This window comes from Bufo bufo, chromosome 5 (genome assembly GCF_905171765.1).
Source record: "Bufo bufo chromosome 5, aBufBuf1.1, whole genome shotgun sequence".
Lineage (NCBI taxonomy): Eukaryota > Metazoa > Chordata > Amphibia > Anura > Bufonidae > Bufo > Bufo bufo.
In genome coordinates, this window is record NC_053393.1 from 44,148,822 (window position 1) to 44,266,753 (window position 117,932).

General features: G+C 43.9%; 2 protein-coding genes across 2 annotated transcripts; both read right to left on the reverse strand.

The window, feature by feature from the left end:
- Nucleotides 1–10,112: 10,112 nt before the first annotated feature.
- Nucleotides 10,113–26,279, reverse strand: KLHL38 (kelch like family member 38). The gene is made up of 4 exons (XM_040432248.1): nucleotides 26,124–26,279; nucleotides 19,180–20,647; nucleotides 14,060–14,165; nucleotides 10,113–11,334 (listed from the first exon to the last, which is right to left on the reverse strand). Exons 2-4 carry the CDS (start codon nucleotides 20,527–20,529, stop codon nucleotides 11,051–11,053), a joined length of 1,740 nt encoding a protein of 579 aa, XP_040288182.1. The 5' UTR covers nucleotides 20,530–20,647; nucleotides 26,124–26,279; the 3' UTR covers nucleotides 10,113–11,050.
- A 4,175-nt stretch (nucleotides 26,280–30,454) lies between these two features.
- On the reverse strand, nucleotides 30,455–83,480 carry ANXA13 (annexin A13). The gene is made up of 11 exons (XM_040432232.1): nucleotides 83,379–83,480; nucleotides 75,811–75,886; nucleotides 69,865–69,959; nucleotides 67,469–67,639; nucleotides 63,727–63,760; nucleotides 63,563–63,642; nucleotides 60,514–60,582; nucleotides 45,718–45,819; nucleotides 44,812–44,887; nucleotides 37,542–37,654; nucleotides 30,455–30,697 (listed from the first exon to the last, which is right to left on the reverse strand). The coding sequence occupies exons 1-11, from the start codon at nucleotides 83,391–83,393 to the stop codon at nucleotides 30,578–30,580; spliced, it is 951 nt and encodes a 316-aa protein (XP_040288166.1). The 5' UTR covers nucleotides 83,394–83,480; the 3' UTR covers nucleotides 30,455–30,577.
- Nucleotides 83,481–117,932: the final 34,452 nt, after the last annotated feature.

The following is a 117,932-nucleotide window of genomic DNA, read 5'->3' on the forward strand; positions in this document are numbered from 1 at the left end:
GAAAATTGCGCTGATTCCCGAAATTGGAACCAAGGTTCCCAGGTTTGTGTAAAAATAAGACCTCTGGTTATGGACCTCCGCACTCAACTCCTCCACGTGGACAAGAGCATCGAGTGCGGTTACCCAGGTTACTCTCTGCAAGCTATCAGTCGACCTCCACTTATGGGGGATTATCTGTCTCATGGAATGAATAAAAGTTTTGAGTGCTCCTCTTTTCACTTGTTGGAATCGACCCGGAAATATAGACAGTAATGCTATCAGAGGAGAGGGTGATATATAGGACTGGTACAGATTGTTGTATAAGGCGAATACATCCTGCCATAGTGGTGCTACTTCTGGGCAGTCCCACCATATGTGGATCACGGAGCCCACTCCTGCCATGCACCGCCAACAGGAATTGGGGGCCGAGGGGTAGAACTGGTGAATCTTTACCTGTGTCCTATACCAACGTGTCAAAATCTTATAATTAAGTTCCTGAATTCGACTTCATATGGAGGATTTGTGTGTAAGCAAAAGTGCTCTTCCCCACTGTTCCTTAGTTAGGGAAACCTCCAGATCCTTTTCCCATGCCAGGATGAAACCAGGAGTATTCCCCTGAGCGATGGCTGCCCCATTTCCAACCTTACCAGTGCCCAACAGGCTGTAAACCAGTGACACAGCGTGTCTCGGCCCAGAATCCGCAGTACACAATCTCTCAAAATCAGTTAAAGGGGCCGATAACTGCGAACTAGGAGCCAGGGAGTTGAGAAAGTTACGAAGTTGAAAGTATTGGAACCAGCGTCCTGCCAAAGTGTTGTGAAAGTTCATTGAGGGGGAGTAGGCTTCGTTCATTCTATAGATCTCGGATGCTAATCGGGGCTAAGTTGTGGTCTCTAAAAGTTGGAAGGCTTTTGATGCCATCGGGCAGATCTGGGTGATTCGACAAGACCATTAGCGGTCCTGGTGCTGAAATTAGCTCAAGTTTCGTTGCAAACTTACTCCATGATTTTGCTAATGTTAACAAAAGTGGTGAGAGTTGTGTTTGAGGTAATTGCCGTTGGAGAGAGAGAGGTAACCAAAAATACCCATTGCTAAATGTGGATCCAGTTCGTGTTCTATCTCTACCCACAGTTTCGTAGTGTGATTGTGAAAGAGATCTAGGACTCAGTTCACAACCGATGCCCTGTGGTATGAAAGGAAATTAGGAAGTCCCGTTCCTTCCCTAGCTTTAGGGCGAGACAGGACATTGTAACTTAACCTCGCCCCTAGAGCCACTCCAAACAAATTGAGAAGCCATCTTACGAAGTCGGGTAAAGAATATCTGGGGGATATCACAGGGGACCGTCTGGAAAAGGTACAGGAGTTTGGGCAAAATGTCCATCTTAAGGGCATTAATTTTACCGAACCATGAGATGTCAAGGGAAGACCATCTCTGAAGGAGTGATTCAATGGTTCTGAGCATTGGTTTGAAGTTAAGTTTAAAAACATGGGTAGGGTTCGCCGGTAAGCAAATCCCGAGGTGTTTAATGTATTGCGAGGCCCAGCGAAATGAGAATGTATCTCTAATGTGTATAACTTCACTATGGGGTAAAGTAATATTTAATATTCATGACTTCTGGATATTAATTTTGAAGTTACTAAGGCGCCCAAAAAGTTCAAATTCGTGGAGGACTGAGGGAAGCCCTAATCTTGGAGAGGAAAGGAACAGCAGGAGATCATCTGCAAATAGTGATAACTTGTGTTCCGTTTTCCCAATCTGTATGCCCTTGATAGATGGATTGCTTCTGATAGCATTGGCTAGAGACTCCATCACCAGGATATACAGAAATGGGGAGAGAGGACATCCCTGACGTGTCCCGTTCCGAATAGTAAAGGGGTCTGATAAAAGGCCATTCACTCGGACCTGCGCTGAGGGAGCGGCATAGAGTGCCAGTGTCCTACTGATCATCCTACTTCCCAGTCCCACACACTCCAGCATTTTTGCCAGAAACTGCCAGCCAACCCTATCAAATGCCTTCTCTGCATCAACTGCAAGGAGGCATAATGGCGTCCTGATAGGAATATTATTTTGCAAGTCTCAGCTTTTAATACCTGCATTTATGACTTGCCAGTATAGTCAGTAGTATATCCGTTTGGTGCATTCTCTCCCTGTGTTTCATATGATTATTTGCTACATTCTGTGTAGTTTGCTCTTGTGGTGCATGTGGACTGCGCCGACATCCTCCATTGTATGCATATTTTGCTGGGGATAGTCGATTACTGCGGTCCACATGCGGTCGGGCTGCTCCCCAATGAAAGACACGCCACAGTGTTAGGGGCTGAGCAGCTCCTCCAGAATTGCCACTATATTTCTGTGTTTTTGTCTTGTTAGATTTGAGTGTGTGTGCCTTTACTTGGCATTCTAACACTCTATTGCACCTGGTAACCTCCATCACATGGTCTGGTGTAGGTGTGGCTCACAGTCTGGCTTTGTTCACATTGTACTACCGCAGTATTCATGCTGGGCTTTTGTGTGGAAGCTTGGCTGTGAGCTGAATTATATCACCCCCAGACCTTGTTCACACCATAGTTAGAGCAGCGGTTAGGACCCTCTGCCATGCTGAGTGACCGTGACGTGGTGCATGATGGGCTCCGATATTTTCCTGATAGGAATATATTGGCGAAAGTCTCAGCTTTTAATACCTGCATTTATGACTTGCCAGTATAGTCAGTAGTATATCCGTTTGGGGCATTCTCTCCCTTGGTTCAGATAATGTTGTATGTCTTGTAGGAATGCTTCTGACGTGGTGTCTCTCCCTGTTTCGAGATTATAGAGTTTATCATAGTATGCCTGAAATTCAGATGCTATATCAGAAGGGGCGTGTACCACTCCTTTAGAAGATGTGTTCAAAGATGACACATATGAGGAGGGAATCCGAGGATGTAATGCTCTCGCTAGCCATTTCCCACTTTTATCACCGTATTCAAAAAAAACATGTTTAATTTTGTCTCTAACACAAAGTGGTCTTTGATCTAAGATCTGAAGGATTTGTTGGCAGATTGAAGATAAGTCAGCTTTAAGTTGGCAAGAGGGGGAAATCTTATTAAGGGCCTCCTTGTGATCTAACTTTGCAAGAAGTGAGGAGAGCTTGTGTGAACGTTCCTTCTTAAGTCTGGTTCTGTGTGAGCTGAAGATGCCCCTAAGAACACATTTTAGAGCTTCCCATTTTATGGGTGGTGGGGTCGTGTCTGATTGGTGGTTTTCAATGAAATCTGAAATAGCAGCTCTAATATCTGACATGCATACTATGTCATGTAACAGATTATCATTTAACCTCCAAGAGAATGAACGTTGTTTTGTAAGATGCGGTTGTATAAGGCCATAGACAGGGGAGTGGTCTGACCACAAGAACCCGTCCATTGAGCAGCGGGAGTCTGAGTCTAATAGCTTATGTGAGATGAACAAATGATCCAATCTACTGTAACTTTTGTGGGCTTGTGAGTGGAAGCTGTAATCCCTGACTCCTGGATCAGGGGCGTAACTATAGGGGAAGCAGGGGAAGAGGCTGCTTTGGAGTCCTGACCCAGAAGGGGCCCATCCAGGAGGAGGAGGACTAAAAGATTTTGTCAGGGTCCCCTCAACAGTATTGCACAATAAAATTATACACAGTGACAGTATAGACAGTGTATAAAACACCTGCCGGCCCTGGTCTGAGAGAGCGATCTTTACTAGCCACTGGAATGCGGGTGGCATAAAAGAATGGGGTTGTGAAAAAATTACTGGAGGAGGGGGGCCCCATTCAAAAATTTGCTGTGGGGCCCAGTCATTTCAAGCTACGCCACTGTCCTGGATGCAGTATCCGCCATAAATCTACCAGACTAAGAGTGGCCAGGTCTGTCCTTCAATTGGTCTTTATCGTCATTTGGGGAGCTGACGGACTCCTTATCTCTGATCTCTGACATTATAAACACTCATTATAGCTCAGTTCATATCTTACTGATAAGACTGTAGCTTAAATAAGTGTTTATGACCTCTTTGTAGTTTAGAGATAAGGTTTATTAGATGACCAAAGTGAAAGTACCAGTCACACAGCTAGAAAAACAGTTAAGCCTTTGTGACAGAATGGCTCAATATTTTTAATAAAGGCCAACTGAAAATATGATTTTTAGCCAAAAATTAGTAAAATACAATCATAAACGAAAATTGCCTCCGAAGGTGTACATAGCCTTAAACAGAAAAAAAACCTATACTATATTCACTGATCCCTCGATACTCACTGGGTCTCCCATGGTCTCTGCTTCCTGATCCCTTCCTGATACACAGGCAATGCCTGATCAGCCAATCACTGATCGCCACTAAAAGCAGCCGTTGTCCATGGTCTGTATCTGGTATTAAACCTCACTTGAATGGGCCTGAGCTACAATACCAGGTACTTTCTGTGGACAAGTTTGACGTTGAGGGTGAATTGATTAAAGGGGTTGTCCCATGAAAAATAGTCTACATTTTTCAAACCAGCACCTGGATCTGAATACTTTTGTAATTTCATGTAATTAAAAATCTTGTATAGCTGCTGAGTTATCCAATAAAATGTATCTGTATAGCGCCACCTGCCGTTTGCTCTTTTCCTTATTGTTCTGTCAAACTTACTAACATCACTGAGGTGGTCACACATGCCCAGTTCCATCCTTTAACTGTTACCAGACCGAATCATCTGTTAGAAGCTATGACAGGGAGAGAGCTGCAGCAGAAAGGACACACACCCCTGAGAAAGGACCCCCCCCCCCCCACACCTGAACTGTGATAGGGAGAGAGCTGCAGTAGAAAAATCACACCCTGAGTAGTGTTGATCAGGAATATTCGAATTGTGACATTTTTTTTACGAATATCGGCACTTCGAGAAATATTTAGAATATAGTGTATACTGTATATTCGTAATTTCGAATATTCAAGATTTTTTTTAAATCAGTACACATGATCCCTTCCTGCTTCTAGCTTGTGGGCCAATAAGAAGGCTGCAATATCTTTGGCTTTAGGAGTAGTGTTGATTGTGAATTTTTGTAATATAATAATTCGCTATATTGCTATATATTCTTGCTTTAGAATATTACGAATATTCTAAAAAACAAATATATAGCAATATAGCGAATATTCGGAAAAAAAAAAGAATATAGAGCAGTTTAGCTAATATAGTGCTATAATCTTCTTTGTCTTCATCTGAAGTTCAGATTGGAAAAAAATTACAACTATAAAAAAAAAAGATTATAACATTATATTAGCTAAATTGTTCTACATTCGGGTTTTTTTTTCCGAATATTCGCTATATTGCTGTATATTCTTGTTTTAGAATATTCCGAATATTCTAAAAAACAAATATATTAGTTTTTTAGAATATTTGTCTTTTAAAAAAAAAAATCTGTACAGTTGTTCCACTTTGGCATACTCCTCCCCGACAAGCGTCCCCGTCACCATGGGAACACCTGGGGGTTAGAATATACCATCGGATCTGAGTTTTCACGATTTCATTGATTCTCATTACGAAAATTCTCATTTTGAAAATTTTCATTACAAAAATTCGGATTTCGAAAATTCGCAATCAACACTACTCCTAACGAATATTCGAATTTGGGAATATTCAATGAATATTCTACTAAATATTCGCAAAATATCGCGAATTGGAATATGACCCCTGCCGCTCATCACTAACCCTGAGCAGCTAGCCTGAGCTACTGAATCTAGCAGAGCAACTGGAGCAATAAATGAGTGGATCTCTGGATCCATGTGAGGAACAGGGTTGGTTCTAGCTTTGTTAGAAAGAGGTTGTCATGTCCTATATGATGTCTGATTTTCATTTTTTTACATGAATTATGGGATAACCCCTTTAAAGGCCATTTACTGGTATACAAAAGTTGCACCACTAGCCCCTTACGTACAAAATTTTCCAACTTTTTGCTGATTTACACTACGTTCTTCATTTTTCTACAAAGTTGGTGGTGCATGGGAATGGGGCCATGCAAATCAAAATTCAAATTCCATATGAAATGTACACCAGCTCCTAAAGTACGCCTCTTCATAAATCTGACACATCTTACACAAACATTTTTATTTATTTTTTAAGACTGATATAAGAAATGCCAGTCTTCACAAATACATAAAATACATGAAGTATAAGTCAATATATATCATATAGTCATTCATTATATTATATCACTGACTTATTTTGGAGGGATCTGCTGAGAAACTATTTAGGTGGTGGCTGAAAATACATTCTACCTGAAAAAATTTAACATTTCCGATCCGTTTCTGATTTCTAAATGCGTTGATCCAGAATAAGGAAAGTCAAACAATATACTGTACATTTGCATACATGCAAATCCTGGCTACTCAAAGGAATTATGCCATGATTGATGTATAAAATGAAAATCACACATCATATAGTACATGCCAGTCTCTTTCTAAGGCCCCTTTCACACGGGCGAAATTTCCCGCGCGGGTGCGATGCGTGAGGTGAACGCATTGCACCCACACTGAATCCGGACCCATTCATTTCTATGGGGCTGTTCACATGAGCGGTAATTTTCACGCATCACTTGTGCATTGCGTGAAAATCGCAGCATGCTCCTCTTTGTGCGTTTTTCACGTAACGCAGGCCCCATAGAAATGAATAGGGGTTGCGTGAAAATCGCAAACAAGTGCGGATGCGGTGCGATTTTCACGCACGGTTGCTAGGTGACGATCGGGATGGGGACCCGATCATTATTATTTTCCCTTATAACATGGTTATAAGGGAAAATAATAGCATTCTGAATACAGAATGCATAGTACAATAGGGCTGGAGGGGTTAAAAAGAAATAAAAATTTTTTTAACTCACCTTAATCCACTTGTTCATGCAGCCGGCATCTCTTCTGTCTTCTTTTGTGAGGAATAGGACCTTTGATGACGTCACTACGTTCATCACATGGTCCGTCACATGATCCATCACCATGGTAAAAGATCATGTGATGGACCATGTGATGAGCGTAGCGACGTCATCAAAGGTCCTATTCCTCACAGAAGAAGACAGAAGAGATGCCGGCTGCGTGAACAAGTGGATTAAGGTGAGTTAAATTATTATTATTTTTTTAACCCCTCCAGCCCTATTGTACTATGCATTCTGTATTCAGAATGCTATTATTATCCCTTATAACCATGTTATAAGGGGAAATAATACAATCTACACAACACCTAACCCAAACCCGAACTTCTGTGAAGAAGTTCGGGTCTGGGTACCACATTCAGTTTTTTATCACGCGCGTGCAAAACGCATTGCACCCGCGCAATAAAAACTGAACAACGGAACGCAATCGCAGTCAAAACTGACTACAATTGCGTACCTACTCGCACGGGTTTGCCGCAATGCACCGGGACGCATCCGGACCTGCAAGGGGCCTAACAAAGCTAGAACCAGCCCTGTACCTCACATGGATCCAGAGATCTCCACATTCATTGCTCCAATTGTTCTGCTAGATTATCTTTTGCCTGGCAAGGGGCGTGTCCTTTCTGCTGCAGCTCTCTCCCTGTTAAACTGCCACAGCTGCTAACAGAACCTATGGCTGGTGGCAGTTGAAGATTTAAATTGAGCACGTTCGACCAGCTCAGTGAGACGGACAAAAAAATAAGGAAAAGGACAAACAGCAGGTGGCGCTATACAGATACATTTTATTGAATAGCTCATTGGCTATATTACATTTAATTACAAAAGTGTTCAGATCCAGGTGCTGGGTGAAAAATGTAGAATATGTTTCGTGACGTAACCCCTTAAATTTCTATTCTTAATAATAAGGTCAACATTGCACTAACTGTAGCAGGTCAAATAATTCTTATATTAACAACTAGATAAAAAAGATCCAGATCCTGAACACCCAGAATACGTGTTTACTTCTGTTTCCCTCTTCTGTGGTGTAGTCAGAGTTGCCTAGCAACTACCTGACTTGCTGTCTGGGTGACCACCTGTTCAGTTCATACAGCTATGTTTTTCAAAATGGCCACAAGAAGTTTTGACACTCCCTACTTTAGATCCCTCCCACAAAGACAAAAAAAATTATATACACTGTAGCATCAAAATAGAAAACAATCAAGGCACGGAAAAAAAGGTCCACGAATAAAAAACACCAAATGCAAATATTTAAACTAGACAGTCTAAAGCTGGAGCAAACACAGTGGGGGTAGTGTCTCAATATGAAACTTTTTTGTTTGTTTTTTGGGGAGTGTCTGCTTGGTTTGAAGCCAATTTTTGGCTACAAATTTACAAAATGTGGAACGCCATTTATCACAGTTGTGTTCAAAATAATAGCAGTGTGTTTAAAGAAGTGAATAAAGCTCAAAATCCTTCTAATAGCTTTTATTTCCATCCACACAAATGCATTGGGAGCACTACGCATTCTATTCCAAATCAAAACATGAAGAAAAATATATTAAATTTGTGTTGTTCCTCTAGAAAAATTTAAGAAAAGTTATATTCTTAAAAAAAGAAAAGTGAGTATTAGACTGTTCAAAAAAATAGCAGTGTTTGTATTCTTCTTTACAAACTCAAACATTCACTATATAAACTGAAAAATGTTTGAGGATTTTGCTTTCCTCTGAATCACTTCACTAATATTTAGTTGTATAACCGCTGTTTCTGAGAACTGCTGGACATCTGTGTTTCATGGAGTCAACCAACTTCTAGCCCCAGGTATTCCAGCCCAGGATGATTGGACTACATTCCACAGTTCTTCTCTATTTCTTGGTTTTGCCTCAGAAACTGCATTTTTGATGTCACCCCACAAGTTTTCTATTGGATTAAGATCCGGGGATTGGGCTGGCCACTCCAGAACGTCAATCTTGTTGGTCTGGAACCAAGATGTTGCCCGTTTACTGGTGTGTTTGGGGTCGTTGTCTTGTAGGAACACCCATTTCAAGTGCATTTCCTCTTCAGCATAAGGCAGCATGACCTCTCCAAGTATTCTGATGTATTCAATCTGATCCATGATCCCTGGTATGTGATAAATAGGCCCAACACCGTAGTATGAGACACATCCCTATATCATGATGCTTGTCCACCATGCTTTACTGTCCTCACAGTGTACTGTGGCTGAATTCAGTGTTTGGGGATCGTCTGACAAACTGTCTCCGGCCACTAGACCCAAAAAGAACAATCTTACTTTCATCAGTCCACAGAATGTTGTGCCATTTCTCTTTAGGCCGTCAATGTGCTCTTTGGCAAATTGTAACCTCTTCAGCACATGTCTCTTTCTCAGCAGTGGGACTTTGCGGGGGCTTCTTGCAGATAGTTTGGCTTCACATAGGCGTCTTCTCATTGTAACAGTACTCACAGGTAACTTTACACCTTCTGTGATCTTCCTGGAGCTGATTGTCGGCTGAGTCCTTGCCATTTCGGCTATTCTTCTATCCATTTGAATGGTAGTTTTCGCTTTCTTCCACGTCTTTCAGGTTTTGGTTGCCATTTTAAAACATTTGCGATCATTTTAGCTGAGCAGCCTATAATTTTCTGCACTTCTTTATATGTTTTCCCCTCTCCAATCAACTTTTTAATCAAGGTACGCTGTTCTTCTGAACAATGTCTGGAACGACCCATTTTCCTCAGAAGTTCAGAGAGAAAGGCACTGTAACCAGCATGTACAACATTTGCTGCCTTGCTTCCTTAAATAAGGGCAATAATTGCCACCTGTTTTTCAAAGAATGAATGACCTCACTCATTGAACTCCACACTGCTATTATTTTGAACATGCCCCTTTCAATAAGTGATTGAATTACAGAGAATCAGCAGCATGCATGTCATGACTGTTGGATTTCTATTACTCTACTACACCTGCTAGTAAATTATTTGCCATGTAGAAATATCATTTCTACCAAAAACAGTGATTGATCAGGTTAGTGATGTCTGACTGCTATTATTTTGAACACAACTGTACGTTTGTTGCACAAAATACTTATGGATATTTATTACTATATATATATATATATATATATCATTAATATCAGATCGGCGGGGGTCCAACACCCGGCACCCCCACCAAGTAGCTTGTTGCTGCTATGTCTATGGCGAGCAGAAAAAGAGATGGGAGATGGCACATGCACACTGAGCGCGCCTTCCCTTCATACAGCTGATTGGCGGAGGTCCTTGGTGTCGGACCCCCGCCGATCCAATATTGATGACCTACCTTGAGGATAGGAGTCCGGAGAACTCCTTTAATAATTGTGGTTCAAAAGATGTAAACCAGTCTTTTGGTGCAAATTCAGCCAGTATTTTGGCGCATTTTCCTTAGTAAATCCCCCCCTCCGTTGTTTTTAAACTTTATACATATTCTTAAAAATATTCTGCTTTGTGTATACAGCTCCTGTGCAGAAAGTGCTTTCTTGGTTACAGACAAATACGCCCGGTCGTCATGTGCTAGTCCCTTATATTTGCCCCTATTTCTTCTGTCTATAGGTTACCAAGAAGAGGAGGTAGAGAATTAACACATGACGCCAGGATCAGACTACATGCAGGATTGTTCTGTAGTCTGTAACCATGGAAACAATTGTCTCATCATCCCTTTCCATAGTTGCCAACTGTCCAGAAACTTCTGGATAGTCTGTAAAAATAGGGGGCTTTTTAAATGTGTTAATGTTACTGTGAGCTAGCCATATATATTTATTTATCATCTTTTTTCGACTGTCCATGAAAACAATTAGATATGTCCATGATATTTTTGGAGGCTGGTGGTACTTGAGCGGGTCACTTTGATTTGAATTCTCAGCAGCAAATGCTGGTAATGTGATCACTATTAGTATCTGACCGAAAAGCATGCATTCATTATAATCTTTATGGTTCATTATACTGTAGTTTTCCAATTTCTGTAAAAAAAAATGTGTCTGTCCGTGATTTTTGCATAAATTGTCCAGAAAAAATAAAAATTTAGGTTGGCAACTCTGCCCCTTTCAGGTGGTGAAAACCTTTGTGGGACTTTACTCTGTAGAAGAACTGCAAAAAGTGGGAGTTGCATGCATCCACAGTTTCTGAGGGATTCTTGGACCATACCACTTGACAGTACGTCATCTTGGCCGCAATGTCAGTGTAATTGGGTAGGGATGCACTGCAGCGTGAGACAGCCATGGTCATATAATGTATGAGGCAGTTTCCCCTTGGAAGTCCATGTGTCGGTGTCGGGGTCATAGCAGTCAAACGAATCTGAGTCCTCAATGGTGTTGTCCACCGTCAGACACCGGCCGCCCGTTACGTAAATTTTATTCTGAATGACGGTGGCCCCATGGTGCATTCTTCTGTCCTTCATGTCGGCACATTTGACAAATGTATTTTGTGTCATGTCGTAGGCGATTATTCTTCTGGTGTAACCTGGGACAACAAAAGTTATGAGAAGATTGCATCATGATTCATTTCTATGGGAAAGTTCACTGCATTGAGTTACATAGAGCAGAATATCCAAATGATTAACCCACGAGCCGTTGGGCAGTGCAGCTTTTCCATCCACAGCTCTGGTATACTCCAGTCCCATCTAGAGCTGCATTTATTATATCCCATACTTAGACTTGCAACCCAAGTGCAGCTAAGAATGTCGGTGCCGAACATAAGGCGTAACTTAAAATAAGGGCAACATAAGCTTGTATATTCTATAGAGGCGGTCCTTGTGGCTCTTCTGGGGCCCATGAGAAGAAGGGGCCCTAATCCTAATGCTTTATCAGACTGTCTGAGTGTCAAAATTGAAGAGTATCCCCAGCAGAGCAGACAAGTATTCTGCAAAAGGCTATTAGGGGAAGCTAGTTGTATGTGTATTGGTATTGCTACCACTGACTTCTGTCATGGCTGTATAGATATATATAAATACATAGTGTATGCAGTAAGCTCCCCCTAGTGGCAGTGACAGGCACCATTATTGAGGGCACTCCGCTGACACTACATATGGGAAGTACTGTACTGCACTGTACATGGAAAGCACTCTACTATGCTGTATATAGGAAGCACTCTGCTGAACTGTATATAGGAAGCCTCTCTGCTGCATTGTATATGGGAAGCACTCTACTGTGCTGTATATGGGAAGCACTCTGCTGAACTGTATGTGGGAAGCACTCTACTGCACTGTATATGGGAGGCACTCTTCTGCACTGTATATGGAAAGCACTCTACTGCACTGTATATGGGAAGCACTCTACTGCACTGTATAGGGAAAGCACTCTACTGCACTGTATATGGGAAGCACTCTACTGCACTGTATATGGGAAGCACTCTACCATGCTGTATATGGTAAGCACTCTACTGCACTGTATATGGGAAGCACTCTACTGCACTGTATATGGGAAGCACTCTGTGCTGTATATGGGAAGTACTGTACTGCATTGTATATGGGAAGCACTCTACTGTGCTGTATATGGGAAGCACTCTACTGCACTGTATAGGGAAAGCACTCTACTGCACTGTATAGGGAAAGCACTCTACTGTACTGTATAAGGGAAGCACTCTACTGTGCTGTATATGGGAAGCACTCTACTGTGCTGTATATGGGAAGCACTCTACTGCACTGTATATGGGAAGCACTCTACTGCACTGTATAGGGAAAGCACTCTACTGCACTGTATATGGGAAGTACTGTACTGCATTGTATATGGGAAGCACTCTACTGCGCTGTATATGGGAAGCACTCTACTGCACTGTATATGGGAAGCACTCTACTGCACTGTATATGGGAAGCACTCTACTGCACTGTATATGGGAAGTACTGTACTGCATTGTATATGGGAAGCACTCTACTGTGCTGTATATGGGAAGCACTCTACTGCACTGTATAGGGAAAGCACACTACTGTACTGTATAAGGGAAGCACTCTATGTGCTGTATATGGGAAGCACTCTACTGTGCTGTATATGGGAAGCACTCTACTGCACTGTACATGGAAAGCACTCTACTATGCTGTATATAGGAAGCACTCTACTGCACTGTATATGGGAAGCACTCTACTGCACTGTATAGGGAAAGCACTCTACTGTACTGTATAAGGGAAGCACTCTACTATGCTGTATATAGGAAGCACTCTGCTGAACTGTATGTGGGAATCACTCTGCTGCATTGTATATGGGAATCACTCTGCTGCATTGTATATGGGAAGTACTGTACTGCACTGTACATGGAAAGCACTCTACTGCACTGTACATGGAAAGCACTCTACTATGCTGTATATAGGAAGCACTCTACTGCACTGTATATGGAAAGTACTCTACCATGCTGTATATGCGAAGCACTCTACTGTGCTGTATATGGAAAGCACTTTACCATGCCATATATTACTCCACCATGCTGTATATGGGAAGCACTCTACCATGCTGTATATTACTCTACCATGCTGTATATTACTCTACCATGCTGTATATAGGAAGCACTCTGCTGACACTGCATATGGAAAGCACTCTGCTGACACTGCATATGGGATGCACTGTACTGTTGTGTATGTGGGAAGCACTCTACCAAGCTGTATATTACTCTACCATGCTGTATATTACTCTACCATGCTGTATATAGGAAGCACTCTGCTGACACTGCATATGGAAAGCACTCTACTGCACTGAATATGGGATGCACTGTACTGTTGTGTATGTGGGAAGCACTCTACTATGCATTCTACAGTATATTGCAGGCACTTTGCTGGCAGTGTATATGAAAGTACTCTATTGTGCTGCATATAGAAGGTACTCTGCTGTGCTGTATATAGGAAGCGCTGTACTGCATTCTACGGTATATATGAGACACTCTGCTGTGCTGTATATCGGAGGCACTCGGCTGGCACTGTATATGGAAGTACTCTATTCTGCTGCATGTGGAAGACACTCTGTTGTGCTGTATATAGGAAGCACTCTCCTGCACTCTATACGGGAGACACTCTTCTGGCCCTGTATATGAGAAGTACTATTCTGGGGATGCAACCTGGTAATCTCCAGCAGTGACGTCAGATCACTACCTATACAGGGGTTATGGAGTGAAATCTTGGGGATCTCCTCGCCCCAGTCTGTGCAGCACTTTTCAAGCCTCTGCTGAATAATCAGTGCGCTGACAGTCTGCTTTACGAACTCACCTCCGATTATTATAATCTTTTCCCCCACAAGAACTGCTGGGGCGCAGACATTTTTTACCATTCTGGTCTCCATCCTGAACCACATGTTTCTGAAAACATGATAAACCTAGAAGAGAAGAAGGACAAGAATTTATATTTTCCTCTGATATTACTTCTGATCATCCCTCACTCATTTCAGGTTGTGCCCCTTTGTTCATGCATTAAAGAGGTTCTCCGAGTATTAAGAAAATGAAAATACTTAAATATTAATTTATTAAAAATATCTTCCCAAATACCTTTCACTAGTTATAATGGCTCATTTTGTCTAGGGAGCAATCATTAGGAGAAATAAAATGGCCATCGTCCTATTAGTCCACACAAAACCTGTCCTAATCACACAGAACTGAGCTAAAGAGCTGCCTCATCCTCCTCTCTGCTGGCCAGGGATAATGATCCTGAATACAGTTTAATGTGATCTTTAGCTGAATCTCTGTAGGAATGAAGTTCATGAGGAGACATGAAGTACAGAGAGGAGGTAGGGATGTGGGTAATGAGCAGCAGCTCTTGTATGCAGTCTCCATTACCACAGTCTGTCCTGTCTGTCCTCTCTTTACTTCATGTCTCCTCATGAACTCCATTCCCACAGAGATTCAGCTGAAGATCATATTAAACTGTTTTCAGGATCATAATCCCTGACAAGTAGAGCAGAGAGGAGGACGAGGCAGCTTTTTCGATCAGTGTTGTGAGGTAACTTGTCCTCCTATGTGATTAGGACAGGTTTTGTGTGTACTAGTAGGACAGCGGCCATTTTATTTCTCCTGAAGATTGCTCCCCAGACAAAACAAGCCATTATAACTAAGGGTGCTTTCACACTTGCATTGTGAGGATCCGGCAGGCAGTTCCGTCACCGGAACTGCCTGCCGGATCCAGAAATCTGTATGCAAATGGGTATCATTTGTACAGTAGACGGATCTGGATGCGGTGTCATCCAGAAAAACGGATCCGGTATTTATTATTTTCAAATTTTTAAAGGTCTGCGCATGTGGAGACTGGAAGACCGAATCCGTCAATGGGGCAATTTTAATGCCGCATCCGGCACTAATACATTTCAATGGAAATGAATACCGGATCCGGCATTCCGGCAAGTGTTCCGGAATTTTGGACGGAGAAAATACTGCAGTATGCTGCGGTATTTTTTCCTGCCAGATACCGTAAGAGGGACTGAACTGATGCATCCTGATGCATACTGAACGGATTGCTCTCCATTCAGAATGCATTAGGATTAAACTGATCAGTTTTTCCGGTATTGAGCCCCTAGGAGGGAACTCAATACCGGAAAAGAATAACGCTAATATGAAAGTACCCTTACTAAAGGGATTTGGGAATAAATTTATAATAAAGTAATATTTAAGTATTTTTATTTTCTTAATTCCCGGAGAACCCCTTTAAGCTTCTTATTAAAGCACTTCCCTCCTGAACCTTATTTAAAGAGGACCTCTCCCCTCTCCTGACATGTCTGTATTAGTAACTACTTGCATTCCCCATGTAATAACATTTCTGGAGCCTGTATCATTCCTGCTAGAAGTTTACAAATTGCAAGTTGTTAGCAGTCTGCAGTATGGCCCCTTTCACACGGGCGAGTATTCCGCGCGGATGCGATGCGTGAGTTGAACGCATTGCACCCGCACTGAATCCCGACCCATTCATTTCTATGGGGCTGTTCACATGAGCGATGATTTTCACGCGTCACTTGTGCGTTGCGTGAAAATCGCAGCATGCTCTATTTTGTGCGTTTTTCACGTAACGCAGGCCCCATAGAAATAAATGGGGTTGCGTGAAAATCGCAAGCATCCGCAAGCAAGTGCGGATGCGGTGCGATTTTTACGCACGGTTGCTAGGAGACGATCGGGATGGAGACCCGATCATTATTATTTTCCCTTATAACATGGTTATAATAATAGCGCTGGAGGGGTTAAAAAAATAAAAATGTAACTCACCTTAATCCACTTGCTCGCGCAGCCCGGCATCTCTTCTGTCTTCATCTTAGCTGTGTGCAGGAACAGGACCTGTGGTGACGTCACTGCAGTCATCACATGATCCATCACATGATCTTTTACCATGGTGATGGATCATGTGATGGACCATGTGATGACCGGAGTGACGTCACCACAGGTCCTGTTCCTGCACACAGCTAAGATGGACAGAAGAGATGCCAGCTGCGCGAGCAAGTGGATTAAGGTGAGTTAAATTATTATTATTATTTTTTTAACCCCTCCAGCGCTATTTTACTATGCATTCTGTATTCAGAATGTTATTATTTTCCCTTATAACCATGTTAGAAGGGAAAATAATACAATCTACAGAACACCGATCCCAAGCCCGAACTTCTGTGAAGAAGTTCGGGTTTGGGTACCAAACATGCGCGTTTTTTCTCACGCGCGTGCAAAACGCATTACAGTGTTTTGCACTCGCGCGGAAAAATCGGGCATGTTCCCGCAACGTACCCGCACCTTTTCCCGCAACGCCCGTCTGAAAGAGGCCTAAAGGTACTGCTGGGTGTTACCAGTAGTGGGTGTGTCTGACTCTGTCCAATCAATGCTGCTGGTCTCAGACTGTGCAGGGACACACCCCCAACTGGTAACACCCCTCTGTACGCTTACTGCAGACTGCTGGCAATTGATTCATAAACTTCTAGTAGAAATAACAGAGAAATGGCACAACATAAAGTCATAAGAACAGATGCTCCAGAATTGTTATGACATGGGGAATGCAAGTAACGTAGTTTGGCAGGGTTTGCTATTCCCTGTGCCCAAAGCAAACCTAGAGGGGAGGACTGCTTTATCTGCTCACATCTTGGGACTGGTAACAGCTAGATATGGGCCTGGAGGTGTTTGAATGCATTTCAAGCTTTCAGACAATACCAGAATCACAGCACTATATCAATTACATCGTAAGATATAGCTATTAGAAATCGGGTTGGCAGAGAATGGAGTTAAAAGTAAAAACAGGTTTCACTCCTGACTTGATTTCTAATGGCTATATCTTCCGATGTGATGGATATAATGCTGTGATTCTGGTATTGTCACAAAGTACACAGAGGTATGTTTGGAACGCCTGACCCCTCTGGTTTGTTTCCGTCCTGTGCGTCGCACTTCCTGTTGTTGTATCTAACCAATCCCATGATGCACTTCTCCTTTCTCTGTCACAGCTCCAGCACCGCCTCTACCACCACCCCGCTAGATTATAGCCCCTCCCACCCAGCTAGTTACATAGACACTCCCCTCTTACTGCCCCGCCCATGGACATAACATCACATAAGAAAGAGCTGCACGGACATGGTCATGTGACCACAGATCAGAACGGGAGATAGGAGCAATAAAGGTAAAAGAAATAGATTTCAAAATGACAGCTGCCTTCATAAATGATTATTTTAAAGGATCTTGATGCAAACTGGACACCCCCTTTAAATGTTTTCTTGAAACTTTTTTGCTTAATACCTTCCACCATTTTTGTGATCAGTTTTTGGACCTTTTCTATTTTAAAGGGTGAGGTCTCCAGAACTGACCACAAAACTCCTGATGTTGCCTAACTAGAGCTCACAGAACGGCTCCTTCACCCCAAGTGCTTCATTTTACATTTGGAGAATCACTGAACCGCAGTTTCCACTGTCATGACCATTTACAACTTATCTACCAAACCTAGTCAGTGACTAAGAATCTCATCATACAGTCTAAAGGGGTAGGCAACACCAGCTTTTGTGAAACTACAACTCCCAGCATGCATGCTCACTCTGTTCTTCTCAGAACTCCCACATAAATAATTGGAGCATGCTGGGAATTGTAGTTTCAGAACAGCTGTAGAGCCAAAGGTTGCTGACCCCTGGTCTAAGGCCTGATGCACATGATTGTATTACGGCTTCTTTGTCTAAAAAAAAGATAAGGCTGTAACGTGGAAGAAGTCTCTGGGGCCATACTATACCTCCATATCCCTCTGATTTAATATGGAAGATTCTACAGAGGAAGCACTTAAAGTGCATAGGGAACCCACATGGACAGACTATGTGCTATGTGCAGGAGTCCTAAAAGGGATTCTGCCCCAAAAAATATTCTACATTTTTCAAACCAGCATCTGGATATGAATACTTTTCTAATTGCATGTTATTAAAATTTTTGTATAGCCACTGAGCTATTCAATAAAATGTATCTGTATAGCGCCACCTGCTGCTTGTTATTGTCCTTATTTCTTGTCTACCTCACTGAGGTGGAAGCACATGCTCATATTAAACCTTCAACAGTCACCAGCCATATCTTCTGTTAGAAGCTGTGGCAGTTACAGAGAAAGAACTACCCCAGAGAAAGGACATGCCCCTGGAGCTGCCAGACTGAAATAAATCTAGCAGAACAATTGGAGCAATGAATGTGGAGATCTCTGGATCCATGTAAGGTACAGGGCTGGTTCTAGCTTTGTTAGAAAGCTTTGTCATGTACTATATAATGTCTGATTTTCATTTTTTACATCAGTCATAGCATAATGGGGTTCTCCTGGTAGAAAAACTTAAGACCCTCAATGATCATAAAAAAGTGGGGGTTATCATTTGAATGGAGCAGCCAAGATGTCTGGGAGACTGCCGAAGAAAGCCAAGTACAACATCTGACTGTCTCCTGCAGTCCCAGAGACTTTAAATGGAGTGTAAACTCCCTTGCTTGTTTGCCTGCCGATCCACTCAAAAGGGTTACATGGAACGTCCATGAGTTTAAAAATAAAAAGTAAGCATTATTCAACTCACCGATCCCTTGACTCTGCTCAGCCACCATTGCTCTCAACTTCGTGGTCCAAGCACAACGCACAGGAAACGGTTTGGAATGCCCGCTCGGCCAATTACTGGCGGAGGCAGGTCACTACTGCAGCCAGTGATTGGCTGAGTCAAGCCATTTCCTGTGTGTTGAGCTGGGACCAGGAAGTGGAGAGCAGTGGGGATCAGAGCATCGGCAGGGGATTGGTAATGTCTTACTTCTCTATTTTTTTTATCCACTTCTATCCTTAAAAAGAAATTCTCCCCAGAAAAAACTTTTTAATAAATTGTGGTGAATTGGAGGCTGGTGTGGGCAATAGGTTTTTCAGTCTGGGCTACATGGATTTACCTGTATAAGTCGGACTGGATTCTGCATCACATCCTCTCCACCAAAAAGGTATATCCTTTCATCTTTGGTGGCTACGGCTGGATGAAGAACAGCCACTGGCATACTGGCCATTGCCTCCCATGAGTTATAAATACTATCAAACCTCTCCACCGAGCTCAGAATTTGTTGTTTTGCTCCAATTCCTCCCAATGAGAAGATATAGTTTCGGTGCCCGATACTCTTGTGGGAATACCGAGGGAGAAGCATGGGTTCTCCTTTGCACCATTGATTTAAATTGAGAGACAGAATGTAAACGCTTGAGGTGACAATGTTTTCTTTGTCTCCAATGAATAACCCACCTAGAACATACACATTTCCATGCAACCCAACTGCTGAAGCCTTGTGTAGATGTGTTGGCAGCTTGGCAAGCTTTAACCACTGGTTGGTCTTCTCATTATACAACAAGACGTCTCTGGTGGTCTGCCGGTTGTCTTTCCGACCTCCCACGTTGATGAGGAACTCTTGATGAGAAAATCGACGTGGAACATGACACATTGGCTTTATATTGGGGGAGATGGATGTGTTATGAGCAAACAATACTCTGCATGCCGATTCTAACATTCTCCTGCAAGACACCGAAGACTGAACAAGAGGGTCATTGGCAATGAAATGGAAAAGGAAAGTTGGATGGACATACTGCAGTCTGACTTTTTGAAATAAGTCTTGTATGTAGCACCTTCGACCTTGTTCATCGTGTCTGATCCAGGTCATCAGAGCCTCAAACACTTGTTCTTCTTCACCACAAAGGTCATCATCACCTATATAATCCAACAGTTCTGAGACACCAAGATCCTTCAGGTCTTCAGAAATGGACACGTCTTTAAAATATTGCAAAGCCATTTGTCTAGCTTTCTTTTTAAGGTTCTTACAGCTAAAGAATTCAGAAAGTCGGATTATACTTAAACAATTTTGAGGATTTATTTGGGCCTGGAGGAATTTCGAACAAGCTCCCAACAGTTTTCCATACTGTAGTAGTGAAGCACCTTGAATGAGACTAAAGACGTTCTCCAAAGTTATGAGGATCTCCCCGGTGTAGACGTAGACAATAATCTGGTGAAGCGTGTCTGAGTCAATGCCTATCAAAGGCACCTTGTCCATGCTACTTTCCTTAAAATTGTTGCAGAACATAGCCTTGAAGTATGGGCTACTGGAGGCCAGGACGTTCCTATGACATGGAAATTCACAGTCATCGCTACAAATGGTGACATCAGTAAGTAATTTGGATTCTCTCAACTTGTTCAGCTGCCTCATCAAGTCACCGGAGAAGTCTTCATCATGGAAGAGTAAGGCTTCAGTGGATTTGCCATCCATGATGACTGGATTATTTCGATTAGATAAGTCCCCAATCAATAAAACCCATTAACTTGTGTGGTAGACAGATCAAGTCAAAAGCCATACAAGAGCAGAAGTCCTCTTATCTTTTTCCAGCCTATAAAAAAATTATTTTTGTCGTTTTAGTACATGCAATAGCATTTTTTTGTTCAGTTATTCAAATCATGTTAACATTTTGTTTTCAGTAATACATGGAGCTTCATTTTATGGCATTTTTATATTATGCTGTAGTATGCTTGGTGTTTATTTTTTATACCTGTGAAAATGTTTTTTAAAAAAAAAGGAAAAAAAGGTTATTTATCAGATTTTTTTTTCAACTTTTTTAATAGTACAAAGTGCAATTTTCATTTTTATATTGGGAATATATTGTTTTCAGCCCCCGGGTATGGGGCTAGAAGCTAGGGGCAAGTGGCAGGGTACATATTTTTTTTATTTTTTTATATTTTGTTTTTGTCTATATTTCTTTTTATAGTTTGCACTCCAAAAGGTCATAAGATCGTACATATTTTTTTATTGTTGATTTCATCTTTAACTGGGGCTGAAGCTTTTGTTTTTACCTTTTTGCCTTCCAAGAACCATTTTCCATTCACATAGTCATATGAGGGCTTTTTTTTTTTTTTTTTTAGGGACAAGTTGTATTTTGTATTGGCACCATTTAATCAACCATAGCTTGTGTTGGAAAACGAGAAAAAAATCTTTGTGGGGTGAAACTGAAAACAAAACTCCAAATTTTTTTGGTTGCTTTAGTGTTTACCGTTCACTAAAAATAACATTACAGCCTTATTCTGCAGGTCAGCACGATTACGGCAATACTAAATTTATATAATTTTTGTTGTTTTTCTACTGTAAAAACAAAACAAAAAACTTTCCATCGCCATATACTGACAGCCATAACTTTTATTTTTTGGTCTACACAGCTGTGTGAGGGCGTTAGTTTTAATTATCATCATTTTGGAGTGCATCTGACTTTTTGATCACTTTTTAAAAAAATGTTTGTAGGTGTAATGTGACCACAAAACAGCAATTTTTGCTATTTTCTTTTTCTGTTACTGTGCATGATAAATATTGTATATTTTAAAGGGAGTCTGTCACCTACTTGATACATTTTAAACTGCTTATATAGCTCTGTGGGACATGACCCTGATGTTACCTTTGTTTAGTTTGTGAGAGTCTCCAAAGCCATGTAAACAAGGTTTGAAAGATATACAAATGAGCATTGGCAAGTGCTCGGGGTGGCAACTTTGCTGCAATTGCCCAGGTCCTCCGCCAATGGCGCCATTACTCGTGGCTAACTCCTCCAGTGTGTATCTTCCGGCCAGCCCTGTATGCTTCTGATGTCATTCTATCCTGCAGCCGAGATCCTGCGCCTGCACACATCACCGGCACACATCAACTGAGGCGTGCGCACTGTTTATCATTAGACCACAGTGGGCAGTGTACTGCGCATGTCCAGACAAGGCGGTGATGGGCGCAGGCGCGGGATTTCGGCTGCAGAGAGAATGATGGGCTGGCTAGAGTAACGGCAGGGGAGCCTGGACAGTTGCAGCAAAGTTCCCCCCCCCCCCCCCGGAAACTTGCGATCACTCATTCGCATATCTTTCAAACTTCTTTTTTGATGCTTTGGAGACTCTCACAAACTACAGAAAGGAAACATCAGGGTCATGTATTTGTGTCCCACAGAGCTATATGATCAGTTTAAGGGCTCATGCACATGTCCGTTGCATTTTGTTTTTTTTTGCAGCCCGTATGCGGAACCATTCACTTCAATGGGTCAGCAAAAAAAAAACGGTAATGACTCCGTGTGCATTCCATTTTCGTATGTCCACAAGTCACGAGTAGTATGTCCACGAGTAGGTATGCAATCGCAGTCAGTTTTGACTGCGATTGCGTTCCGTTGTTCAGTTTTTATCGCGCGGGTGCAATGCGTTTTGCACGCGTGTGATAAAAAACTGAATGTGGTACCCAGACCCGAACTTCTTCACAGATGTTCGGGTTTAGGTTAGGTGTTGTGTAGATTGTATTATTTTCCCTTATAACATGGTTATAAGGGAAAATAATAGCATTCTGAATACAGAATGCATAGTACAATAGCGCTGGAGGGGTTAAAAAAAATAAAAAAATAATTTAACTCACCTTAATCCACTTGTTCGTGCAGCCGGCATCTCTTCTGTCTTCTTTTGTGAGGAATAGGACCTTTGATGACTTCACTACGCTCGTCACATGGTCCATCACATGATCTTTTACCATGGTGATGGATCATGTGACGGACCATGTGATGAACGTAGTGACGTCATCAAAGGTCCTATTCCTCACAAAAGAAGACAGAAGAGATGCCGGCTGCACGAACAAGTGGATTAAGGTGAGTTAAATATATATTTTTTTTTAACCCCTCCAGCCCTATTGTACTATGCATTCTGTATTCAGAATGCTATTATTTTCCCTTATAACTATATTATAAGGGAAAATAATAATGATCGGGTCCCCATCCCGATCTTTACCTAGAAACCGTGCGTGAAAATCGCACCGCATCTGCACTTGCTTGCGGATGCTTGCGATTTTCACGCAACCCCATTCATTTCTATGGGGCCTGCTTTACGTGAAAAACGCACAAAGAGGAGCATGCTGCGATTTTCACGCAACGCACAAGTGATGCGTCAAAATCACCGCTCGTTTGCACAGCCCCATAGAAATGAATGGGTCAGGATTCAGTGCGGGTGCAATGCGTTCACCTCACGCATCGCATCCGCACGGAATACTCGCCCGTGTGAAAGGGGCCTAACATTGGTAAAAGCAGTTAGGCTACTTTCACACCTGCGTTTGGTGCGGATCCGTCATGGATCTGCACAGACGGATCCATTCAGATAATACAACCGTCTGCATCCGTTCAGAACGGATCCGTTTGTATTATCTTTAACATGGCCAAGACGGATTCGTCTTGAACACCATTGAAAGTCAATAGAGGACGGATCCGTTTTCTATTGTGCCGTTTGGCTCAGTTTCGTCAGACGGACACCAAAACGCTGCAAGCAGCCTCCAGAGCGGAATGGAGGCTGATCGGAGGAAAACTGGTGTATGCTGAGTGGATCCTTTTCCATTCAGAATGCATTAGGGCAAAACTGATCCGTACAGGGAATTTTGAGAAAACCAAAGCTCTGACCATTTTAAAGCAATTTGATTTCTCCTAGCTCTATTTGTGAACCCCTTTTATTATTGGAACCTGGTCATGTGATGTCAAGTCTGACCCCCAGTCCAGAGCATGCTCTCCTCCTGCATAGTTGAGGAGCAGTCTCTCCTGCGCCAGTGACCTCCTAAAAGCTATATGATTACATCATCACCTATCAGATCCCTCCGACCAACTCTCAGACCCCTCCTCACCTAGATCAGCCCTCCTTGTTCCTCTATGTGTCACCTATGTCTAAAAATCTTCTAAAGATATCATTTCTGCCTTGTCTAAGGGACCAGAATATCTGTCATATAATAGACTAGTCCGTATAATGATTATCTGCTGAGTTATGAAATGCCTCTGAATCACACTGCCGGAATGTAATAACTGTGAGTACTTTGTGCAGAATCTACAGTGTTTCCTATGATATGTAGCTTCACACTGCTTTTCCTAACCTCCAGTTTGTGGGAGGTGACAAGAAACCTATGACAAGCAGGAGGCAGGGAAGACAGGCTGAAGCTGTATCACATATCACTGATCGATCACTTGCTGCACTTAGATAGGACTCAGACTAGAGCAAAGGCAGTGTGATGAGACGCCCTCCCCACTGTTTCTACAAAGGCAGAGGCTTGATTGGAAATGCAGGCTGCATAATACTATTCTGAAGAGCCGACATAATATTGCCATATTCAGCTTACATAATACAAGCATGTGCTGCCCAAGTAATATGCAGTATTCTAATAAAGAGCCCAAAGAATACTGATAAAATAATACTGCCATATACAGCCTACCTCTAACATCATATAAAGCCGAAATAATATACTGTATCCAATAATCTATATATATAAAAAAGGACGTATGTTCCGCAAAACCTCAAAAACGCAACCATCCATTTTAACGAAACTTGGTACACACATCCCTTGCTACCTGGAAAGAAATCTTTCTGGGGTCTCCGCTCTCTAGGAGGTACCGTTCCCGAGATATTCCCAAAAAATGACCTGCATTATCCAATACAAGCCTGCAAGTGTTTCCCTTAAATCCTAACTGCCATACACACGGTCACATGTCCCTTATCAGCCAATAGAAGGTTGCCATAACAACTGATCACAGGTTTTAGCAGTTTGCAGATCCTGAAATATTCAGTCATATGAGGTATGACAGCACAACTACACTGCTACATGCATGGGGGGCAGGGGCCACTATTAAAGGGGCGGGCGCTGTGGAGTTCACTGTTAAAGGGGCAGGCGCTGTGGAGTTCACTGTTAAAGGGGCGGGCACCGTGGAGGTCACTGTTAAAGGGGCGGTCACTGTGAAAGTCACTGTTAAAGGGGTGGTCACTGTTAAAGGGGCGGTCACTGTGAAAGTCACTGTTAAAGGGGAGGTCACTGTTAAAGGGGCGGTCACTGTGAAAGTCACTGTTAAAGGGGAGGTCACTGTTAAAGGAGCAGCCACTCTGAAAGTCACCCCTAAAGGGGCGGTCACTGTTAAAGGGGCCGCAAATGTGAAAGTCACTGTTAGGGTCCATTCACACGTCCGTTGTTTCTTTCCTGATCTGTTCCGTTTTTTGCGGAACAGATCTGGACTAGTTCTGTACCCATTCATTTTCAATGGGTCTTGAAAAAAATCGGACAGCTCAATGTCTGATTTTTTTTCAGGACCCATTGAAAATGAATGGGTACAGAACTGGTCCAGATCTGTTCCGCAAAAAACGGAACAGATCAGGAAAGAAACAACGGACGTGTGAATGGACCCTTGAAGGGGCCGCAAATGTGACAGTCACTGTTAAAGGGGTGGTCACTTGTTAATGGGGCGATCACTGTGAAAGTCACTGTTAAAGTGGCGGTCACCGTTAAAGGGGCAGCCATTGTGAAAGTCACTGTTATTTAATATAAAATTGCAATAAATAAATACCTGAGCAACGCCGGGTCTTCAGCTAGTACTACTCTAAAAAGCCCTCATAATAGCGCCATATACCACCCACATAATACCAGCAAATAGTGGCCAAATAATGTACCCTATCCAATAATACTACCTTAAAGAGCCCTCATAATGTTGCCATATACACCCCATATAATACCAGCATAAAATGCCCAAATAACGTACCCTATCCAATAATACTATCCTAAATAGCCCAAATACTGTAATAATGCCAAAATAATGTTGTCGTATACAGCCCACATAAGACCAACTGCTAAATTAAGATAGTTTTCTAATAATACACCCTTAAAGAGCCCAAGTAATGCTGCCATATAGTTTACATATAGCATTGCAACTAAATTCCCCAAACAATACCTAGGGGTTTAAGTATGCTCCTGATGTTCACATCTTTGGGGCTGTCTTGTAAATAGGGTTCCTGGGTGAATTGCCCAGCTCCAACTAGATAGATAGATAGATAGATAGATAGATTTACCTGGATAGGGCATTTTCTTGCTTGTCCAGTGCTTGTCTTTTAGGTCCTGCTTTCTGACCTAGTTTACTGTGGGGCGACTTGTGGACCTTGCTGGGCAGGCATGACGGCAGAGGAGATGCTAATATTAGCCGTACGCTGGCCTCCCGGTGTTGGGACATGTGAGCTGACGTCGGGTCTGTGGAGTTACACATCATGTCCCGGCCTTGTTTTTCCAGCAAATGTTTATATATAAAGCTTATCCAGATACAAGAATTTAGCGGCTGCTCTAGGAGCTTCTCCAGGTCCTTGTCTTACAGTAACTGCAGTAGGAGACGTCTGTAAACAGAGAGGGAGATTTCTGGCGATGGTGGAAACTCTGTTTTCTACTGTTTCTTGCAATAACAGAGATTTCTGCAAACCCTGGCAACTGACTGGAAAGAAGAACTTTACCTATATCTGTATTCTGTATAGTTATGGCTGATACAACCAGAGGAAATCTGGATAGGGCCACACAGCAACATTCCAAGGGGGCCCCATTGTAGTGTCCTGGAGCGAGGGTACTTTGGACTATGGACGTCTGTGGAAATTTGCCCTTATTACTACTATGCAAAGCCATCAACTCCCTACTGTATTGAACTTTGACTATGATTTCACTATGATTTATGCTGTTGAACTGCATTTATATGTTTATTAATATACCCTGTTCATTTGCACTGTTATTACACTATAGCTGCACTGCACTGTGGGAAGGGTTAATGCACAGCAGGCTAAGGCCTATTTCACATCCTCGTTTTACTTTTCCGGTAAATTCATTGTCAATGGGGACAAAACTGAACTGAACAGAACGGAATGCTCCAAAATGCATTCCGTACCGTTTGGTTATGTTCCCATACCGGAGAGCAAACAGCAGCAAGCAGCGTTTTTCTGTGGGATGCGGAGCAATGACGGACCCGGCATGACACACAATGCAAGTCAATGGTGGCGGGTCATGGCTATTTTAAAGATAATACAAGCGGATTTGTTCATAACGGATGCAGTTGGTTGTACAGTTGTGTTCAAAATGATTCAACCCCTTAAAGACTACCACTCTTAAGAACAGAGGTTCATTCAAGTGTTTTCGATCAGGTATTGAAAACACCTGTGGATGTCAAGGAGCAGCAATCAAGCAAAATAAGCACCAATTAGGCAGATTTAAAAGGACTGTGATACTCAGCTCCTTCTAGACATTTACTGGTGTGTTTACAAACATGGTGAAGTCAAGAGAATGGTCCAGGAAGACAAGAGAAGAGGTGATTTCTCTTCACAGGAAGGGCAATGGCTATAAGAAGATTGCAAAGACACCATAGGAAGCATCATTCGCAAATTCAAGGCAAAGGACACTGTTGAAACGCTACCTGGTCGTGGCAGAAAGAAGATGCTGACTTTGACTGCTGTGCGCTACCTGAAGCGCAAAGTGGAGAAAAGTCCCCGTGTGACTGCTGAGGAACTGAAAAAAGATTTGTCAGATGTGGGCACTGAAGTTTCAGCTCAGACAATAAGGTGCACACTGCGTAATAAAGGCCTCCATGCCAGAACTCCCAGGCGCACCCCCTTGCTGTCTCCAAAGAATAAGAAGAGTCGACTGCAGTATGCCAAAAGTCATGTGGACAAACCACAAAAGTTTTGGGATAGTGTTCTGTGGACTGATGAAACAAAATTAGAACTGTTTGGGCCCATGGATCAACGCTATGTTTGGAGGAGGAAGAACAAGGCCTATGAAGAAAAGAACACCTTGCCTACTGTGAAGCATGGCGGGGGGTCAATCATGCTTTGGGGCTGTTTTGCTTCTACAGGTACAGGGAAGCTTCAGCGTGTGCAAGGTACCATGAATTCTCTTCAGTACCAGGAGATATTGGATGAAAATGTGATGCAGTCCGTCACAAACCTGAGGCTTGGGAGACGTTGGACCTTTCAACAGGACAATGATCCCAAGCATACCTCCAAGTCCACTAGAGCATGGTTGCAGATTAAAGGCTGGAACATTTTGAAGTGGCCATCGCAGTCACCAGACTTAAATCCGATTGAGAACCTCTGGTGGGACTTAAAGAAAGCAGTTGCAGCGCGCAAGCCTAAGAATGTGACTGAACTGGAGGCTTTTGCCCATGAAGAATGGGTGAAGATACCCGTAGATCGCTGCAAGACACTTGTGTCAAGCTATGCTTCACGTTTAAAAGCTGTTATAACTGGAAAAGGATGTTGTACTAAGTACTAAGATTGAATGTCACTTGGGGGTTGAATAGAACTGATAATGATGTGAGCACAGAAAAGACATTTGTGGTTATTTCATTATAAATGTTATGTTCTATTTGTCTGACTTACAAGGGCCTCTTTGATTTAATTGTAAACAAGACGACTGAAATGATCAAAATCAATGTCAAACTGGCCAAAACAGTCAATTTCAGTGGGGGTTGAATAATTTTGAACACAACTGTATTATCAATAACGGAAGCGTTTTTGCTGATCCCTGCCGGATCAGGCAAAAATGCAAGTGTGTAAGTAGCCTAATACTGAATGACTTTGGAACTTTCTACCTGTGCAAAGATTTGGAAGGGAAAAAATTAAACACACTGACCTTCTGACCGTCTGTATTGAAAAACTGCTTATTCATCCCCATAGACTTGCATTGAAACTCTATGATAGACACTCAACAGAAATTGTATCAATGTTTCTGTTTAGGTTGTGATTCTCCACTCCACCCACTAGAAGGTTCTAGTACATCTAGAAACCGTATATAAGGAGAGCCGTCATAGCTCTTGGTTGTCAGCAAATATGAACCAATGTTTATAAGGAGAGACTCTGCGAGTCTGCAGATTGGGACCAGTGCTTACTTAGTAGGAGACACTCTGCCGGACTGCATGAGTGACCAGAAGAAGACGCTGAGATAGGGATGCTGAGCCACGGGCCTCAGGTTACCAGCCCATTGACCATGGGGGCCAGCCGGACAACTGAGCCACAGACCCTGGGCCACCAGCTTTTGGCCAGGGTTCTAGCCTTCTGAAATAGAGGGACAGCTAGCTCAGGTCTTCGCTCAGCATGAAACCTTCTTCTGCCCCGGAGGAGACTGGAGAAGACAGCTCAGTGCATTGCCTGGTAAAGAAGCACACTAGTTCACTGCAGACCTTGACTCTCTGGACTTATTTCCCATTAGGGTGCACCACACCTTACCATCCCCTCCGGAGAGCAGCAGCAAGTGGTGACACCTTGACGGTGCCTGGGGGACCCAGCGTATCATGCTGCCACTACACCATGCTAACCAAATCCCTATTCAAAAGATACAATATTTATGACAAAAACAGGGATTTGAAGCCTGTTCCTCATCTGTGTACTAACATTGTTTGGGGCAGCCTTGCCTCTGAATCTGGGTCATGGTATCTCCTAGCTTGGCCTGGTGAAATGCTGTTGATTGGTTAAGCCTTTAAATGTCCAGGCCTTTTGCTTCTCTGGTTGCCGGGGTGTAAGTTCTTTGCTTTTGTTTCCAGACTCCTAATATTATGTTCTAATCTATCGTTTTCTGTCAGTGTATCCTGTGACCTGTTGTACTCATGTGTTTCATTGCTGTCAGTATGTTTTTCATTGTGTCATAATATGATGGCCGACATCCCAGAGGAAGGGTACTACTGGTGTATGATGCTACATGTCCAAATCCAGATAAGGGAGTGGATCTTTGTGAAAAAATACCAGAAACTAGAATGCCAAACTTCCAGTTGAAGACTGTGGTGGTCTAGGGTGGCAAAAGGGGTTAATGAAGACATCCTTGGTGTTTAGATATTCTTGTTGGCCTGGGGTGTTGAATGGGTTAATGGGAACATCCTTGGTGGGTTATACAGGGATCAGTTCCCTCATCCATAATAGTTTAGGGCAGTGAAGAGGTTAACGATAAAATCACAGATGGTGTAGGGTAGTGACAGACTTATGTTCTCCACTTAAAGTGTATGCCAGGAAAAGCTCCTGCTGTATGCATTAAATGGAGGCTGCAATGGATGTCTAACAGTGGCGTAAATCACCTATAGGCTATGGTGGTGTATAGATCTGGATGATGTATATGCTTAACGGATGGAGTAAGTTCCTGGTGGTCTAGGGTAGTGAAGGGATTAACAGTCCCTGGTGGTCAAGGATAGTGAAGCGGTTGATAATAGTCCTTGGTGGTGTAAAACAGTTAGTGAGTTGATGGATAAATTCTTGGAGGTCTACAGGCATAAACACCTCGCACCCTGGCAATTATTGAGCTATTCAGGACTTTGTGATGTCCTGTGACGGCCGGGAGGTGAGTGGTCGCTCTCAGACTGAGGATCTTCCACATGTAAACAACGAAAATGAAGACAGAATGTAGAATTTATTTCAGTTTCCCATGTGTTAACATTGCAGATGACATGTGGAGAAAACATTGAGATCGATAGAGATCAGCGCCTCGTCCTCTACCGGGCGGACAACGTGACTCAGTGCAGAAGAGCAACCAGAAGCCTGCCGAAATCTCCCGACGTGTCTGACTTAATGGCTTCCGCTAGACTCTTCTTGTACAACTCCTGGTATTTCTGCTTGATTGTTTCAAGGTCAATCTGTAAAAAAGGAGAAAATCATCTTGATCAGAAACTACAGTATATACAGTGCAGTAACCTAAGGTACTATATACAATGCAGTAATATATAGTACTATATACAATGCAGTAACCTAAGGTACTATATACAATGCAGTAACCTAAGGTACTATATACAGTGCAGTAACTTAAGGTACTATATACAGTGCAGTAACCTAAGGTACTATATACAGTGCAGTGACCTATTGTAGTATATACAGGGCAGTAACCTAAGGTACTATATACAGTGCAGTGACCTATTGTAGTATATACAGGGCAGTAACCTAAGGTACTATATACAGTGCAGTAACCTATAGTACTATACACAGTGCAGTAACCTATAGTACTATATACAGTGCAGTAACCTATAGTACTATACACAGTGCAGTAACCTATAGTACTATATACAGTGCAGTAACCTATGGTACTATATACAGTGCAGTAACCCTATGGTACTATATACAGTGCAGTAACCTATGGTACTATATACAGTGCAGTAACCTATAGTACTATATACGGTGCAGTAACCTAAGGTACTATATACAGTGCAGTAACTTATAGTACTATATACAGTGCAGTAACCTATAGTACTATATACAGTGCAGTAACCTAAGGTACTATATACAGTGCAGTAACCTAAGGTACTATATACAGTGCAGTAACCTAAGGTACTATATACAGTGCAGTAACTTAAGGTACTATATACAGTGCAGTGACCTATTGTAGTATATACAGGGCAGTAGCCTAAGGTACTATATACAGTGCAGTAACCTATAGTACTATATACAGTGCAGTAACCTAAGGTACTATATACAGTGCAGTAACATATAGTACTATATACAGTGCAGTAACCTAAGGTACTATATACAGTGCAGTAACATATAGTACTATATACAGTGCAGTAACCTATAGTACTATATACAGTGCAGTAACCTATAGTACTATATACAGTGCAGTAACATATAGTACTATATACAGTGCAGTAACCTATAGTACTATATACAGTGCAGTAACCTATAGTACTATATACAGTGCAGTAACATATAGTACTATATACAGAGCAGTAACCTATAGTACTATATACAGTGCAGTAACATATAGTACTATATACAGTGCAGTAACATATAGTACTATATACAGTGCAGTAACCTAAGGTACTATATACAGTGCAGTAACATATAGTACTATATACAGTGCAGTAACCTATAGTACTATATACAGTGCAGTAACCTATAGTACTATATACAGTGCAGTAACCTATAGTACTATATACAGGGCAGTAACCTAAGGTACTATATACAGTGCATTAACCTATAGTACTATATACAGTGCAGTAACCTAAGGTACTATATACAGTGCAGTAACCTATAGTACTATATACAGTGCAGTAACATAAGGTACTATATACAGTGCAGTAACCTATGGTACTATAGACAGTGCAGTAACATAAGGTACTATATACAGTGCAGTAACCTATAGTACTATATACAGTGCAGTAACCTAAGGTACTATATACAGTGCAGTAACCTATGGCACTATATACAGTGCAGTAACCTATGGCACTATATACAGTGCAGTAACCTAAGGTACTATATACAGTGTAGTAACCTATAGTACTATATACAGTGTAGTAACCTATAGTACTATATACAATGCAGTAACCTAAGGTACCATATACAGTGCACTAACCTTTGGTACTATATACAGTGCAGTAACCTATAGTACTATATACAGTGCAGTAACCTATAGTACTATATACAGTGTAGTAACCTAAGGTACTATATACAGTGCAGTAACCTAAGGTACTATATACAGTGCAGTAAACTATAGTACTATATACAGTGCAGTGACCTAAGGTACTATATACAGTGCAGTAACCTATGGCACTATATACAGTGCAGTGACCTAAGGTACCATATACAGTACACTAACCTTTGGTACTATATACAGTGCAGTAACCTATAGTACTATATACAGTGCAGTAAACTATAGTACTATATACAGTGCAGTGACCTAAGGTACTATATACAGTGCAGTAACCTATTGTAGTATATACAGTGCAGTAACCTATAGTACTATATACAGTGCAGTAAACTATAGTACTATATACAGTGCAGTGACCTAAGGTACTATATACAGTGCAGTAACCTATTGTAGTATATACAGTGCAGTAACCTAAGGTACTATATACAGTTCAGTGACCTAAGGTGCTATATACAGTACAGTAGCCTATGGAACTATATACAGTGCAGTAACCTAAGGTACTATATAGAGTGCAGTAACCTATAGTACAATATACAGTGCAGTAACTAATAGTACTATATACAGTGCAGTAACCTATGGTACCATATACAGTGTAGTAACCTATAGTACTATATACAGTGCAGTAACCTACTTATACTTATAGTAGGATACTGCTACAGAGGGATATGGATAGATTGGAGGCTTGGGCAGATAAGTGGCAGATGAGGTTTAACACTGACAAATGTAAGGTTATGCACATGGGAAGGAATATCGCAAGTCACCCGTACATACTAAATGGTAAAACACTCGGTAACACTGACATGGAAAAGGATCTAGGAATTTTGGTGAACAGCAAACTAAGCTGTAGAAACCAGTGTCAGGCAGCTGCTGCCAAGACTAATAAGATAATGGGTTGCATCAGAAGGGGCATAGATGCCCATGATGAGAACATAGTCCTACCACTTTACAAATCACTAGTCAGACCACACATGGAGTACTGTGTACAGTTCTGGGCTCTTGTAAACAAGGCAGACATAGCAGAGCTGGAGAGGGTTCAGAGGAGGGCAACTAAAGTAATAACTGGAATGGGGCAACTACAGTACCCTGAAAGATTATCAAAATTAGGGTTATTCACTTTAGAAAAAAGACAACTGAAAGGAAGATCTAATTACTATGTATAAATATATCAGGGGTCAGTACAGAGATCTATCCCATCATCTATTTATCCCCAGGACTGTGACTGTGACGAGGGGACATCCTCTGCATCTGGAGGAAAGAAGGTTTGTACACAAACATAGAAGAGGATTCTTTACGGTAAGAGCAGTGAGACTATGGAACTCTCTGCCTGAGGAGGTGGTGATGGGGAGTACAATAAAGGAATTCAAGAGGGGCCTGGATGTATTTCTGGAGTGTAATAATATTACAGGCTATAGCTACTAAAGAGGGGTCGTTGATCCAGGGAGTTATTCTGATGCCTGATTGGAGTCGGGAAGGAATTTTTTCCCCTAAAGTGAGGAAAATTGGCTTCTACCTCACAGAGTTTTTTTTCCCCTCTGGATCAACTTGGGCATTGCTAATGTGAAGGGGGCACAGAGGGCATTACTAGCACAGAGGGCATTACTACTATTAAAGGGGCACAATGGGCATTACTGTGAAGAGGGCACAATGGGCATTACTAGCACAGAGGGCATTACTACTTTTAAAGGGGCACAATGGGCATTGCTAATGTGAAGGGGCACAATGGGCATTTCTACTATGGAGGGGGCACAATGGGCATTTCTACTATGGAGAGGGCACAGTGCACAGAGGGCACTACTACTATGAAGGGGGCATGGAGGGCATTATTACTGTGAAGGGGGCACAATGGGAATAACTAGCACAGAGGGCATTACTACTATTAAGGGGGCACAATGGGGATTTTTACTATGGAGGGGGCACAATGGGCATTGCTAATGTGAAGGGGTACAATGGGGATTTCTACTATGGAGGGGGCACAATGGGCATTTCTACTCTGGAGTGGGCACAGAGGGCATTGCTAATGTGAAGGGGCACAATGGGCATTTCTACTATGGAGAGGGCACAGTGCACAGAGGGCACTACTACTATGAAGGGGCATGGAGGGCATTATTACTGTGAAGGGGGCACAATGGGCATTACTAGCACAGAGGGTATTACTACTATTAAGGGGGCACAATGGGGATTTTTACTATGGAGGGGGCACAATGGGCATTGCTAATGTGAGGGGCACAATGGGGATTTCTACTATGGAGGGGGCACACTGGGCATTTCTATTTTGGAGTGGGCACAGAGGGCATTGCTAATGTGAAGGGGGCACAATAGGCATTTCTACTATGGAGGGGGTACAATGGGCATTTCTACTATGGAGAGGGCATAATGCACAGAGGGCATTACTACTCTGAAGGGGCACAGTGCACAGAGGGCATTATTACTATGAAGGGGGCACAGAGGGCATTATTACTGTGAAGGGGGCACAATGGGCATTACTAGCACAGAGGAAATGACTACTATTAAGGGGGCACAATGGACATTTCTACTGTGGAGGGGGAACAGAGGGCATTATTACTGTGAAGGGGCACAATGGGCATTACTACTGTGAAGGGGGCACAATGGGCATTACTACTATTATGGGGGCACAATGGACATTATTACTATTAAGGGGGCACAATGGGCATTATTACTGTGAAGGGGTACAATGGGCATTACTATTATTAAGGGGCATTATTACTGTAAAGGAGGCACAATGTAGATTATTACTATGAAGGGGGCACAATGGGGATTATTACTATGAAGGGAGCAAAATGGGGATTATTACTATGAAGGGAGCACAATGGGAATTATTACTGTGAAGGAGGCACAATGGGGATTATTAATATGAAGGAGACACAATGGGGATTATTACTATGAAGGGGGCACAATGGGGATTATTACTATGAAGGGGGCACAATGGGGATTATTACTATGAAGGGAGTACAATGGGGATTATTACTATGAAGGGAGCACAATGGGGATTATTATTATGAAGGGGGAACAATGGGGATTATTACTGTGAAGGGGGCACAAAGAGGGCATTACAACTTTGAAGGGGCACAGATAGGGCAATACTACTGTGAGGGAGCATTTAGGGTATTCATAGTCTGTGGAGAGGGACTAAGGAGACATCACAATGTGTCAGGGGCACTAAGGAGCATCATAAGGTGTGGGGGCACCAAGTGATCACCCTGCTGTGAGGGTACACTCATACTCTGTGGAGTACTAAAGGGATATCATACTGTCTGAGGAGCATTAAATGGGCATCATTATTGTTAGGGAGCACTGAAAGGACATTCTTATTCTTACTGTTTGGTCATCAGAAAGGAGACTAGGTGGGCTTGGAGGTGTGGATCAGTGATAGTCAGTTCGCAGTGTTCGCCAGCGAACACATGCGGCCTGCCATCTTTAGTTAGGTAGACTCACCCGTCCGGCGATGCACAGGTAAGCCCTTACCTGTGCCTGTGCCGGGAGCCTCTCTGAAATTAAATGCAGTCACCGGGAGCAGGCAGTTCCATGAACAGCCGCCGGGGGGGCCTTCATCGGGCTGTTCTCGGAACTGCCTGCTCCCGGTGACTACATTTGATTTCAGACCGGCTCCCGTCGCTCCCGACACAGCACAGGTAAGGGCTTACCTGTGCATCGCCGGACGGGTGAGTCTACCTAACTAAAGATGGCAGCCCGCATGTGTTCGCTGGCGAACACTGCGAACTGACCATCACTGGTGTGGATTACTGTAAAAAAAAAATTATAATAATGCAGCGCTACACGCCAATGGTGTTGTAAAGGTATGTAGATCTTTAGAAAAAGTACTTGAGTACCCCTGCTATACACAGTAGTATGATATATAATACTATACAGCGTAGTTTGATATATAATACTATACACAGTAGTATGATATATAATACTATACAGCGTAGTATGATATATAATACTATACACAGTAGTATGATATATAATACTATACACAGTAGTATGATATATAATACTATACACAGTAGTATGATATATAATACTATACACAGTAGTATGATATATAATACTATACACAGTAGTATGATATAATAATATACACAGTAGTATGATATATAATACTATACACAGTAGTATGATATATAATACTATACACAGTAGTATGATATATAATACTATACACAGTAGTATGATATATAATACTATACACAGTAGTATGATATATAATACTATACACAGTAGTATGATATATAATACTATACACAGTAGTATGATATATAATACTATACACAGTAGTATGATATATAATACTATACACAGTAGTATGATATATAATACTATGCACAGTAATGTGCAGTACAGCCTGTACATCGTGTGGCCAGTGGTATCTCATAGCCGGTATCTACTGGACATAGATGAAGACTTTTCCATAGAATACAATGCACATCCCGGCGTTCCCTCTCCTGTATGTCGTCATCATGTCGTGTCTTTTCCCAAGACTTTCCTAATTTCTGGCTGAAGTCTATAGCAAACAACACAAGGGGCCTCATCTCTACAGCCGTACGGCGGGTATTGTATGTTTTGGACATAATGTCTCTGCCGCCCCCTATTGTTTAAAAGAGGTAATGAGACTCTGTTGTTTTTTTAATTCATTTTTTTATTTTTTACTGTTATTTTTTTTTATGAACCTCCTTTTAACCCTTTGTATTAATTATTCATATTTGTACATAATATAATACCATAGTACATACACTTTTCTAATGTACTAATAAGTACACAGTCAGTTTTTAGGGCAATAGTATACTACAGGCATCATAGACCTATTAACGGACCCTGTCCTGTCCACCTACAGTCTATAAGGTATGGGTATCGACTACATCACTGGGCATGAAGATGAAGGAAGGAATGACGATTGCAGACTGCTACTTAGAGCAGTTCTTTTAACTCTAGATGACCAGCCACTAAGATACGTCAAAATAACTTTTCGAATCAGAACGATGGATATAAAAACGAGATTGTGTCACAGGCGTATATGTCTACCATAGATTCTAGGAGTCTCTTACCTCCGCCCTGGTGACAAGAATTCGGATTAATGCGTCTTCGTCTGTTCCACCTCCCTTCATGGCTTTGTTAAGTTTCTTGGCAAAATATCCTTGACAATCCTTTGTGCATTGTACTAAAAAATAGAATATGGTTTATTTAAAGAGTATTAATGCTGAAAGTGCACATGACTGGTCCCATTGTATTAATTAGGTACCGAATGCTAAAAGATCCTAAAAAAGGTCCATTTTCCTGATACAGAGCTCCAAATCCCCTGCATAGACACAAAAGTTATAATCCTGCCTGCAGTCACCACTAGGGGGAGCTCAGGAGCTTACTGCATACAATTTATATTTCGAGCTTAAATGGGTTTTCCGGGAATAGAATACTAATGGTCCTATTGCAGTGACCCTGAGGATCACTGCTAAAAGGGTTATTATTGTGGATCACTGCTAAAAGGGTTAATGTTTACTGTGATGAGGATTAGTGCACTGTGAATCCCAAAGGGTTATATATCGGTTGCAGTCTTCAGTTAGTTGCCAGGAGACAGGCTGGCTCTGCTCCCCTGGTTTGTACAGGAGAGAGTTTGCTGCTAACCAGGCAAGCAACAAGACCTGCTTTGATGTGCTCTGTCAAGTAGACCCTAAAGAGAAACTTATCCAGGAAAACACCATTCCTGAGAGTGGAAAATTGCTAGAAAGCAACTTTATTAAGAATCGCTCCCAGGGAGAAAGAAACCATAGAATATATTTACAGATGGTTGAGGACCAATTTAAGGCAGTGCTAGACTGGGACAATAAAGGTAAACACATGTTTGTGAAGATAGACTTTACTGCTTGTGGTAAGGGTTATTTGCTTCTGGCAGCCGCCACACGTCTGAGACGGACTGGCTATCTGAATCTAAGGACTCAAGGAGGCCTACAACCATCATTGCTACCTCCTATATACAGCCTTTGGGAGAATCCTGAGAACTGTGCCTGCTGTTTGCATTTCTACTCTAACTCCCATCCTCTGCTCAGTAAAGAGAGAGAACTTATTCTAACCAAACGGGCCTGGTCATTGACTCCTCCACCATGTGTCCTGAAGCTGCTCTTCTGCCTTGCACCCCAGCCACCACCAGGAAGGAGGCCCCCAAAAGTCCAAGGTGTGCCCCAAAGGGAAGAAAGGGTGCTCCCCTCCCATCACTGGGAGTGCCAGGGTGAGGACTGCCACCATGGGTACTGCTACTCCTATCCTCGCCTCCGCAACCACTCCCGTCCTCCCTGCTCTCACCTCCCCTGCGGGCTCGCACTATCCCCAGGATAGGTCATCAGTATCTGAACAGTGGGGGTCCAACTCCCAGAACCGCCGGCAAGCGCCTGTCAGCCACTGATAGGGGGACTCACCATGCAAGAAGGTGTTGCCCAATTTAGACAGTCCCTATAGTACAGCGGATAACATTTTAGTCAGGAGCAGCAGAGACGTGAATTGCCTTCACATTAATAATCTTGTTTGTACGATAATAAGCTATTTCCTCACAGTACAAGCAGCGGGGGCGGCGGGCACAGACCACTTAAACCCGCTGACACATGACTCATACATAGACAATTGCCAGGAATTCAATTTTGGGAACATGTCAATGCAGTCTCACGCATGTCCTGCCCCGATCCTGACCCGGATCCTTCTCCCAGCGGAGCTCTGCTAGTGTCTGACCCTAGTGACGTTTCATAATCACATTAAGGGAAATGTACAAATCATTCTGCTTGATGCTTGGGGTCCAGGTATTAGCAGCGGCAGCTATGAGTCCAAGCATGCTGGGAATAGTAGTCAATATATAACTCGAGAGTAAAACTGGATTCACATATGGTATATCCTCTGCAGAATTTCTTCTGCGAAAACACTTTAGAAGCGTACGCTACATGTGTTGCAGAGTTTTATCACAGACTTAAAGGGGTTATCCAAGATCTATAATGCCCCCATATGCCCGGGCCCCTCACAGAAGTTGTACTTACCTCGCTCCCCGGGACCCGCGTCGCTCCCGATGCCCGCCGCTGCATCTCCCCGTCGCACGGATGAAAACCCGTGGTGTCGGTGGGTAGTCAGCCAATAGCAGTCAGCGACGGGAACAAGTCTCCCTAGCATCACGGGTGATACTAGGGAGGCTCGTTCCCGTCGCGGCCTGCTATTGGCTGCCTACCCGAAGACGGATGTTTTCATCCACGCAACGGAAAGATGCAGCGGCAGCCGTGCGGGCATCAGGACTGACGCAGGTGCCGGGAAGTGAGGTAAGTACAACCTCTGTGAGGGGCCCTGGCATATGGTGGGGCATTATAGATCTTGGATAACCCCTTCAAGTACTATTTGAAATTCTGCACTAAAACTGAGAAGATTCCTCAACTTTCTGCAGGACCAGTTTGTAGAAGCTCCCACTAGGGGCGATGCTTCATCATTTCTAATGATGCGGAGCTTGTTGGTAATGTTACTGTTCGAGAAACACTAGGTAATAGTGACCACAATATAATTATATTCCCCCTAAACTATAAGAAGCAAACTCTGCCGGGCAGAGCAAAGACACAGAATTTCAAAAAGGCTAATTTCCCTGGGTTGAGGGCAGAATTTCAGGGCATAGACTGGGAGCAGCTACTGTCACATAATAATACAGAGGATAAATGGGAGAGCTTCAAATCCACATTGAGTAATTGCACTAAAAAAAAATGTATTCCTTTAGGTAACAAGTATAAAGGGCTAAAATTAAACCCCCTTGATGGACTTGATGGACTTATGTCTTTTTTCAACCGTATTAACTATGTAACTGTCAGCAGGAGCAACCCTATTAAACCAGGCATAATGGTAGGGCAGACCTTTCTTTCACGTCCTGCTTGTTTAATACCACGCCATTCTTTTCAGTTTGTATATACAGACCTTTCTTTAGCAAATCAGTTGCGAGGTTACCAATTAGATGACTGTCCGGTCCTGCTGAAATCAGGTTTGGACGACATTCATCTAATGCATATGGCCACCTTTAGGCTACCTATGCAGAAAATCCTCACGAAATCCACATAAAGTGAATATTGTCAACTAAACTACTGCATACGAAGGCACCGAGAAAAAAAAACATACCGTGTGGTGCTGGGAGCTCCTTCAAAGAGCAGCAAACCCAGAAAGTCAATGATCTTTTTGTCAGTATAGCACTCCCGTAGGAGTAAAGAGGCATTACAGGGTATACAGAGAATTCCTTGGGTGTCTAGTATTTTGTATGGACCTCCACGGTCCTCCAGAGACAAGGACTACACTTTATCTTCTCACGAATCCAGCTGTGTGAACATACAGTATGATTCTTTTTAGCCCATTCACATCTAGAGCTGCATTCTTAATTCTTGAGGTGGCTATACACATTAGAAGAATGTCATCCAAACCTGATTTTGGCAGGACTGGACAACCATCGAATTTGTATGCGGGTGTCCCAACTCTACCATGACAAGAGGAAGAAGGGCCGGACATGTTGCCCAGTCGTTTTGTGTGTGTCTGGCAGCAGCTTATTTTCCTCCCCTGATGAGCCAAGAGTGCATGTTTACAGGGAAGTCAGAAGGAATAGCACTCACCTGAAGGAGTGTTTGACCGACACCATTATATGGTATATGGCCACGGCAGTGGGTGTGGAAGCACTGTATTAACAGATTTGGATTAGGACTAGCCTAATGGCGTTATCCTGTCAGTCCCCTGGTATTCACCCTTTAACCCCTGTACAGAGATCCGGACTTCAGTGCAGGGGAACTACCAGGCTAATACCTGCTGGAATAGCCTCTGTGTGATTGACAGCTGACCCAAGGCAGTCAGAGACATCGGTGCGGGGCACCGAGGGGTCAGGTAAGATCATGGGCGGACTAGGAACTTAAAGTAGCCCTGAAAGTGGACCCATGTTGTAGGCAGGTTCAAATTTACAGAAGGTGGGGCAATACAAGTAGGCAGGGACAAAAGAATTAGGCGGAGCCTGCAATACTGTAGTGCAGCACAATATACTGCCCCAGCATAACCAAATACCACAGTGCAGCATAAAATACTGCCTCTACAGAAGCAAGTGCCACACAAAATACTTCTGCTCTAAGCACAGTATTCAACTGTATTACTGTCCTGAGGACGGTGATACAGTTGAGTTCAGGAGGGCACTTGCAGCCATTGGACAGGTACATATGTACCGGATGCCCTTAGCATTAATTAATGCATCAGATCATTATGTATCCATCCGGCAGCCATGAGGAGGGCTCGGGCGGCCCCCTGGGCGTCGACCTACCGGGAAATTTACCTGTAGGGTCTATGGCCAGTTTGCCCTTGGGCAAAATCATAGTCATGGACAGGCTGAGGTCAGGGCTGGCGGAGTACATGCTATACGGTAATCTGTTGTCACAGTGTAGGGGGAGGGGAGGAACACCAGAATGACAACAGAAGGAAAATGACCAAGAACTAGGCCTCAAGGCTAGGGAAAGGGAAATGGTGACCACCTAAAGAAACCCTAAACCTACCCCTGACTCCTGTCAGTATGAATAGACCCTGAAGGTGGGAATATTCATACACCGGAAACCTAGGCCCTAGTAACCCTGAAAAGCCCTAGGATTAGTGACAGGGTCTGAGACTACTATTTTCTTTCCAGATGAACGAACAAGCGTCTCCCTGAAGCCTAGTAAACAACAAGCAAATGGGAGTAACAAAATACCAAGAGAAGTACACTTATCTTCAATAGAAAATGGATGAGCAGGAACTCAGATGAGGACCACACACCAACTCTTCCAACTAAAGGCAGAGAATATCAACTGCATGGTATGAAGTGTGAGTCCAGACTAAATAGAGGAGCAGTAATGACCACAAGCTACAACTGAGACAAGAGATGTGGTCATTACCAACAACAACACTGCAACAAGTGAAAACAGATAGGCTGTCAGATAACCTAACGTGCAGCCAGTCTCTTTGATCTTCTAACCTCTGTCACTGGAGTGACCGTGACATCTGTATGAGGTGAGGACAGGCAGTGAAGGGTCAATATGGAGGTCCGGAGGTGGAGGGTCAGAATACAGTAAATGGGCAGAGGTCAGTACACAGGCAGACAAGAGAATACAGCACACCTTTGCAGGAGCGTAGCAAGCTAAGGGACCTATTGCTTAGGTATTCTTCCACATGGGAAGGTGCCTTAAGGGGCAGAGGAGGTGCCCTAGGGGCGAAGGAGAAGAGACCTTGTCAACAAGCAGGCCCCAGCCTGCGTGTAGGGACAAAGCAAGCCCAGCCCAGAAGACACAAGGAGGTGGGTCTGGGCTGCTAAGCAAAGTAAGCAGGGCAGCAGTGGCTCGCAGCCGGCGATATATCTGGCACCTTTATCTGTCAAGCTGTAAGGTATCACCTGCTGGCTGGTCTACTGTCTGAGCATGCTCTGCTGTAGTGCATTGCAGGAGATGTAGTGTTTACGCCAGAGTTCTATGGTGACATCGCCCTGTAATACTCCATTCCAGAATGGAGGTTTTCAGTATATGGGCCAGGACCTCTAGAAGTTTCCCAAATTCTGTGCATATCTCCGACAGACAATAAATATTCACGGAATCACTGGGATCCATGTCTGAACATGTCAGTACAGATGGGTTACGCGTTTGGTTCCTGGCTCCCTGCCTCCCGAGCCAGCTGGGAGAATTGCACTAAGTACCTTTCACGCCAGAATAAAACAAAAGCCCTCACATAAGCTCCGCGACCACATCCTTCCAGACACATCTACTGTACTTACAGTCCACCGCATTCTTGGATGCACACATCTCCTGGGATCTGGAACAGATTATTAACCCCTGACTTATCTCCCTGAGCTCTATGTACAGGTGACATCTCTCTGGGCATCGTGTGTGGATAAATCGTAGATTGTGACCCTCTTCCAAATAAAGGCACCTAACAGGGCATATTTAATAGGAGCGCCATACAGTGCCCATGTAGCATAGGTAGATGGTGTCCAAATACTACCACCATTCAGTGCCGAAACAAAACCATCCAATGCTCTGGTAATATTGTCATGGAGTGTCTACGTAACCCATACTATAGACATGATGGCCAAAAAATGCTCCTATAAAATACCGAAATAATACCACAAGCCAGCAAGAAAGTTATGGAAATGTGTCATATCCAGTATAGCTGCTGGATTTAGAGCTTGGGGAATACTTCCATACAAAGAGACTAGGTATTTGCGCACACATCTCTGCACACTACAGACAATATAGAAGCCCACATTAAAGGGGTTGCAGAATTTGTTCTTCAGTTATAAAATTCTCATGACTACACATCCCCCACTGACTATAGACTGCGAGTCCTACTGGCTCATTAGACTATCATCTGCAGTCATAAAATCAAATATTTGGAAAAAAAAAAATCGGATGGATCCAGCGAGTAAAATCTGTGAATTCTTTTATTCCAGATAGAAAATATTAAAATACACACACGTGATAGGCTGACGCGTTTCGACCATGTCTGTGTGTGTATTTTAACATTCACTGATTTTACTCGCTGGATCTATCCGATTATTTTCAAAGGATTATCGTTGGGTCCGGACTGGACACCTCCAGGATCCGTGCTTGAGAAGGCTAATTAAGGATATACCACCTGAGAGCTGGACTTCATCTACTACGTCCAGGTATAATCAAAAGTGCCTTGCAGCTGAGAGGATGGTCAACCATGTGGCTTAAAGATGATCATACACAGCTAGGCCTCCTGACCACAGCCGAGCATGCATCTTCTCGAGGCGGAGAGGTGAATAAGCTGCTGCCGGCACCACTGACAGCAGCTTATCTGCCTTGAGAACACAGGATCGGGCAGGTTAAATCCAACACTCCCCATCCTTGTTTTCCTCAACATCTGCCGAAACGAATGTTGACTGAAGATCTAAATGCTGCCTAAGCCTCAGTGAACGGCAAGTTCGGCTGATAATCTAAAGAGTATGGGGACCTGCGGACTGTCGGAGAGCAAATGATTGGGCAAATGAGTGTCTGGCAGCAGCTTTCTCCTCTCTCCCCATCGAATACACATAGACACTTGGCCGAGTCAAACACTTATGTGTATGGGGAAGTCAGGAGGGAGTCGGTAGTGATAGCTGTCAGCCGATCCATCTGTATGGCCACCTTTGAATCTCAGAAACGGCTGAACATTTTTAATAAATAAAAAAAATATTTTTTTTAGTCCAAAATTAATAAAATGCAATTATATAAAAATGCCCCTGAAGGTGTATATAGCCTTTAAGAAACCTTGAAGAGGAGAATTTGATGTCCTGTAAGTGAATATTCCAATCACACGTACCAATTGTAAGATAAGCTTTCTTCAGGTTTCCGGATGTTTCACTTTTAATTGCATCTTCAATGTTTTTCCCGTTTAGCTGCAAAAAAGCAGAAATGTAATTTATTAAAGGGTTTTTCTGGAATTGATGATTTGTCTTCAGCATAGGTCATCACTATCGGATCAGTGGGGGCTCTGTACATCTAATTATTCATCTTAAAGGGAACCTGTCACCAGGATTTTGTGTATAGAGCTGAGGACATATGTTTCTAGATGGCCGCTAGCACATCCGCAATACCCAGTCCCCCTAGCTCTGTGTGCTTTTATTGTGTAAAAAAACCTGATTTGATACATATGCAAATTAACCTGAGATGAGTCCTGTCCCTGACTCATCTCACGTACAGGACTCATCTCAGGGTAATTTGCATATGTATCAAATCATTTTTTTAGACAATAAAAGCACACAGAGCTATGGGGACTGGGTATTGCCGATGTGCTAGCGACCATCTAGCAACCCATGTCCTCAGCTCTATACACAAAATCCCGGTGACAGGTTCCCTTTAAAGGTTTTTCCCGTCTGAGACAATGGGGGCATATCGCTACACCAAAAACGGAGCGGGGAAGGTGGTGGCCAGAAGACCCCGGGTTTCCCCATGTCCGGCCACCCCCAAAGTGATCTCCCCATAGTACTGAATGGGAGCCCACCATGCTTACGCGGTCACCGCTACCATTCATTTCTATGGGGTCAACGGAATTAGCCGAGCCAGCACTCGCCTATGTTAAAGTGAATCTGTCACCTAAATATGGTGACCTATGTAAGGGTGATGTATTAGAGGGACAGTTCTAAATATTGGATATTGTAGAACTCATCATATCACACAGTCTTTACATCCAGGACCAGCGTAGCATATCAATGTCCATACCACGTACAATTTCATATGCTTTAAATGTGGCTTGCAGCTGCATGTAGTTCCTCGTTGCCAAGATAACATTAAACTCCGACTCATCTGTGCCCCATCGATTTGTACCGGCCTAGGGGGGAAAAAATTGAAGAAATAAGCAAAATATATTTTGGTGGAGACCATCATGTGTGATGCATTATGGAGATTGTACTCATCCCATAGTAAACGTATCTGTGCTCTTCAGTACAACGGTCACATAGATGGTAAATTTCTACCCACCCTGACACCCTTTCTGACTCCGCTTTTGCACAGAAATGTTTTAAAAAATTCTATATCACTTCTAGTACAGTTCATTTACTCCTGCCTACATGAGGCAATTTTGGGATTCTTGGATCTAGCATAAAATTAGGCTCTAAAAGTAACCCGTTAGAGTGCTTATTCTCGTAATTCACGTATTTGCAGGAAAGTTTTTTGTACCCCCTTTCTAGAAGACAATTGGCAACTAATACACGGAGGTTCTGTTGTTGTCTTTCTCTGGATCAACACAAGCCACACAGTCCAGCTGCCGCATGGGACCAAAACCTTGCCCATGCTGCCCAATGGCTATACGATTTTGCAGTAAAACTGTGTGACCATTGGCCACGGTGGATGGGCTGGATTAAGGCAGCGTGTGACTGCCAGACCATGTGGCCTTACCAAAAAAGGATGAACAGGAAACACATGTGTGTAATGATGAAGGGCCAGGTCAATATCTGTGGAGGCAAAAATCTGTGGTACCGTGGTTCCCTCCCAAAACTGTGCAAATTAGGCTACTTTCACACTAGCGTTAAAGTTTTCTGGCATTGAGTTCCGTCATAGGGGGCTCAATACCGGAAAAAAACGCTTCAGTTTTGTCCCATTCATTATCAGGGACAAAACTGAACTGAACAGAACGGAATGCTCCAAAATGCATTCCGTTCCGTTTAGTTGCGTTCCCAGACCGGAGAGCAAACCGCAACATGTTGTATTTTGCTTTCCGTCCTGGGAAAAACTGATCCGTGATGACCCCCAATGCAAGTCAATGGGGACGGATCCATTTTCTCTGCCACAATAGAAAACGGATCCGTCCCCCCGTCTTGGCTATGTTAAAGATAATACAACCGGATCCGTTCATAACGGATGCAGATGGTTGTATTATCAGTAACGGAAGCGTTATTGCTGAACCCTGCCGGATCCAGTAAAAATGCTAGTGTGAAAGTAGCCTAAGAGTATCATACAGGTTCCAGATAATACTGCCTTAAAGTACAAAGGCAAAAGCGCCATTTAGTACACAACAAATGTTGCTATATGATGCTGGAAAATGACACCTCCACACAGTGCTTAAATACACTGCGTGCACAATTTTTAGGAAAGTTGTATTTTTAGGCGTTCTTGCATGGCAAGACCACTTACTGTTATCTCACATATATATTCTTAATTTTATAGCCAACTTTACCACCCTATCTCCTCCCACAGTTTTTACACTACATAGACAGTAATTTCCCGTGTGGATTATACCCGATTGGTGTGCTATTACTTTGTGGAACGTTTCGCCAAATGGTTCACAAAATATCGGCGTTTTGTGGCGAAATTGGTCCCATAGCAATGAATGGTGGAATGTTCAAAACTAGAGTGGGAGCTGACAAAAGCTAGAGTGTGAGCTGAAAACTCAGGACATGATTTCTAAACTGCCACCACTCCCTCATTTTCAAGCCCACCTACACTAATCGTATATCAAAACGTTAAGCTATCCCTGCTGCCACTAAAAATGTCCCCGGTTAAGTCATAGTCCTGATAGTTTTCACAATATGACCACTTGTTTGCAACTCACAACGCCCATTGACATTCATTAAAACTCCACTCTAGCCACCTCAAATTTGAAGGACAATTTCTAAACTGCGACTGTGCCTTCATTTTTAATATTTCAGAGACATACTATGCATCAAAATGTAGGTCTGGGTCTTGTGATTCCCCTATATCGCTGTAGGATTTATAATTTTTAAACTACAACCATTTATAGATGGCAACCGCCAGTGAAGTGAGCAAGTTGGAGCAGTTTGTTTTAAACCGCTCTTCTCTGCCCTTGCTGTAGAGTGAGTTGCCATAGGAACCCAGGTGTGTGAGCAGCCAGCAGAGTGACAAAAGCTAGAGTGTGAGCTGAAAAATCAGGACATGATTTCTAAACTGCCACCATGTTTTTATAAAAGTATGATTTAATGTAACTGTGAAGCACTTTGGGCAACAACATTGCAATTAAATGTGCTATATAAATAAATAAAAGTTGAAATGCATTTCTCACTCTATCAAGCTTGCCATGTGCACTTTTTAAATTTAATCAATCAATTGGTTAGTGTAATGTTTACTATCTTTACTCACTCCAAACACTCCACACAGTTACTCTGCCCACTCCATAAAGTTACTCTGCCCAGTCCAACCTTTCCACAGTTACTCCAGCCACTCCAACCACACAACAGTTACTCAAGCCACTCCACCCAGTTACTCCGCCCACTCCAGTTGTAGACTACTGGTGGAGGCAAGAACACTTTACACATTTTCCCCAGAAATTGTAGCTTTTCTAGTTAAGGATTACTTTTATTATTGAACAACTACAGTGCGGGCGGTCAATCCAAAATGTTAATAAACCTTAAACCTAAGTAAAAGTGAGGTTTTTGCTTTCTTAAGAGAAGATCTATGCGTGCAGAATTATTATGTAACTGAATGAAAAAGGAACATTTTCCATCTCACCGGTTCATTTTCATCAAGTGAGAATAATAAACAAAAAAACTCAAAATTTACAAATAAACATTTCTGACATTTCCCAAAAAATCTGTGACCAATATAGCCCCCCTCCTTTTCAATAACAGTCATAAGCCTTCCATCCATAGAGTCAGTTTCTTAATCTGTTAACGAACAACTTTTGGTGCAGCAGCAACCTCAGCCTCCCAGACATTGTTCAGACAGATGGACTGTTTTTCTTCACAGTAAACCTCCGGTTTAAGAAGGGCCCACAAGTTCTCAATAGGGTTTAGGTCAGGTGAGGAAGGGGGCCATGCCATTATTCTTTTATCTTTATAGGGGTTGTCCGGGATTGAGGACTTTGTTCTATTAGTACAAAACAGACATACATATAACATACATCCATGTCCTACCTTTTCCACATGTTTTTGCAGCCCCGTTTTCTTATAGGAAATTCTTTGCCGGAAGTGAAGTTTTCTTAGACTCGGTGACGTACTGGGTCCCTTGCAGGAGCGCTGAAGCCTCTTCTTCCGGCTGCTCAGAGAGCCCGGTGACGTCACTGGCACTGATGGGCGGGCTTTAGCGCTGCTCTAGCCAGTAAAACGACTAGGGCAGCGCTAAAGCCCGCCCATCAGAGCTAGTGACATCACTGAACACACTGCCGGATAAAAGCTTCCGCCCGGCAGTGTGTTATTGTAAACAAAAGAGCCTTTGCCCTGCGCAATTTAGCACAGCGCAAAGGAGAGCATCGGAGCATGAACTGCTCCGATGCTCAAGTCAGGGGGGCTGCCTGGGTGAAAATAGAGGTTTGTCCGGGTTCAGCTCTGAACCCAGACAACCCCTTTAAGGCCTTTACTGGCTAGCCATGCAGTGGAGACTTCGATGAATGCAATGGATCATAGTCCTGCATAAAAATCATACTTTTCTTGAAATATGCAGACTTTTTCCTGTACCACTGCTTGAAGAAAGTGTCTTCTAAATACTGATAGTAGGTTTGGGAGTTGATTTTAAGTCCATCTTCACCAAAAAAAGGTCCAACTAGCTTATTGTTAATATTACCAGCTCTTAGCAATATCCCACCTCCACCTTGCTGCCATTTGAGTTGAAGTCGAGCTCTGTGCCCATTACTAATCCAGGCACAGGTCCATCCATCCAGTCCGCCAAGAGTTGCTTTCATCTGATCAGTCCTCAAAACCTTTGAAAATTCTGTCTTCAGATATATCTTGGCCCAGTCTTCATGTTTCAACTTCCACGTCTTGTTCAGTGGTGGCCGGGTTTCAGGCTTCCTCACCTTGACCATGTTTCAGCAATGAACACCTTGTACTTCTTGGCACTCCAGGGCGGTTGCCGTTCTCGAACATGACAGCACTGGGGGATGATGACTTCCTGGTCGCTTCACGTTTGATTCTCCTTAAATCTTTGGCAGTTAATTTGCATCTTTTTTTCTCAACACGTTTCTTGTTACCCTATTTAGTATTTGCAAAAAAATTCAAAAAAGAAGAAAAACATGGATCGCACATCCACAAGCTCTGCATTGATGTGTTGCTTCTCAGCACAATTTACAGCAATCACACAACCAAAATTAATCGTGGTTACAATATTATTAATAGGGCAAATTATAATTCAAATCACAATTCACATTAATGTGGGGGCCTTGTGGAAAAGCTAATAGCTAACTTTTATTTTGATCGTAATAAAATATAGCCCAATTTTCTATAATATATCAATGTGTACAATAGTGCAATTGGTTCCAGTGCTCGATAAAAAAAAAGGAACGGTCTTACCATCTCAGTTGTACACAGTATTTTGGGGTCCCAAGTCACAGAGCTGGGTATCTTACCCTATTCGCCCCTACTTGGCCTGAGCTGTTCTGTAACGCCCTGGTAGAGGAGCACCCGCCCCTGACAAGGGGTGACCCCTCTGAGCCATCCCTAAATGCTTCTTAGGATTCCCTGTTTTTTTCCATCCTGGTAGGTCAATACCCAGCTCAATGTAAGGATAAATACCAGGGTCCTTATATATAAAGTGCTGTCCCAACGCGTTTCCTTGGGTGGTGTGACCCAAATCATCAGGGGACTCACAAGCTGAGATCATGTATGAACGCGGCATCTGAGGGTCAGGTTCAATGACTGGGGGAGGCGCAAGTTTTTGTAAAATTCGATGAAGCAACCGAATTGAATTTTTGAATAATTCGCTCATCTCTAATATTGATCAAAGTGCATAAGCCCACTCACCACGTCATGTTTGCCTCTTTCGGGTGGGACCTACTCTAATTTGGCGAAGCACCACGTGTCAATCACCACAAGCAATGTAGATTGTGCAGAGAGGCAACAGATCAATGCAGAGCTTGTAGATGTGCGATCCATGTGTTTTCTCTTTTTGGAATTTTATTAGCGTTCTGTCTTTTTCTCATGGTATCAGCTCTCCTCTCATTCAGCCCCGGTGTTTTTAGTTAGCAGAAGACTGCATATAGGTTGAAGGCTACTTGGTCTCAGTTTAAGCTCTGCGACCACATGGACAGGTGAATAGACTCCTGGTCACATGGTGCAGTACTGCCTGGTTGCTGCTGTGGCTTTAATGCTGTGCCTGTTGGTTGGTGGGGCCCAGTCCCAAGGGCGATCAGTCTGAAAGCAGGGGTGCTGTTGGGCTGCTGGGTCTCGCCGCCTGTGCGTGCTGTGTTGGCGGTTGTCAGGGGCGTAACTATAGGGGAAGCAGGGGAAGCGGCTGCTTTGGGGCCCTGACCCAGAAGGGGCCCATCCAGGAGGGGGAGGACTAAAAGATTTTGTCAGGGCCCTCTCAACAGTATTACACAATGAAATTATATGCAGTGACAGTATAGGCAGTGTAGAAAACGGAAGGAACAGAGACTTCGGTGAAGAACTTCGGCATTCGATTGTACAACTTGAAAACTATTTTAAAACTGCTGCTTTAAAATGGTTTTAAAGTTGTACAATCAAAGTCCACGAGACTTTGGACTGAACGAATTTTACTTTCTCGCAGCATTCAAAGTTTTGAACAAAGCGACTTTAGATCTATGATCCGAAGCACGCTTCGCTCAACCCTAGTGATCACACCCCAAGATCTTAGCAATTTCAAGAGTGCTGCATTCCTCTGAAATTAATTTTTTGACTTTTCAGAGTCAGTTAAATCTCTTTTTGTACCCATTTTGCCTAATAATTATGCACACTTTGATATGGAGTCTTGATCCTTTTAGGCCACACTTCCCCTCATTACACAAATACACATCACCTGATATGCTTAAATCCAATAAGCATCAAAGTTTATACAGCTTGAAGTTGGAAAATGTGCATACAAATAATGATATGGTCAAAATACACAGTTGCCTAACACTTGTGCACCAGTGTAATACCACAAAAGTAGCCAGGACCAAAGTTGATACAATGGGATGGTTAAGGACTCAAGTTTCCCTTTTGATCATGCCATTACATAAGGATCTTGATTTGGTTTAAAGATTTTTTCTAAATGTTTTATTTTGATGACCTATCCTCGCCATCAGTGGGTTGATGACTCCCACCACTCCTAGTGATCAGCTGTTGGAGGAGGCTGCAACTCTCCTTGCAGCTTACCTGTCACGGATGGTGCTGCAGAAAACTAGAAGTCACAAATAAAGATCCAACTGAGTGGTCCCTAACTCTTGTTCCTACCTGTTCATGGGCCATGACAGCCACATAAAATCCAGGGAATGCAGGTCAGCATGCAAGCCAAGTACACTTTGCTTGTAACCCCGTCCGGTGCCATTACAGCTTTCATCGGATCCAGGGATGCAAGTACCAACATGCATGCTGAACCCACCATATACTTCTCCTGGAGCCAGATGGCTAATGGTAGGTTCTATATAAGCAGACTCAGTTTTATACTGACTTTAAAACCAGCCTCCAGGACAGATTAACTGGTCAGGTGTGCTTGACTCAAAGGAGATCGCCACGCCTCCAATATATACTACAAAGAAAAAATATAGGGGGTTGAGTCCGCACAACCTGCCTGCAGGTTTTCTTTGTAGCATATATTGGAGGCGTGGCGATCTCCTTTGAGTCAAGCACACCTGACCAGTTAATCTGTCCTGGAGGCTGGTTTTAAAGTCAGTATAAAACTGAGTCTGCTTATATAGAACCTACCATTAGCCATCTGGCTCCAGGAGAAGTATATGGTGGGTTCAGCATGCATGTTGGTACTTGCATCCCTGGATCCGATGAAAGCTGTAATGGCACCGGACGGGGTTACAAGCAAAGTGTACTTGGCTTGCATGCTGACCTGCATTCCCTGGATTTTATGTGGCTGTCATGGCCCATGAACAGGTAGGAACAAGAGTTAGGGACCACTCAATTGAGACGACCTTGACGCGGTGAGTGGCTTACTATGCTTTGGCCAAAAAATAAACCAATGTCTCATCCAGCATGGAGGGCAGAGTGCTGGATGCAGTGTGCGATCACATTTGCATTTTCCGTTTGTGTATGTATTTCGCCATAGTGATGTGCACCTGCAGGCAGGTTGTGCGGACTCAACCCCCTATATTTTTTTCTTTGTAGCATATATTGGAGGCGTGGCGATCTCCTTTGAGTCAAGCACACCTGACCAGTTAATCTGTCCTGGAGGCTGGTTTTAAAGTCAGTATAAAACTGAGTCTGCTTATATAGAACCTACCATTAGCCATCTGGCTCCAGGAGAAGTATATGGTGGGTTCAGCATGCATGTTGGTACTTGCATCCCTGGATCCGATGAAAGCTGTAATGGCACCGGACGGGGTTACAAGCAAAGTGTACTTGGCTTGCATGCTGACCTGCATTCCCTGGATTTTATGTGGCTGTCATGGCCCATGAACAGGTAGGAACAAGAGTTAGGGACCACTCAATTGAGACGACCTTGACGCGGTGAGTGGCTTACTATGCTTTGGCCAAAAAATAAACCAATGTCTCATCCAGCATGGAGGGCAGAGTGCTGGATGCAGTGTGCGATCACATTTGCATTTTCCGTTTGTGTATGTATTTCGCCATAGTGATGTGCACCTGCAGGCAGGTTGTGCGGACTCAACCCCCTATATTTTTTTCTTTAAAGATCCAACTGACTTGATCCCCAAACTAAGGAACATATGGGTGAGCCCTATAAAAGCCCTAGAGCTCTCCCTGACTGCTCAGCCCATGCAAAGATCTTTATGATAGAAAATTGCATGTCCCCATACCTAGACTGAGTGACACCTGAAAACCCTATAATAGTGAGGGGACACGACCACCGGCTCCCTGCACTCAATACGGAGGGAGTCAGGGTCACCTAGAATCAAGCCAACAGAAAAACACAAATAAAGGAAAAGACTTATCTGAGGAACCAGCAGTTGCAGCATCTAGCAGTGAGCACAATCCAGGAAGTGGTATAAACCGCAAAGTGAGGCAGTATGGGAGGGGATATAAAGGGAGGCAATCACTGCTAATAGATGACAGCTGGGAGAGGGAGAAGAGATGACAAAGCGAAACCAAAACAAAAGAACATCATGCAAGAGGTACTGAAGAACGTCTGTCAGAACTTCTCAGAGATCTGGCGGTGACAGTACCCCTCCCTCTACGAGTGGACTCCGGACACTCAGGGCCCACCTTCTCAGGATGGGACCTATGGAAAGCCCTGATAAGACGAGTAATGTCCGCCACTGGGACCCACATCCTCTCCTCAGGACCATAACCCTCCCAATGAATGAGGTACTGGAGAGAACCGCGGATAATACGAGAATCCACAATCCTAGAGATCTGAAATTCAAGATTACCATCAACCAAAATCGGAGGAGGAGGCAAAGAGGAGGGTACAGTGGGTTGGACATAAGGTTTTAATAGGGACTTGTGAAAAACATTATGGATCTTCCAAGTCTGAGGAAGATCAAGACGGAAAGCAATGGGGTTGATGACGGACATCTTGTAAGGTCCAATAAACTTAGAACCCAACTTCCAGGAGGGAACCTTCAATTTGATATTCTTAGTAGACAACCACACCAGATCACCAACATTCAGGTCCGGACCAGGCACACGTCTCTTATCCGCCACACGCTTATATCTCTCACTTATCCTCTTCAGATTACCCTGAATCTTTTGCCAAATAAATGACAAAGACAAGGAAAATCTCTCCTCATCAGGTAAACCAGAAGACCCCTCTCCAGAGAATGTCCCAAACTGCAGATGAAACCCATATGCACCAAAAAATGGTGACTTATCAGAGGACTCCTGGCGACGGTTATTTAATACAAACTCAGCAAGGGACAAAAAAGAACACCAATCCTCCTGATTCTCTGTCACAAAACAGCGCAGATATGTCTCCAGATTCTGATTGACGCGCTCGGTCTGGCCATTTGACTGCGGGTGAAAAGCAGAAGAGAATGACAACCGAACCCCCAAGCGAGAACAGAAAGCCTTCCAGAATCTGGAAACAAACTGCGTGCCCCTATCAGAGACTATGTCTGAAGGAATGCCATGCAATTTGACAATGTGGTCAACAAATGCTTGCGCCAGCGTTTTAGCATTGGGTAACCCAGGAAAAGGAATGAAATGCGCCATTTTGCTAAAACGGTCCACCACCACCAGATTCACTGTCTTCCCCGAGGAACGAGGCAGGTCCGTAATGAAGTCCATGGACAGATGTGTCCAAGGACGGGAAGGAATGGGTAACGGGAGGAGAGGACCCGATGGCCGTGAATGAGGGACCTTGGCACGAACACAGGTCTCACAGGCTGCCACAAAACCCTCAACCGTCTTACAAAGAGCTGGCCACCAGAATCTCAGAGCAATGAGATCCACTGTGGCTCTACCCCCCGGGTGCCCAGCAAGGACAGTATCGTGGTGCTCCTTGAAAACCTTGTGTCGTAAAGCGAGAGGCACAAACAACCTCCCAGGAGGACAAAGATCAGGAGCCTCTACCTGGGCTGCCTGAACCTCTGCCTCCAATTCAGGATAAAGAGCAGAGACGACCACCCCTTCAGCAAAAATGGGACCCGGGTCTTAAAAGTTCCCCCCTCCCGGAAAACAACGTGACAGGGCATCAGCCTTCACATTCTTAACCCCAGGGCGGAACGTGACAACAAAATTAAACCTTGAAAAGAACAAAGACCATCTGGCCTGTCTCGGGTTCAAACGCTTGGCTGATTCCAAGTAGGCCAGATTCTTATGGTCGGTAAACACGGTAATAGGGTGTCTGGCTCCCTCTAGCCAATGGCGCCATTCCTCAAAAGCTAACTTAATGGCCAACAACTCCCTATCTCCCACATCGTAATTTCTCTCTGCGGAGGAGAGTTTCTTCGAGAAAAATGCACACAGTCGCCATTTGGCAGGAGAGGGACCCTGAGACAAGACCGCACCCACACCCACCTCAGAAGCGTCCACCTCAACAATGAAGGGCAGAGAGACATCAGGTTGTACCAAGATGGGAGCGGAAGCAAAACTCTTTGATACTAGAAAAGGCCTTACGCACATCTACCGACCAGGAGGAAAAATCTACCCCCTTTTTAGTCATGTCAGTGAGTGGCTTAACAACAGAGGAATAATTCAAAATGAACTTCCTGTAATAATTGGCAAAACCCAAAAAGCGCATCAGCGCCTTCTGATTCTCAGGAAGCTCCCAATCAAGCACAGCGCGGACCTTCTCAGGGTCCATGCGAAAACCAGAAGCGGAGAGAAGGAAACCCAGAAATTGAATTTCTGGAACCGCAAAAACACACATTTTTCCAGTTTAGCGTACAATTTATTCTCCTGCAGAATTAGCAAGACCTGACGTAGGTGGTCCCTATGAGTTTTGAAATCAGGAGAAAAAATCAAAATGTCATCTAGATACACTAGTACAAATTTCCCCATTAAATGATAAAAAATGCTGTTCACAAAATGTTGGAAGACGGCTGGAGCATTCATCAGACCAAAAGGCATAACCAAATTCTCGAAATGGCCCTCAGGGGTATTGAAGGCCGTCTTCCATTCGTCCCCTTCCCTGACCCTGACCAGGTTGTATGCCCCTCTTAAATCCAACTTAGAAAAAACTTTAGCCCCAACAATCTGGTTAAACAGGTCCGGGATCAGAGGAAGCGGATAAGGGTCACGAATTGTGATACTGTTCAGCTCCCTGAAATCCAGACATGGTCTTAAAGAACCATCTTTTTTCTTAACAAAAAAAAAACAGCGGCCACAGGTGACTTCGAGGGTCGGATGTGTCCCTTTCTCAGGCTCTCAGAGATATAAGTACGCATAGCGACCCTTTCAGGTTGAGAGAGATTGTATAAACAAGATTTAGGCAGCTTGGCGCCTGGGATGAGATTAATAGGGCAATCGTACTCCCGGTGAGGGGGCAGCTCCTGGACACCACTCTCTGAAAACACATCCGAAAATTCGGAGAGAAAAGATGGCACAGTCTTAGTAGAAACCTCTGAAAGAGACGTCGAGAGGCAATTCTCTCTGCAAAAGTCACTCCAACCATTTATTTGCCTTGCTTGCCAATCAATGGTGGGGTTATGTTTAGTGAGCCAGGGTAGCCCCAACACTAGAGGAGTAGGTAATCCGCTTAGGACGAAACATGACACATCCTCAACATGAGCATCACCCACAGTCAAACGGATATTGTGAACTATGCCCTTTAACGATTTTTGAGAAAGTGGAGCGGAATCGATAGCAAAAACAGGTATATCCTTTCCCAAAGTGCATACCTGGAAACCATGTGTTATAGCAAATTGATTATCAATGAGATTGACAGCTGCTCCACTATCTACAAAAATCTCACAAACAATGTTCTTGCTATCTAGCGCCGCCCTGGCAGGTAGGACAAAACTACAAGCAAATGGAAAACCTTCAATTTCCGCATCAACCTTGCCAATAGTAACAGATGGAACGTATTTAGAGGACTTATTTAGAGGACTTTTTTATTTTTGTTTCTTTATTACCCTCAAAAAACTCCCTGAATCTCCTAGAGGGACAAACATTTGCAAAATGATTTATACCTCCACAACAGAAACAAACCCTCCTCTGAGAGCTGAATCCTTTATTATTAGAGGCAAGCAAACCCAGCTGCATGGGCTTCGACTTAGAGGGGATTAAGAGAGACTGAGGCCCCTGCGCACTGAATGAGACCGCCCCACTGTCCTTGGACTGAATATGACAGGAAGGAGTAATCTCTCCTCTCTCTCTAAGACGCCTGTCAATACGAACAGCCCGAGACATGGCAGACTCCAAGGTGGCAGGTCTCTCATGAAAGGCAAATGCATCTTTCAATCCCTCCGAAAGACCATGGCAAAATTGACTTCGGAGTGCAGCATCATTCCAACCAGTATCAGCTGCCCATCTCCGAAATTCTGAACAGTATATCTCTACGGACTGCTTACTCTGGCATGAAGGACGCAGTTTAGATTCAGCCAGAGCAATACGATCCGGATCATCATATATCTGACCATGGGCTACAAAAAATTAATCCACTGATCGGAGGGGCCGTGCCCCCACCGGCAGCGAAAAGGCCCAAGACTGAGCGTTAGCCCTGAGCAGCGAGATGATGATCCCCACCCTCTGCTCCTCATCACCAGAGGAATGAAGAAGTAGGCGAAAATGGAGTTTGCAAGCCTCTCTTAGGCTAGTTTCACACTTGCGGCAGGACGGATCCGACATGCTGTTCACCATGTCGGATCCGTCCTGCGGCTGTTTCGCCGTGCCCCCGGGCCGGCGCTCCGTCCCCATTGACTATAATGGGGACGGGGGCGGAGCTCCGGCGCAGCACGGCGGTGCACGGAGAAAGCCGCCGGACTAAAAAAACTGACATGCAGTAATTTTAGTCCGGCGGCCTTAAGCCGTGCACCGCCGTGCTGCGCCGGAGCTCCGCCCCCGTCCCCATTATAGTCAATGGGGACGGAGCGCCGGCCCGGGGGCACGGCGAAACAGCCGCAGGACGGATCCGACATGGTGAACAGCATGTCGGATCCGTCCTGCCGCAAGTGTGAAAGTACCCTGAACGAACAAAATTCTCACTACCCCCAGAGAAAGTATCCGGAAGCGAGATCTTAGGCTCAGAACAAACTCCATGAACGCAAGCAGAACCGGTCACCTGAAACTGAGATACAGTTTTACGGAGATCTGCTATCTCCAATGAAAGACCCCGCATGCGGTCCATCAAGGCTGAAACCGGATCCATGCTTAAAACGGTTTTGGCGGTTTATATTGTCACGGATGGTGTTGCAGAAAACTAGAAGTCACAAATAAAGATCCAACTGACTTGATCCCCAAACTAAGGAACATATGGGTGAGCCCTATAAAAGCCCTAGAGCTCTCTCTGACTGCTCAGCCCATGCAAAGATCTTTATGATAGAAAATTGCATGTCCCCATACCTAGACTGAGTGACACCTGAAAACCCTATAATAGTGAGGGGACACGACCACCGGCTCCCTGCACTCAATACGGAGGGAGTCAGGGTCACCTAGAATCAAGCCAACAGGAAAACACAAATAAAGGAATAGACTTATCTGAGGAACCAGCAGTTGCAGCATCTAGCAGTGAGCACAATCCAGGAAGTGGTATAAACCGCAGAGTGAGGCAGTATGGGAGGGGATATAAAGGGAGGCAATCACTGCTAATAGATGATAGCTGGGAGAGGGAGAAGAGATGACAAAGCGAAACCAAAACAAAAGAACATTATGCAAGAGGTACTGAAGAATGTCTGTCAGAACTTCTCAGAGATCTGGCGGTGACATTACCAACACAGCACCGTACATTGTATAGTGGCTGTCCTTGGTATTACAGCCCAGGCCCATTCACTTGAATGGGACTGAGCCGCACCTAGGCCATGTGACCGATGAATGTGACATCACTGGCCTAGGAAGAGGCTGCAGACCTCACTGGAGCACCGTGGCTCTTCAAACAGCTAATTTGTAGGGGTGCTGAGAGATAGACCCTCTACCGATTAGATATTGATGACGTCTCCGTAGGGTAGGTGTCACGGTTGGGAATGGGGGGAAACTCCCCACCGAACACCAATTGGAAGCAGGAAGAGCAACTAGGCCTGGAAACAGGCCCTGACTTCTCACACGGTATGAGCAGACCCAGATGGTAGGACGACTCATACCCAGGAACCTCGGGCCCTTAAATCCCTGAACAGCCCTACAGATAATGAAAGGGCGTGAGACAACCTGTTCCTCCAAGATACGGAAGAACAGGAGTCTCATCTGGCCTAGATGCAGGGAAAAGAGGAGACCGTAAACAGCTACTGGATCGGCAGGTTAGAACTAGAACAACACACTTACTTGCTGCAGCCACATGACTGGAGCCCACGCATATGTACTGGAGCCCACACACAAAACAGGACACAGTACAAACAACAAACATAGGAACCAGCACACCAGTAACTGCCTGGACCCCCCGTGTGGAAAGGATGCATGAAGGCACCAGGCAGAGCTGCTCACTGAATAGTAGTTCCCCCTTCGGGGAACCCTGGGGGCCCTCTCACTGAAGGCACAGATACACAAGGAGATGTCTAGCATCCAAGCAGGACTGAGCATACACCATAGACAGACCAGACATGGAACACCAAACTAGACATAACAACACCCACCCATACATAAACAACACCAAACGCATAGTGAAGGGAAGGTGACAACGGGAAGACATTGATGTTCCACTAGGTGGCCCTCAAGGACTGGGCAGATGGAACACCCAGGAAAGGAGCAAAGCTCCAGCGCCAACAAAGGCTGGAGTACAACTGACTTCATCCTGAAAGCCACAGGCAATATAAACCCCAAGTGGCCACACCCAGCCAGGTAGTTAACCCCACCAGCACCAGACAGGGAAAGAACCAGGAGAAAGGAGGAAGGTAAAAACATGCTGCAACAACAACACGTTGCCCCTGGCAACCAGTATGCACGGCACACGTGTCACGAACAACAACAATACCGTGACAGACGTGACAGTAGGTCATCCATATTACACACAACCCCTTTAATTCGACATATTTTAAAGAAATACAATTACTTTTGTCATCTATGGAATATATAAACACAAAAGTCCTGATCGTTTTCCCATTGATATCTCTCCAGCTCTGCAATATATCAGGATTACTCACTTCATATAGTTTCTTGGCATCCTCACCGGCTAGGTCCTTATTAATGTCTAGACCTTCATCTCGGTTTGCCTAAAAAAATAAATGTATAGTACATATCGTGAGGTCCAGATTCTCATAGTTTCTATATTACCACATCAATAATCCGTAATTACAAAATTACTCCCCGCACCACCACCACCACCACCACATTCAGACCATTATATCCAGTGCTGGTGGTGTCCAGTATCTGATGATATTTGTACTCCTACTTGTCTAAATCTCATCACCCATAGTTTGGTTTCCAGGCTTGGATCTTCAAAATTTTAGACCAAGAAGTTCTGATTTAGAGGAGTTTTGCTGTACCTACTGAACCACTTAGGATCTCCCATTCTCAAGAAAGTTCACCTTGGCTACATGGGGACCTTATTAGATGAGTGGAAATGAAAGAATTACCCAGTATACATCCCTACAGTCCAGTCCGATTTTCCCCATTACATCAGCTATCAGGCAAAACTCTGGAGGATCCGTAAGCAATTATCTATCTTTTATGGACAAAGTTAACCTCTCTTCGATGTATTAAATGGGCTGTCTGCCCTGGACAACCCCTACTTGTTAGAAACATCCCAGGACAACGAGCTGATGATCATAAATTGTCTTCCTTCTTGGACCTCCAGCGATCAGCTGTAATTTGTGGGGGAACCTGGTAGTAGGTGTTTAGTTTTCCTGCAGTGCCACCGCAGGACAGACCAAGAATTACACAGTGCTCATTTATATCAATAGGTTGTCGTCTGCATAATACAGGATAGGACAGGTCCTCCAGAGCGAGAGACGCTCTTTGAAAGTGTTCTCCTCTCTGGCCAAGAGGGGAAGATCCTGAACAAAGTTCAGAATTCTCTAATAGGGTGTAAGAAAATGGATTTTCTAAATCAGACAACCCCTTTAAATGATGGCACCAAAATATCAAAGATTGTCACAGTTCAGCCTCTTATAAATGGACGCCCTAACCATCAGTATTTTTCCATTAAAGTCTGAATGTAGCATTTAATAGGGCTGAGTATAAGACAAGATTTATCTCAACATCCAGATTACTCACAACACATAAATTTAATGTACTATTTTGATTTGGGTTTGTCTGAAATTACAAAAATTAAAAAAATTCTAAAGACAGCACCGCTCCACTTTTATGATGGTATTTGAGTCCCATTTAACCCATTATAAACCGTTCTAAGTTACTTTGTGCTTAGTCTGAAGCTGCTCTCGTGGTGCAAAAAAGTACAGGGTTCATGGAGTCCAGGGTAAATTTAGAACCATGTAAAAAAAAAAAATCAGTGCGGTCATATATTATGTCTTACGTATTGTCCTGGGTCGTTGGCGGCTGTAAACCACAGCTATTTAAGGTATCGTAATTGAAATTCTGAAAGTACCAGGAATGGCTTTAGCGAGACAGCAGGATCTGACTCATGGCGCTGTTCCATTGTCTCCAGTGTTGTCTTTGGAGATTTTATTCTACTTTTTAGGCGGAGGAATAGATGTAGGAGGTGTAGCGCTTATAGTCGCATCCAGGCCCTGAGGCACAACTTGAAGCTCATGGGCCCAATACAAAATCATGGACCCCCAACATGTGCCAAACTGCCAGTGCCATCACTCTGTATGGGGGCACTTAAGCGGGCATCATACTGGACACTTGAGGGTATTACTCTGTGTTGAGAAATAGGGGATATCACACTGTGAGAGGGCACTTAAGGGGCATTCTATTCTGTAGGGGGCACTATGGGGTATCACTCTGTGTTGCAGCACTTACGGGGACATTTCACTGAGTGGGCGAGCAGTTATGGGAACATTGTTCTGCCTGTGGTACACTTAGGGGGCATTCTGTTGTGAGAGGGAACTAAGGGGGCATCATACTGTGTGGGGAGGCACTTTGAGGGCATTCTGTGGTGTGGGGGGCACTCGGGGGATTATACTGTGTGGGGAGGCACTTTGAGGGCATTTTGTGGTGTGGGGGGCACTTGGGGGATTATACTGTGTGGGGGGCACTTGGGGGGTATCATACTGGCATGGGGGACACCAAGGGGGCATCATACTATGTCAGGGGCACTAACAGTGGATCATTACTGTCTGAAGGGCACTAAGGGGACATTTTTAAGGTGTTGTGGCACTAATGGGGTATCCTTACTGTGAGGGCGGCACTAAGGGGGTATTCTTACAATGCATGGGGCACTTTTTCTGTCTGATGGCTGGGGGGTTTGGGTATGTATAGATAGGCATTGGGCAGGGTTAGAGGCGTGGCGTAGTGTAAAAAATGACTGCTATGTGCAAGTTTTCCAAAAGATGGGAGTTACAGTATGTGGACTGGTGGGGTATCCTATATTTTAGGCAAATAAAGTTTGGCTATAAGGAACCAGCATGGGGCAATAGAAATGTGATGGTTCTTGGTACAGATGGATAAGATAGAAGGTGTTTTTTTGCATTGCCTGTTGCCTGATTTTAAACCAGAGGTGCGTACACAGGTCTCATAGGGCTACTTAGCAAAATTTATTATTAGCCCCCCCCTGCCCGACCAAGTTTCTCTGTTCGCATGCATCAAACACACCTAGGCAGGTCAGAAGGCAAAGCGTGACACCCCAGATTTCTGATGGATTTACATTTTTTTAAAACAAAAAACAGACTCCATTGACTATAATGGGATCTGTTGGGTTTTCCATTGAGGAGGACAAAAAAGTCCTGCTGTTTTTAATGAATTATGTGACGGAAGCCCCGAACAGAGCTTCTGACACAGATGCGAAAGCAGCTTTAATCTCATGCTTCCCTTCACACTCTATTTTATATATATGCCTGCAGCCACCACTAGGGGGAGCTCAGTGCATAGGAATTCATTCACTTACAAAGCAATGAATAATCTCTATGCACTGAGCTCCCTCTAGTGGTGACTGATGGAAAATACAGTGAATCTTTGTCAGGAACAAGAGAAGCAGTTCCGGGCTGGGAACCCTTGGGCCCCATAGCAGTCCTTTAGTCCGCCTCCATGGTAGGTATGTCACTATGCACAACTTATAATATAACTAACTACCTGCAGCAGTGAGATCAGTATCTTCTTGAAGTAACCGCTGGTGTCACTCTTGACATCATCCTCCAAATCTCTGTCAAACACTAAAAAAAATGGACACGTAGAAATGTAATATGTGAAAATACAGTCGCCATAGTGTATTAGTTCAGAGGAGTAACGGTACTTACGTCTCTTGTAGGACTCTTTTATGTTTCGTATTTGCTGCAAAATAAAGATGGTTATAATAAAGATACATATAATATAGAATTTCTGCTTTTTTTTTAATTTTATTTTTTTGCAGGATGTATAGTTGGTATGGTATAAGTCACAGAGTCACCTCCCATCCATAGATATGCAGAGTCCCTGCTCTGTCCCTCCCGCTGTCCCTCCCATTGTCCCTCCCTCTGCCCCTCCCTGTTTCTTTGACTCCTCCTTCTGGTTGTACACTGATTTCAGGGAAACATAGAAACATAGAAACATAGAATGTGTCGGCAGATAAGAACCATTTGGCCCATCTAGTCTGCCCAATATATCTGAATCCTATGAATAGTCCCTAGCCCTATCTTATATGAAGGATAGCCTAATGCCTATCCCATGCATGCTTAAACCCCTTTACTGTATTTGCAGCTACCACTTCTGCAGGAAGGCTATTCCATGCATCCACTACTCTCTCAGTAAAGTAATACTTCCTGATATTACTTTTAAACCTTTGCCCCTCTAATTTAAAACTGTGTCCTCTTGTGGTAGTTTTTCTTCTTTTAAATATGCTCTCCTCCTTTACCGAGTTGATTCCCTTTATGTATTTAAAAGTTTCTATCATATCCCCTCTGTCTCTTCTTTCTTCCAAGCTATACATATTAAGGTCCTTTAACCTTTCCTGGTAAGTTTTATCCTGCAATCCATGTACTAGTTTAGTAGCTCTTCTCTGAACTCTCTCTAGAGTATCTATATCCTTCTGGAGATATGGCCTCCAGTACTGCGCACAATACTCCAAGTGAGGTCTCACCAGTGTTCTGTACAGCGGCATAAGCACTTCACTCTTTCTACTGCTTATACCTCTCCCTATACATCCAAGCATTCTGCTGGCATTTCGTGCTGCCCTATTACATTGTCTTCCCACCTATAAGTCTTCTGAAATAATTACTCCTAAATCCCTTTCCTCAGATACTGAGGTCAGGACTGTGTCAAATATTCTATATTCTGCCCTTGGGTTTTTACGCCCCCAGGTGCATTATCTTGCACTTATCCACATTAAATTTCAGTTGCCAGAGTTCTGACCATTCTTCTAGTTTTCCTAAATCCTTTTCCATTTGGCGTTTCCCTCCAGGAACATCAACCCTGTTACATATCTTTGTGTCATCAGCAAAAAGACAAACCTTACCATCGAGGCCTTTTGCAATATCACTTATGAAGATATTAAACAAAATCGGTCCCAGTACAGATCCCTGTGGAACCCCACTGGTAACATGACCTTGTTTTGAATGTTCTCCATTGACTACAACCCTCTGTTGTCTGTCACTCAGCCACTGCCTAATCCACTCAACAATATGGGAGTCCATGCTCAATGACTGCAGTTTATTGATAAGTCTCCTATGTGGGACAGTGTCAAAAGCCTTACTAAAATCTAGATATGCGATGTCTACTGCACCTCCACCGTCTATTATTTTAGTCACCCAGTCAAAAAAATCTATAAGATTTGTTTGACATGATCTCCCTGAAGTAAACCCATGTTGTTTTTCATCTTGCAATCCATGGGATTTTAGATGTTCCACAATCCTATCCTTTAATAGGGTTTCCATTAATTTGCCTACTATTGATGTCAGACTCACTGGTCTATAGTTGCTCGATTCCTCCCTACTACCTTTCTTGTGAATGGGCACGACATTTGCCAATTTCCAATCTTCCGGGACGACTCCTGTTACTAATGAGTGGTTAAATAAATCTGTTAACGGTTTTGCCAGCTCACCACTAAGCTCTTTTAATAATTTTGGGTGTATCTCATCAGGCCCCTGTGACTTATCTGTCTTCACCTTAGACAGCAAACTTAGAACATCTTCCTCTGTAAAGATACATGCATCAAACGATTTAATAGTCATCCTTTCTAGTGGAGGTCCTTCTCCTTTTTCTTTTGTAAAAACTGAACAGAAGTATTAATTAAGGCAGTCGGCTAGCCCTTTATTCTCTTCTACATACCTTCCGTCCTTTGTTTTTAATTTAGTTATTCCTTGTTTTAATTTCCTTTTTTCATTTATATATCTGAAGAATGTCTTATCCCCTTTTTTCATAGACTGAGCTAGTTTTTCTTCTGCCTGCGCTTTAGAAGTTCTTATAACTTGCTTGGCCTCTCTCTGCCTAATCTTGTAGATTTCCTTATCTTCATTGCTCTGGGTTTTTTTATAATTACAAAATGCTAGCTTTTTATTTTTAATGATTTGGGCCACTTCTGCTGAGTACCACAGTGGTCTCTTCCTTTTTTTGCTTTTACTGACAAGTCTAATGCAATTTTCTGTTGCCTTCAATAATGCACCTTTTAAGTAGTCCCATTTCTCCTGGACTCCATGTAATCCGTTCCAGTCTGATAAGGACTCATTTATGACTAATTTCATTTTTGAAAAGTCTGTTTTTCTAAAATCTAAAACTTTTGTTTTTGTGTGGTGGGACTCTTTCACAGTTCTTATATTAAACCACACTGACTGGTGATCACTAGATCCCAAGGTTTCGCCTACAATGACATCATATACCGAATCCCCGTTTGTGAATACCAAATCCAAAATGGCCTCCCTCCGGGTTGGCTCCTCAACCACTTGTTGTAGAGATAACCCCAGTAGGGAATTTAGAATATCTGTACTCCTGGTAGAACTTGCTATTTTGGTTTTCCAGTTTATATCTGGAAGATTGAAATCTCCCATAATGATAACTTCTCCTTTCATTGTCATTTTAGCTATTTCTTCAACTAGTAGATCATCTAGTTCTTTAACTTGACCAGGTGGTCTATATATCACACCTACACGAGTTACGGCATGGTTAGCAAACTGCAACGTAACCCAAACTGACTCTATGTTGGCCTCACCAACTTGTATTAGGTTAGATTTAATGCTATCTTTCACATACAGGGCCACTCCTCCTCCTTTCTTGCCTTCTCTGTCTCTTCTGTATAAAGAGTACCCTGGTATGGTTATGTCCCAGTCATTTCTTTCATTAAACCATGGGAAGTCTAATAGCAAACTGATAGTATATTATAACAATATCCAGAATCCCACATGACCATGTATAGCAAAGAGTATTATCAGCCAATGACATATTAGTTAATGTTTTATTGGGGGTGGGGGGTAATTATTTTTCATATTATTTTTTTTCACACTTTAGCACACACGATGGGCTTATATATCCTGTTTTCTGCAGCTTTTGTCAGCTTTGCTCTGTAGATTGGGACAGAGTCAGCAGGGGGTTTAAAGGGTCACTAATGCTGGGTTTACATGGCGCGATAGTCGGGCAGATTATCAGGGTTTAACGTATCTGCGCATGCTCATTCTTGACATTCTGCCCGTCTAAAGGTGCAGCCGATCACCCAATGAACGAGCGAACATTTATCAGATGAAAATGCGGGAAGTACATGGCTGGCATCCATGTTTTGATGATCTGTGATTTGTGGACCACAAAACGGACACAGTCGCGTGCAGGAGGCCTGATACTGTTTGTAAGCAAAAATGGGCAGGCTGCAGGATCTGACTACACAAAGGCTCTGTTCGTAGTCAGTTTCCATGGAAGCACATAGGTTTGCATCGTAGCTGAATGAGCAAAATGGTAAAATATCAGGACTGTTTGCAAAGTTGCTGCAGATATCCTTTATATGCGTTAAAATTAAATCAATGAAAATGGTTACAAAGATGGGGACAATCTAAAAGCGAATAAGCTATGAGGACGCAGTACCTGGTTGGCTCTTGTACACAGGATTTGGACCAGCACAGATTCATTGGTTCCTGCTCCTTTCAAGGCTTTTCTGAGTTCTCTTGCATCAAATTCACAGGGGCGGTCAAGCAACGCCAAGACGGTTTTCTCAAAGTCACCACTTAGATCACTTTTTAATACTTTTTCTAACTCCTGAAGAAAACAATAATAAGGCAAAAGATTGTGAATGGCAGAAGATGTGATCATGCCGACCGAACGAGAGAAGGACTTGGGTATTCTGGTTGTAATGTCAGACAGCAGCTGAAAATATGATTTTAGAGGGTATTAAAAGATATAAAAAGCCATAATCCCAATGTAATATTACCACTTTATAAATCGTATCTCAGATATGGGATTCAGTTTTGGGCTCCACATTGTAAACAGGATATAAAAGAGCTGGGCTCAAAGGTGGGCGACCACATAATTAAATGGCATGGAAGGTCTCAGTTATTATAATAAGAGGCTTAATTCCTTGAGACAGATTTAAAGAGCAACTGTCAGCGTGATCAACCCTATTAAACCAGGTATACTGTCTGATAGGGTTGACCCTACCCCTTCCCGACATGTGACATAAAGTTACGGCAGCTCTGGAGCAAACGGGTGTCTTCTGATTTAACCAAGCAGACACTCAGGCCTATATTCCGCGACCCAGAACCTGTGCACACGTTTGACCAAGGCCTCTGAGGGGGTCGCGGAATATAGGCCTGAGTGTCTGTGAGGATCGGGGGAAGCGGAATGTCAGTCTGCCCATTAGTGTAATCCTCATAGACTCCAGTGCTAATGCGCCATGGGAACTATAAAATAAAAGTGCAAAAAATATCAAATAAAAATAGATGTTTTCAAAACTATAAAAAAAGTAAAAAATATTAATATTCTAGTAACCCCCTCCCCACACCAAAAATAACGAAATAAATAAAAATAAACATATGGACATTGCTGCGCACGAAACCCCCCGTACTATTAAAGTATAAAAATATTAATCCCATACGACAAACGGCAAAATGGGAAAAAAGTCAAAATGACCTATTCACATTTATAGGGGGTCAGAATATGGCGACAAAAAGGAACAAAATTATTTTTTTCAAGGTTTTCATTTATTTTTTAAGTATTAAAACACAACTATATAAACTGTATATATGTGGTATCACTGTGACTCAGAGAATGAAACTAACAAGTTAGTTTTACCGTATAGTAAGTGTTGTTAAAAAAACAAACAAAAAAAAAAACATAAAACTGTTGCGGAATGGCGTATATATATTTTTTTTCCAATTTCACCCTCATCATTTGGAATTTTTTTCCAGCTCTCCACTACATGGTATGCAATAGTAAATGGTGGCAGTATAAAGTGCAACGTGTCCCACAAAAAAACAAGCCCTCGTACAGGTTTATGAATGTAAAAAAAAGACCAAAAAAAAAAAGTGAAAAACGAAAACGTAAAAACTGAGGGGCTGAAAGGGTTAAAATGACACCTGTCTTGTGAAAACTGTTTGCGGCCTTCGAAAGAAAAAAAAGACTTTTAGGGTCCATTCACACGTCCGTGTGTGTTTTGCAGATCCACGGATCCGTGGATCCGCAAAACACAGATATCGGCGATGTGCGTTCCGCATTTTGCGGACCGCGCATCGCCTGCACTTAATAGAAAATGCTATGTTCTATTTTTTTGGGGATCGGAATTGCGGACCAGGAACTGCGGATCCGCAATTCCGGATCCGGGCAGCACATCGTGCTGCCCCATAGAAATGAATGGGTCCACAATTCCGTTCCGCAAAATGCGTAACGAAATTGCGGACGTGTGAATGGACCCTAATGCTCCATTCACACGTCCGTGGTGTGTCGCGGACCCGCAAATTGCGGATCCGCAACACACCCGCCCGGCACCCCTATAGAAATGCCTATTCTTGTCCGCAAGCTGCTATCTTTTGCGGAGCTGCGGACCTGAAGATCGGGGCCACGCTCCGCAAATGCGGATGCTGACAGCACACTGTGTGCTGTCCGCATCCATTCCGTCCCCATAGAAAATGAATGGGTCCGCACCCGTTCCGCAAAATTGCGGAACAAATGCGGACCCATTTGCGGACGTGTGAATGGAGCCTTGTTCTTCATGCCAATGAGGGCTCCAGGGCACAGAGGGGCGTGGCCAGAGGAGGAAAGCTGAGGTCAAGGCCCCTCCCTCCTGTGCATTGAAACCTTCATTTGCATAAATAATAAATGTATTATTTTTTTCTCTCAGGGATACTGCAACCGATTTTCACAAGGCAGGGTTTCGTTTTAATCAGCAGTATCAACCCTACCAGATAGAGTACCTGGTTTGATTGAGTTGATCCTGCTGACAGGTGCTCTTAGCGTGAATGTTACTCTTAGTACACAATACACTGTACCTTGCCATACATGGTCTTGAATTTTTGCTTTATTTGCTGTCGCTGTTCAGAAGATCTGTTTGCCAGCACTTCAATAATTGCTTTTTCATCGGTTCCTGATGAAATACAAGAGAAAGATGATTGTCAGTCAGTGTGAGGAGGCGATCGGGATGGATCCACGACCTTCAGTACCTAACCCTTCCTATGAAGAGAATCAACTTTGCAAATAATCTTGATTAAAACTATCATATTGTTTTGTGTACACAGCTCCTGTGCAGACCTATGTGTCTCCATGGCAGCAGACTACAAGCAGACCCCCTGTAGTCTGACCCTGCAGTCCTGTGTTACCTCCTTCCACAGGCAATACAAGAGGAGGCAGACAGATGAATTCAGGGTCAGACCACATATAGGACTGCGTGGTTGCTGTATACTATATATATTTTTTTATTTTTTTAACCCTTTAGCTGCCAGCGCTGTAGGCAAACACGGCCTGGTAGCGAAATAGCAGAGACCTGCGGCAATTATGCAGATCACGGTAATTAAAGGCTTTAGATGCCGTGATCAAGTAAGATCCGGGAGTGTTACCGGCATCCCCCACGGCCGATGGGGATGCAGGTAATTGGTTTGAATGCGCTCAGTCTCGCTGAAATAGGCTGAGAGCATTCAAACTGCAATTCTTATTTTGGCCACCAGATGGCAGGCCAACATAATAAATAAGCAATTCTTACGAATATGTCCAGTTTAAAAATCTATGATTGTTCAAAATTAAAAAATAAAAGCTGCATTTTATAGGCTCATGTATGAGCTTCAAAATCATTGCAATTTTTTTTTGAAAATGTAAAAAAATATATAATTAAAAAAATATATATATAAATGTTTAAATCAGTCCCCTTTTCGTATAATAATAATAAAAAAAATACCTAAATAACGAAAAATGTAAACATCATGGGTATCACCGTGACCAATTAAAATATAAAAATATTTTTACAATACGGCGAATGGCGTAACGGAAAAAAGGATCAAAATGGCCAATTTGCCATTTTTTTCATTGCTTCTCTTACCCAAAAAAATGCAACAAAATGTGATCAAAAAGTCACGCACACTCCAAAATGGTATCAATAAAAACTACAGATTGTCCCGCGAAAAATGAGCCTCCACAGCTGAGTAGATAAAACTATTAAAAAGTTATGGGGGTCAGAATATGGTGATGTAAAAAAATTTTTTTTCAAAGTTTTAATTTAGTTTTACACTATTTAGACAGAAAAACATACACATATGTGGTATCGTTGTATTCGTACTGACCTAGATAATGAAGGACATGGGTCAGTTTTGCCGCAAATGGAATGCCGTGCGAACAAAATCTGTTTGTTCGCACGGCATTTGGAATTTTTTTACTGCTTCCCACTACATTTTATGCCATAATTAATGATCGCATTAGAAAGTACAACTTGTCCCACAAAAAATAAGCCCTCATACAGCTATGTGAACGGAAATATAAAAAAGTTATGGCTCAAGGAAGATAGGGAAGAAAATGATAACTCAAAAACAAAAAAACCTCCGGTATCCTAAGGGTTAAATGCATCAGGCTAAATGCACACGATCAGGATTGCGTGCGGATTTTCCGCGCGGATTTGCGTGCGGAAAATCCGCACTGTAGGTCATGTACATTTTATTCTATGAGATTTTAAAATCCGTAGCATGTCAATTTATTTTATTTTTCCTGACCGGATTTTCTTCATTCACTTAGTAAAATCCGCATGCGGAAAATCCGCACCGAAACCGCACCAAATCCGCACGCAAATCTGCACCAATTGATGCGGACTGACCGCACAGATTTGCCTGCGAACACCTGCGGATTTCAGTGCGGATGCTCCGCACATGAATCCTGAACGTGTGCTTTTAGCCTAAAGTTGTTGTGTCACTTCATCAAATGGCATTTATCATGTAGCTAAAGTTAATACAAGGCACTTACTAATGTATTGTCATTGTCCATATTGCCTTCTTTGCTGGCTGAATTATACACTACTCATTTCCATGGTTATGACCACCCTGCACAGCGGTGGTCGTGCTGGCACACTTTAGGAAAAGGCGCCGGCCTCTCTGGTGGCCGGGGCCATGGGAGCGCGCGTGGTCCAGTGCTTTTCACCATAGTGTGCAAGCACGACCACCACTGATGGATCGCAGTGCGGTCGTAACCATGGAAATGAGCCATGTATAATGTGAGGGAAAAATGAATCCAGCCAGCAAAGGAAGCAATATGGACAATCACAATACATTAGTAAGTGCCTTGTATTAACTTTCTCTACATGGTAAATGCCATTTGCTGAGGTGACACAACCCCTTTAACAGAAGACTAAGGGCTCATGCACACAAACATATTTGTTTCTAGCTCCGTGTGCGGAACCATTCACTTCAATGGGTCAGCAAAACAACACGTCCTATTGTTGTCCGTAACAGACATTGTTACAATGGATCCGCAAAAAAATAATAATAATAAATGCATGCAATACGGATGTCCCATGGATGTCATCTATGTTTTTTTTTTTTTTGCGGATCCGCTAAATACATACAGTCGTGTGCACAATCCCTAAACGGTTACTTTATTGCTGACAGTACATGCGGACAGAGGTGGCTATCGTCTGTCACTAAGGAGCAGGATTTGACAGTATTGTAATACCTGTGGCAATATACAGCTTGGTCACTAGGGGCTCTACAGACCAAACGTAGGTGATTTAACTGGCAGCAGTTGTGTAAGTACAAGGAACGAAAACCTGAAATGCTTGGTGGGAATGGTATCATGCATAACATTCAGTCCAGTGAGGTTGTTCCGGGCTGTCTATATATACAGTACAGACCAAAAGTTTGGACACACCTTCTCATTCAAAGAGTTTTCTTTATTTTCATGACTATGAAGGCATCAAAACTATGAATTAACACATGTGGAATTATATACATAACAAACAAGTGTGAAACAACTGAAAATATGTCATATTCTAGGTTCTTCAAAGTAGCCACCTTTTGCTTTGATTACTGCTTTGCACACTCTTGGCATTCTCTTGATGAGCTTCAAGAGGTAGTCCCCTGAAATGGTCTTCCAACAGTCTTGAAGGAGTTCCCAGAGATGCTTAGCACTTGTTGGCCCTTTTGCCTTCACTCTGCGGTCCAGCTCACCCCAAACCATCTCGATTGGGTTCAGGTCTGGTGACTGTGGAGGCCAGGTCATCTGGCGCAGCACCCCATCACTCTCCTTCATGGTCAAATAGCCCTTACTTTCAAAGTTTTCCCAATTTTTCGGCTGACTGACTGACCTTCATTTCTTAAAGTAATGATGGCCACTCGTTTTTCTTTACTTAGCTGCTTTTTTCTTGCCATAATACAAATTCTAACAGTCTATTCAGTAGGACTATCAGCTGTGTATCCACCTGACTTCTCCTCAACGCAACTGATGGTCCCAACCCCATTTATAAGGCAAGAAATCCCACTTATTAAACCTGACAGGGCACACCTGTGAAGTAAAAACCATTTCAGGGGACTACCTCTTGAAGCTCATCAAGAGAATGCCAAGAGTGTGCAAAGCAGTAATCAAAGCAAAAGGTGGCTACTTTGAAGAACCTAGAATATGACCTATTTTCAGTTGTTTCACACTTGTTTGTTATGTATATAATTCCACGTGTTAATTCATAGTTTTGATGCCTTCAGTGTGAATCTACAATTTTCATAGTCATGAAAATAAAGAAAACTCTTGGAATGAGAAGGTGTGTCCAAACTTTTGGTCTGTACTGTACATACAGAGCATTCAGAAAGTCTTCAGACCCTTTCCCTTTTTTTCTTATTTTGTTGTGCTAAGACCTTGTGCAAAAATAAAAAGTTCTTCTCCGTCATTCTGCACTAAGTACCCCATAATGAGGACGTGAAACCAGAACGCTAGAAATTATTGATAATGTATTGAGAAGGACAAACTTATTGACAAGTATTCAGACCCTTCACTTAGAACTTAGCTGAAGCCCCTTTGGCAGAGATTCCAGCCTCCAGTCTTCTTGGGGATGATGCCACAAGGTTTCCACACCTGGATTGGGGATTTTCCGTCAGTGGACAGCCATTTTCAGGTCTCTCCAGAGATGTTCCATTGGGTTCAAGTCAGGGCTCTGGCTGGACCACTCACAAGGACATTCGCAGAGGGTTTTTATGTATTTATTTTATGCACTTCTATAGCGCTGACATATTCCGCAGCGCTTTACAGACATTATCCTCAAGATGTCCCCAATGGAGCACTCACAATCTACGGTCCCTATCAGTATGTCTTTGGGGTGTGGGAGGAAACCCCCCGAAACACGGGGAGAACATACAAACTCCATGCAGAGGTTGTCTTTGGTCGGATTCAAACCTAGGTTGTTCCTAAGCCGCTCCTGTGTTGTCTTGGCTGTGTGCTTAGGGTCATTGTCTTGTTGGAAGATGAACCTTTGGCCTAGTCTGAGGTCCAGAGCTCTCTGGATTAGGTTTTCATTAAAGGGGTTGAACTCGGACATACCCATAATTTCACCCAGGCAGCCCCCCTGAAAAGAGCATCGGAGCATGCTCGAATGCTCACCCTTGTCCTGTGCAGGATCGCACTGGGCAAGGGCTCTTTTATTTACAATAAAACACTGCAGGGCAGAGGCTTCCGCCCAGCAGTGTGCTCCGTAACATCACCGACTCTGATGGGCGGGCTTTAGCGCTGCCCTAGCCGTTTAACAGGCTAGGGCAGCGCTAAAGCCCACCCATCAGTGCCGATGACATCACCGGGCTCACTGCTGGGCGGAAGCCTCCGCCCGGCAGTGTGTTTGGTGACGTCACCGGCTCTGATGGGCTGGGTTTAGCGCTGCCCTAGCCGTTTTACAGGCTAGGGCAGTGCTAAAGCCCACCCATCAGTGCCGGTGACATCACCGGGCTCACTGCTCGGTGGAAGCCTCTGCCTGGCAGCCCTAAGGAGAGCCCGGTACGTCACTGGATCTCCTGAAAATGCCTTTGCCCTGCGCGATTCAGCGCAGGGCAAAGGAGAGCATCGGAGAATGAAATGCTCCAATGCTCTTATCAGGTAGGCTGCCTTGGTGAAAATATGGGTATGTCCAGGTTCAGCTCTGAACCCGGAAAACCCCTTTAAGAATAAGAATATCTCTATACTTTGCTCCATTCAGCTTTCCCTCAACCCTGACCAAACCACTGAAAAACACCCTAACAGCATGATCCTGCCACCACCGTGCTTCACTATAGGGATGGTATTGGGAAGTGTCTGGCTTCCTCCAAATGCCTAGAATTGAGGCCAAAAATCTTGGTTCCATCGGACCAGAGAATCTTGTTTCTCAAAGTCTGAGAGTCTTAGCGAATTATTTACTAACAGAAAGATGTCTATATTAGGTGTATTTCTGGCGCAGATTGTGGCGCTAAGGTTCTTTGCGCTGCAATCTGAGACTTTTCCCCACTCACGCCAGGTCTAAAAAAAGTGGGATTTTCATGGGAGGAGAAAGAGTGCAAGAATAGTGCTGTGCGGACTGTGTGTCTTTTCTGAGGGGGCCCAAAGACCCTTGTGCCACATAAGACAATGCTAGTATTATAGAAAGTTCATGCTGGTCAAGTTGCACCTCTGGCTGGAGGGTAGGGGTTAGGTCAAGAATTTGGCATGGGGGGAGGTGTCGTAAAAAATTCTTGCCTCAGGCTGCATGAAGGCTACGTGCTTCCCTGCCCCTGGCCACAAAGCACTGAGGGAAGGGGGGCCCAAGCTGAACTCTCGCACCAGGGCCCCTGAGCCTTTAGCTACCTCCCTAGTCATCAGTATCTGATTGGTGGGACCCCCACCGATCAGCTGTCCGAGAAGGCACCTTGCTCTCCTGCAGCCTTTAGTCTATCATCAGAATTAAAATCTCAGAAAACCCCTTTAAGTTACACCTTGGTTGCTGACTCTGCGGAGCAGTTCATATATTGGACACCTACCCAGCCCTTTACAAGCTTTGTGCAGCTTCTTGGCATCTCCTTCTGCATTAAAATCATGATGGTGCCGGATGGTTGGCTGAAAAAAGAAAATAAAAATTGATATATTAAAAAAGAATATTTGATCATGGATTACTGGCAGTATTGGAACATAATAGGAGTCATTTATCAAAACCAACGTAAACTGGCATAAATGACCATGCCCCATCACACCCCTGGCACTCCTTTTTGGAATGTGTTGAGGGTGGCATAAAAACGCCACTTGAACGTGGCTGAACACGGTGATTCCATTCAGGGTACGTTCAAACGGCAGATGTCTATCTATTATCTATCTATCTAAGGGCTTGGTCACACGACTGTTGGTGTCCCATGCCCGTGGGGCAGGCGCATGGGGATTGCAGACCCATTCACTTGAATGGATCCGCGATCCCTCCGTTCTGCAAAAAGATAGAGCATGTTCTATCTTTTTGCGGTGCTGAGGCACGGAACGGAACCCCAGAAAGCACTCCGTAGTGTTCCGTGCTTCCGTTCCGCATCTCCGGATTTGCGGACCCATTGAAATGAATGGGTCCGCATCCGTGATGCGGAATGACAACGGAACGGTGCCAGTGTATTGCGGATCCGCAATACATTGAAAGTAGATGGGTGACGGGTGCAGTTTTTAGGCTCCTAAAAAAAAACGGATTTGTCACCATTGACTTACATTGTTTTCAGTGCCGGTTCTGTTTTCTTCCATTTTTATGACGGATATAAAACCGTAGCTCGCACTGGTTTTGTGTCCGGTCACAAAACGGAATGCTGCCGGAACGGAAGACATCCTGATTCAGAATGCATGAGGAGTAAACTGAATTTTTTTTTTCCGGTATTGAGATCCTCTGCCGGATTTCAATACCGGAAAACAACAACGCAAGCGTGAAAGTAGCCTTACTAAGCTAAAGGTGCCACTTACTAAAAAGAAGTTGTACGTCGTCTAAATATGAGATAGTAATAATATATTTTCTCTACTATTTTTTATAGTAGCATACAGTGCCCAAGAGTGCTACACCGTGGCCAGAATTACCTTCTTAGTACCACACAGTGCCATACAGTGCCCAGAATTACCCTCTTGGTGTATCACAATTCTCAGAAGTGTCTCTTTAGTGCTACAGTGTCGAAAAGCACCCTCTTAGTGCAAAAGTGTTAAGAGGTACCCTTTCAGTGCCACACAGTGCCCAGAAGTACCCTCATAGTGCCACACAGTGCCCAGAAGTACCCTCATAGTGCCGCATAGTGCAAACAGTACCTCTTAGTGCCACAGAATGTCCAGAAGTACTCACTTAGTGCCACACAGTGTCAGGAAGTACCCTTTTAGTGCCATACAGTGCCAGTGCCCAAAATTACCCTCTTAATGCCACACAGTGCCAAGGACTACCCTCTTAGTCCCACACAGTGCCATAAAGTTCCCTCTTTGTGCTACAAAGTGGCAAGAACTACACTTTTAGTGCCATACAGTTCCCAGAATTACCCTCTTCATCCCACACAGTACCAATAAGTACCCTATTAGTGCCATATTACGCTACCGTACTGCATCCAACATACCGTCCACCTCATTAATCTTAATTTACCTATCCCAACTTCTGTGTTGGGCCTGGCTTTTTACCAGGTCAGCACCATGACATCACTGCAGTGGCTTACAATGCTATAGGCTCCATTATGTTAGGATATTTGCACAAGGCATAGCTTAACATAATGTTTACTGAGCGATCATCAAGACCTTCTAATCTTCTGCAAACAACTGTAAAAAAGCAAGGTCTGCCAGAAGATTTACTCATAAATGGTCTGCTTCCTGGAGATAAGTATCAGCAATAGATGGGGCTAAGTCCACATCTACATTGTACATCCTGGTACTCTGTTCCAGCAGATACACCGCTGGGGCCCGCCAGTTGCTCATGTACACCCTATCCCAGACATACTGTTGTGTTCCTTTTTTAGTTCTTTATTACCCCTGAAAACCATCTTTATATTGGCATGCAAATAAGCATAAAAAAGCCCAACTCCCATCTGTATCGGAGCTCTGCTCCCTTCCCCTCTTTGCCTCCTCTTTCAATATCATCAAGCAACTGCTGGAAAGCTCACGCACGAGCACCTCACCATTGTTTTTGCGCCTGCGCCAGTGGCGTAAGTAGAAATGACTTGGGCACCACAGCAAATTTTTGAATGGGGCCCCCCTTCCCACAGTAACTTCTTCCCAATCCTCTCCAATCCCAAATTCAACTACCCCCTTTGTCTGCTTCAGAGCCAACGCCTAGGGTCCAGTCTTATCCAGGTAGGAGCACCGTGACACGTGCACAAAACATTAAGGGACATTATAGGCCACCCTATACCACACTGGCGTAACTATAAATGACTTGGGCACCACAGCAAATTTTTGAATGGGGCCCCCCTTCCCACAGTAACTTCTTCCCAACCCTCTCCAATCCCCAATTCAACTACCCCCTTTGTCTGCTTCAGAGCCAACGTCTAGGGTCCAGTCGTATCCAGGTAGGAGCACTGTGACACATGCACAAAACATTAAGGGACATTATAGGCCACCCTATACCACTCGGCCATTCCTACACCTGGGTACCAACACCATTTCTTAAAGGGACTCTGTCCCGTTGTTGCTTCATTGCGACTGGCGTCACAAAACACTTATCTCATCTTAAAGGGACCCCTTGCGGACTGAGTCTTTGTTGCACTTGTTCATCAGGCTATGCAGATCTTTCAGCATGCAAAAAATGTGGATTTGCTGTGTAATCACGATCTTCCGCCGGCACACCACCGTCCAGCGTGGGGACGAGATATGGCATAGCTGAGGAAGACATCGCTGCATGTAATAGCAGCGGTGTCCTCGGCTAGCTATCTGCAGCTTCCCTCCCGATAATCGCTTGCAACAGTAATGTTTTTTCTTGTTTATGGCACTTTTTGTCTGATTATCAGGCAAGCTGTTTGATATCCTCATAAAAGCCCGTAGCCCACCTGTTCAGGTAAGTTCCCTCCTTGATTAAAGTTTGGCCTTATCTGGCAGCTGATAACAGCACAGATGCCATAAATGGGATGGGCGCTGGAATCAATAAGTAAAGGAGTCATTACTGTGCGTTCACCAGACTTCTGTCTGTCACAATCAAATGCATGTATGGATCAGACCGTGCAGACAAAGGGTAGCACTATGTCCAAAGTACAACGCATGTTATCTCTATTCTGGGTGGGTAGTATCAATGACTAGTTGCTGGGGACTAATCAATAATCTGTCGCCCTGGATAGTTTGGATTTTTCTCTAATGTACTGTTTTAGAGAGTCTTTTTACACCAGCAGATTTCTTGCCCATAAAAAAATTCCAGTTGAAATCAAATCAATTGGGGCTCATTTAGCTCAATTTGCATGGAGGCACGGATCGGAAACATACAGAAGCACTTCCGTAGGCATTGGGGTCCAAAAGAAAGGAAATGTCTTATCGTTTGCCGTATCTTGCGGATCGCAGACCCATTCAAGTCAAACGGAGTGCACACGGCTGCTGCCCGTATATTGCCGACCTGCCATTTACGGGCCTCAATTCGGGCACGGAGCACTTACGTTCTTCTGAATGGACCCTAAAAGGTATCGTCAAATAACAAACTGCCATTTTCTTCTTTATTAGCTCAACATTTGGCATGTTGATCATGCAACGATGATCGGGAATGAGAGGTTGTATGAACGAGTGATTACCGGCATCGTTAATGAGGGCATAACGACCATAACAACACATACAGTGCGATGACTGAGCTCATTATTACAGAGATGAAATAGTTGTACTATAGAGGGACCAAATAATAGCACTATACTGTGACAAAATAATAGCACTATAGAGGGACCAAATAATAGAACTATAGAGGGACCAAATAATAGAACTATAGAGGGACCAAATAATAGCACTGTACAGGGACCAAATAATAGCACTATAGAGGGACCAAATAATAGCACTATAGAGGGACCAAATAATAGCACTGTACAGGGACCAAATAATAGCACTGTACAGGGACCAAATAATAGCACTATAGAGGGACCAAATAATAGAACTATACTGTGACAAAATAATAGCACTATAGAGGGACCAAATAATAGAACTATAGAGGGACCAAATAATAGAACTATAAAGGGACCAAATAATAGCACTATAGGGGGACCAAATAATAGAACTATAGAGGGACCAAATAATAGCACTGTACAGGGACCAAATAATAGCACTATAGAGGGACCAAATAATAGAACTATAGAGGGACCAAATAATAGCACTGTACAAGGACCAAATAATAGCACTATAGAGGGACCAAATAATAGAACTATACTGTGACAAAATAATAGCACTATAGAGGGACCAAATAATAGCACTGTACAGGGACCAAATAATAGCACTGTACAGGGACCAAATAATAGCACTGTACAGGGACCAAATAATAGCACTATAGAGGGACCAAATAATAGAACTATACTGTGACAAAATAATAGCACTATAGAGGGACCAAATAATAGAACTATAGAGGGACCAAATAATAGCACTATAGAGGGACCAAATAATAGCACTATAGAGGGACCAAATAATAGCACTATACAGGGACCAAATAATAGCACTATACAGGGACCAAATAATAGCACTATAGGGGGACCAAATAATAGCACTATAGGGGGACCAAATAATAGCACTATAGGGGGACCAAATAATAGCACTGTAGAGAGACCAAATAATAGCACTATAGAGGGACCAAATAATAGCACTGTAGAGGGACCAAATAATAGCACTATAGGGGGACCAAATAATAGCACTATAGGGGGACCAAATAATAGCACTATAGAGGGACCAAATAATAGCACTGTAGAGGGACCAAATAATAGCACTATAGAGGGACCAAATAATAGCACTATACAGGGACCAAATAATAGCACTATAGAGGGACCAAATAATAGCACTGTACTGTGACCAAATAATAGCACTATACAGGGACCAAATAATAGCACTATAGAGGGACCAAATAATAGCACTATAGAGGGACCAAATAATAGCACTGTACTGTGACCAAATAATAGCACTATAGGGGGACCAAATAATAGCACTATACAGGGACCAAATAATAGCACTGTAGAGGGACCAAATAATAGCACTATAGGGGGACCAAATAATAGCACTATACAGGGACCAAATAATAGCACTATACAGGGACCAAATAATAGCACTATACAGGGACCAAATAATAGCACTGTAGAGGGACCAAATAATAGCACTATACAGGGACCAAATAATAGCACTATAGGGGGACCAAATAATAGCACTATACAGGGACCAAATAATAGCACTGTAGAGGGACCAAATAATAGCACTATAGAGGGACCAAATAATAGCACTATACAGGGACCAAATAATAGCACTGTAGAGGGACCAAATAATAGCACTGTAGAGGGACCAAATAATAGCACTATACAGGGACCAAATAATAGCACTGTACAGGGACCAAATAATAGCACTGTACAGTGACTAAATAATAGCACTGTACTGTGACCAAATAATAGCACTATACAGGGACCAAATAATAGCACTATAGAGGGACCAAATAATAGCACTATAGAGGGACCAAATAATAGCACTGTACTGTGACCAAATAATAGCACTATAGGGGGACCAAATAATAGCACTATACAGGGACCAAATAATAGCACTGTAGAGGGACCAAATAATAGCACTATACAGTGACCAAATAATAGCACTGTAGAGGGACCAAATAATAGCACTATAGAGGGACCAAATAATAGCACTATACAGGGACCAAATAATAGCACTGTAGAGGGACCAAATAATAGCACTATAGGGGGACCAAATAATAGCACTATACAGGGACCAAATAATAGCACTATACAGGGACCAAATAATAGCACTGTAGAGGGACCAAATAATAGCACTATACAGGGACCAAATAATAGCACTATAGGGGGACCAAATAATAGCACTATACAGGGACCAAATAATAGCACTGTAGAGGGACCAAATAATAGCACTATAGAGGGACCAAATAATAGCACTATACAGGGACCAAATAATAGCACTGTAGAGGGACCAAATAATAGCACTGTAGAGGGACCAAATAATAGCACTATAGGGGGACCAAATAATAGAACTATACAGGGACCAAATAATAGCACTGTACAGGGACCAAATAATAGCACTGTAGAGGGACCAAATAATAGCACTGTACAGGGACCAAATAATAGCACTATACAGGGACCAAATAATAGCACTATAGGGGGACCAAATAATAGAACTATACAGGGACCAAATAATAGCACTATAGAGGGACCAAATAATAGCACTATAGGGGGACCAAATAATAGCACTATACAGGGACCAAATAATAGCACTATAGAGGGACCAAATAATAGCACTATACAGGGACCAAATAATAGCACTATACAGGGACCAAATAATAGCACTATACAGGGACCAAATAATAGCACTATACAGGGACCAAATAATAGCACTGTACTGTGACCAAATAATAGCACTATAGAGGGACCAAATAATAGCACTATACAGGGACCAAATAATAGCACTGTAGAGGGACCAAATAATAGCACTATAGGGGGACCAAATAATAGCACTATACAGGGACCAAATAATAGCACTGTAGAGGGACCAAATAATAGCACTATACTGTGACCAAATAATAGCACTATAGAGGGACCAAATAATAGCACTGTACAGAGTGATTTTCTCCATGCAGATTTAAAAATGTCACTTATCGGTGTATAGAGATGAGCGAATCGACTGTAAACTAATCAAATTTCACGCAAAGTCTGTAAAATTTGAGATGGATTTAAATCTGCATTTTTGGTGATTCAATTTGGGCAAAGAAAGACCTAAAAAAATGAATACCGGTAAAAAAAAATTTTTAACTGAGAGTCAAGAGATGAAAAATAGGAGACCTCAGAGGGTCATTCCCAAACTCTCCAGTCCATTGAGGCTCTGTCAATTTGGGTAGAATTCATTCAGACCACAATCAAATTAGTTGACCAATTTGGCCGAATCAGTTTCTAGACTACAAAGCCGTGCCTTGGATTTGTGCCCCCGATTACCATGGCAAATCCACGTGAGAGTATTCTGATGAGTATTTTGGCTGTGCTCGGAAAACCCCTTGAAATAAATAAATGAATCCTGAAATTCTATTGTTCATTCAATGCAAAACAAACAAAAAATCCAGCAGAAATATTCTCAGTTTAGTAAAGATAAAAATATATGATTTTTTATAAAGATATAAACATAATAAATTACAATGTAATATTAGCAAATAATAATAATAATAATAAATATTAATCAATCCCTTGTGCAGATGTAGCAGAGCTGAATTTCTCGTGTACATATTTAAGGCTGATTAGTCCGCTCATTCCATTGCCAGATAATGTCATCGATCTGCCGGCAGTCCTATGTAAAACCATCGACTATTTCAATATCTTTCAAATTCTTTGCTGGGTCTAACCGATTGGGCTCTGCTACATCTGCCCAAACAATGTGGAGCCTAAAGAAAGCTTACATGGAAGTTGCCCATGGTCCTCTTTGTAGTTCTGCAGGAGGTGAGGGTTGATAATGAGTCTGCGGGGAATGGTCCCAGTCCCTTTTTATGAGATGAGTCTGATTAATGAATAACCCCGGCTATTATCTAATGGGCTGCGTTACATAGGTTTGATGGCGGCAGAACTTCAATTACTCAGAAATCTCCTGTGAGTTTATTTTTAGAGCCGCTCGTCACAATTCACAATGTACTCTGAGCTGAATAGATGAGGCAAGAAGTGACTAGAGGAATCCTTGGTGCTTTATTAAAAATGGAGAGTCTCCTTTAAATAGACGTAACGCATTATCTTAAAGGTAAACTACGGGAAAATCTGATTTCCCATAGTACTTACTCATTAGGGACTTTTTATTTAAAGAGGTGATCAGATTTTATGTTAAAGAAGACCCTTTATCGCCATATAATGAAAGCATATAATATATGTTTTGTTTTTGTGCCTATTTTCAATACCTCTGATTGCTGTCAGCACACAGAATTTCTTATTTACATCCAGAGCCTTGGGATAACTTTGGCTAAAAGCCTACACTCAGTCTGGACAATCCTCTTCGAGCTCAGTAAGGGCTCATTCACACGGCCGTTGCCGTATCGCATCACGGATGCGCACCCATTCACTTGAATGGGTCCGCAAATCCGGAGATGCGGTGCGGAGGCACGAAACGGAACCCACGGAAGCACTCCGTAGTGCTTCCGTGGGGTTCCGTTTCGTGCCACCGCACCGCAAATGGATAGAACTTGCTCTATATCTTATTGCGGAACGGACGGATCGCGGACCCCATTCAAGTGAATGGTTCCGCGATCCGCCTGCGGCTGGCCCACGGTCGGTGCTCGTGCATTGCGGCCCGCAATTTGCGGTCCTCAACACGGGCACGGCGGGACAGCGGCCGCGTGAATGAGCCCTAACTCCGCACAAATATGCACAGCACTGATAATTTGTTACAATGTATCAGTGCAGGGAAAATGTATCAGTCTGGAGTCCAGGCAAGGATTGTCTGCTCTGGATATAACCGGAGTAAACTCTCACTATGAAAAGTTGCAAGTCTGTATGGGTTTTCCACCGCTAGATATAACAATAATGTTCCATTCTCTGACAGCAAGCAGAAATCTTGAACATGTTGCAAAATTGAAGCATAAAATAAACTAGAAAAGTGTGTATTTTTTCCATTAGTCACCTGTTTGTATTAGTAAAGGCCTGGACTTCACTTGAAATAATTCAGAATAAATCGTTTCTTTGAACTCTCTTAGGAACTCTGCAGTTCCTCTGTTATTCCTCCTGGAATAAATAGACAGCACCATTTATCTGCAACTTTCTAATATAGTTTGTGTTTCAGTTCCTCGCTACTTTCAAAGCCTCTGCTAGCTGTCAGTGAATAGAAATAGTCTTATTTACATTAATTCTCATCCTGGCAGCCAATCAGGAGGGACGAGACTGACTGGTCTGTTAGGCTCTGTGTAAAGTCCCAGGAAGAGAGGCCATTCTGAGCTCAGCTGATGATGTGATGTCTGCCATGGACTAAGCAAGTAGGCGCACCGGACAGCTATAGGTGTAGGGATTGTGAAGAAGATCTATTTACTTAAAGGGCTTCTGTCACCCCCCAAACAGCAATTTTCAGTTTTGGACTTAATATATTTGCTAATGTACATTAGCAAATACACTGCTCAAAAAAATAAAGGGAACACTTAAACAACACAATGTAACTCCAAGTCAATCACACTTCTGTGAAATCAAACTGTCCACTTAGGAAGCAACACTGAGTGACAATCAATTTCACATGCTGTTGTGCAAATGGGATAGACAACAGGTGGAAATTGTAGGCAATTAGCAAGACACCCCCAATAAAGGAGTGGTTCTGCAGGTGGTAACCACAGACCACTTCTCAGTTCCTATGCTTCCTGGCTGATGTTTTGGTCACTTTTGAATTCTGGCAGTGCTTTCACTCTAGTGGTAGCATGAGACGGAGTCTACAACCCACACAAGTGGCTCAGGTAGTGCAGCTTATCCAGGATGGCACATCAATGTGAGCTGTGGCAAGAAGGTTTGCTGTGTCTGTCAGCGTAGTGTCCAGAGCATGGAGGCGCTACCAGGAGACAGGCCAGTACATCAGGAGACGTGGAGGAGGACGTAGGAGGGCAACAACCCAGCAGCAGGACCGCTACCTCCGCCTTTGTGCAAGGAGGAACAGGAGGAGCACTGCCAGAGCCCTGCAAAATGACCTCCAGCAGGCCACAAATGTGCATGTGTCTGCTCAAACGGTCAGAAACAGACTCCATGAGGGTGATATGAGGGCCCGACGTCCACAGGTGGGGGTTGTGCTTACAGCCCAACACCGTGCAGGACGTTTGGCATTTGCTAGAGAACACCAAGATTGGCAAATTCGCCACTGGCGCCCTGTGCTCTTCACAGGTGAAAGCAGGTTCACACTGAGCACGTGTGACAGACGTGACAGAGTCTGGAGACGCAGTGGAGAACGTTCTGCTGCCTGCAACATCCTCCAGCATGACCAGTTTGGCATTGGGTCAGTAATGGTGTGGGGTGGCATTTCTTTCGAGGGCCGCACAGCCCTCCATGTGCTCGCCAGAGGTAGCCTGACTGCCATTAGGTACCCAGATGAGATCCTCAGACCCCTTGTGAGACCATATGCTGGTGCGGTTGGCCCTGGGTTCCTCCTAATGCAAGACAATGCTAGACCTCATGTGGCTGGAGTGTGTCAGCAGTTCCTGCAAGACGAAGGCATTGATGCTATGGACTGGCCCGTCCGTTCCCCAGACCTGAATCCAATTGAGCACATCTGGGACATCATGTCTCGCTCTATCCACCAATGTCACGTTGCACCACAGACTGTCCAGGAGTTGGCAGATGCTTTAGTCCAGGTCTGGGAGGAGATCCCTCAGGAGACCGTCCGCCACCTCATCAGGAGCATGCACAGGCGTTGTAGGGAGGTCATACAGGCACGTGGAGGCCACACACACTACTGAGCCTCATTTTGACTTGTTTTAAGGACATTACATCAAAGTTGGATCAGCCTGTAGTGTGTTTTTCCACTTTAATTTTGAGTGTGACTCCAAATCCAGACCTCCATGGGTTGAAAAATTTGATTTCCATTTTTTTTATTTTTGTGTGATTTTGTTGTCAGCACATTCAACTATGTAAAGAACAAAGTATTTCAGAAGAATATTTAATGAACTCAGATCTAAGATGTGTTATTTTTGTGTTCCCTTTATTTTTTTGAGCAGTGTATATTAAGTCCAAAACTGAAAATTGCTGTTTAGGGGGTGACAGAAGCCCTTTAAGATACAGATGGAAGGACAGCGATACAGATGGAAGTGCTGCGGTGGGGCAGAGGAGGGAGAGGCGTCTCCCTTCCCCGTTCTTCTGATAGGCTACCGGCCTAGTGCCTGCAGCCTATAAGAGGCCGGTGCAGGCGGCGCGATGACTTCATCGCGCCGCCTGAGCCGTACAGCACGCGACACAGGCCGGAAGAGGCCTGCATCGCATCGCTGCCAGCCTGATGGAGGTAAGTGTAAGTGTTTATTTTTTTCATATGGTACTACTACTGGCACATGATTGGGGGGCATCTATGAGGGCACCTGTTACTGGCACATGATTGTGGGGCATCTACGGGGGCACATATTACTGGCACATGATTGGGGGGCATCTATGGGGGCACTTGTTACTGGCACATGATTGGGGGCATGTATGGGGGGCACTTGTTAATGGCACATGATTGGGGGCATCTATGGGGGCACATCTTACTGGCACATTATTGGGGGGCACTGTGGGGGCATCTGTGGGGGCACTTCTTACTGGCATATTATTGGTGGCACTTTTTACTGGCACATTATTGGGTGGCACTATGGGGGCATCTATGGGGCACTTCTTACTGGCAGATTATTGGGGGGCATCTATGGGGGAAGATCTTACTGGCACATTATTGGGGAGCACTGTGGGGCATCTATGGGGGCACTTCTTACTGGCACATTATTGGTGGCATTTTTTACTGGCACATTATTGGGTGGCACTATGGGGGCACTTCTTACTGGCACATTATTGGGGGGCATCTATGGGGGCTCATCTTACTTGCACATTATTGGGAGGCACTGTGGGGGCATCTATGGGGGCACTTCTTACTGGCACATTATTGGTGGCACTTTTTACTGGCACATTATTGGGTGGCACTATGGGGGCATCTATAGGGGCACAAAGAAGGGGTATTTTATATGTGGGAAGGGGGAGAGGAACACTATAGGGGCTTCTACTGAGGCCACAAAGAAGGGGTATTTTATATGGGGAGCTCTGTATAGGGGTATTTTATACTGGGGCACATTACAGTGGGTACTATGGGGAAAGGGAGAGAGGAGTACTAAGGGGTCATCTATGGGGGGCACTAAGAAGGGGTACGTTATACTTGCAAATTATGGGGGACACTGAGGGCATCTACTGGGGCACAATATAGGGGCATTTTATACTGGCACATTATGGGGGCACTATGGCGACATTAGCTCAACTGGGGGCATTAAAAGGGGGTATTTTTTGCAGTGGCACATTATAAGGAGAATTATTACTACTGGGGGGCATTATGATGGGCTTTATTACTACTTGGGGTCTACAGGGACCATGATTACTAGTGTGGGCACTATGGGAGCATTATTAGTGGCCATTAGAAGTGGCCAAAATCATTAAAAACAAAAAGATAGCATTTAGTAATTATAAAAAACTAAACAAAAAAAGAGGATGACAGGGAAATTTATAAGATTAGGCAGAGAGAGGCTAAGCAAGTTATAAGAGCTTCTAAAGCACAGGCAGAAGAGAAATTAGCTCAGTCAGGGAAAAAAGGCGATAAGACATTCTTCAGATACATAAATGAAAAAAGGAAACTAAAACAAGGAATTACCAAATTAAAAACAGAAGAAGGAAGGTATATGGAAGAAGATAAAGAACTAGCTGACTGCCTCAATGAATACTTCTGTTCAGTTTTTACAAAGGAAAATGAAGGAAAAGGACCTCAGTTAGGCTGCATTCACACGTCCGTGGAACACGGTTCGTGTGATACCGGCCTGGATTTCTTCAGATTGCAGGAGTGCACTGCGTCATTGGTTGCTATGACGGCGCGCGCTTCCTGCTGCCGCTGTACAGTGATACACTGGTATAGATCATAACAATGTATTACTGTACTGCGGAGGCAACAGGAAGCGCAAGGCGTCATAGCAACCAATGACGCAGTGCGCTCCTGCACTCTGAAGAAATCCAGGCCGGTATCACACGGACCGTGTTCCACGGACGTGTGAATGCTGCCTTGGGGAGGAAGACTAATGAATCTTTTGATGCATGTGTCTTTACAGAGGAAGAGGTTCTAAGTCAGCTGTCTAAAATTAATACAAATAAGTCACAGGGGCCTGATGGGATACACCCAAAGCTATTAAAAGAGCTTAGCGGTGAACTAGCAAAACCATTAACAGATTTATTTAACAAATCACTGGCAACAGGAGTCGTCCCAGAAGATTGGAAATTAGCAAATGTTGTGCCCATTCACAAGAAAGGTAGTAGGGAGGAATCGGGCAACTATAGGCCAGTAAGCCTGACATCAATAGTGGGGAAATTAATGTCACCGCCAGCTCTGTGAGAATATCTGGCAGACGTTCTTCTCTACCTGTTGTATGATGTTCTTTGTTTTGGTTTCCTTTCTCATCTCCTTTCCTTCTCCCAGCTGTCACCTATTTGCACTGATTATCTCCCTTTATATTCCCTCCCATACTGCCTCACTTTGCGGTTTATACTTCTTCTTGGATTGTGTTCACTGCTGGAGGCTGCTTCTCCTGATCCCTCAGATAAGTCTGTTTCCTTTATTTGTGTTTCCGTGCTGGCTTGATTGTAGGTGACCCTGACTCCGTCCGTATTAAGTGCAGAGAGCCGGTGGTCGTGTCCCCTCACTATTATAGGGTTTTCAGGTGTCACATAGTATAAGGTACGAGGGCATGCAATCGTCTACCATAAAGATCTTTGCATGGGCATAGCAGTCAGGGAGAGCTCTAGGGGTTTTATAGGGCTCACCCATATGCTCCTTAGTTTGGGATCAAGCCAGTCGGATGTTTATTTATAAGTTCCAGCTTTCTGCAACACCATCCGTGACATTATAAACCGACATAACCGTCTTAAGCATGGATCCGGTTTCAGCCTTGATTGACCGCATGCAAGGTCTTTCACTGGAGGTAGCAGATCTCTGTAAAACTGTGTCTCAGTTTCAGGTGACCGGTTCTGCTTGCGTTCATGGAGTTTGTTCCGAGCCTAAGATCTCGCTTCCGGATACGTTCTCCGGGGGTAGTGAGAATTTTGTTTGCTTTAGAGAGGCTTGCAAACTCCATTTTAGCCTACTTCCCCATTCCTCTGGTGATGAGGAGCAGAGGGTGGGGATCATCATCTCGCTGCTCAGGGCTAACGCTCAGTCTTTGGCCTTTTCGCTGCCGGTCGGGGCACGGCTCCTCCGATCGGTGGATGAATTTTTTGTAGCCCTGGGACAGATATATGATGACCCGGATCGTATTGCTCTGGCTGAATCTAAACTGCGTCTTTTATGCCAGGGTAAACAGTCCGCAGAGATATATTGTTCAGAATTTCGGAGATGGGCAGATGATACTGGTTGGAATGATGCTGCACTCCGAAGTCAAATTTGCCATGGTCTTTCGGAAAGATTGAAAGATGCATTCACTTTTCATGAGAGACCAGCGTCCTTAGAGTCAGCCATGTCTCTAGCTGTTCGCATTGACAGGCGTCTTAGAGAGAGAGGGGAGACTACTCCTTCCTGTCATATTCAGTCCAAGGACAGTGGGGCTGTCTCATTCAGTGCGCAGGGGTCTCAGTCTGTCTCAATCCCCTCTGAAGAGGAGGCCATGCAGCTGGGTTTGCTTGCCTCTGATAGTAGAGGATTCAGCTCTCAGAGGAGGGTTTGTTTCTGTTGTGGGGGTATAAATCATTTGGCTAATGTTTGCCCCTCTAGGAGATTCATGGAGTTTTCTGAGGGTAATAAAAGAAAAACAAAAAGAAAAAACCCTCTAAAAACTTTCCATTTGCTACTATTGGCAAGGTTGATGCGGAAATTGAAGGTTTGCCATTTACTTGTAGTTCCCGTTTTCTCCTACCTGCCAGGGCGGCGCTAGACAGCAAGAACATTGTTTGTGAGATTTTTGTAGATAGTGGAGCAGCTGTCAATCTCATTGATAATCAATTTGCAATAACACATGGTTTCCAGGTATGCACTTTGGAAAAGGATATACCGTTTTACGGTTCGTGACCCTTATCCGCTTTCTCTGATCCCGGACCTGTTTAACCAGATTGTTGGGGCTAAAGTTTTTTCTAAGTTGGATTTAAGAGGGGCATACAACCTAGTCAGGGTCAGGGAAGGGGACGAATGGAAGACGGCCTTCAATACCCCTGAGGGTCAGTTATATCAATTTTAGATTGTCCCTGTGATGCGACATCCTCCGATTGATACTTAATTGTACCATTTGTCAATATACCTATGCAAAATGATATTGTAAACATTGGATGTATGTATATTGTATCCGCAACTGATGTTCGACAAACTAAATCTAATAAAATTTGGTTTAAAAAAAAAAGATCTTTGCATGGGCATAGCAGTCAGGGAGAGCTCTAGGGGTTTTATAGGGCTCACCTATAAGCTCCTTAGTTTGGGATCAAGCCAGTCGGATGTTTATTTATAAGTTCCAGCTTTCTGCAACACCATCCGTGACAATTAATGGAAACCATACTTAAGGAGAGGATTGTGGAACATCTAAAATCCCATGGATTGAAAGATGAAAAACAGCATGGGTTTACTTCAGGGAGATCATGTCAAACTAATCTTTTTGATTTTTTTGATTGGGTGACTAAAATAATAGATGGTGGAGGTGCAGTAGACATCGCTTATCTAGACTTTAGTAAGGATTTTGATACTGTCCCACATAGAAGGCTTATCAATAAATTGCAGTCTTTGTGCTTGGACTCCCATATTGTTGAGTGGATTAGGCAGTGGCTGAGGGACAGACAACAGAGGGTTGTAGTCAATGGAGTATATTCAGACCATGGTCTTGTTACCAGTGGGGTACCTCAGGGATCTGTTCTGGGACCCATATTGTTTAATATCTTTATCAGCGAAATTGCAGAAGGCCTCAATGGTAAGGTGTGTCATTTTGCTGATGACACAAAGATTTGTAACAGGGTTGATGTTCCTGAAGGGATACACCAAATGGAAAAGGACTTAGGAAAACTAGAGGAATGGTCAAAAATCTGGCAGCTAAATTTTAATGTTGATAAGTGCAAGATAATGCACCTGGGGCGTAAAAACCCAAGAGCAGAATATACAATAAGTGATACAGTCCTAACCTCAGTATCTGAGGAAAGGGATTTAGGGGTCATTATTTCAGAAGACTTAAAGGTAGGCAGACAATGTCACAGAGCAGCAGGAAATGCTAGCAGAATGCTTGGGTGTATAGGGAGAGGCATTACCAGTAGAAAGAGGGAGGTGTGGGGGTGGTAGGATGATTTGTCCAGAAGATAGGAGGATGATGGAAAAGTAGTAAACTAAGATTTCTTTTTCAAACTGCAGAGACGAGAAATGGCAAAGAAGTGGTGGTCTGGTCTGAAGGTCTGAAAGGAGAAGATGAGGAAAGAGAACATCTACATCAAAGAGACGTCACTGGATGTAAGAGGTATGGGGCTCTGTATTACCCTGTATGTAGGGGTGGATGGAGGGGTTAGTAGTACAGTACTATCTGCACATTGTAAAAAAAAAAAAGTAATCTGCAAAATACTATATATTTGTTACTTTACAACAAGGTCTGCAGCTTATGTGGTCCTGCGTGACCGGAATACTCTAAGATTCAATGCAACAACAAAAAAAGAGTATATATAATACCTTACATATGAAATATATATTTTTATTGATAATTAAAAAAGTGTACAAAACACTGTCATGAATAACATATAGTATGAGTTTCCAAAGTTGTTAATACAACGTATATAGCGTCCAATAATTAATTTAATACATATGCATGGGTTACAATTCAATACGCAAAGGAAACACTATATGCGTGGCTTTATGAACTGCAGGGTATGGTAATCTCTGCTGGACTAAAGTGCAAGTGTGTCCCAACATCTATCTCATGCAATGTAAAGTGACTAGTTGCATAATAGTAGATAAGATAGATGATCTGTCAATACCTGTAAGGTGACGATATGGACGAAGGTGCCGCTCCTCGACGCGCGTTTCGTCGTCAGTGACTTCCTCAGGATGAGTCCTATATATTTGTGTCAGAAGTTGTGCTTTTTTATTTTTAGAATGATAATACAGCCATTGTATTTGATACTTCTGTGGTGATTCATTTTTTTTCTTTATATTAACCTCTTGGGGACACAAGGCGTACAAGTACGCCCTGATGTCCCAGTATTTAAGGACACAGGGCATACCTGTACACCCTGTGCATTTCCGATCACCGCTGTGCGGCGGGCTGAGATCGGAACAGAGTGCCTGCTGAAATCATTCAGCAGGCACTCTGTGATAATGCCGAGGGGGGGTCATCTGACCCCCCCCCCCCCCGTATCGGCGATTGCTGCAAACCGCAGGTCAATTCAGACCTTCGATTTGCAGCGCTTTCTGAAGTTTCTGATCCCCGCGGTCCATGACCACGGGGATCAGAAACTTCAAAATGACCTATACGGGTGAGGTTCGGGCTCCCTCTCTCAGGATGGCTGAGCGGTTAGCAGAGTATCAGCACATTGCTGACACTCTGCTTGAAACGGCTGATATCCGTGCTCACAGATGTCAGCCGTTTAACCCCTTCCATGCCGTGGTCCGTAGGGACCGCTGTATGGAAGGGGTTAACAGGGAGGGAGCTCCCTCTCCCATCGAGGGCTGCTGTGCCGTTTCAGCCCCCGATTCTTGACGGGATCACAGATGGAGGAGGCCCCCTCCCTCCCCATCACCCGCTGCTCTGTTGTGGCAGCGGGCTAAGTCTGATTAGACTAAGTGTAAAGTGAAAATACAGTACAGTACACTATATAGTGTACTGTATTGTATTATACAGACATCAGACCCCAATAAAAAAACACATTTATCACTGATTAAAAATAAAAATAAATAAAATGCACTACTACACATGTTTGATATCACCGCGTCCGTAATGACCTGATCTATGAAACGGCCATGTTCCTTTCCTGCATGGTGAACGCCATAAAAAATAAAAACTATGATGAAATTTAAATATTGCCCACCTTACTTCCCCAAAAAGGTAATAAAAGTGATCAAAAAAGTCGTACGTACGCCAAAAAGGTCCCAATCAAATCGGCACCTCATCCTGCAAAAAATGAGCCCCTACATAGGACAATCGCCCCCAAAAAATTAAAAAATATATGGCTCTCAGACTATGGAGACATTAAAACATGATTTTTTTGTTTGTTTCAAAAATTATATTATTGTGTAAAACTTAAATAAAAAAAGTATACATATTAGGTATTGCCACGTCCATAATAACCTTCTCTATAAAAATATCACATAAACTAACCCCTCAGGTGAATACCGTAAAAAAAAAAAAAAGTGTAAAAAAAGCCATTTTTTGTCACCTTACATCACAAAAAGTGTAATAGCAAGTGATCAAAAAGTCATACGCACCCCAAAATAGTGCCAATCAAACCATCATCTTATCCCGCAGAAATCGTACCCCAAAAACTGAAAAACTATGGTTCTCAGACTATGGAGACACTAAAACATGATTTTTTTGTTTCAAAAATGAAATCATTGTGTAAAACTTACATAAATAAAAAAAAAAGCAGACATATTAGGTATCGCCGTGTCCCTAATAACCTGCTATATAAAAATATCACATGACCTAACCCCTCTCAAACTTTGCCTATCAAACCGTCATCTCATTCCCAAAAAAATGAGCCCCTACACAAGACAGTCACCCCAAAAAATAAAGAAAACTATGGCTTTTAAGAATGTGGAGACACTAAAGAATATATATATTTTTTTAAATGCTTTGTTATGTTATATTTGGTATTGTCGCGTCCGTGACAACCTACTCTATAAAAATACCACATGATCTAACCTGTCAGATGAATGTTGTAAATAACAAAAAATAAAAACGGTGCCAAAACAGCTATTTCTTGTTACCTTGCCTCACAAAAAATGTAATATAGAGCAACCAAAAATCATATGTACCCTAAAATAGTACTAACAAAACTGCCACCCTATCCCGTAGTTTCCAAAATGGGGTCACTTTTTTGGAGTTTCTACTCTAGGGCTGCATCAGGGGGGCTTCAAATGGGACATAGTGTCAAAAAACCAGTCCAGCAAAATTCGCCATCCAAAAACCGTATGGCATTTCTTTCCTTCTGGGCCCTGCCGTGTGCCCGTACAGCAGTATACGACCACATGTGGGGTGTTTCTGTAAACTAAAGAATCAGGGCCATAAATATTGAGTTTTGTTTGGCTGTTAACCCTTGCTCTGTAACGGGAAAAAAATTATTAAAATGGAAAATCTGCCCAAAAAGTGAAATTTTGAAATTTTATCTCTATTTTCCATTAATTCTTGGGGAACACCTAAAGGGTTAACAAAGTTTGTAAAATCAGTTTTTTATACCTTGAGGGGTGTAGTTTCTAAAATGGGGTCACTTTTACGGAGTTTCTACTCTAGGGGTGCATCAGGGGGGCTTCAAATGGGACATGGTGTCAAAAAAACAGTGCAGCAAAATCTGCCTTCCAAAAACCGTATGGCATTCCTTTCCTTCTGCGCCCTGCCGTGTGCCCATACAGCAGTTTACGACCACATATGGGGTGTTTCTGTAATCTACAGAATCAGGGCCATAAATATTGAGTTTTGTTTGGCTGTTAACCCATGCTTTGTAACTGGAAAAAATTGATTCAAATGGAAAATCTGCCAAAAAAATTAAATTCTGAAATGTTATCTATATTTTCCATTAATTCTTGTGGAACACCTAAAGGGTTAACAAAGTGTGTAAAATCAGTTTTGTATACTTTGAGGGGTGTAGTTTGGAAAATTGGGTAATTTTGGATGGTTTCTATTATGTAAGCCTCACAAAGTGACTTCAGACCTGAACTGGTCCTGAAAAAGTGGGTTTTAGAAATTTTCTGAAAAATTTCAAGATTTGCTTCTAAACTTCTAAGCCTTCTAACGTCCCAAAAAAAATAAAATGGCATTCACAAAATGATCCAAACATGAAGTAGACATATGGGGAATGTAAAATGATAACTATTTTTGGAGGTATTACTATCTATTATAAAAGTAGAGAAATTGAAATTTGAAAATTAGCAATTTTTTGACTCCATTTTACCAGTGTCATGGAGTACAATATGTGTTGAAAAAACAATCTCAGGATGGCCTGGATAAGTCAAAGCGTTTTAAAGTTATTCACACATAAAGTGACACTGGTCAGATTTGCAAAAAATGGCCTGGTCCTTAAGGTGAAAATGAGCCCGGTCCTTAAGGGGTTAAGGGACACTACAGTCACCAGAACCACAACAGCTAAACGTAGTAGTTCTGGTGTCTATAGCATGTCTCTGCAAGCTTTTTAATGTAAACTCTGCCTTTTCAGAAAAAAAGCCAGTATTTACATTACTGCCAAGGAACGTCTCCAGTGACCACTCATCATTATTAAAGTTTACTACTCTACGAGGTGTGTGGATTTTTTTGGTGTGTGTGTTGTGGTGGAGGGCGTGATTGCATACTAGGGTGTGGGAAGGAGGGATCCAGGGGGCCCAAGTAAATTCTTGCCCAGGGTCCAATCAATATTCAAGACGGCCCTGCATACAGTCTGTGGCCACCTGTGGTACATCCAGCAATTCTCATTATCTGACTTTTCCTATCTCAGTCGCTTGATGCAATTATACATCATGGCTGCAAATGTACGACAATTCTAATGGTGGAAATGTCTATTCAGTGCTCCAGGGGTGCATACAGAAGAGTCTTCCATTTATAGCTGAGATCCATGGGTGTAGCTAAAGGGGGTGCAGAGGTAGCAGTTGCTACCGGGCCCAGGAGCCTGAGGGGCCCCAAAGACCCTTGTGTCGAATAGGAAGACACCGGTATTATAGCAAGTGCATGCTGGTCAAGTTACACCTCTGGCTGGAGGGAAGGTGTTAGGTCAAGAATTCGGCATGGGGAGGGGGGTATCGTTTGAATTTTTGCCTCAGGCAGCAGGAAGGCTATGTGTTTCCCTGCCCCTGGCCACAAAGCACTGAGGGAACAGGGGCCCAAGCTGAACTCTTGCACCGGGGCCCATAAGCCTTGCTACGCCTCTGCTGAGATCCGAATACCAATCGAAGTGATGACCAGGGAGGCCAGAGGTGCCATAAAACACACATCAGAAACCTTCTGTGCGAATTCTAACCTCCTGAGTCATGCGGTCACATATCCTGTCTCTGTAGAATACTTTGCGTTATCTGTGCAGATATGGCACGGTATCGGCTAAAGGAATCACCCAGCCTGAGAACCAACCTTTATGACATATGAAACACAGAATGGCAGATATGTCAAGTTCACGTCCTGACAGATTTACTATAATTTACATCACAGAATGGCATAATTATAATTCAAAGTCGAGCCAGATCATAGCTGGTGTAGATTTGAAAATGTGACACATGGACTGCCAGAAGATAGCCCAAGTTTATTACCAGGTTTGGTGCATTTTATCCTTACGGAATTTTCATTAAGAGTGGCGTACAGGGGCGTAGCTAAAGGCTCATTCAAGAGTTCAGCTTGGGACCCCCTTCCTTCCCTCAATGCTTTGTGTGTCTTCTTATGCAGCACAAGGGTCTTTGGGCCCCGTCAGGCTCCTGGGCCCCGTAGTGACTGCTACCTCTATAGCTAAGCCGCTGGTGGCTGATATAACACTAGTCTTAATATATCTGCCCCAATGTTTGCCAGGTACGCCAGTTACATCCTGTATTATACTCCAGAGCTGCACTCACTGTTCTGCTGGTGCAGTCACTGTGTACATACATTACTTATCCTGTACTGATCCTGAGTTACATCCTGTATTATACTCCAGAGCTGCACTCACTATTCTGCTGGCGGGGTCACTGTGTACATACATTACTTATCCTGTACTGATCCTGAGTTACATCCTGTATTATACTCCAGAGCTGCACTCACTATTCTGCTGGTGGAGTCACTGTGTACATACATTACATTACTTATCTTGTACTGATCCTGAGTTACATCCTGTATTATACTCCAGAGCTGCACTCACTATTCTGCTGGCGGGGTCACTGTGTACATACATTACTTATCCTGTACTGATCCTGAGTTACATCCTGTATTATACTCCAGAGCTGCACTCACTATTCTGCTGGTGGAGTCACTGTGTACATACATTACATTACTTATCATGTACTGATCCTGAGTTACATTCTGTATTGTACTCCAGAGCTGCACTCACTATTCTGTTGGTGAAGTCCCTGTGTACATACATTACTTATCCTGTACTGATCCTGAGTTATATCCTGTATTATACTCCAGAGCTGCACTCACTATTCTGCTGGTGGAGTCACTGTGTACATACATTACTTATCCTGTGTCTGATCCTGAGTAACATCATGTATTATACTCCAGAGCTGCACTCAATATTCTGCTGGTTGAGTCACTGTGTACATACATTACTTATCCTGTACTGATCCTGAGTTATATCCTGTATTATACTCCAGAGCTGCACTCACTATTCTGCTGGTTGAGTCACTGTGTGCATGTATTACATTACTTATCCTGTACTGATCCTGAGTTACATCCTGTATTATACTCCAGAGCTGCACTCACTGTTCTGCTGGTGGAGTCACTACATATATACATTACATTACTTATCCTATACTGATCCTGAGTCACAACCTACATTATCAGAGCTGCATTCACAATTTTACAAGCTGTAGAGCTGAAATCTTCTATCAGTCTTCACTTTCTCACACAGCTTGCACTGGTACATCTGTACAGTGCATAACCTGAAGTAAGGAAATCGTATTGTCCCACTGCAACATAGAAGCTCAACTTTAGCTGTAAGGTGTTTGTCTGATAACAAGCTTGATGACTGTTTCCTCTGACAGCAGAACTGTGAATGCAGCTCTGGAGTATAATCCATTTTGACCAACATAAGTAATGTCATACATTTACAATCATTTTACGTAGATCATATCTTTACGCATACTGTAAAATGGTGACACAAGTACACAGTCCTGATCAAGGTGTGAGGCACGCACATATTGAAGTATATAATGTATATATGCCTAATCGTATTACTTAAAAATTTCCCTGAGCGCCAAGGATAGCATCATTAAAGAGGACCTTAGGAGTGTTTTAGTAAATACTTGTATTGACTGTGAGATAACAATTTTAGAACCTCTATTATTAAAAACATTTAATTGTGCTGTTTCTCTGTTATTCCACCTGGAAATGAATGAATTCTTTGACAACTGAATGTCACCAATCTCCATGTCAATTAGAATGTTCCTACAAAGATTGCAGGCTGGAAATGGACACAATGTCAATACACGCATGCTCCTCACACACACGGGGGCACACGCAAGGTTCCCACATACATAGACATTCGCCGTACACATGGACGCTTCTTACAGATGGTTTCTTTGGGAAATGTCACCCTGCTTTTGTTTGACAGGATTCCAATTTTGGCACAAAATATATGGCTTCCATATGTTTTGCAGACGCAGTGTCCGGGCCCGGGTGCAGGGGCCAAAGCAAAAGATGCAGGAGGTGGTGTCCCTCAAAAAGAGTGATAGACATCTAATACTTTGTGGTGGGCTGGGTAATGGCAAGAGTCTTAATATTTCTATCTTGTGACCATAAAATATGCAATTTTATTATTATGATCTGCTATATTAATAAAAAATGATAAATCCAGTACCAGAATGGTCCACTAAACTATAGACAAATACAAAATCAAAACCATAAACTCAAAATATAAGATCCTACTAAACATAAAAATAATAAAAGCACACACACATTATACTCTCAAATGAGCAAAAACCACATCGTCAATCACAGGGCCCAATGCGAAAAGAATCTTACTATCCACCAACCCAATAATAATTTAAAAAAATGCCAGTCCTGTAGTGGCTTTTTATTTTTAATAGGATCTTATATTTTTGAGTAGGCCTGAGCGAATCGACATAGATCCAAAGTCGATTTGTTCAAAAACTTCGGTGTTAATGCCGTTTCCGTACAGCCTTAAAATGTGTTGGCTCCATGGAGCCAACGTTCGTTGCGCCCGAAGTCGCGCAAGACTTTGGTGAATTCCTACTGTATTGAAAAACAATTTAAAACAGCAATCTGAACTGGGCTTTGGTACTGAGATACCGGCCGGTACCAAAGCCCAGTTCAGATTCTTATTTTAAAAATGTTTTTGAATATACAGACATGAATACAGTTGTAATTCACTGAAGTCGTGCTCAACTTAGGGCGAGACGAAGTTCGGCTCCACGGAGCCAATGCATTTTATGGTTGTGCGGAAACAGCATTAACACCAAAGTTTTTGAACGAATCGACTTCGGATCTATGATCCGTCGGTTGATTGGCTCAAGCCTATTTTGGAGTTTCTGGTTTTTGTATTTGTCTATAGAGAAGCCATAACATAACTTCGGCGCGTCCACCACTGGTCTAAATCTACGCCGGCTTCCTTGCTGGCGTAGATTTAGAAAATTGTCTACGCCTAAAACAGGTAGAGGTCCCAGGTAAATGACTCCACCACCCCAACTCCTTCCATAAAAGTAAACCTTCCCTTTTAAATATCTAAACAGAGAAAAGTGTGTCTGTCACTGAAGGACAAGGCTTGATCTGAGCTTATCGCAGGTACCTTCTCTAGGAATGTCATGTAAAACCATGACTCGAGGTTGGGGAATTCTCATGAGCAATTGAACTTGACTCCACCGGTCATTTAGATAGTGTGCATTCTACTGTAATCACTTTATAGGATCTTAACCTCCTCCTATATTCTTATTTTATATCCGAAGTGTTTCTAATTCCGCCTGTAAGGATCTGATCATTCACATTAGCTGGAAGTCGGCAAGTTGGGTACCCAATATTAAGGGGGCCAGAAAGGCTTCAGAATAAAAAAGAAGCATTACTCACCTCGCTGATCCACCACTGCTGCCGTTCCAATGCTGCTCCAGTAACATCTGGTTTCCACTTCCTTGTCCTGGTGTAAGTTTTTGGGAAGAAATTCACAAAATTTTTCGGGATATACACAGTGTCATGTCTGTTAAATTGTTTAGTACAGTTAATGTTATGAAACTGAGGGTTAGGGTGAAGCTAGCATGGCCTGGAAGGGGCTGCTATGGTCCACATAGACAGGGGAAAGAGTCGGCATGGCCAGGCAATGATTGGGCAGCATCGACCATCTGGGTCCAGTCTCTGATAGCCCCTAAGGAGAGAGAGTAATGCACAATCAGCAGTAACAGTTGTCTATCGAGGAGCTGAGCTGGCGCAATGTGGGCATTAGGGGTGGGTTTACCATAGACACTACAGAGAAATTTCCCAGTGGGCCGATGCCCCAGGGAGCCACCCAGCCCTCCTCTCTGGCGCTCAGCGGGTACATAATGAGCTCTCAGCAGTAATAGTCACTGTGAAAATCAGGGACTCATGTACCTAACCAGCGACCGCACATGCCCTCCTGAATTCAACTGCTGTGGCCCACACCTCACCTCCTAAGCACCATATCTTAAAGAGGAGTGGAGAAGTAGGACAAAAGATGATAGCTATTGATGACCACCACACAGGGCAAGCTTGTGGGGCAGTATATTGTGTTACACTGCGTTATTTGGTTCTGTTGGAACAGTATTTTTGACCCTGCCTACTTGTGTTGCCCTGCCTTCTGTTAATTTGGACCTGCCTACAAAATGGGTCCACTTTTATTTTTATTTTTCCAGGGCCACTTTAAGTTCCCCGTTCCTCCTGGTGGGCACAGTGCATAGAGAGGCACAAGGGAGCTAATTGGATTTTAGAGTTGTATGACCATCCAAAAAATCTAGGGACTGTGACTATGCTGCTCTAACCCACCCATCCATGTTGAAAGTATGAACTGCTGCAAAAAATCCTTTAAGGCGACTTTTGGCAAAAGTTGACAAAACATGGCAAAGTATGGAAAATAGAAGAGAGATGATAGTATTGCAATTGTGGCTGAACGAGAGGCTCTAAGAGCAACGTTACGGGCCTTCCTGTTAGAATGAAGAGACTGCATAGACCCTGGAAGGCAGATGGCCTATCTTAAAGGGGTGGTCTCACTTCAGCAAATGGCATTTACCATGTAGAGAAAGTTAATACAAGCCACTTACTAATGTATTGTGATTGTCCATATTGCCTCCTTTGCTAGCTGGATTCATTTTTCAATCACATTTGTAGGAAGGCGCAAGGGTCCGTCATTGACAGAAGGTATGTGTCACCAGGTTCCTGGCCTCGGTGAAGTAAGAGCCAGTATTATTAGGTGTCAGCGGCAGCTAATGCTGATTGACACTGCTATTTTAGTATGGCTGCATATCTGATCTCGGACGGCTCTTACTGGGAGTAGTCAAAGTGATGGGTGGGTGACTACTTCCCATGTTCAGGGCCGGGTCTTGACTGGCCTATAAAATAAAAAGCCAGCAGTGTCAGGTGTAAGTGATTACCTCTCTCTGACAGAGGATCTCTGGCAATGGCTGGTGTGGGAACTGAGCGCTGTGCTGGGCTGAAAAGCTGAGACCTGTGTGTTGGGAGAGCAGGCCACCTAAAGCCTGCATATTGACTGCTGGAGGCAGAACCGCCGACAAGGTGACTTTCTTTGTTATGCACGAACTTTCTACTTGGTGTGAACAAACACCAATCTTGCAAAGAGTGTTTTTGTTTGACCTTATGTGTGAATAAACACGGACATTTGAATTATGAACTTGTACTTTGCCTCTATACTGCACCCGCCTATCCCAACTACCAGAGCGAATCCCCACACATTATACACTGTTCTTTTCCATGGTTACGACCACCCTGCAATAAAACAGCGGTGGTCATGCTTGCATATGTTACGTAAAAGCACCATCCTATCCGCACTGCCATGTAGTGATGGACGAACATTGGCCGGGACGTTTCGCGAATGCGCCTTCGCGATCAAACGTCCGCGAACCGGGCGTGTTCGTGGCGGGCCCCATTGACTTTAATGGCAGGCGAACCTGAAAAAAATTCAGATCATATTTGCAAGCACCAAATACTTACTAGAAGTGCCCAAATAGTCCCACAACATGGACACTGACATACCAGAGTGGGATCATTGGCAAAAATTCCCACAAAAAATATGTATTTTAATCAGGGGCTATTTTTATGCGTCTTAAAGGGAAACTCTCAAAAATGTGCCCTGCTGGAGCCTAGAATAATTTTATTTTAGGCCAGTGGAGTACAGGCCCCAAAAATTAGGCATTCACCGGACAGTAAAGAACTTGTGATGATATGGCTGGAGGTACATTAGGCGGTCACTGGATACAAATTTTACTGTCGGCCAGTACAGGCCCCAAAAATTAGGCATTCACCTGACAGAAAAGGCCTTTTATGCCGCTGTATATACATAAGACAAGGACCATTCTTTGTTCTGGGTGGTGGCGGACATGTGTGGGCTGGCATGAGGAAATTCAATTACACTTGGTCATCACAGGTGTTGAATTCCTCCGAGATCCATGCCTCATTAATTTTTAGAAATGTGAGGTAGTCCACACTGTCATGAACTAGGCGAGTACACTTATCGGTCACGATACCCCCTGCTGCGCTGAACGTCCTTTCGGACAGGACACTCGACGAGGGGCAAGCCAAGAATTCCATGGAAAATTGTGCCAGCTCTAGCCACAGGTCAAGTCTGCACACCCAGTAGTCCAGGGGTTCCTCACTTCTCAGAGCGTCCACATCGGCCGGTAACCCGATGTAGTCGGACACCTGTCGTTTTAGGCAATCCCTGAGGCTGGATCCGGAGCTGTCGATGGGTTGCTTGCAAGAATGATCTCATATCCAAAGTGACCAACACATCTTCAAACTGCCCTCTTCTTGCAGGTGCGGTAGGATTGGTACCCACACCTGTTTCGCTGTGGGTGGAAATTTCTCTGCCAGCACCCGCAACAGAAGAATGCAGTATCTCTCGAGCAAGGCCTGGAAATGCTGCATTCTGCCAGCCCTTTGTGATGCTGGTAACATGTCCGCCATTTTGTGTTTGTACCGGGGGTCTAAGTACGTTGCGACCCAGTACAGGTCCTTGACCTTTATACTTTTTATACGCGGGTCCCTCTTCAAACACTGGAGCATAAAGGCCCCCATTTGCACTAAGGCTACTTTCACACTCGCGTTTGGTGCGGATCCGTCATGGATCTGCACAGACGGTATCACGGCTGAGGATGGGGAAAACCCTCAGCCGTGCGATGCCACGAGATGTTAGTGGCTGCTCGGCCAGGACCACAGAATTAGGGAGCAGGTCACCTCCTAATGCATCCCTAATCTGACCCTAACTCCTAGCTGCATGAGCCGACCTTGAAGGTAGGAGGGCTCATGCTCAGGAACCTCGGATCCCTACTCACCCTCCGCCGATCCCTGAACTAGGAGCTGGGTAGACCACCTGTTCCTCCTGGACACGGAGTAACAAGAGTCTAAAGTGGCCGGGCTGCAGGGGGAACAGAAACAGATATATGGCAATGGCAGGTAAGTGCAACTAGTACCACACCTACCTGCCACAGACACAGAGCCTGGAACCCAAGTATAAGTGCTGCTGTCCACAACAACACAAGAGACAGAGCACACACCACACAGGAACCCAGGAAACCATACGCTGCAATAAATAAGCATAACACAGACACATCTTCATAACATCGTGTATCACAATTTATGACCACAAGGGTGGCCCTCACTGGCAGATGGAATAAGGGACCAGGAGGGTGCCTCCAGCTTACAAACAAGGCTGGAGTACCCCTCAGACATCAGGTCTCAACTGAGGCTTTATAGCCCATGTAGCCACACCCACAAACGGACACACCCAGTGTTCACACATAAGGAAGGGAATTAACCCTTCTCACACCAGGGAAGGGAGAACAGCCACATACAGGGGAAGTGAACAAACCCTTATCACTCTGCAGCTGTTACCGCAGGCAACGACATGCGTGGCAACCGTGTCCTGGGAGTCAGCCAGTAGGCCGAGACACCGCCACCACATGTACAGAAAACACCACGTTACCTCGGGCAGCCACAAGTGAAGGGAAACCATCCCAGTGCACACAACCAAACTTCGTGCACACCAGATATATAAAAAGGCACACCTACAAACGCAGGTTGCCAGGTGTAACCGCATGCAGCTTGCAGCAAGCTGCAAAGCACAAACATGTTGCCAGCGGCAACCACACGTGAGGCAACAATCCAGCCGCCCTCACCATGTGATTGACCAAAACCAAACCGCAGGCAACAGCATGCGGATCAGGAGTCACGACCATAACCATGGTCGTGACAGACGGATCCGTTCAGATAATCCATTTGCACTAAATTGGAAGCTGTGGAGCGCCCTGGCTCCTGCTCATCGCCCAGGAGAAAGTCGTCCTCGGTCTCCTCCTTGCCTGCCGCAAGATGTCCTGGACCCCAGGTTATTTGGCAACGAATCGCTGCACGACTAAGTTCAGAACGTGTGTCATTTTGGCCTGTTTCAGCATGCTCAGCAGATTGGCACTGTTGTGGTTTCCAGGCACAACAGCCGCAGCACAGCATGGCAACGTCTCACCTGGGACGTTGAATAGGTTCTGTGGAGCTTGGGGGGTGCAGCGGAACAGTCGGTAGCAGTGGAAAAGGATGAGTCAGCCGAGGAGGAGACGGAGGATGGAGTAGGAGGAGGAGAAGAAGAGGCAGGCCTGCATGCAATCCGTGGCAGTAACACCAAATCCACACGGGTGCCACGGGTTACATGCTTGACGGCCTTCAGAAGGTTCACCCAGTGGGCAGTAAAAGTTATGTACCTTCCCTGCCCGTGTTTGCTAGACCACATGTCTGTGGTCAGATGTATCTTGGCCATATATTCACTTGCCGCTGAACGTGGCCATATAGCTCTGGGATGCCCTTCTGGGAGAAATATTTCCTTCCGGGGACCTTCCATTGCGGTGTGCCAATGGCCACAAATTTTCTAAAGGCCTCCGAGTCCACCAGTTTATATGGCAATAGTTGGTGGGATAGCAGTTCCGACAAGCCAGCGGTCAGCCGTTGGGCAAGAGGGTTATCCGGCATCATCAACTTTTTACGTTCAAACATTTGGGCCACGGAAGCCTGTCTTCTGCCAGATGAATGCGACGACGGAACGGTGGAGTGGGGGATAATTAGGAGGAGAGAGGAGAAGGAGAAGAAGCAGGACGTGGAGCGCCAGGAGTGTGGCTTTGTGGGTTCTGACGGCTTTGCGCCCACTGGGCTCGATGATGGGAGGCCAGGTGCCTTCTTAAGGCGGTCGTCCCTAGGTGAGTGTTGGGCTTACCGCGACTTATGCGTTGACAGCACAGGCTGCAGATGGCAACACTATTATCAGCATCTGACACGTTAAAAAAAGCCCACACTGCGGAGCCATGTGCCGGCGTCCTGGGAGCGCCAGAAGTGACCGTGCATGGTGGATGGCTCGCTCTAGATACATTTGCAGTCTGCCTTTTGCCTCCTGTGCACTGTAAGCTCTGCCTGCTTTTCCTCCTTCTCCTCCCTCTCTGCTGCTCCGTCTCTCCCTCTGAACTCCCCTCCTCTTCCTCTCTTGTGGGCACCCACGTGACGTCCATCAACACATCATCGTCACCTTCACTACTGACATTTGAGATCTATGAGTAGGTAGCAACAGCGGGGACCTCCCTCGGGCTGATCTCTGTACTTTCATCAGACTGCTAGGTGGCGGCCGTTGCTACCTCCTCTTCCTCATCCGATGTCAAGAATGGCTGCGCATCGGTAAGGTCTGGGAATGGATTGGAAAATAATTCCTCTGACTCGAGTGGAGGGGCTATGGTGGTGGTGGTGTCTTTGGGGGTGCACACAGCAGAGAGTGGGGAGGGTGCAGATACAGAGGATGAGGAGGGTGCAGAAGCGGAAGGCTGAATGAGCCACTCAACCAACTCTGGTGCGTCCTTTGAAGTAATCCTACGCGCCTTCTCCAACTTCCCACTTAGCCTCCGGCCTGGTGCACCTGCCCGACCCCTACCATCCCTGCAGAACGGCCTTCCTCCTCCTCTGCCTGTCATTTTCAAAATGACCCTGTGACTAAGTCCCTAGAGAAGAGCAGTATTTGTGGAAGCAGGTATATCGTAGGCCTCAATCAATATTTGGTGGAAACAGGTATATCAATCGACTTAATCAGTATTTTGTGGAAGCAGGTGTATCCCAGGCCTCAATCAATATTTGGTGGAAAAAGGTATATCAAACCCCTTAATCAGTATTTTGTGGAAGCAGGTATATCGCAGGCCTCAATGAATATTTTGTGGGATCAGGTATATCAAACCCCTTAATCAGTATTTTGTGGAAGCAGGTATCTCACAGGCCTCAATCAATATTTGGTGGAAGCAGGTATATCGCAGCCCTCAATCAATATTTGGTGGAAACAGGTATATCAAACCCCTTAATCAGTATTTTGTGGAAGCAGGTATCTCTCAGGCCTCAATTAATATTTGGGGGATTCAGTCAGCACAACCCTGTTTGGCGAAATACATACATACAAACGCAAAAATACAAATGCAATAGCACTCTGCAACCAGCACACTGCCCTGCCTCTATGCTGGATGTTGAATGAGGCATTGGTGTACATTTTGGCCAAAGCGTAATAAGCCACTCACCACGTCAAGGTCGCCTCTATGAGTGGTCCCTAACACTAGTTCCTACCTGTTTATGGGCCATGATAGCCACACAAAGTCCAGGGAGCGCAGGTACAGCATGCACGCCAGGCACACTCTGCTTTTAACCCCGTCCGGTGCCGTGACAGCTTTCATCGGATCCAGGGATGCAAGCACCAACATGCATGCTGAGCCCACTATATACTTCTCCTGGAGCCAAATGGCTACTGGTAGGCGCTGTAAAAGTAGACTCTGTTTTATACTGACTTTAAAACCAGCCTCCAGGGCAGACTAACTGGTCAGGTGTGCATGACTGCATGGAGATTGCCACGCCTCCAATATATACTACAAAGAAAAAATGTGGGGGATTCAGTCAACACTACCCTGTATGCAGGTGCACATCGCTATGGCGAAATACACATACAAACGCAAAAATACAAATGCAATAGCACTCTCAATTAATATTTGGTGGAAGCAGGTATATCAATCCCCTTAATCAGTATTTTGTGGAAGCAGGTGTATCACAGGCCTCAATCAATATTTGTTGGAAACAGGTATATCAAAGCCCTTAATCAGTATTTTGTGGAAGCAGGTGTATCTCAGGCCTCAATCAATATTTTGTGGTATCAGTTATATCAAACCCCTTAATCATTATTTTGTGGAAGCAGTTATCTCGCAGGCCTCAATCAATATTTGGTGGAAGCAGTTATCTCGCAGGCCTCAATCAATATTTGGTGGAAGCAGGTATATCGCAGGCCTCAATCAATATTTGGTGGAAGCAGGTATATCGCAGGCCTCAATCAATATTTGGTGGAAGCAGGTATATCGCAGCTTTAAATCAGTATTTTGTGGAAGCAGGTATATTGCAGCCCTCAATCAATATTTGGTGGAAGCAGGTATATCAAACCCCTTAATCAGTATTTTGTAGAAGCAGATATATCACACCCCTCAATAATTTTTTTTGCCACAACAGTTATATCACACCACCCTGTTTATTTGGGGCAACAGGTATATCGCAGCCCTCAATCAGTATTTTGTGGAAGAAGGTATATCACACCCCTCAATCAGTTTTTTGGGGGGCAACAGGTATATCACACCCATTGCAATTAGTTGTTCCAATAGCGTTTGTCCCTCTATGTAACTGCGGTATCGCAGCAGAACCGCACACAACTGCTGCACAATACAAATGCACTATAATATACTTCCTATGTTAGAAAGTATATTATAAGTATATCACACCCCTCAGTAAATCACACCTATCGATAGCACACCTATACCAGTCCTTAAAAGGACTTTTGTGGCCCTATTATCTAGCGTTTGGTGTCCCTAACAGTCTGTCCCTGCTCCACACAGCAACCTCTCCCTACACTTGCAAAACACTGAATGTAAAATGGCTGCCAGATCGGGTTCTGTTATAGGGTGGGGGTATGTCCATGTGCTGAAACGTCTCAATTGGCTGTCCTGTACCACCTGATGGATGTGTCATGGGTCAAAGTTCGGCACAATGCAAAAGAATATGGCGCTGACGGACAGGGACCACTCATGAGACAGCCTTGACGCGGTGAGTGGCTTACTATGCTTTGGCCAAAATATAAACCAATGTCTCATCCAGCATGGAGGGCAGAGTGCTGGATGTAGTGTGCGATCACATTTGCATTTTCCGTTTGGACATCGCCATATGTTCGCATGTTCGGCGAATTGCGAACGCACAAAGTTCACCGCGAAACGACCGCCGGGCGAACCGCAAGGCCATCTCTACTCCCATGGTCCCGGCCTTCAGAGAGGACATCTAAAGGAGGTAAATCATGCAATGGACCTGCACAATGCAAAATCTGATTAACCTTACAGTCTGAAAAATGTATTTTTTATTGATGGGTAATTACGGTACATGGATTAAAATGTCTGTTTCTATAATGTATTAAATTTGATGAAAAATGTATGACTTGTTCGGTGGAAGCCACAGCTCAGAGCACAGACGGTCTATTCATGGACTGGGGAGTGGTCAGATATGACGGAATTACCGTATCTGATAGGAAAATGACTATATTACCCTTATCAGGCTGTGCAAATAGACAGTACCAGGGAACCGGCTGTACTTTGTGTCAGTTTCCATGACAGCTGCCGTTGGATCTTCCCCCTTGTGTCCTGTTTAAAATAACATAGGTGGCCTGTGAGCGATCTTTCCCACGTATTCTTTATAGTGACTGGGATCACAGGCATCCTTATCTGATCTGTTATATGTGCTGCCTGACCCCCTGAGCGTTAGGCCTCTTTCACACAGCCGTTGTGTTCCCGTGGCTGTATCACGGGCTGCATACAGCGGTTCCGCAATACACGGTGCCCTTGCCGTGTGCATTCCACATCACGGATGCGGACCTATTCCCGGACCCAAATCCGGAGATGCAGTGCGGAACGGAAGCACGGAACGGAACCCCACTGAAGCACTTCCGTGGGGTTCCGATCCGTGCTTCCGTTCTGCAAATAAATAGAACTTGTTCAAGTAAAATGGGTCTGGATCCGTCCCGGCCACCGCACAACATTGCCCATGCATTGGGGACCGCAAATTGCGGTCCCCAATGCTCGGAAAGGAACCACAACGGCCATGTGGAAGAGGCCTTACATACAGCGGCTTACATGTCAAGTAGTACTCATCTTAATAGCCCTTGCTATAGATCGGAGAAATTAACAGGGGTGTTAACCTAGCTCCTAGTACTCCAGAATCCTCCCAGAGCCTAAGGTGAATGATAATAAGTTTTTCTTCCTACAGCTGCCCCCTAGTGGCAGCCCCAGCAGATGACATTGTCTCCCAGAGCATCGACCTGTTTCCTAGTACCAAGATACGGTGCAGACACGTCATCTCTGGAGCAACGGAATAGAGACCACAATAGCGTCTACTATTTTTCTTATTTTACATCATTATTCTCTTTTTATTTTGGATTATGGGGTAACACAAAACCTTTAAATAATAAAATTCTTTCTGCAGCAGCTGCCACCAAGGGGAGCTCACACATTTATAAAGTTCTCTCCTTCAACTCAATACTAGCTCTAAAAAATCTCTACTGAAGGTGAATTTGATTTAAAAAATCCCAACATTGTTGAATTTTTTTTTAAAAAGAAGTATTACTCATCTCCAGTGATCCCCTGCCTCTGCGACGTCACACCTGAAATATCAGGAATGGCTGAGGAGGTGAAGGAAGCAAGTCCTTGTGCTCCTTATGTAGTGTCCCACTCCAGTTGGTTGGGAGCACTCCAAATTGCTATATGTCATTTCATGCCATTTTATGCATTTCCTTTTTTTTTTTATATATTCTTTATTTTTAAATTTTCAATAAGAAGAACAATGCAACATGACATACATGCATGGCCATGAAGAATCAACATCTGTTATTACAGCTGAGTATCAGACAATGGTCTGAATATTAACAATTCCGGATTCTTTATCTTGTACAGTCATGGATACGTCTCATAGCAAGGGAGGCTGAGTACCGAAAAAGCGTTGGATAGTTTAATACAATCCCTTAATCACTTTTGTTGGTGCTATTAAAGGGAAACGTATATAATAGGCCAGATCATTAAAATATATTAGACAATAAAGAAAGAAGAAAAACCACAGAGAAGAGAGACAGGGAAGACAGGGAGGGAAAGAGGAGGGGGGGGGGGGGGGACCTTGATCCATTGTGTTTTATCCTAAGTTATGAGTTGCTATCACCAGGAGTTGCCTCTTTCAGAGATATCCATGGGCCCCACATTTCCAGATACCTATCATGAGTCCTGTTGATCCAACTGCTCATCTCTTAAAACCTACAAATTTGATTAACCTTGGCCTTCCATTCAGATACGGAGGGGGGGTCTGCGTCCAGCCAGTGTAGAGGAATTATTATTTTTGCAGCTGCAAGAAGATGGGATACTAGGTTCCTCTTGGATGGTTTATATTCAGATGTGGGGAGAGACAAAACTATCGTTTCTAGTTTAAGCTTGAAATTTGGTGTTGTAAATTTTTGGATTATTACTTCTATTTCTTCCCAATACTTTTTTATGCGGGGACATTCCCACCAAATATGTGATAATGTGCCAACTCCTCCTCCGCATCTCCAGCACTCCCTCGCTTCCGTTAATCCCCTCTTGAAGAGAAAGTCAGGGGTTCTATACCATCTTGATAGCGTTTTGAAATGATTCTCCTGTAGGCGAATACATGTTGAGAATCCATGCGAGTGTGCTAGCACTCTTTTGACCTCAGCATCATTAAGAACCTTGTTCAATTCTTTTTCCCACTCCCTAAGATATAGTGGTTTCAGTGATTCGCCCAGGCCTACCACCAAAGGATAGAGCTTTGCAATTTTCCTTGTGCCAGTAATTGGTGAGCATATCAATTCCTCAAATTCAGTCAAATGCCCACGGACAGAGTACTGCTCTTTCAGTTCCCCGCACACAGCTCTGATATGTGACTTCATGAGGAAAAACCCAGATGAGTCTACGACTGCGCTTGGGAGCACTTCAAGAATGGAAGATTCCACTTCAGGTGTGACATCCCTAAACCTGATTGATGTTAGGTGCGACCATATCTGTGGCTTGTCCCTACTACTTTTATCTAGAAGGTCTGGGATAAGGCATACTGGCATCAGGGGAGATGGGTTGGGTGCAAGTATCCTTTGTCACGGCTGCTAAATTTCTATTTCGGGCCGTTGAATGCATTACATACATCCAACACTAGAGGTCTCTGTAACATCATTTACGGGCCAGCCTCAGGAATTTAGAGAGATTAGGAGATGAGGAGTTAGGAGGAGAGGAGAGGAGACAGACTTGGCTCTGTACTCCTGGGCCTAGTCCAGGGGGCCATACTACTGCAAACTTTGTACTCCAAGACTACAGTCCTTTATTGTAATACCCCTTCCAGGGATCCCTTCCGGGGATTACGAGAATAATTACTGTATCTTGTGCAACCTTTTCAAAGAATGGAGCCAGTGGCGTCGCTACAGGGGGGCAAGGGGGGGGGGGGCAATTGCCCCCCCCCAGGTCATTTCTTGCCCCCCGGGTGTCTCCCCCCCCCCCCCCCCGCTGATTCGCTGCGCCCGCCCGCCCGCCCGCCCGCACTAGTGATGTCCGGTTCATGAACGAATCGTTCTTTTGAATGGATTCAGTTCACTGAACCGGAGGAGTCGATTCCTCTGACTGAGCTGATCCGTGTGAAGCCGCTCAGTCAGATAGCAGAGCAGAGAGAGCTGGCAGCAGGGAGGGAGGAGTGTAATCTGATCCTAGAGTGGAAGCCAGCCCCTCCCCTCTCCGCCCACCCTGGCCTGCAACCAATCAGAGCTCAGGCAAGCAGCTCTGAGTCACACACTGTACAGGAGGGAGTCTAAGAATCGAATGAGTCACAGGTTAAAAGAATGTAAAGATCCGACTTAGGCCTCATGCACACGACCGTGCTGTTTTTTGCGGTCCGCAAACCGCCGATCCACAAAAAACGGAAGCCGCCCGTGTGCCTTCCGCTATTTTGCATTGATATAACTGCCTATTCTTGTCCGTTTTGCGGACAAGAATAGGACATGTTATATTTTATTTGCGGGGCCGGGGAACGGAGCAACGTTGCGGCCCCATTGAAGTGAATGGGTCCGCGCCCGAGCCGCACAATGTGGTGCAGACCAAAACAACGGTCGTGTGCATGAGGCCTTAGTTAGAGACTCATTCGATTCTTTGAGTTAAAAGAACCGTGAGTCACTGGAACAGTTTACACTGAGGCTGATGACCAGGCTGCAGCAGTGATAAGGTTAAGGGGCAGTCAGCAGAGAGATAAGAGAAGTGACAGGACACAGAGTTTAGATTACAGGTTGAATTAACCCTTTAGGATCAAATTGGCTTCTCAAGGAGATATATATGTTAAAGGCTTCCCTTCTTCTGAAACTTCTGTCTCATTCAGTAGCTCTATAACTACGGGTGGGTTGACACTAGTTATCGTCCTGTGTGATGTCTGTGCGGACTGTGGACTGTTTTATTATCAGCCAGTGTTACTGTTATCAGCACATACAGTTCTCCCTGTGCATGCACTTCACTTGGTTGTACTGTCAGACTGTCACTGTGGGGGACAATGCATTCTGTCCTGAGTACTGTCCGCTTCCCTTCCTCACTCAGTCAGAGCTCAGACCAAGTGCCAAGAGCCGACTCAGCGAGTCAGCAAGTGAATCGAAGCATCCGCGCATGCGCACCACCTAAGCTCTTCAGTTCACTTGCGTCTCATGTCAGCAGAGTCAGCGAGTGAACCGAAGATTTGATTCATGAATCGGTTCATGTGAAAGATCCGAACTTCCCATCTCTAGCCCGCACTACTGAGTGAGTGATTCACAAATCACAACACAGACAACATACACAGACATGACAGATGGGGCGGCGTTCGGACCCAGCGGAGGCAGAGCGTGCAGGGTGGGCGCAGGCTGGGAGTGCGGCAGCCGCAGAGTTGACGTCACCACGTCAGGGATCTCAAGTCTCCCGGAGGTTCAGGGAGTCTCCCGCTATTAGATAGCGGCTCCCTGACACCCTTATATCCAGGAAAGGTTTACTGATAGCAGAGCAGAGAGATAAGAGAAGTGACAGATGACACAGAGTTTAGATTACAGGTTGAATTAACCCTTTAGGGTCAAATTGGCTTCTCAAGGAGATATATATGTTAAAGGCATCCCTTCTTCTGAAACTTCTGTCTCATTCAGTAGCTATATAACTATTGAGAGAGATGTGTTTTTTTAAAAATACATTTACACATTTAACCCTCCATTTTAATTTATATTATTTACCCCAGTGTTAAATTCACACCCCTGGATGCTTGATTTTTTTTCCTACAGTGGGGTAGATAATTACACACAGGGTTTTAAAGAATAAACTTCCTGACTCAGACCAAGAGCCGACTCAGCGAGTCAGCAAGTGAATCGAAGCATCCGCGCATGCGCATTGCGCAACCTAAGCTTCGGTTCACTTGCTTCTTGTCAGCTCAGCGAGTGAACCGAAGATTCGATTCATGAATCGGTTCATTTGAATGAACTGAATCAAATGAACCGATTCATGTGAAAGATCCGAACTTCCCATCTCTAGTTTACTCGCAGTAAACCTTTCCGGCAACCTGTAGCAGTGTCCCCTTCTCGGCGCGGGATCTCAAAGCGGGAGGAGGGGGAGGAAGGGAGAGGCGGCACTGAGGAGTTGAAGGCGGCGCTGGGCACGAACGGCGATGCGTGCGGCTGGGCACCATGCATCCACAGACCTCCCCTGCTTGGGCACCTTAATTCAATGATTGACAGGTTAGTAAAACCTGTTTTTCTGCAGAATAAAGCCACAAATAGCTTTTATAAGGCCACCTTAGAAATCAGAATGCCACCCTGGACATGAGCATATGTTTAGCTCACAGGGCTTATAGGTGGTGACAGAATCCCTTTAATCATGTACATAAATATGATAATTTGGGGCAGGGTGATGAGCCCAGTCCTCCACACCATAGAGCAAAGTGTGCAGATACTTCATATGTTTGGAAAATGTAATAAAAAGTTTGTGAAAGAAAAAAAAAGAAAACCTCCCTGAAATGAGAAGTGCACCTCCCTGAAATGGGTTTTTGCAGGTTGGGATGTCTGCCACGTAAAGCTGTGTGCCCGCCCGCGCGAACGCTTGCTTCTGTTCTGCAGCTCTGCTACTGCGTCTGCTAGTGTCTGTGTCCAGCCCAGGCCCCAGCTTCAGACAGGAGAGGAGGACTGTGTGCGGCAACTTCCCAAGAACTCTGCCTGGCCCTGCCCTGGCCGGCCCCTAGGCAAGCTAAGAAGAAAACAAAGTAAGAATAAAAAGTTTTTAAAAAAGTATGTACCCCCACTACCTCGCCTCATGGCCTGCCTGCTTGTGCCCAGCCCCTCCTCAACCCTGATACCCCTATAACAGGGTAATCAGGGTACATTATACAGGGGTAATATAACTAAGGACCCCTGTATAATGTCCCCTGATAGCACTGAGTCCTCCTCAGTTAAATTACCCTTGTATAATGTACCCTGATACCCCTTAGTTATAATATTACCCATAATGTCCCCTGATACCCCTCAGTTATATAACTGAGGGTAATCAGAGTACATTATACAGGGGGTAATATAACCAAGGGGTATCAGGGTACATTATACAGGGGGTAATATAACTTATATAACCACCGTATAATGCCTGATAGGCCTCCTGAGTAACTTATATTACCCTTGTATAATTATGTACCCAGGTACCCCTTAGTTATATGATCCCGGCGGGGTCATATAACTAAGGGGTATCAGGGTACATTATTATACAGGGTAATATAACTCAGGAGGCCTATCAGGCATTATACGGTGGTAATATAGCTTACATTACCCCTGTATAATGTCCTATGATAGCCATCCTCAGTTATATTACCCTTGTATAATGTACCCTGATACCCCTCAGTTATATTACCCCTGTGTAATGTACCCTGATATCCCTTAGTTATATAATATAACTAAGGGGTATCAGGGTGCATTATACAGGGGTAACATAACTAAGGAGTTCTATCCTATCAGGGACGTAATACAGGGGTAATGTAAGCTATATTACCCCTTTATAATGTCTGATAGACCTCCTCAGTTATATTAAACCCAATGTACCCTGATACCCCTTAATTATATTACCCCGGCGCCAGGGGAAGCGGCTGCTTTAGTATTTTTCAGTAGTATGATTAGCTGGTGAAAATTATTAGTGCCCCCCCATTTTTGACTGTGTATCTTCTGTGCCCCCCCTATATATTGATCCTAGAGTCGCCACTGAATGGAGCGGAGAGTTTGCCTGCCATGAGAGAGAGTTTGCCTGCCATGGGTTGCTGAATCACTGAAGAATATTGCTGAATTGCTGAGTGCTGAATATTTAGTTACAGAGGATCCACACTATATTGAAAGGCTGAGTAACCAGATCAAGATCAGGAACCAAGTATAGTAAGATCATCACTCCTACACAGTTGAGCTGGAAACCTACCTACACCACCTCACTGAGCCTGCTATTGGGATTTGCATTTCTACCATTTTGATGTATGACAAAGTGCTGCTATTGGATGATACTTATTGCAAAATTACAATTTACAAGTAAAGTTCCTGTTTGGTTCAACTACTGCAGGCATGCTCAACCTGCGGCCCCCCAGCTGTTGTAAAACTACAACACCCACAATGCCCTGCTGTAGGCTGATAGCTGTAGGCTGTTCGGGCATGCTGGGAGTTGTAGTTTTGCAACAGCTGGAGGGCCTCAGGTTGAGCATGCCTGAACTACTGCCTCTCTCATCATTCTACTCTATCTCCTAATTTCACCTATTGGTGCTGGCATCACGAAACAGGGGCCCAGCCACCAAAGCACCCTAAGCGTACCCATTACCATCAAGGGCACCTCAACTTCCATCTGGCTGGTGTTCACTGCAATAGAGAGTGCCCCGGAGGATTTAGTGCTGTCTTCCTCATCACTGCACGCCGACCCAGGGAGCTGTAAAACCGTGAGTACGACTACTACCCCCATCAGCCCACCGTGCACTCACATACTGCCCCTGCGGTCCGGTCCGCTGCACTTAGGCCTCAGGATCCAGAGACTAACCGATCTCAGTGAAAGTTCCTGCTTCTGCTACAACAAGAAATAGAGAAAGAACTAAAGAAGAACTTAGAATCTGCATGACCGAGCATATGAGTCAGCAAGATAATTTGAGACTACAGCTAACCAGACATTGCTGCTTGTGAGGGACTACAGTTAAGACACCTGTGACACATAACCACGTCCTGGCCAGACGTGCCTCTAAAGACCTGTATCCTGCAGTGGACACTCCAGCCATAATTGCCAGATTACAGTTATCACCTAGAGATTCTAGTGAGAGAGACTTTAGCAAGATAGCATACCAAGAGTGGCAATATTTGCCTCTTTGCCAGCCTCTATACCTTGCTGTCTGGAGAAAGGGTTTGCACTGTGTACAGACAGAACTGTGCTTCATTGTTGTTGAATGTACTACAACTCCCATTTGGCACTTAAAGGGGTTGTCCGGGTTCAGAGCTGAACCCGGAAATACCCTTATTTTCACCCAGGCAGCCCCTTCTGAGGCTAGCATCGGATCATCTCATGCTCCGATGCGCTCCCTTGCTCGGGCAGGGGCTCTTTTGTTTATCATAACACACTGCCAGGCAGAAGCTTTCGCCCAGTAGTGTGTTCGGTGACGTCACCGGCACTGATCGGCGGGCTTTAGTGATGCTGTAGCCGTTTTACAGGCTAGGGCATTGCTAAATCCTGCCCATCAATGCCAGTGATGTCACCGGGCTTCCTGGCAGCCCCATGGAGAGCCCGGTATGTCACCGGATGTCCAAAAAATGCCTTTGCCCTGCGCAATTTAGTGCTATATGCTCAAGTCAGGGGGGCTGCCGGGGTGAAAATGGAGGTATGTCCGGGTTCAGCTCTGAACCCGGACAACCCCTTTAGGAAAAGAGACATTTGATCTACCTTTAGCTTGATTTACTGACTCCTAAGCCATACTTTGGACATTGCAGGCTATACGCCCTGCCTTGTACCTATTCAAGCACCTAACATCACGGGCATCAAGCTACCATCAGGCAGGAGCTTCAGAACAAGGGTTTGTCCTAAGGGAAGAAAGGGTGCCTTCTTGCGCTACACTGGCCCTAGGGAGCAACGGTGAGAGGACAGC

Bases quoted from the DNA above. Each gene is read 5' to 3' on its own strand.
- ANXA13 (XM_040432232.1), bottom strand. The intron at 63,643-63,726 runs GTAAGTACCGTT...CATTTTTTTTAG, and splicing joins AAAAGAGTCCTACAAGAGAC to TGTTTGACAGAGATTTGGAG. The intron at 30,698-37,541 runs GTAAGAGACTCC...CCTTTTTTACAG, and splicing joins TTCTTGTCACCAGGGCGGAG to ATTGACCTTGAAACAATCAA.
- KLHL38 (XM_040432248.1), bottom strand. From the start codon at position 20,529: ATGGATGGCAAATCCACTGAAGCCTTACTCTTCCATGATGAAGACTTC. The intron at 14,166-19,179 runs GTAAATCCATGT...CTTCTCTTCTAG, and splicing joins ATCCAGTCCGACTTATACAG to GTTTATCATGTTTTCAGAAA. The intron at 11,335-14,059 runs GTGAGTTCGTAA...TTGTTGTCCCAG, and splicing joins AAAGATTATAATAATCGGAG to GTTACACCAGAAGAATAATC.